The sequence below is a fragment of the Antechinus flavipes genome, chromosome 2, assembly GCF_016432865.1.
Source record: "Antechinus flavipes isolate AdamAnt ecotype Samford, QLD, Australia chromosome 2, AdamAnt_v2, whole genome shotgun sequence".
Lineage (NCBI taxonomy): Eukaryota > Metazoa > Chordata > Mammalia > Dasyuromorphia > Dasyuridae > Antechinus > Antechinus flavipes.
Window position 1 is genome coordinate 256,742,891 of NC_067399.1, and position 144,179 is coordinate 256,887,069.

A 144,179-nucleotide genomic window follows, 5' to 3' on the forward strand; every position below is an offset into this window, starting at 1 on the left:
TTTTATAGATAGAATACAAGCTTTGCCCTTAATGTATTTATAAACTAATAGAGAAAGAATTTGATGCACAGAAATTATTCTAGTATTAGAATTAGCTAAGGGTGAAGAAGACCAGAAGTTTGAGGAGGTGTCCATCACTTAACAGATTGCTGTCTGGAGCAGCTTCACATTAAAGGTGACTTTAGAATTGAACTTTAAAAGTAGGGAAGTATTTTAAGATAGGACAGACCATTTTGGGTACAGAAAATAGCATGAACAGAAAGAAAAGTGTAAAGAAAGAGAGGAATGATTTTACTGAAATAAAAGAGCAAGTAAAGGAATGATATGAAATTAAGTTGGAAGGTCTCAGGTAGTAAGATAGTTTACATTATTAGATCAAAAATTTTGAATAAAAAATTGATGACATCAAAGCCATGCATCAGGAAAGATGCTTGGATTGCAGAATAAGGGTAAAGGGTGTGGGGCAAGGGTATGAAAGACAAGAGAAAAATAGTGCCACTGCTTACTGTAAATGAAACAATGGTAATGGTCAATAAAGAACTATTAACTACTTGTAGCATTTTCCCCCCCTCTACCAAAAAAATTCTTCAGTCTGAAAAGGATAAGGGGAAATAATGAATGGAATTGAAACTATAGGAAAGCACCAATTGAGCACCTTGCTGCAACAAACAAGTTTAATCATGAGACCTAAATGGACTGTATTCCAGAATACTCAAAAGATTTGGCTAACATGTTTGCTAAAAAGATATAAGTGATCTTTGGAAAATTGTTGAGGGTCATAAAGGATAAATATGTTTTTTGTTGTTTTTTTTTTTCCAAAATGTGAAGGTGGTAATGGTGTATACTTGAATTTCAGGAAAAAGTATAGAACATTATTAAAGAAATGCTGTCAACATTTAGAAGGGCATGATAGGTCATTTCTCTTTTGAAAGAATCGAGTCATTAGGCACAGTATATATGGATTTTAGTGAAGACTGTCATATCTTTATGGCAAGAAGGCTCTTGTGGACTAGGTGATCATTAAGAACTGGTTCGACTACCAGACCAGAGAATAATGATTAAAGGAAGCTCTAGTGCCCTAGGAATCTTTGTTTACCCGCTGCTGTTCATTTTTAGTGATAGGATAACATGGTTATCATTTGTAACACAATATTGAGTTAACATTGGATAGCAAGAGCAATGGACATATTAGAAGAAATATAAGGTTAAATGTAAAGGTTCATACATGGATTCAAAAGCAACTGTATAACCCCAGAATGGGCCAGAAAACGGGGTGGGGGAGGGATTTATTTTCTGATTATTTCAAATGCATGTTCAGTTTCTGACTGATCCCATTTGAGATTTTCATGGCAAAGATACTGGAATGGTCTGCCATTTCCTTCCTCAGTTCTTTACAGATAAAAAACTGAGGGAAACAGGGTGAAGTGACATGCCCAGTCACATCAGATTTGAACTCATCAAAATGAATTCCTTTCTCCAGGCTGGCACTCTATGCACTGTATTATTTAGCTGCCCTTAGATATTTTAGATATTTAGTGAATTTTGTACCACAATATAAGTCAATAATAAAATATTACAATTTTTAGAGAAAGGGTAATTTGATGGTAGGTTGAATTAATAAGCCTAGTGTCCAAACCAAGAAAAGTCACAGTTTTCTGTACTCTGCACTCAGGAATAGGGTGGAGGAGTAGGATTCACATTTTAGGAAGGACATTAATAAAATGGAATACTTTTGAGAAGGGATACAGCCAAGGTGATATAATCAAACTTTAAAATGTTCTTTAAAGAAATAAAAGCTTGGAGCAGCTAGGTAGCACAGTGAATAGAGTACCAGCCCTGAAATCAGGAGGACCTGAGTTCAATGTGATCTCAGACACAACACTTCCTAGTTGTGTGACAAAAAAGAAAAGAAAAAAGCTTACTAGATGGAGGAAAATTATATATATATATATATATAATAAAAATGACAATACTCTACCAAAATTTACCTTTGAATACCATCAAATTCCAGTGTAATACTTTATAAAACTTGATAAAAGATCTAGATTATCAAGGAAAATGATGAAAAGAAACAAGGATTGGATAGAGCACTGGAGTCAGGAGGACCCTAGTTTAAATCCAGCCTGAGATATTCATTAGCCAGATCAACCTGAGCAAGTCATTTCATTCTGCCTCCAAGAAAGAAAGAAAAGTAGAAACAAAGGAATAGTAGCACTTCCACACTTTAAACAATCTTGTAAAACCAGCTGTCAGGGATATTGATTTTAAAATAGATAGATGAATGGAACACAGTAGACAAGAGAATCAGAAACTAACTCAATAGCCCAATGCTTGATAAAATGAAAAAAAACAAATTACTCAGAAGAAAAAATTCCTTATTTGATATAAAATGGGGGAAAAGGAAAGGAGTCTGGCAGAAATTGGGCTTTGATCTTTACCTTATACCATATTCCACAATATATTTTAAATGTATAAGTGCTTATGAAAAAACAATTCTCAAAAGAAGTGATTCACAACCACATGAAACAATACTCCAAATCTCTATTAAGAGCAATTGAATTCAAGGAGATTCTGAAGTCTCATCTCACACCCTATGAATTGAGGGGGAACGGTGTTGAAGGGATTATGAAGAATGGGGGACATTAATTCTTTGCGGTGAAGCTGTGAAATGATAAAACTCTTGAAAAACAATTTACAATTATGCAAATAAAGAATGCCCATAATCCTTTGTACCAGAAATTCTATCACTGGGCATTTAGAATGGAAGCCATACCAAAACATGTATAGCAGCACTTTGGGTGATAATTTAGAATTGGAAACAGCTTGGGAATGATTCTGTTGCATTTTAGTGGTCTTAAAAGAATGGAAGAAGAGTAAAAGGAATACACTCAAATGGGGAAGGAAAAAGGTTAAGAGAAATCTCATGAAGTATACAAAGACATCAACAGAAACACTTGAACCTCATTCTCATCTATACTAGTCAAAAGACTTAAGACAAACACATGTGTGGGCACACGTGGACACACACACACATTTGGTTATAGAAATATATTTCACTTGACCAGGAAATGAAAAGAACAAGAAAGAAGGAAACAGGGAAAATAAGAGGGGAAAGAGGTTAATCTCAATCAGAATAAACAAAACTATAACTTTTGGAAGTGGAAAAGAATAGGAATCTGAGGGAGTACCACAAAACTAAAAGATAACTGAACAAGTTATGCTATGTAAATATTGTGAAATTATTTTGTGCTATAAGAAATGATAAAAGAGAAGTTTGAGAAACCCAGAAAGATTTTTATGAATTGATGCAGAATGAAATTAACAGAATCAGGAGAATAATTTCTACAATGACAACAACTTTGAAACAATGAGCAATTCTAATCAGTGTAATACTAACCATGATTCCAGAGCACCAATAGTGAAGGATGATCTCCTCTTGATAGAGATAAAAGATTGAAGAAAGACATTTTTAGACAAAGCCAATGTCAATTTTTTGGTTTGGCTAATGTGTAATGGAAATGTTGTTTTTCTTTCATTCTTAATTGGAGGGGTGTCAAGAAAAGGCAGATTTTTGCTGATTGAAAAAAATATAATTTTTTTTAAAAAGTTGAATTGATTGTGCTGGTGTGAGCTAACTACTGGCAAAATCAAGTGAAAATTGTATTTTCTCTTCTAGACATGAATCTAGTACCAGCCCTACTGGTTCTCAAAGGTTGTAATTACATGTAGAACAAAGTCTCAAGATCTCTAAGCTCAGAGAGGAAAAGAAAAACAAAAGTAAAAAATAAAGTTTATTTTTATGACAAATAAAATTAATGCGGTAGTACAGTTTTGAGATCATAGAATTTAGATCTTTTTTAGACAATTACAGGGAAAGAATTTTCTACTGTGCTTCCTTCTCAAGGATCTCTGTATTTTGAACCTAGTGTTTTATTTTGGCTCCGATAACAATGCATCCATCATCCAGCTGAGGAAGCCAAAGACCCAGAAGAGTAGAGGTCATGAGGAAATGGAAGTAAAAACTTCCTCGTGGGGCAGTTTTGCTTAAATAATTGAATAATGCAACAGTTGGCATGTGTAATATAAAAAGTATTCTTCCTCTAAGTTCGGCTTTAGAATTAGTTGGAGCTGTCTGCCAGCCTGATCTCTATGGCTCAAAGGGCTTCTTGGTAACATGAGAGTGCCTGGGAGAAACTAACCTATGCAGCACCTACCCTGGGGACAGACACTCAGGGTCTGCATTTAGCACAAGTGACAGACCAGCCCATCAGCCACCTGCCCCCCAGCCCCCATCCTGCCACTGTTCCCCTGTGCCACACAAATGGCATAAACAGGACAAGCCTCAGCTCTTCAGTGCTGCTGTTGGCCGTGAGGAAGGAGGTTTTTCTTGGTGGCTTTATTTTTTTCTTACCCTTGAGATGTCTCTGAAAATGGATTACAGCTCATTTCCCCGAGACTGCCACACCATGGACACACTGGAGAGGCAGCTCATCTGTCCCATCTGCTTGGAAATGTTCTCCAAGCCCGTGGTCATCCTCCCCTGCCAGCACAACCTGTGTCGGAAATGCGCCAATGACATATTCCAGGTGAGCTGTGGCCCTGTAGCTACAGGTGTCCCTTCTTAGTGATTGCTATAGATTCTATCTTCTAGCCCTTATCTCTCCCTCTCCTCCTCTCCCTCCCCTATTGTTCTCTGGGATCTCGAGCAGCATCAATCTTAAACTATACTCATGACTTCCCTGGTCACCTTTCTCCAGGCGCTGTGTTCTGAGAAGGGAGGGAACATTCTAGGACAAACAGGGGAAAGGCTGATGGTATCTGCAAACACTTAGAAGCCCTCTCCAAGTGAGATGACCAGCCCAGTGAAAGACTGCTAGGACTTTATGATCTGGGCCTCGAGACTAAGGAAAACAGCTTTGCTGCGTGGACTTCCAAATAATCCAACGAGATAATATTTATGAAGAACTTAGCAGAGTGTTTGCACATAGTAGACATTTAAATTCTTGTTCCTTCTCTCTTCCTATAGTCTTGTGTTTAAGGTTTATGGGGGAGTTTGGGTGTGTTGAGAATTTGTGTCTGCCTGATATATACTTGTTCCCAGCTACCACTTAAAGTATAAAAATGGGGGGAAGGGCTTTTTATCAGACTATTGAAGGAGTCTTGGCTCTTAATGATCATAACCCTAAAATCATTGGTGTGGAAGAGGCACTGGATTTGGAGTCTGAAGACCCAAGTTCTAATCCAGAGGCAAGGTAACTATGTGACCTGAAGTATGTCATTTTAAAGTAATTTGACCCTAAATTTCCCAAACAAAAAAACAAGGAGGTTGAATTTGCTGATTTCTAAGAACTTTTCCAACTCTAAAGCCTATAATCCTAAGAAAGATTTGAAAAGTTATTTAATTTCTAAGAGATCCTGCCAAAGAGCGCTCTGGCCATGAAGAAAAAGGCTCCTGGCTGGCTTTTTGGTATCTGGGATATACTGCATAGCATTCTAACTGGGTGGGGCCATGGAACCAGACAAGGGCAGGTGGTTAAAGGCATAGATGATGGCCTTGTGCTTTCCATCTCCTCCCTTAAGAAGCAGTATCTGTCACTTGACCATCCAGATTAAATATCCTATGACTACAATTGCAAATTTGTCCCATGAAATCTCCTGGTAAAAATACCCATGTCCCCAGTGTCTGCCTGTCTCCAGATTCTTCTCCAGGTCCATCAGCATTACCTTCTCAAGCAGTATCCACACTTCACTTCTTGAGTTTCAGCCTTCTGTCACCATGCTGGCTCCTCTTGCTGCTTACCCCACTCCCTTCCAGGAGCAGAGAATCTTCCTTCAAACTTAAAGAAGAATGAGGACCTTTTTTTTTTTTTTTAATCTCCCAAAGATCCCAGAAAATATCAAGTAAAAAGCAACTTAGTACAAAGACTTTTAGGGAGAGAAAAATAAAAACATTCTCCTTGCCCAATTGGAAGTTAGAGTTAAGAAGAAACTCAGAGTCCATCTAGTATATTTCCTTTATTTTATAAAGAAACTGAGCTCCCAAATAATGTGTGATATTTAAATATAATTTTAAGATTTACAACTCTATGAGAGCAACAGTACAAATATTGGTATCTCAATTTTACATATGAAGAATTAGAGGTACAAAAAATTTAAGTTATTTGCCCAGGATCACATGGATAATAAAGTGAAATCGCCAGAACTGAAATTCAAATCTCCTGATGCCCAGGCCAGTGAAAGTCAATTGGCATTTTCTTAATTTTCAAAAGTGCCTATATGACAGGAACTGTGACAAAGAATGAGAATACCTTAAAAAAAAAAAAGGGAAACAGCATGCAAATAACTATGTACAAATAAGTTATGTATATATACATCCACACAGAGGATAAATTGTAAATTTATAACAGAGGGAATTTACTAAGATCAAAGACTGGAAAAGACTTTTTCTAGAAGGCAGGACTTTAACCGAAATTGGAAGGAAATCAAGGAATCTAGGAGGTGGAAATGTGAGGAGTTCCAAGCATTCCATGCTTTCCTCCAAAAGCCAGTAAAACTGCTCAGAGTAGAGATGGAGTGTCATGTTTGAAAAACAGCAAAGAGGCCAGTGTCACTGGATTGCAGAGTACATGAAGGGAATAAAGTATAAAAAGAATGAAAAGGTAAGAAGGGACCATATTATAAAGGACTTTAAAAGTCAAGGGGGTATTATAGTTGATCCTAAAGGTAATAGGGAACCAAAAAAGTTGATTAAATAATAGGGTAACATAGTCAGATTTGAGCTTTAGGAAGATCGCTTTGATAACTGAGTGAAGGATCTATTGACATACAGAGATATTTGAGATAGGGAGACAAACCATCAGGCTATTGCATTTGTCCATAAGAGATGATGAAGACCTGTTCCAGAGTGGTTGTAATGACAGAGGAGAGATGTTATTAAGGGAGAAAGGACAAGACTTAAAAACACACAGGGGTTGAGAGAGAGTGGAGAATTAATGATGAGACCTAGATTGTGAATCTGGGTGACTCACCCTTTGGGTGATTGGTGGTATCCTTGATAGTTATTAGGAACTTAGGAAGAGGAAAGGATTTTGGAAGAAAGGATGGGTTCAGTTTTGGACATGTTAAATTTAAGATATGTCTGGGATATTCAATTCGAGATGTCTAGTAGGTAGTTGGAGATGTGAGACTGAAGACTGGAAAGAGGTTAGAGTTAGAGAAGTACATTTGATTGTTATCTATGTAGAGAAAATTGACATCACAGAGTTGATAGATCTCTAAGTAAAATAATAAAGATGAAGAAAAGGGGTTCCATAACAGAGCCATGAAAAAAGATTATTCAGTAAATAACTTGAAAATTTTATTCATTAAATTCAATTGCAAATGGGTTTAAAAAAAACACCCCAAAACTTTCTTTGTTGTAATGGCTGGAAGTAAATGTTGGGGTAAACGACGGGGAAAACATCTAGGGAAAGACTGAACTACTACCCCATCTGGTGGTCGCGGTCTGGTAATGCTATACAAAAAGCAGCTCCCTTTCCCTGCCGATGGCATAAATGCTGGAACATTAGGTGACCTCTGGCCTGAAGCTCCTCATCCCAGATCTGGAAACAGTGTAAGGACCACAGAATTTCAGAGCTGAAAGAAACTTCAGAGGGGATCAAGAAACACAGAGGTGAACCTATATTCAAACGAAATCCCACCTACGAATTTCCAACAAGTGGCATCTGGCCACCTAAGCAACCAGGTGAACATTCATTCACTGGCTGTATGACTGCACAAATCACAAACTCCTTTGTGCCTCAGTTTCCTCATATATAAAATGGGGGTCATAACAAGATAATAAGATCACCTATTTCTCAGGCTTCTTGTGAAGCTAAAATGAGATAATATTTGTAAAGCATTTGGCAAACTATAGTGGTCTAAATAAGTGCTTTATAACTATTATGAGGTCATCCAATCGCTGCTTGAAGACCCCCTTCCCCTCAGCAAAGCGTCAAGAATCTACCACCCAGTGCCTTGCATTAGTGAACAACTCTAATTGTTAAGAAGCTTTTCCTTACTTACGTCAAACCTAAATCTAACTCTCTGCAATTTCAATCTATATATAGTTTTGCTCTTTGATGCCAAAGGAATCCCTCTTCCATAGCAGGATTCTTCAAATATTTGAAAATCAGCTAAATTTGTCTATTACACACCCTCTTCTCTAGGAAAACAATACAAGTTCCTCTAACTAACTGATCTAGGAAGAATATGTTCTTCAGTTCTCTCATTTCCCTAATCACTTTTCTCTCAGCGCTCCCCATCTGATCAAAATCCTTCAAAAATGCTGTACTAATGACCTTTGGGACCAGAGACACCCACTTTTCCCTCCTTTTTCTTCTCCCCCAGTCATAGAGATCTCTCCCTGGATGGAGAGAAAAGTGATTAATGTGGGCTTTGGAGAAGCATTCCAAGCTTAGGTGCCCCGTATAATTTCCCTTTCAGTCCCGAGGGACCACGCTGGGTTCCAGCGGAAGATTCCGCTGTCCGTCCTGCCGCCACGAAGTGGTCCTCGATAGGCACGGGGTGTATGGGCTCCAGCGGAACCTACTGGTGGAAAACATCATCGACATCTACAAGCAGGAGTCTGCCAGGTGTAACCTTAGGTCCTAGATTCTCTCCTCTCCCCTTTCCCCCCCCAATATGAGGCGCTTCCCTCCCGCCCCCAACCAGAATTCCCTGCTATCAGACCTCATTCCCCTGAGCATACAGAGCTGAGCCCAGGAGGGCTGCAGTCTCCGGGTCCCCTGAGGCTAGGGCTCGGCCTGACTCCCCCATCACTTCCCCACCAAAAGCCCAAAGCCGCTACTGAAACCCGAGTGTCCCACCTGCGAGGAGCACGAGGATGAAAAGATCAACATCTACTGCGTCACGTGCTGCGTGCCCACTTGCTCCCTCTGCAAGGTGTTTGGGGAGCACCAGGCCTGCCGAGTAGCCCCTCTCTCCGACGTGTACGAACAGCACAAGGTGCTCAGGAGTTCGGGACTGGGGCGGAAGGGGAAGCTGGGGGACCGGGCCAGGAAAGGAAAGAGCAGGTCCTGAGCGTCCATGTACTGCCCTTCCCTTCCCCCTCCCAGTCCGAGCTGACTGCCGGAATTCGAACCCTGGTGGCCTCCAATGAACGGATCCAAGCGCTGATAGCAGAGCTGCAGAACACCTGCCGGAATGTGGAGGTGCGTGGGACGCAACTAAGGGTTGTCGTTGTCCCCGAGGGAACGCCGTGACTTTCTTATTAGAATGTCTGAAATCTCATGGGAGATCTAGTCCAACCTTCCCCCTTCTCACTTAGTCCCCTCTATAACGTCTCTAAATGGTCTTCCGGCCTCTGTTTAATGGGGAACTCCCAGAGGCAAATCGTCCGCTGTGGGATAGTTCTAATTGTTAGGATTTTTTTTTTTTTTTGAGCTGAAATTTGTCTCTGGATATTTGTGAGAACTGTCCCAGGAGCAGGAAAAACTGCAGGTAGGGAACTGGAAGCTGAGTGACTTTGAGAAGCTTTCAAAAAGTTAGCTATGAAAACCACCTTACTTATGAAGTAACCTAAGTTAGGTGCTCTGAAGAAGCTACTTTTTTTGTAGTGCCCTGGAAACCCAAACCCCCAAAGAGATGGATATTGAGGGGGTTGGGATTTGATCTGTAAGGTGATTTCCTCTCTAACTTTTTGTGATTCTCCTGGAACCTGCACCGGGATTAATCTCAGCCTGGGAACCCGGTAGTCCTGGAGGCGTTGGCGATCCCTGGAGTGGAGGTTCGAGCCTTCTCCTAGAGCCAGGATAGATCCTTGTCCCCTCTCGGCCTCTGGCCAGCGTCCTCTCACCACTCCAACCCCCCAGGATAACTGCAAGGCTCGGAAACAGACGCTGTGCGAGAAGTTCGAGCGCATGGCCGGGATACTGGAGGAGCGTAAGGAGATCATGCTTCAGCGTGTGTCCTACGAGCAGGCGGAGAAGACCCGCCAGCTTCGAGCCCTGAGCGAGGCCTACGAGGCTCGTGTGGAGGCTGCTTCCAAACTGGTGGACACAGCTTTGCAAGCTGCCGAGGAACCTCAGGTCCCGCTCTTCCTACAGGTAGGTAGGTAAAGGAGGGAGAGAATTAGGCAAGCAGGGAGGTGGATGGACCAGCGGGCAAAATATAGAGGTCAAGCGGGAGGTTCATGCTCCTGGGTCCCGCCTTAGCTTCTTTTAGCTAAACAACTGGGCTGCTCTGGGCTCAGTGCACTTGAATTTTCGTTTCCTCCCTTGTTGGTTGGGAATGGACCCCACCCGATTCCTCAATTTCCTCCTGCTGTCTTCTCCAGAATGCCAAGGTTCTTATCCAGAAGTGAGTAACACCTCTTCTCCCACATCTGCTTTCTTTTCTCCATTAGGATTTGGGACCCGTGGTTAACGTTCTGTTCCTTTTCTTTCCAGAATTGCTGAGGCTGTAGGTAGCCCAGAGCTGGAAACCCTGGAACCGGGATTTGACAACATGGAACATTATGCAGTGGACTTCAACGAAGAGGAACGGGCACTTTACCAGCTGGACTTCATCAAGAGTGGGCCCCATCTTGTCGTGTTCCCCTTAAAAATCTTGTGTCTCTCTCGCATACGCTGTTCCCAAGGCTCTTGTACCCTTCCCCCTAGTCACTTTGGTCCATTTTCTGCGTCTCCACTCCTGTCCCCATGTACTCTCTGTCTCCCTTCTGTATTCTCCAGCCTCTATCTTTTGAACTCTGTTCCCTAATTGTTGTTCCCTCATGGCCACGGTCTCTTATTCCTGCATTGCTCCTTAGTCTCCTCTTCTTTCTGCCTCTTATGTACAGTTTGTTTTCTTTTTGTCATTCTCCCCTGTCCTTTACTCCCTGCTTTTCCTTTCCCTTGTCACTGTCTCCATGTCTCACACTACTGTCCCCTCTCCCTCCTCCCTTTCTCACCCTCTTGTAGAAAAAAAGTCCTGACCCCTCCCCCTCTTTAGCATTTAAATTTTCTTAGGATAGGAAAGGAAATTACTCTAGATTGTGAGTCTGCCTGAGGACTCAAGATGAAAGAGTTCTGTTTGTATCTGTACAAGGACACTTAGCAAGGCTTCAGGAATCAGTGTGATTCAAGGAGTTAGCTTCTTTAGAAAAGGGAAGTTGGAAAGGCTGCAAGGTGGTAAATAAAGAACCAGTCTGTAATCAGGCTTGTATTCAAATCCAATCTCAAACAGTAGCTGTGTGACCCTAGGTAAGTCATTTACCCCCATTTTCTCCAATAAAAAAAGAAAAAGAGAAGGGAAACAGGAAACATGATCTGTGGTAATAGAACTGAAAAGGGAATGAAGGAGCGAGATTGAGCTGAACGCTGACATCTGGAAAGGATACTGACAATCTGTTGAATTAAAAAGGAAAATACTGAAGAAACCCTAGGAAACATGTAGAAGCCAGCTCAGAGACATTGTTTGGGGACTAAAGAGTATCTGTTAAACAGTCCTGACCATATGCTGATCATTTGGTATAGAGTAAGGAATTTGCACTACTTTTTTTTTTCCCTGAGGCAATTAGGGTTAAGTGACTTGCCCAGGGTCATACAGCTAGGAAGTGTTAAGTGTCTGAGGTAAGATTTGAATTCAGGTCCTCCTGACTTCAGGGCTGGTACTCTGTGAAGAGTTTGCATTACTTTTATGCAAGCCTCAGTTTAACAACAACATTTTCTTTTTTACTTTAAAAGAAAAAAGATCACTGGGAGAGTTGCAATCCTAGATAGGAGAGGGTTAGTTGGCTGTTTGGGAGTCCCAACAGGGAGAAACTGGATCCTGATAGGGCAAGGGTTTTTTTTTTGTTTGTTTGTTTGTTTGTTTTTTAAGTTGAGGCAGTTGAGGTTAAGTGACTTGCCCAGGGTCACACAGCCAGGAAGTGTTAAGTGTCTGAGGCCAGATTTGAACTCAAGTTTTAACCCTAGTTGGGAGATATGGAAAACTGCTCTCAGAACTGAGAGGAGGAAGTCGAGGAATCAACTATAGTGGAAGGTTAGGGGAACCTCAATCTTGGGGGAGTGGTTGGAGAACCTTGGTCCTAGGGGAAAGGGTTGAAGGAAATCCAGATCCTGCTGTGAGGAAGAGACTGGGACATCTTCAGCACTAGCAGGGCCGCTGGAGCACTCAAGGACTTCGCGATTGAAGTCTGAATTGATTGTTTCGTCCTCCTTTCCTAACAAATCATCTAGTGGAGGAACCGCTGGAGGCAGCGGTGGTAACTTCTTCGGAAGAAGGGGACTACACTACCGCGACAGAGGAACCTGGTGTAAGCGAAGACCAGGAAGAGGAAGTAGCAGCGATGTCTGCTTCGGGAGCCGAGGCCACTGAAGAAGCTGGAGCCGGGACAGTGCAGCTCCGTGGGACAGCCCCGGAGGACGAGTTGGAACCGAGAACCCAGCCGCAGGTGGGGTGTTAGGGAGCGTGTCATCCCTCTGGATTTTGGACAGAATCCCTGGGACTTTTGATATCTAGGTCTAGTAAAAGTCCCTGAAATCTACTTCCAGGATGCAGAGGAGGCAGGTGGGGAGCCCGAGGCTGGCGGAACGATGAGCGCGAAGCTTCAGGACAGCGGGTGCTCCGCAACTCCAGGCCGTATCCCGGTACCACCTCCCCGGGCTCTCCGGGCGGAATCCCCCAACCCGGGACTGTGTGGGTTTGAGATCTCGGGAAGTGAAGGGACCGGCAGTACTGTCAGTGGCCAGAACGAGGATGGAGCAGGAACACCGGGATGCAGCCAGCCGGTGAGATTGGGAACAGAATTTTCCCTTATAAATCCCCACTTCCCATCCCCCTGAGTATCGTAGAGAAGAAAGTCGTTCCCCGCCCCTCCCCCACTTTGGGACAGAGAAGATGGGGCGGAGACCCGGGAGAGCGATGGAAAAGGGCAAGGGGAAACTTCTCTGACTCTTCCCTTCTTCCCTTGCAGAGTTCAGACGTGGCGGCCTCGGAGGGGTCGGAGCTGGAGGCGGGGGAGCCCCAGAGCTTTGCCTCGGGCCCCTTCTTAATCTCCAGCTCATAATTACTGCAGTGCTGACGGAAGGGCGGGACTTCCCTAGGTTACTACCTTCTCAAACCCAATCTTGGGGTGGCTTCGATCCTGGGGGAGCTTGAGCACATTTCTTTCAGGCTCTGTGCTTTACACTACAAAAGTTTTTTCCTGCCCTCTCCCTGGATACCCGGAGCCCAAAACTTTCTGTGACCATTTGAAAATTGGGTTTGAGAGGAGAGCTGTCCCTTCTCGGGTCAGGGAGTAGGAGATTGAGCTAAATGCCCTATGCACTCTCTTACTAGACAATACCTTCTTCCCGAAATACTGAGTCAATCCCACAAGAGTTGGGAGATCCCAGTGTTAGAGTCACCATTTCCCAGAGGAGGTGGGCTGTGGGGAAAATGGAAGGATTCGCCGCTGAAGCAGAGACTCGGTTTGAGAGACCTCGTCCGGGTAGGGGGAAAGGGCGCCGACACAGAGACAGAGGGGGTAGTTTCCCTCAATAAACCAGAGGCTTCCATTTTGCTCTAAACTTCACTGTTTTACAAGATCGTCGAACCCTCAGCACCCCCGCGGCCACGCTTTCCCGTTCTCTGTCCTTTGTCTTCTTCGCTACTCCCAACTCCCCGTCTCCCCTCTTTACCCCACAGGTGCTCCTCCTCAGCCCCTTGACCCCGCAGCCTCACTAGCCCACTCTCCCTAGCAAGCGCTCGTTGCTCCGCGCACGGCTGCGCATCCTCTCCTCTCTTGCGCGGTCCAGCAACTCCCGCAGCAGGTGGAAGGGCAGATCCAGGGCATTGGGGGTCCTCTCCATCTGCTTCCACCCTGAGGGCGCGCGAATTGACCGCCACTGCTCGCCGCTAGAGTCCGCAAGATGTCTCCGAGTCCCCAGACGGTCCGGGCTCAGGACGGGGACTTCCCAAGCACGGGGCAATGGGAAGCAGGTGTCCGGGGGCAGGAACAGCAGCGCGGCCACAGCCAGTGTCACCGTCACGACCCGGAGCCTCCGCAAGGCCATGGCCTGCAATATACGTGTTCTCAGTCCGCCACACTTGAGGCCCGACTTACCTCTAACTCTGCTAGGAAACCCGTCCTCGCCCAGCTCAGAACCTCAGAGCTCACCCTAGCATTAGATCTTCTGTCCCGGCCCAGCCTGGATTTCCCTTCTCCCTCCCCTTCCTTAACCTTCAACTCTACTACAATTCTTCGGACCCTAAATCTGACCCGCTTTGATTGTATTGAAGCGAGGGGAGGGGGTGTACGTCGAGTCTTGGATTGCTGGGCAGGAATGGATTTAAAGAAAGGTAGTTCAGGGCCAGCAGTGGGTCAGGGTCCCGGCATTCCCCACCTTCCCAATCCCTCCCTCTTGTCCAGAGACACTCACAGCAGCCGTGCAGCGCAAGGCAGGATCAGTCGGAGCTGGGATAGGGACTAAGCTTAGCTGCGCGATTATTGAGGGTCCAGGAACATTTATTTATATTCCTCACGTACGACTATACCACGTGACAGAAGTAGCGGAGGGGCTGGGAGGAGCCAGAAAAGTGGCAGGAGCTGTCCCTGGTGCTGACGAAGAAGGAGGGCTTGGGGCGGGGGTTGCGGTAACCTGGAGCTCAGACGGGAAATTTGTATTCACATTTAGTGTTTGTCTGGGGGCTTAATCTGGGCTTAGGCTAACTCTGCGCTATATATCTGGGCTTCTGCTTCTAAGTAGGTCCATGTTTGTATTGCTTCTTTCTGTATGAATGTCCCATGCACTTCCGTGTGTCTGAATGTTAAACGTACCCATTTGCACTTTATCACGCATAATGCTTCTACGCACCTTCATTCAGTTACATGTATTGTAAATGTGCGTGTGTGTAATATCCTTTATCAGAAAGGCATTCTGGTGGCTAGTCTCACCAGTCTAAGGTTCAGTGGCTGACACCATATTTGAGGAGCTCATAGGAAGACCAATTACTTTCTTCTAACACTATCACCTCAGCCAATATAAGTTCCTCACTTTGCTTTTATATAGCAACACATACATCAGCCAAGACAAGAATTGGATGAATTTGTTTCCTTTCCTCTTCTTCTATCTTGCTCTTCATCAGATGCACGCAAGGAAGTCTAAAATGCATACACTGTTCTCCTTGATCAAAGGGGCCCCCTGTTGGTGGCTGATCAATTTTATCTCAGAAGGAATTAAAGGCTCTGGAAATGAAGATGAATTGCAACAATCAGAAAAAAGGCCCTTAGTAGACGCTAGAAATGCAACTCAGAAATTCCAGGCCTGAGTCGAAACACCATTCTACTCCCTTTCCCATCAGGACTGCTAAAGGATGCTGTGGAGAGATGGACCTAAAGCATATTCCTGGGATGGGATAGGGTTCAAGTTCTTGAGTGGAGGAAAAGTAATGTGAGTATCAGCCACTGGGAGTGTAGTCGAGGTTTTCAGGAACTCATGTTTTACTCAAAATCACGGTAGCCAATGAACCATCAGTTTCTCCAGAAGATCAGGTCATTGCACCAATTCTCCCTGCCACAAACACCACCCCCACAGTCCTTCCTTCCACCCTACTTGCCATCCAGGTTAACAGTAGCTTCAAGTGAAGATTCTGGGATACGAAGTCTAGAGAAGGCACCTCATGGGCTGACAAACCTGAGATTGACCCTGAGATTCACCATTCTCAGGTTAGACAGTCCTAGATGCACCTTCCATTGCTTCCAAACTGCTTTCTGGTAAGAGAGACGGACCACTGAATAGACTTTATATGCAAAGTTCATCCACTGTATATCTGGGGATACACATCCACTGAGAGATACACTTTATGTGGGGATCCCAGAATTGGCCCTGAGGATTTGAATCCAATGAAATGCAGCATCTGAAGCATGAACCCTTTCCAGTGTCAGAAAAGAATGGTGAAATATTTAACCTAAAAGGAATTATTTCAATAATACATAAAATCTTTGAGGGAAGGGATTATGTGATTTTAAAAAAAAGTCTTCTCAGAATCTTGTAGAAGACATATTTGCTTAGTTGAATTGAAGTGAATTCCAGGTTCATTGGGAACTGGAGAATCATCTGTAATTGAATAATCGCCATCATCAAATTGATGTGATCTAGAGAGAGAGACAGAAAGAGAAAAGAGTCATAGAACTGAAGGAGAAAACGTTCTAGAACATGAATTCCTGGGACTTCTCTATCCTTTGCAGTCCTTTTCACCTTTGCAATTCCTGTCTCTGTTACTATCATTCCCTCATTTTTCTGCTTTACAGATAGCTAGTAGTGCAGTAGACAGAGCATTGGGTCTGGAGTCAGGAAGACCATTCAAATGGAGCCTCAAACATTTACTGGCTGTGTGACTCTGGATAAATCACTAAATCTCTGCCTCAGTTTCCTTAAGTATAAAGTGGGGCAAATGATAGCACTTGCTTTCCAGGGTTGTTATGAAGATCAAATGAAATACTATTAATACCAATGCCTGGCACATTGTAGGTGCTATATACTATATTTATTCCCCTTCCTTCCTTCTCTTGCTTCACTCTTGACCTACTCAGTTACTTTTCAATCACCTCCCCAACCTGGAAAATCAAATGCCCACGGCTCAGTTTAAAGGAAGGGATTTGGGGATATATTTAAGGTATCAAACATGAGGCCTAAGGGCTGGCTGTGGTCTACAATACTCCCAAGTTATAACTGAGTCAGATTAAAATGTAATTTGGAAATATTTAACAAAATAAGTGAAAGTACAATAAAACATTTATAATTATTACATTTTAAAACTAAGTCAATATGCACCCTGCAGGGAATCCTTATGTTAGATTAGAGGCCCCATTGTTTCCTGAGTTTGCTCCTACTGCTTCGAGAATTGCATTTACTTCTTCCCCAAAGAAAACTGCCCAAAGTCGGTGCCCAGGATCTTATTTCCAGAATATTTTTACATAAGAGCAACCACTCCCTAATCTAAATCTCTAATCTTTTTTTTAAATTTTTAATAGCTTTTTATTTACAAGTTATATGCATGGGTAATTTTACAGCATTGACAATTGCCAACTTTTTGTTCCAATTTTTCCCCTCCTTCACCCCATCCCCTCCCCTAGATGGCAGGATGACCAATACATATTAAATATATTAAAGTATAAATTAAATACAAAATAAGCATATATGTCCAAACCATTATTTTGCTGTACAAAAAGAATCGGACTCTGAAATATTGTTTAATTAGCCTGTGAAGGAAATAAAAAAATGCAGGTAGGCAAAAATATAGGAATTGGGAATTCAATGTAATGGTTCTTAGTCATCTCCCAGAGTTCTTTCGCTGGATATAGTTGGTTCAGTTCATTACTGCTCCATTAGAACTAATTTGGTTCATCTCATTGCTGAAGATGGCCAAGTCCTCAGAACTAATCATCATATAGTATTGTTGTTGAAGTATGTAATGATCTCCTGGTCCTGCTCATTTCACTCAGCATCAGTTCGTGTAAGTCTCTCCAGGACTTTCTGAAATCATCCTGTTGGTCATTTCTTACCGAACAATAATATTCCATAATATTTATAAACCACAATTTATTCAGCCATTCTCCAATTGATGGGCATCCACTCAATTTCCAGTTTCTGGCCACTACAAAGAGGGCTGCCACAAACTAAATCTCTAATCTTGACCTCTCTATCCTTCCCACTTTTTCCCACTCTCTCTCAAGCTCATTTTCCCCTTTCCCCTGCCTATACATAAGATATATCTTTCTAAATGTATTTCCACATCTCTGACTCAACTCAATAACTTTTCGCTCCACCTACCTCAAATCTGAATGCATTGTGTCCTGTTGGCAATCTTTTTCTTCCTGGAGTGCAGACACTTCTCTTCCTGACATCACAGATTATATGTGAGGATACAGAAGCATATGGATATCTTGTAGAACTAATGGGCAGATTATATTTCTGACCCTAGTGGAGGACCCAAAGTCCATTCCCCCTTTATCGAGCTGGCCCAGGAAAAAGGCAGGGCTGTGTTTGTAGTGTATCTCTGTCAGATTACTAGCAGAAACATTAATTCTTGGGGAAAAGATCGAAAGTATCCAATCAGAAGCCATGGAAGGAAACTAGAGTAGGATGAAGGAAGAAGTGCCTCTGAGATAGGAGTTAGCACATGGGTCCTAGTAGAGACTTGGAAGAAATTACTACTCCTGAGTTTCTTAACATGGTAAATAAATGGGCATCCTATAGCTTAGATGTGCAGGATGCTTTTGGATTTACTAGGCATAATAAATACATCTTATTAGAGTCACTATAATCCTGCTTGAATATTAGTAGTACAAATATTACTCCTACTTTACGGATGAGGAAATGGATGCTCATAGCCACGTGGCGAGCATGAGGTGAGGCTAAGATTTGAATTCTTCTATTTTACTTTAAAACTCAGTATTTTACCTGCTACTTTATTATTTTTCATTTTTAATTAGTGAAATGAAAGCATTTCTATAACATAGTACAATAAAAAATATCACAGCACATGAAATTGCAAATCTAAGATGTACAACTTGCTGTTCTTTTCAAATATGCAATAAAATGTAAATTTCTTTTTTTCTCCCCCCCCCAAGATGATTATCATTGAACCAAACAGAGATATGTAAAATTATTCTATACATTTTTCTTTTTGTCAATTCTTTCTCTGGATGGAGATAAAGTCTTTCTTAATATGTCCTTTACAGTTTATTTGGCTGTTTATAATATTGAAAATAACTTATTCACTCTAAGTTGTTCTTAAAACAATATTGCTACCCTGTATACAATTTTCTCTTGGTCACTTTCTCATTAAGTAAGATAACAAATGTAAAGTGCTTTGAAAATCTTAAAGTACTGTCTAAATATCTATTACTGTCTCATCATCTTTTACTATGGATTTCAAATAGAAATAGCTCTAGGACAACTTCATATCCTACTATCATTTCTTTAAATTCAATGATTTAAGTATAATTTCATAGATTTTTTTGTGTTGTTTTATTTTTGTTTTTTCTTTTGGTGAGGTAATTGGAATTAAATGACTTGCTCAGGCTCACCCAGTTAGTAAGTGTTAAATGTCTAAGGCCGGATTTGAACTCAGATTCTTTATATTTCATTGTCAGTGCTCTATCCTCTGCACCATCTAACTGCCCCCATTTCATAGATTTTGTAAAACAGCTTTTGTTGTTGTTATTACTATCATTATTATGCCACTAGGTATCTTGGTAGATAGTGTTGGGAATTTAGTGGAGAAGATTTGAGTTCAAATCTTTCCTCTGACAATAGTTGCATGACTCTGGGCAAATCAATGAATATTATATAGATGCTTTGGGCAGCTCCCCAGAACCCAAATATGAAGTCATAGGTCTGCATTAGTATAAGAGAATCACAGATCTTTTCTGTTTTTTCATGTCACTGGACTACCTATTCTTCCTCTCTCACCTCTCCTTGGACTAGAAAAGATATTTCTGAGATCTCCTCAGATAACAGAAAAATAGGGGGTTGTCTACTGAGGAAGGCTTCTGTCAATAAATGCTATTGGAATTATGGCTAGAATGTTTAGATATCAGTGCAACTTAGACCTGGGCACCTCAGCACTGCCTGCATGGCTTAAAACAATACCACTACCACTGTATATTATGTTCTCTCAGTTACTGCATTATTAAGTGAGTTAACAAATATCAAGTGCTTTGAAAATCTTAAAAGTACTATTACTGTTATTATCATTATTGTGATCTCATTGTCATCTTTTTCTATGGATTTCAAGTAGAAATGGCCCCAGGACAACTTCATATTTTGTCATTATTTTTTAAAAATTAAATTATTTAAGTATTATTTCAAATTACTGGGACATCATTTGACCTTAACATCATGGAATGTAGAGGTTTTTTTTTCTTTCCCTCAAATTTTCCAGCACTAGGGCTTTTCCAATCTTTTTCTTTAGCAGGAAGAAAAGGTAAATGGTCTTGCTATAGACCAGGTCCTACTAAACTCCAATAAAACCGGTAAAATAACTCATTCTCCTAGGTTTAGCATCTGGAGATCACCACTTGGTTCATCTATATCAAAAACAATTAAGTCTCTGGGTTGAAAATGTATGAAAGATAGATATTTAGAGCAGTTCTGTCAGGCCAGAAAGGCTTCTTCTATGGTACCAGGAGATGATGGGGGCGGGAAGAATGGAAGAAGGGAAATGGCGGGAAAGGTAGATTAGATTCCCAATCAGAACCTGGCCCCAATTCTCACAGCAAAATGGGGGCCTTCATTTTGGGGATGATATATTTCTTTGGCCCCTTTACCCCATGAGGCTGCTCTAGAAAGAGTCTCAAGAAATGAGGTCAGCCTGCAGAATTCATTTTCACAGTGTTCCTCCCCTTACTTTCTCCACGGGGACACCCAGGGACCTAGAAGTACAGGGCATGGTTGGAAATGGGAACCTATCTGGCCCATGCTCTTCAGAACCAGCCCCCTCACTACACCCCGAGGTGGGTTTCTTGACCTTAATGGGATGGAGGGAAATCAGGGTAGACGGATTGGGTGGAGTCTCCGCTTACCTCTCGTGCAGTGCTCTGAGGGGCTACCAGAGCCTCATCTTCCTGCCGAGACCCCTCTCTCGTGTGGGGTTAGGATTTGGCTCCCAGAATTCCCCACTTTTCTACCACTCATCTGAAAAGAGCCTGCACCCACCTGGCAGAGGGAAGGGGCAGGAGGAGGGGAATGGCGGTGCTCCTGCCTCTGGCTCAGCTGGTTCCTCTGCCGGGCTTGTCTCCCTGGGCCTGGCCGGCTCTCTGGGGCTCACGACCTGCCTTCTTCTGCCTCTCCCACTCTTTTATGGCCCCCACTACTGCTCTTGGTAGCAAGATGCCGCCCAACGGCAGGCTTCCTGTCCCCGCCCCGCCCCCCACCCCACCCTGGGCAGTTTCCATGACACGGCCCGGGGCCTGATGTAGCAGAGGCCGCTGCTGAAGGCAGAAGAGAGCTGCAGCAGAGACCTGACCGTCCTGAGAACCGAGCTCCAGGAGCAGGAGGAGCAGCTCTGCAGAGCCTGTTGTTGGGGGAGGAAAAGCTATCATTTCTGAGACTTTCCCCTCATCCCTCCCCAGTCCCATACTCACGTCGGAGAGACTGGAGTCGGCCCTATCTGTTGTACCCTGGCCCAAAGAGGAAGGCCCTAGAAGGCGCCTCTGTCCCTGCGAGATTTGGGGGCCTTTATGAGAACACTGAGGCACAGGAAAATAAAGCAGACTTCCAAATGTGACCATTACAACACGTAAACATGCAGGTCTAAGACTAATGTACTCACGACTGAAAAAACCCCTTGGGCGGAGGCTGGATGGTCTCTTGTCTGGAAGAGGGTGAAAGGATTTCTGTTTGGGTATGACTGGGACAGTTCCTCTGTACCTGATAATTCCTTCTTTCACACTTTTGCACAAGGAGCCTCTTAAAGTGCTTCTTAAAGCTTAGCTTATATGGGATCTCCTATGCAAGGCTTTTCTGCTTCCCTGCAGTTTGCACTCCTGTTCACTGATTACTTTGTATTGCTTTGTCTTACTTCAGTATTGCTTCAGAGGCTAAAGGGTTGGCCACGGACTTAGAAAGTCTTGAGTTCAAGTTTTAGATCTGCCTGCTATTCTGACACATAATGAATATGGCAATGGGAAAGCGATTTAATGTCTCAGTTTTCTGAGTGCTTTTTAAAGGCTAGAAATTGCTTAAAAGATGTTGATCTGCATGCGTAGAGAAAGTTCCTCAGACAGAACTTATACCAGTGAAATAATAGGTCCAGTTCCCATCCTTCGTCTGGAGGGAGGGACTTGGTTTATATTGGTTTTCTTATTTCTAGCACCTGGCACAATGCAAGCCCTTAAATGCTTATTGGATTGAATCAAATGCCCTTTTTGAGCCTCCTCATTATTTCTATGATAAATCTAGCTTTCCTGCAATGTCAAAGATGATATAAATACTATTCAAATGCTTAGTATATAATCAAAAGGTTTTTTTATTTGCTAAATTCAAGATTTCTTTTGAGCAGAGTTCAGATTGATTGATTGTGGGACTTAGCCCAGAGAGGGTGAATCCCTTAACTAGGGACACACAGCAATTTGCAAAATTGTTCCTCTACCTCTTTCATCTCTAGTCCTGCGGTGGAGGGAAATGGAGGTTTTGAGAAAGGTTCAGGAGAGACCTGAATACACTGCTTATGGCCTCAGGAAAGGAGAAACCTGGAGCACTAGGGTAGAGAGGGTAGAAAACCAGCAGAGACTTATCCAGAGTGTGTTAAAGGTATGTCTTGTTCTGGTCCCCCTGAGCGCCTTCTTTTCTACTTATTATAGTAAATTTTAGCAGGAAATAAGATTGCAAAAGGGAGGCTGGAAGTCATGTGTAAACTGCTCCAAAGATCAAGGGAGCAGTACTTAAAAATCATATTATATATTAAATAAAATGTCCATCCTAATAATATATGCCAAATCCAGATATATGCCATCTAGGCAGTACTTGTCCAGGTTTCTGGTATTATCGATATGTAAATTCCAAACAAAATCCAGACCAAAATCCGGACCAGCAGGACACCCCAAAGGTGGTGATGATTTTGGAGTTTTACTGATAACTTGGAGAAGATCTGGGTATGTTTAATGAACTCACCCCAAGGTGGTGCAGATTTGGTCTGTTTCCCCCCAAACCCTATAAAAATAAGACTCCTGCCTCCCAAGCATTCTTCCCCCACCAGGTCCATGCTTCCTAGTGCTCCCAACTCCAATCCCTGGTGTTGGGAGTGATGTTCTTGCCCTGCCACTTCCTGTCCTGTTCTCTGCCCTTGCCAGCCTCTGTACCCCTTCCCAACGTGTGTCATTGTGTCTTATTAAAATCAGCCGCCTCATTTTCTGCCGCCAATCGTGCCTTTCCTGGTGAGTATCCAGAGAGCTAGGGCCTTGTCTGCTAGAACCAGAACCATGTGCCTCTCTCTAGTCCATGATTTCCTTAAGTAATTATCGTCAAAGGACTCCATGGCCTTTAACTAGCCTTGCCTTTGGAGAAATGAGAGGCCAGTCCTAGATATGGGAGTGAAAAATATGCATTATTTTTGCAAATTTGCATGATTCACCTCAAGGTTCAAGGCACAATCAGATCTATAGGCCCTCCCTGGGTCTCATCATATCCTTCCTGAGACGGTGGAGGGGGCAGGGGAGGAGATGCGCTCTTCATCTTATAGATGGAAAAACAGACCCAAGTGGCCCAAGTGACTCATTCTGGTGTGAAGCTCCCTTGTGGTGGAGCGGGCTGGGGGAGGAAGCTGGCCATGTGGCCACAGAGTGAGAAAAGGGCTGGTGGTCCAGGCCCGGAGGTCAAGGCTGCAGCCTGTCACCCGTTGGGCTGCTGGGTCTGGACTGCGCCTCGCTCACACAAGCAGATCTCAATCTCCTTTCCCCTGGAACGCTGGTCATCGCTGCCGGAGAGGGGGTGGTCAGGAGGGAGGGTGCAGGCCTCAATCCCCCTGACACCCACACCATTTTCCGCTGTGGTTGCCTAAAGTTGCTGTAAACAAATGAGAGCACTGAGGGCTGAGGGGAAAAGCCAGCTTTGAGTTCTTATAAGCTGGAGCTGGGCTTGAGGTTAGTTAGGGCCCTCAGGCTTCTCCCATTCTCTCTGCTGCTTGGGGAGGAACGAGAGCAACGTGCGTCCTCTGGACGTCACACTGCCCTTGTTTCTCCCAGTCAATGAAATCCAACGGATATTAAACATTTACTGTGTACTATACTGCAGCACCATGTGCTATACACGCAAGGGACCGGAGAGGCAGACAAAAGCCACCATTCTGTCTTCAAGGAGCTCTCTTGGTGTTTCTGTGATCTCTTAGCCTTTGGGTATACAAACAAGTATAAAGTAAGATAGGGTCTGGTAGGACAAGGGGCATTTCCCAAAGTTTGATGAAAGATAACTTGGCTAGAAGACGAGGGATTCCTAGAGCCACGGGCATCCGAGCTGGGTGTCGGAGGAATGGGAGTGCAAGCCTCTGAGATAAGAAGCAAATGCTTGCTAGCACAGTACTCACTTATGTGGACAAGGAGGCGAGACACAGCAGGGGGAAATGTGGTAATGGCTAATAGCAAATTTCAACTGAAAGGTATCCAGAGAGGAGTAGCATGAATTAAGGTTGTCAAGTTAGGTTGGAATTAAGTTGTGAGGGACAAGAAGTACCTGACATTTAATGCAACAATTATTAAGTACTCCCAAGGTACTGGCTGAGTAGACTAGGAGGATACCTCAAAGAACATGAGTTTGTATTTTTTTCCCCAAAGGAAACAGATGATGGAGGATCCTCAGCTTTCCTTGGCCTTCCCACGGGTTCTTGTACATATGGCATCCCACCCTTTTGTCTGTCTTTGCACCCGTCCTGCTCTCCCCTTCCTCAATTCTGCTTCATAAAGCTTCGTTTCCTACAAAATGTCGATGCTCTTTGTTGCTGGCTCCCCTTCCAAATTACTTCAAGCCATTGATTTACATTTTATTTGTATAAACAAATTACATTTACAGGATATAAATGTGTATATATAATATATAAAGTATGTGTACTGTACGAATTGTATACCTGTATGTTAGAGACAAATTTGCAGAGAAAAATGTGTACTGTATGTAATGTGTAATTTGTATAATACAAAATCATCATTTGGCTGTTTTTCTCACAAAATGTAAGCCTACAAGCAGAGACCATTTCATTTTTTGCCAGCGAAGCCCCAGCAACTAAGAGGTCCTTAACAAAATGCTTTTATTGAGTGACAGAATTAATGCTTTCAAGCAGGAGAGAGACATGTCAAGGCTTGGGCGTTCCAACTACTTTGGCAGCTGTGTGGAAAACGAATTGGAAAGGCTGGACTGAAGGCATGGAGACTGGTGGGAAGACTTAATAGTCTGAGCAAGAAGTGCTCGGTGGTGACCACAAGAAAGGCTTTGATGGGAAGGCTTCCTAGTTGCACTGTGACAAACACAGCAGGCTACTATTAGTTTCCCACTCCCCAATTTCTCTTGGATTTCCACCAGGACCACTCCATGGGAAGGGGGCGAGGCAAACAAGTGTGGAGGGAGCGTGACTCCTCAGGCAAACTCGGAGGAAGAGGCCGGGCTGCTTAGGAAGCAAGGCTGCAGCCCCCAGACTGTGCTGCTTCGAGGAGCTCCAAGGACCCCCCCGAGCGGGCACGCCGTGAGGGTGCCGTGACACCCTCTGACCGGAGGGCGGGCTGAGGCCCAGGGAAAGGCCAGGACTGAATCCAGAGAGAGAAGCTTGGCTGTAGTTCCTGGCCTCTTTAACCCAGGCTGGTGTGTAGGTGGCTTTACTATGACCCTGGGGACTCACGCTACTCCTCTCATAGGTACTGACTTTGGCACCCAAGAGAACGAGACAGATCCTGACTCAATGGATAGGAGTGAATGGGTCCCTATGGAAAAGCCTCCATGAGGTTGGGGGCTCCATGCTGCTGCTCACCTCCAGGCCCGAAGGCTGCCCCGCCCTCCTTCCTCCTTTCTATTTTCACTGTTCCCCAGTTTCATTCCCCGCCCCCACACACACACACCCCTGCATACCCTCCTACATCTCCCCCCGCACCCACACCCCTGCACCCCCCTCACACACCCGTACATCCCCCTCCCCCCACTCACACACACACACACCTACGCACAAACCCCTATGCTGTTGGCAGGAAAGACAATCACAACCACATCACGGTGAGCTTCCAGTGGAGGAGGAAGGCTGAGGCTTTTGGTGTACCAGGCCTTAGGGGGATGTTGAGGCTTGAACTCTACACCGGATGGGTGGTGGATGCCCTAGGCAGGACGGGCAATGGTGTCGTGCTGGTGAGAGGGTCACCTGTGAAGAAGCTTCAGCATTTTAAAGCAGCAGAGCTGAGCCCTGACCCGTGTCAGCTTGAGGCACTGGGTAGCCCCTTATTTTCTCTCACAGGTTCTACTACGGGGCTCACGGGATGAGCTGTGGCTAAGCCAGGGGAGAACTAGCTGGGAGAACATTTGGTCCCCTCCATGTCCCGGCTCCTTCCTTTGCTTCAAGGACCAAAATTCGGGTTAGTGTGTCAGAAGAGAGGATGTTCATGGGAAAAGCCTTAATCCACCATTCTAATCCTACCAGTAACTTTAATATGGTTAATACTTTTAACTCAATTTTTTTAATAAAACTTTTGGAATAAATTATATTGGCAAAGCTAAATCAAAATAAATTAATCTCTCTTCTCTCTCCCTGATGCCCTAGGAATCTGTGAGTCCAGGTCCTTCCACAGTCCTTCCTGACCAGCCCTATTTCGGCGGTCCGAGGCTTGTCAAGGAAGACGAGAGGAAGGAGGGGAGAGGGCAAGGATTCCCTTGGCAGGTTGGGTGGGCTAAGTCCCAGCTAGTTCTTCCTCATCACTCCAGTCAGGCGGGGCATCTGTCCCAAAGTATCGGTCACCAAAGTTTCCTGAAGAGGGAAAAGAAAGAATGGTGAGATGGGGATATTCCTCAGGCGCATTCTGAGTACAATGAGAGGGGGAGGAAGGTTTGGGCTCTGCTTAGCTGGGATCAGAACATTGAGCTTCTTGCCCAAATGGACCCACTCTCTAGGACTTCTGGGCCCTCCTAAGACCACCCTCTGTCAGGAGGATGGGAAGTGTCACTGTTCTCTGAGCACTCAGGGTCAAAAATAGCTTTTAAAATGTCACATGAGGATCTTTCCTTTATCCACAGATATGGATGCAAATAATTCTGAGAGCCAGAGGAGATGGCTTACCTAAAGTTAGAGGTACACCTGGAACCAAGCCCCACTGCTACCCCCTGCCATCCCTAGCATCTGCTGTTGATATTTGTGACGACCACAAGCCCCCCAACTCACCAGCACGCTCTCATCCTCTTCCTCCCACCATTAAATCAAGGCGGGCAGGAGAAGATGTTCAAAAACTCTAGTTACTCCTCCACAACATGAAGAATGTTTCAAGAAGTGGAGAGAGTGCAGTGGATGGAGCACAGGGCTTGGAGTCAAGCCCTGAGCTCAGATGGGGTTTTAGAATCTTAGCTGTGTGACCTTGGGTAAGTCACTTCACCCTGTTTGCCTGTTTCTCTATCTATAAAGTGAGCTGCAGGAGAGAGTGACAAACCCCTCCAGGATCTTTGCCAAGAAAACTCCAGAGGGGTCATGGAGAGTTAGAGAGGACAATAGGCCCGCCCCGCCCCACAGGAGTGATTTGTGGATGACGGCCCCTTGGCCTTCTTTCACTGGAAGCACAATTGGGAGTCAGTCGTGGTTCCCAGTGCAAGCCCTTCACCCAAGGTGAACTCCTGCCAGGGGCCGGCAAGGTCACTCAGGGCTTCGGGCTATGGAGGAAAGGACACTCACCAATGCCGGGGATGATGCGGAAAAGGTCGTTCACCTTCTTGTCCACAGCTGTGGTGATGATCTTCACCCGCGGGAAGGCATAGGCCACAGAGTGGACCCCCATCTCGGCCATCAGCAGCGAGAGCAGGAAGATTTTGTCTTCCGGAACATCGTGATCCTGAGGGCAGAACAGAGAGGACCCGGGCTGGGAGTCAGGAAATCTGGGCGCACCCTCTGACCCTGCCTCTCAGGGTCTGCACAGCCTCAGGCACGGGACACAAATGTTTCTGCCTCAGTTTCCTTCTCTGTAAGATCTGAAGGGTTGGTGGGAAGATTTCTAAGGCCAGTTCTAACTTTAGAGCCCATGATCCTACTGCCTCATCCCATTTGGTTGTAGAAAAACAGCATGAGATACTTCTGCAAACTGGGGAGAGTTCAGTGTCCCATTGTTAGCTCCAAGTGACAAGCCCATGGTCCGGGTCACTAGAACTGTGGTGGCCGTGAGGCGGAGATGCTCCCTCCTCCTGCAGGCCTGTATGCAGCCGTTCCATTTTCCTTCTCACTCACCAATAACACTCTCACCGCCATCATAGCTGCCGCTCCAGTGGACACTGTGCAGTCCATCAGGATCACGTGGTCCTGGCTGATATCCTTGGGGAGCCGAAGGTAGTGTAGCTGGGGAGCAGGGAGAGAAGCAGGGTCAGAGCGGAAGGCTGTGGGAGTGCTGGCGTGGGGAAGGTCCCAGCCCCCTTCCTCTGCTCCCTGGAGCCCGTGCATCAGCTAGGAGGACCTCGTGGGCGCCCGGTGCCGCCCAGAAGAGCCGCCCCGTCCCTCACCTCTGGCTCTCCAGTGAGCTGGTTGGTCTGGATGAGGATGGTGCCAATCCGGACGTCTTTGCACACCGCCCTCAGAGCCGGTTCCATGGTCTCCCCAGCCCTTAAGATGGACACCCCCGTGATCTGTTCCCACACAGAAGAAAGCAGCAAGTCTAGAGAGGCCATTCCATCCGAGGGCACTGCTCCCACCCCAAGAACCTCTTCAGTTCCCATCATATTTTCCACGCGACAACAGTCATTATGGTCAGTCCTCCCCAACCCCAAGCCAGGCCTTTCTTGTCACTCACCTGTTTCCCAGCATAAGTTTTCCCCTCATAGTCCTGGCCCTGAGGTGTCTGGACTGTGCAGCCCTGGACAAAGGAGAAGGAGAGGGAGGCATCAGGAGCTCTAGCTGCTCCACAAAGGCCTGAACCTCCCCGCCTGGCCCAAGGTCCCCTCACGGAGGAGTGATGGAGGGAGATGGAGCCGTGGCAGCTGGCAGATGGGGAAACCTAGCTTTCTTCCGTGGGGAATTAGGGCACCTTAGCAGGGCCTCTGTTATTTGCCCAGTTAGAGCCTCTTGGATGTCTCTCTATCAAACTCAAACCCTGCAGCCAAGGGATTCTCACCTGAAAGGGCAGGAAGGAGAGAGCATGCTCAATGAGAAGTCTCATTAATCTCTTTGAATAGAAGATAAATTCATCTCGACTGGTCTCCTTATCCCTGGAGAAGAAGATGCAGGCAAAGTTTAGGAAGGAGTAGAAGAAAAAAAGGACAGATGGCATCACCTCACACTCAGGGATCAGAAGAGATCCTGCTCTTCTTACTAAGATAAGCACAGAACAAGGAACTTAAATTCTGTATTTAATCAAACATTGAAAAGTCATTGAATGAAATGTTGAATAACCCAGACCAGCTCAGGAACTACATCCACCTTATAGCCTTCTCTCTGGGAACATGTCCTGGTGGTAAGACTTTATGTATGTCAGAGTAATGTCCAGTTAACCAGTAAGGAGAGCAAAATTCTTCTGTACACAGGAAGGAAGCCACCTTTCCCAGCTTTGACATAAATAAAGTAGGACTGGCTTCTAGAGCATCTGTTTAGTTGGTGGTCGCAGTCTAAACAGCATCAGATAATTTCAGGGCTGGAAGGGCCTCAGACACTTATCCATATCCTATGTGGTGCATCCATCCTATCCATATCCCCTAAAGAAACAGTTTCCAGTTTTCTTTCACATTACTCCCATGATCCTGCACTCTCCACTGCAAACTTTCTCTCTCCTTCATGTGTTTATGGAACCTGTTTTCCAAGTTTAGAATGCCTTCTCTCTATCCCACCACCCCCTTCATTTGTAGAAACCATGTTTTCCTTCAAAATATATTTGAAATGCCCAATCTTACACACTCCAGTCAGTAGCACTCTTTCCCCTTTGAAATGACCTTGTATAACTTTGACATGCATCCTGCATCTTCCCTCTCTCCAAAGGAGTGTAACTTCTTTGTGGGCAGGGACTGTTTCCCTTCTTAACTTTGTAGCTTCAGCACTTAAAAGCAGTGCTTGGTACATAGTAAGTAATTAATAGATGTTTGTTGAATTGAAGCAAGTCTTTGACAGATGGTCACTGTCTGAAGATCACTGTCCATTTCAAGACAGATCTAATTATTCAGAAGTCTTTCCCATCACATCAAACTTAAATCTGTTTCTGAATATTTGAGAAGAAATACTCTGGAGACGGGCTGGAGGTGGGAGCCAAAACAACTGAAAATATCTGTAGCTCTAGTAAAAGAACTAGATACAACTTCACTCAAGCCAGGAGATTAGACTGGTTGAAAATTAAAAAAGCAACCCTATATGGGGGTCTCATAAGTGAGTATGGAGGTTGTGACATTATTATTTGTCATTAGTAAATATTTGACTTGGATACCTATTTTATCTACCCATATTCCCAGGGTCATGCAAAAATTTCTCAGGCAAAAAAGGGTCAAGAGTGGGAAAAATTTAAGAAGCCCTGCTTTAGAATAATGGCTGTGGCTTAGAAAGTCACCTCATTCTTACTGTATCATAGACTAGTACTGACATTATTTGGATAACATCTACAGATGAAGACCCCAAGTTGATCAAAGAAAACTGATCTCTTCCTCATGCTACTAGCAATCAAACAGCCCCATGCCAGGGCTCACACCAGCTATACCTGATGATGGTGTGCATTCCCCTCACTTGGGGGGTGCTCTTCAGCACACTAAGGGTCCTTGGGAGAGGATGACACTGGTGGGCTGAGGCCAAGGCTGCCCTGGAAATCAAGAGAAAAACTGTTCATGAAGGTCCATCAGAGCAGAGGCAGAGCCACATCACCGCCCCAGCCAGGATCGCTGCTTCTCGGGTCATAGAGCAGAGGTGTTGTGTCTCAGGGCATAAGACACAAGAAGGCTGACTCTTCTTCCAGGCCAAGCTCCCCCTTCACCCGTATTATTCTAGTACAATTGTCGAAGACCTCCGGCCCCTCCAAGCTTGAAACCTAGTTATCTGGAGGACTGACTCTGAGCCTGCTCCTTTGGAGGCGGAGTGAGGGGTAACCGGGGGAGGGACGTGTCTCAGCTGGAAATCAAGGCCCCTCAGGACCATCGCCTGCAGAGCAGGGTGGAGCAGCTCCGTTCTGACACGTGGCCCAAACACTACTCTGAGACTGTGCAACATTTCATAAGCCACTATCTAGAGGACAAAAAGTCCAGAAACCAAAGGCCATTTACAATGGCTACTCAGAGAAATTTAGCCAAGAATGTCCATTAAAGGCCAAATCCAAGGAAATCCTAAACCCTCCACTACAGGGCTTCTTTCAGATGGGACGGAGATAGATGCTGTCTCCTTCCTCTGGAGCCCAGTAAGGAAGGAAGACCAAGTACTCATCAGGTACAATAAGTGGGGTCCCCCTATCTGCTATACACTGGGAACAACACTGGGGCCTTGGGTTAATGAACACTCAAGCCAATCATTAAGCAGCAGATTATTAGGCAAGAAGCAAGGAGGGGAGATGATGGGAATATCCAATTTGGACATACCAACCTCTCCCTTTTTGGCCAAGCAGATGCAAATCACAAGAGCATTTAGTACTTATAATAAAGCCCATCTGACAGGCAGCACCTTTAAGGTGTTCTGGCAATCTCACCATGTTATGGGACATCTTTCTTTGTGTGACTAATCCATGGGACTTCAAGTTATCTTATCCTTGAGCCTTGCCTAAACATAGGTCTGTCTAACTGCTTTCTGGTAAGGAAGCACCTAGGAGGGAGCGAAAGTGACAGTGAATCAGCTCCTACATCTGGAAATAATCCTATGTAATCCAAAGGCAAGATTTTGGGGAGTTGCTCCAGGAACAGGCAGGAAAAATGGTCACATGGTAAATAGTGGCAATGTATGGTAGGGTAGGACTGAGGGAATAGGAGAAGAATAGGAAATAAATGTATTACAAAGACCAGGAAATAGCCTGTTCTTAATGGTACATTCCCAGCTGAGCTGGTTCAAATTGACAAAGCTGGTCAACTCTGATGGTGTCATATCCCCAAAAAGGGTTGCAAAAGCTTTAGTCCCCTGGAATTTCAATTATGAAATAGAACACCTCATTGGGCCAGGAAGTTAAACCGGATCTGGTTTGTGAGGAAGAATTGTAGCAGCTTTTGCTGCCCTTTCTTAACTATTCCCCTCTCCACCTAAAAAAGCAGATTTTTCCAATACTCTCCTGGCTTCAGGCTCACACAGAAATGATTAATTATAGGCTCAAAGTCTTAGCTTCTTGAAAAAAAAAAGTTTTGATTTGGCCCAGAAGTTTCCTACAGCCAAATGGACTCAAGTATCAAGGTCAAGGCTGGAAAGGGTGAGATAAATTGGGTTCCTAGTCACTAATCAAGAAGATAGGCAACTAAATTTCACATCCTCACTAAAAATCAAACAAGCAAATAACTAACAAATGACAAAAAAATAAAAACCCAAACCCTAAAAAACCTGAATTGCAGAGGTTGGTTGATAATCTGTCTAGACTGTTAAAGGCATAAATCACCACCACAACTTGGGACCAAACAAGCATGGGTTGGAGAGACTTAAATAGAATCAGTTTTATGCTTGTGATTCTGAACATCTGAGGGATGATTTTGTTGTTGTTATTCAATTTTTTTTTATCTAATTATTTTTTTGGGATCAAATCTATGGTGTCTGGATACATTTCTCTTGGGAATGAGTCACAATTCACACCCGCCCATTCCCGGAAAAGAAATGAAAGGGAGGACATAGCCAAATAAGGGAGAGTCCTGCTTCAACAGGCACTGGGGAGGTGGTGGTGGTGGTAGATCTGCCAGAGCTTCTCTAACTGCATCTAATCAGACAGAGAAACCTTTTCCCTGATCTTTCCATACAGGGTAAAGAATTCCTCCCTCTCCCAATAACCATACATCAACCTGCCTTCCTGGTCTCCAAAATGAACTATAAGCACTCACAGAGGCGCTGACAGTTTAAGACTGTGTGCTACTTGATAGACTAGTGTGGGTAACTGCATCCAGGCTCTCCTACTGCCCCATGCTTGGATGGAACTGTTAGACTGCACGGCTGGGCACATCACGTGTGAAGTCTGCGGAGGTATGGGAGCAGACAGCTAAGTGTCCTCTCTAGCTTCTGGCCCAGGTCCTAGGTTGTTGGCCTGCACAGCATCCTGTGCTAAAAAAAAGATCCTGGAGAGGGTGCTGCAGCCTGTGCCTGGGGGAAGGGGGGCAGGCAGCATGCCCTCAGTGTCCTACCTGTGGGTCCTCTGCCCATGCATAAGCACACACCAAACTCCACATGCAAATGAGCCCCGTCAAAGAGAGGAGAGGGGCGGTGGTCCCAACTACCAAGCTAACACAATTAGTATCAGAATCAAAAGAGTGCAACTTTTTCCTCACATATCCCAGCGTAGCTTCCTCTGCTCACCAGATTGAAGATTATGTTCAGGGAAGACACAAGGCAGGAAACACAGAGGGTTCGTTAAAAAACAACAACAATGACAAGAGAACAAAGAGAAGAAAGCTATTTAGTTAATGCCTTGCCAGTCATTCCCAGAAGGGCTCACAGCACTGGTCACACGTCCCAGTCTCATCACAGAGGCTCCTGGACATAAGGATAAGAGAGTTTTACCCCACCAGCCTTTGTTTGCTTCATGGATGCTTCATGTACTTTAGGCTGAGCTGCGGCAGAGTCCCAAGAAGCCACCGAATCCGGGGACTTTCAAATATCACACCTGCCCAGTCAGGTGCCCCAAGTCTAAGTGTCCGAAACCAGACAAAGGGAGGTCCCAGAGGTATTCAGGACCCTACTTGTAACTGGTTTCCATGTGGTATCAAGAGATTGATAACGGAAGCCAGGGAAGAATAAGGAGAACCTTCAGGGCACCAGGTATGGGTCCACCCAAGCCAAGTCAGCTCCTAGAGATCTTCCCACCCATCCAGGCCTCTCCTATGGATGGATTATGCTCTGACATATGACAAAGTGGCCCCAGATTTGTCACTATATTGAATTCTTTTATTACTTTTGGCCATATTTTAACAAGAAAGATGGAGGAATCACAGTAGAGAGGATAGTTGGATGAGACTAGAGGAGAGAGATGGTTCCACAGATGACAAGATTGTAGTTGTAGTGTATTAATAAACAAGATGGCTACACAAAGTAGAGGAGAGAATGGAGCACCTTTCTAATTCATTCAGTAAAACAGGGTAGGAAATTCTATAGACCAGACCACTAATTCTATGTCCCTGCAGACTGTCCATTGATGCCTCAGCCTGGTAATGTGTCTTCAAGGGGCCCTGGAAGGAACTTCTCCCAAGCATAGTAATCATATTTCCTGTGTCTGAAGAAGGTACTTGGGGCCTCCTGCCACCACTTCCTGGTGGCTGACCAATGAATGGAAAATTCAGCAGGCTGCTCTCAGGCACTCTGTAAAGGTTGAAATTTTGGAAACTATTTTCTTTCTTTTTTTTCTTTTGCAGAACAAAAACTTCAAAATAAAACAAAGAACAAATAAAATAAAATCTGAGGTGACCAATTCTCAGAAAGTGCCTCATAAAGACAACGTGCAGTTTTACAGGAAGCAGACCAGAGGCAAATAGCTAAGCAGATGAAACAAGGACTGAACATATGAGAGGCATTTCAAATACCAAACGGCTCTTATAGTTGACATATCCATTATTAAATCACACCGTCAAAGTATATTTGGGTAACAAAAACACGGCCCCTCTCTAAAGATTTTGGACTACAAACTTGAGGACCATGTGTTCTAATACTACAATTAACATTAACTCCCGACTCTATATCAATGCATTTTCTGGATTAAAATAATGCAACTATTTTAGAATATACCTTTCATAGTAATAGGCTTTGCTGTTATAAAATGTGGGGCTGGAGGGCTCCTAAGTTAATGCCAAGCTTTAAATTCTGAATGGATCCCAAAGTCTCAAAGCTTTTTTCAGTGTTCAGAGAAAGCAGAACTACCTAAGACAAACACTTACGAATATTTCTCAAATGAACATCCCCAAAGATTCTGAAATGGCAACTATTTCCCCACTTAATAACTGTATTTTTCAGAAAAACAAGTGACCCTGGGGACCGGTGTGCTTTGTTTGTTTCAACAATAACGGATCCAAGCCTCTTCTATTATTTGATCAGGAGCTTAAGTTTACATTCACTAATGAGATTTTCTCCAGGAGGCCTTTGAGAGAGATTCCACAGACAACTAAGGAACCAGCTTCAAATGGGTAGGTTGTACTGAGTAGGTTGTTTCGTTTTCTCTGAGGCCCAAAGGGATTCTATTGCTCAGTGAAAATCCCTTTCAGTTTGGAGATTCTCATTCTGCTCACTTGATGATTCAATGATTCTATCAAAGAATAATTTATTTAGAGATACATCTTGATTATGTAGGTCTTCCCTAACAGTTCAAGCCAAGGTACTGGAAATGCCTCATTTATTGCAGACAGGACGATATGAAAATTCTTACCTGACGCTGAGTTCACGCTGTGGCAGCAACACAGAAAGACAAAATGCAATTGGGGTTATACATCATTAATAGCAACATAGGCATTATTTTGCTTTTCAAAGGCAGAGAAAAACACAAATCAATCACACTACATTTCATGATATCACTTATGTATAACTTTTTCCAGTTATGAAGGCTTGGGATTTCTTGGTCCATACAGCAAGCATGGGGCTAAATTCAGCCAAATTTTAGATTGGGGGATCATCAGTCTGAGTGGAAGGGAAAAAGTTGGCCACTAGTTTGGTCAAGACCCTTTCTGCTTGTGTCACCAGGTGAATAGTCTGGGCATCCAGATCTCCCAAATCCAGCTATTACAAGTCTTCTAATGGGATAGACAGCAGGACTCAGAATTCTGATTTCTCCAAAAAGAGAAAAAGATCTAACACAACATCCTGTAATCCTCAGCTGAGATGTCAAGGAACCTTTCTCAAAATCCAGTCAACCTTGAACATAGGGAGGGGGCTATTCTATAAGGCAAAGCACCGCTCATGGTTTTAGCACAGAGTACAAAGGGACACTCATCTTTTGTTGCAAAGGGTAGGAACCACTGTGGCTAGGACAACATGTATCCACAACACCACTCTGCACAAGAGGACTGCTCAGTAAGTCTTTGTGGACAGAATAAGTAATAGCTCAAGGTAGAAAGAAATGCATCAAAAGGCATGAAGAAATCTAGTAAAATTACTCTTGGATGGCCTGTTCTCAGTATGTTTGAAAAACTTTTTGGAATTCCCTAAATTTAATGTTAAATCTTATTAATTTAACACTTAAGATCTAAGATTATTCAGATAGGTGAAGAAAAAGTTGGGATGGAAGAAGTAGAGATAGAGGTGGCCCATCAAAGCAGGTACCTCAAAGATATCACTAACCCTTTCCACAGATTTTAGAAGGGATATATACCACAAATACAATTTAAGTAAAGCCTGCTTTACTTAACAAAGGGATGGAGTGGATGAACATGGAAGACCTTGGAGGAAATGTTGGACAGTGGAAAGAGTAGCCTCTACTCAATCGTCGAGATCTTCGTTTAGGTCCTGCCTCTAACATTTACTAGCTACAAGGCCATGAACAAATCATTTTCTCTCTCTGGGCTTTCATCTCCATTTAAAAGTGAAGATGATAACAGTACTTACCTCATAGGGGTTTTGGGAAGATCAAAGAAGAAAATTTATGTAAAAGGGTTTTGCCAACCTTAAAATGCTGTATGTCTATTTCTGTGATTATGATAATGTCTCAAGATGACACACTTATCACATTATTAAACGTCCAGATAGCTTTGAGGCTCTGATAGAAATACCCCTTTATCCACTTTTCTCTGAGCAACCAAAATTACTACTCATAGGGATAAGGCAATTGTGTGCTAGTACATAGGTATAACCCAGAAAATTATATTACCATATTATTAGTCATCATGTAGTTTCAAAAGTTGTCAGTACAACAAAGAAGCTGTCATTCTCTACTATCTCTGAGGTACAAATCTCCATGATCAGAGCATGCCCATGAGCACCTAACAGGGAGCAGTGGATATGGGGAAAGCTTCTGATGGGATAGACAGCAGGACTCAGAATTCTGATTTCTCCAAAAAGAGAAAAAGATAATATCAAGTTTTCCAGAATGTTCATCTATTCTTTTAGAAGTTGGGCAGTAAAAATTAATAAAGAACAAATGCATCAGAACTAAAATCTTCTTAGTGGACCTTGATAGCATGAATGATGGTGATGGCTCTTATGTTAAAAGAGGGTAGAAAAGACTTGGCTCAGACCTTATTTATTATGTGGAATAGAAAAGTCAAAATACCCTCAGGAGGCTAACAGGGGAAAAGAATGGGCCCACACACAGATATGAATCAAAGAATGAGGCAGCTCACCATGCCCAAGGTTCAAAACTCAATTTTTAATTGAGGGCCTTCTGTTGGCCCTTTTGGCTTATTCAAAGCTCACCTCTTCCAGCTGGCTGTGGACATGCTGAACAATCAGATCAATGGCCACGGTATTTCCACTCCCTTAGGGGACAAGAGGAAGAAAAAGGTGTCTTTGGTTACAAAGTATAAGTACAAGGACCAAAAATCAGATCTTTGTAGAGGAAAACTTTCATTACCTCCCTACCCACCCTTCACCACTCATTTCCTATCAGCTACTAATATGACTGCAAAAACTAGTTTCTTTTGGGGTGGAGGAAAGTATCAGGCAAAAATTATTCTGGGTCAATGATTATGCAAATTCATATATATCATCAAATATATAATTCTATGGGGTGAAAGGCACTGCTTGGATTAAAATGACTGAAATAATTTCCACTTAAAAAAAAAGAGCAAGAGCACCATGCTTTCTCATCCACTCTCCTTTTCCTTATCTAAATAAAGTACTTGAAAATAACACAAGTAACTTCTGTCCCTGTGACTCCCAGAAGGAGCCAGCAGAGAGACAGGCAACTGAACAGTTTCACTGAGAAGAGGTGTACAAACTTTGGTTTCTAGTTTAAGAAAGCAAGAGTGGCTATCCATCTGTTTCACTTTAAGGGCAAACAATGGGGTAACTTGATATTCTCTATAGGGAATTAATGGAAACATCCTTTAGAAAGGCATTGGGATCTTTTCATACACAGAGGCCATTATAATATCTTATACAGGCGGACTAGGAGAAAGGCAGGGAAGCTTGGAATAGACAGACTCAATTGCTTATAAGTAAGTAGCAAGTGGTACAGAGTAGCAGCACGATCACTGGTTAGGAAGAAATGAAGAAGACAGTAAAGAAGCAGCCAAGTTTTGTGAAGTGCTGAGATTATAGTAAGTAGCCCAGTGACTGAATACTAGAATAGGTCATTAAAATAGCCCTAGTCCCTCTTCAATCCTTGGGAATGCTATGTATACCCTAACTTCTTTTAATACTCTTCCAACCAACACCCCACCTGACAAGTGAGTTGGCTCACCTCGAGGAACTACAATGTCTGCAAGCCGCATAGTGGGTTGGATATACTGGTCAAAGGCTGGTTTGACAAATTTGTTGTACTGCTTGATGACCCCCTCAATGTCCCGGCCTCTTTCACTGATATCTCTTCGAAGCCGTCGTACCAGGCGGATATCCGAGTCTGTGTCCACAAAAATCTTCATATCTAAGAGCTAAAGCAGGAGACCGGCTAAAGTGACATTTTTTCCCTGAGGGACAGCTCAGTAGGATAGTCCACTCAGAGCAGAGGGAGGAGTAGTCAGATGAAGACAGCAATGTGTGAACAATGACCCAGAAGGCATTCTTTTTGGTCCAACAAGGTTAATCACTAATAGAAACCCATGATATTCCAGACCAGAAGGCCCCAGGCACCCCTGAGGACAATCCTTGCAAAGTTCATCTTGGGTAACAGAATTTTATCTAAAAGGTATTGATTTTAGCAAGATTAGAAGAAGTCACAAAGAAAAGGACAGGGGTATTTAAGGCTTCATTTCCCTCATCTCTCCACCATGAATCACACTCTTTTATGTAATGGAATTTCTGGTTTCCTACACCATATTAATGTCTGAAAGCAGGTCTCTAGAAAAGCTCCTTTATAAACTATCCCATCAAAATCCTTCTGGTTTTCCTCTAACCATCAGAATAGTCACATAGACAGATACTAGATACTTTCCATGAAGCCTGCTGCCTTGTATGGGCTTTCCATTGAGGGCTCTCAATGAACTCTCCTCACTCTTCACAGTTACCAAAGCCTGGCAACTGGCAGTAAATTTCCAAAGGCCCTTGGCTACTTGATACCAAAGGTAGATGCACCCTTCATCTGTTTTCTAGCTTCATGACCACTGCACACTTACCTCCAAGAGCTGCTTGTCTGCAAATGCCATGATTCCCTCAAAGATGATCACATTGGCCCCATACAGGGTTTTCTGCAAGATTAATAATAAACTTGTCAGAGAGCTCCATTAGCTACAAAAAGGGACCTGAAAAGAAAAGAAAAAGAGAAAGAGCACTACTGCCAGCACTCTAACTTAAGGCTCTCAATCACCAAATATAACGAAAAAGCAGCCAGTTAAGTCCATGAAACTATTATCTAACCCATTTCCTTCTGGGGCCCTGAAACAATTAAGAGTCAAAACTACTGACAGAGAGGTTTGGAAAATTCAGCTGTGGTTGATGTTCTATCCTTCTTCACCCTCCCTCTAAAAAATTCACAAGGTACCAAGGTTCATTTGGCTGTAGTAAAGCAGTTTTCAAAAAGAAGGACATTAGGGAATATATTGCTTTCTGCCTAAAATGAGAAAAAAATGCCAAATGTGATCTAGAGTCAGTGGGTGGGAGCTAGATGGAAACACCAAGAATGAGAAAGTGCATCTTTTGCTTCCCAGGCACTTGACAGCATAAACCTTCCTGCCAGTGGAAAAAATTAACCTGACCTAGCCATGATCTTCAGCAACAAATTCAGTTCTCCCTTCAGAATTTCCAAAGTATGACTGGCTATTTCATTCTAGCTCTTAGACAAGGTGACCTGTTAATCCTTGGCTACTCTATCTATTCTTAGGAAGGACTCTATCCTGAGCTCTAGGTCCAGGCTCTAACACAGTTCTACCATACAGGCCCCCATCCCCCTAATTCCTGATCATAACACATACAGAATGTCAAGTCAATCCTTAATGTGCTTGGCACAAACACTATTCCAGGAATTAGTCTGATCCTCAATCTTGCCTCAGTTCTACCTCTTGTCTTCCAAAGTCTTTAATAATGTCTGAATCAGAAGGGATTACAGATCATGCTGTTCAATTTGTCATTAACAAGAAACCCCTAAAATTCCCCCAGAAGGAATCAACTAGTCTCCACTTGAAAACTTTCAGTGAAGAGGAACTAGCCTTCTCTAAGGAGATCCATTCCACCCCCACCCTAGACAGCTATATCTGACAGGAAATTCTTCCCTAAATCAAGATTAAATCTGCCTTAAAACCTTCGCCTGAGCAAGAACCTCCCCTATGGCATATCTTTGCCTTTTGGAGATTATTACGATGAGACCTGAGGGTCATGGGGGATATATCTTCCTCTTTCACAAAGTCAAATTTTTCTCTCCGGAAAATGAGACTAACTGGTTCACAAACAAACAAAAATGCACTTCCTTAATCCAAAGTCTTGCTAAAGTCCCAGGCAGAACTGGAAATAGATCTTATAGCCCAAGATGCTCAAGTGAAATCTAATGGTGGGTTGGGGTTTTTAAATGGTTTCATTGTATAAGATACAGAGAGGTGCCCAGGGGTCAATGAGTAACAAAAAGAAGTGCTGAGAAGGAGAAAAAGCAGGGCCTGAGGGAGATTCAATGACTCCCCATAACAAACTTTCTTTTTTTCCCCTTTACTTCCTGGAGAGCATGGGATCTCAAACAGGCCAGGAAAGGCTGCACTAAGTTCAAGAGTATAAATGTATTTGGGAAACTCTGGCACCTTCTTCAGCAGCTTCTGAATTGCATTGGCTCCCAATGTCAATCATACCCAGTCCTTTTTTCGGCTGTGTGTGGTAAAATCATAGATGGGGATCTTCACACTCTTTCCCTGTTTCAGTTTCTTGAGGGTACAAACGATGAGATCAAAATCGAAGGCATCAGGATGGTCAAAATTGAAGTCATTGTTGGCTGCCTGTTCCTGTTGTTGCTTGGTAAGTACCTGTCACAGAGAAAGCCTGGGATAAAGAACTGAGGAGAGAATGTACCTTCAGCACATTAGGATGACTTCTCTCAGAAGAAAGACTTTGGAAGGAAAGCTTTGCTTAAGGTTTCTGCTGAGGAAGAGAAAAAAGGCATCTTTTCATAGGACATCATCATCCACAACACCTACTATTGGCCAGAGATCATGGTAAATGTTTTATATTTATTATCTCACTTGATCCTCACAACAATCCTGAGAGATAGGTTTTATTATCCTCATTTTACACATGAGGAAATTGACTTTCCCACATGAGTCACATTGATAATAGCTAAGGCAGGATTCAAACTCAGATCTTCCAGACATCAAGTCTAACAACCTATTTCATGCATCACCTAGATGCCCTTCTTTCTGATGAAAAACTAAAGCAATGAGCCCAGGTACTCCAGGAAAGACACCACCTTCTCTTAGTTGTTTATTTGGTTAGTTCAAGGCAGGGGAGAGCCAGGCATAATCCACTCTTGGGCAAAGAATACTGCCAGAAACTAAACGAGAAGACTGGGCCAGAGCCCGTCATTCCTGAGAGGACAGGCAGAGGAAAGCTGATATATGAAGCCTGCTGTTTGTACTCTCCAGGACTGAGAGGCTCCCCTGCCCTCCTAGGTAGGGACAGATGTCTCTCAACACAGCAGGCTAAGGGCACGGACCTGTCTGGAACATTGGTTAACATGGCCACCTCACTACCCACAGCAACCAGCTACTGCTTTGTATGGGGTCATAGGAAGATACCTGCATGCGTGTACTACAAAGCATATGGCAAAGTGACACTCTGAAACTGGTTTCTAGAGTGAAGCAGAGGGAAGTCATGTAAAGAAGGACTGAGTCTCCAAGAAATCAAAAGGATTAGTGGAGAAAACTACAAAGCTGGCCATTTATAAAGCTGTAAATGACTTGGAATAAAGAGAATTCAGTAGAAATACAAATTTTATTATTATTTTTGCTGAGGCAACTGGGGTTCAGTGACTTGCCCAGGGTCACACAGTCAGGACATGTTAAGTGTCTGAGACCAGATTTGAATTTAGGTCCTCCTGATTTCAGGGCTGGTGCTCTATCCACTGAGCCATCCCAAATACAAGTTAAATAATATAAATGGAAGTGCTCAGAAAAAAAACAACAAATCAAAACAAAACTGCAGAACACAATTTAATGGGATTTCCTTTTTCCTTCTATCCACTGCCTCCACATGTTTTTCATGTGATATTACTTTATTGCCCCAGTTCTTAATATAGCAACAGCCATTTTTCTCTTCCTAGTTATCCAGGGGCCTAGACTTTTTCTCAACATCATGTTAAGTAGCAGTAAATCACAAGTTCCCTATGTCTCTGATTCTTTACCAAGGAAGCAGACCTATTTGAAGGGGTTAAACATGGCTTACCTTGTAGAAAGAATCCATGGACAGCAGGACTACCCAGGGGACATCCAGAGCTTCAATAATCATTCTGGCCACAGTGGTTTTCCCAGAGGCACTACCTCCACCCAGACCTGTCATGGAGAAGAGTAGGTTATATGGGAGGAATGAACTTTATTTCTTTAATTGAATCTTCACCTCTGTTCTAATGTCCAAAAAATGGCACAGCTCTTGGAAGACCTGACATAATTCCATTTTATGATTCTTAAAAAAAAAGGCCTCTGAACATAAAGTGAATCAGTATCTAAGACAACAGTTCTTACTTTGGGGAGGACCTTAAGCAGGAATGAAATAAGTTTCCTTTATCAGACAGACTCTAAAATCAGAGAGCAAAACGTCAAATATTGTCTGGATGAGTAGATAAACAGAAATCAGAACTGGATATGACTTTCAACAAACGTAGGGTCTCAATTCTTTCCTGGAGTCTACCAAAGGGCTTCCCTATTACCAATATGGCTACAGAACAGAACACTGATGGAAGGCTCTTGGCATTTGGTGGTCTTCATGAAAGAATAGAACTTCCAAAGACATAAGAACCCAGGGCCAACAAACATTTAAATTCCAAGCTGTGACAATCTGGCCACAGCAATGTCCATTTTAAGTTTGCCATAAGTATTTGAGACTTACCAATAACAAAAGCTTCCTTTGACTGTGTTCCATGTTCATTGTACCAGGGGGGCCGCCCAGCTGTGTAGATTGTCCTTTTGCTGGTCCGTAGCAGGGGTGGTTCAGATTTACACTGGCTAGTGGTCCGTTTCCGTGGTGATCTGCCTGTGCCCACAGGAGGAAGAAGTCTATCTAGAGACTCAGCACTGCTGTTGTCAAGAAAAAAAAGCAGGAGAATTCAGAAGAATCACTGCAAAGGAGCAGGAGGAAGTCTCTTTTCAACAGTGTGATACTTTATGAAAGTTTCTAAGAAACAAACATAGGTTAATTGCCTATTTTTATTCAATCTAATTTCATTTGGCATTTCTCTAAACTCAAAGATACTTAATGGCCTTAATTAACCATTTTTCTTATCTACAACTTCATTTAATAATCTAGTTTTGGTAAATTCATTTTAAAGTTAAGAATCTGAGTCATAGGTTATTAGAGATATGCTCATAAAATCATATGAAATAAGATATTAAGGTCCCTGTTTAGAGACATGAGAATAGCTATCACTATATTTGGGAACTAAAAAGATTTAAGTTATATGTTAGAATCACAGATTTAAAGAAAAGAGGCACCATTTTTAGTCACATGAAAAAATGCTCTAAATCATTATTGATTAGAGATACACAAATTAAAACATCTCTGAAGTACCACTTCATACCTCTCAGATTGGCTAAGGTGACAGGAAAAGATATTGATAAATATTGGAGAGGTTGTGGGAAAACTGGGACACTAATACATTACTGATGGAATTGTGAACTGATCCAACCATTCTGGAGAACAATTTGGAATTATGCCCAAAGGGCTGTCAAATTGTGCATACCCTTTGATCCATCTGATGGATTTATATCCCAAAGAAATCATTAAAAAGGAAAAGAACTTCCATGTGTGCAAAAATGTTTGTAGCAACTCTTTTTGAAGTGACAAAGAATTGGAAACTGAGTGGATGCCAATCAGTTAGGGAATGGCTGAATTGGTATGTGAACATAATGGAATATTATTGTTCTATAAGGAATGATGAGCAGGCTGATTTCAGAAAACCTGGAAACACTAACATGAACTGATGCTAAGTGAGATTAGCAGAACCAAGAGAACATTGTACACAGCAACAACAAGATTATGTAAGATTCACCTATGATGTACTTGGTTCTTTTCAACAATTCAGGTGATTCAAGGCAATTCCAATAGATTTGTGATAGAAGGAGCCATTCATATCCAGAGAAAATTACAGAGACTGAACGTGGACCAAAGCATAGTATTTTTACCTATTATTTTTTGTTGTTGTTTGTTTGCTTGTTCTCTCTCTTTTTTTCCCCCCCTTTTGATCTGATTTTTCTTGTACAGCATGATGAATTTGGAAATATGTTAGAAGTGTACATGTTCAACCTATACTGGAGGGGAGGAGAAAAGTCGGGGAGAAAAGTTTGGAACACAAGGTTTTGCAAAGGTGAATATTGAAAACTATACGTATTTGGAAGAATAAAAAGTTATTATAAAAAATAAAATAAAGAGGCATCTTAGAGATAATTCAATCTAATGCCCTCATTTTACAGATAAGGAAACTGAGGCCTGGAGTGATTTTCCAGGTTCACTCTAAGTCTAATACTCTTTCCAATACACAATCCTGATTCCTAGAAAGATATACAATGACTAGCGATAGAGATAGCTCATGGATGGGAAAGAGAATCATACTGCATAAGACTTTTGAAGTTTTTCAAAAGGGCTTTCACACATTTGTTTACTCTGGCACAGTGGAAAGAACAGGACATTAAGACAGAGGAGCAGAATTCTAGTCCTTCCTTTCGCTTCCTGATTAGCACAGTGACCTTGGGCTGGACCTCAGTTTCCTCATCTACAAAGTGAAGTAAAGAGTTGGCCAGCTAAAGAGGTCCCTTGCAGCTGCTTGAAAACAGTCACCTCACATGGACTTCCTCAGATTTGATCTTAGCAGCTGGCTTGCCTTCTGTTCATCACTGGACAACAGGCATTATGATGACCACAACAGAAAAAACAAGTAAGAACATTATGATAACAGTCACAGAATAAAAACCTTGGTCCCAGCTAAGTTACTACCACTATTTTCACAACCCAGTGATATTTCTTTCTCGGGCTGTGTTAGGTTCTGTTTGGAACAGACTATAATGGCACTGCTTATGACCAAAGCAGCCTATGTACTGAGCCACCACAAGAAAAGAAGTAGCAGAAGTACCTCAGCTGCCTGCGTATGGACAAGTCAGTCTAGCTCTAACCTTCTGAACTTGTCAGAGAAGCACAGCTGCAAGCCAAACAATTAAAAAGATCAGCAATTCATCCTGATCTAGAATAACACCAGCTTTGCAGTTCCCTCCCTCCTTCCCTCCCTTTGTAGCACAGGCCTGGACAGAATGGAGCATTTAAACTGGGCCTACCACTCTGGATCAAGGAACTTCCTATCTTCCTCCATTCTATTAGCATCCTTTCCCCTCAGGGCCTCACCCCTTCAGCGCACAAAGGACTCTTATTAAGAGGGTTAAACTGGCTCTACTCTTCAGTTTTTTTCAGAAGTCTGAGGGGCTCTCTTTCCCCTTTTCCCTCATCATCTCCGCTGCCTGTAGCTGGAAGTAGGACTTTGCTTTTTAGGCCTTTACCCTCACTGGGAAGTTGTCGGTTCGATATTTTCTCCTATACTTCGTTCAGTGACAGACACAAAATAGCTTTATATTTAACTGCTAGAGACTTATGTTTGTGTAGTAAATGACACATAACTTAGGAAAGCAATTCCTCTTTGGGCTGAGCAGATAAGACTCTGACCTCAGTGCCAGAAGACGATGGACTCATGCTGTGAGTTTTAAGGACTACTGTTCAATAAGTCTCTGAGGACAGCCCAAGATGTTTTTGTTTTGAAATGCCAATGTTCCCAGAGGCTCCCATTGGGAACAGAGGAAGAGAAACAGTGAGCTAGGTGGGGGTCTGGGCTCCTCAGAAACTGGTGAGTTAAAAAGAGGTGCCATCACATTTTATTATACATCTTCCATATATTTGGGGGTTTAAGAGCTAAGAGACAAGACAGGTAATTTAAATCAAAGTTTAGGCACCATAAAAAATATCCATCAATAATATCTGATGAGAAAAGCTCTCTGCCCCCATCTCCTTAAGAGAAAAAAACAAAAATATAACTATCAATCCTATCATGGAGAAAATGGATGAGCAAAATCAGAGCAATTAGTCAATATATTTTGCTCTGTTGAACCTCTGGTGTCTGTGAGGCAGTAATTAACTAGCAGGCACCATTCCCAAAGGGGGGCTGACATCAGTGATGAGGCTGGGACATAAACAAAGATGTTCTAAGCAAAGATGATTAAAGAGTAGATGTTTTGTAACCAAATACAAGGAGAAAAAAAATAAAATTTATTCCCGTGAATGGGATAAGGAGAAGGAAAGGACAGACACAGGACAAAGGTGAGCTAAGTAATTGGCAATACTGATCAATGACTTAGTTGCTGTGGGCAAGCAGGCTGGCTCTATCAATTTATAGTAAATACTCCCAGATCAAAACTTTACTGCACTTATGTAGACAGTTCAGGTGTTGCTTGGTTTGGTGCACTTGCTTTTCTCTGTTACAAAGGAGGGTTGATTGAGGGAAGGTGAATGGGGTAATAGAAATGATGGGGATAAAAAAACATTCATATCTTGGTGGCTATCATATTTATTTTCATGGAATGGGGCTACATGAAGCACCAACATCCAAAGATACTTCACTAAATCAAGTGGAACCCTCTATTTTATCAATAACAGATCTCCTTTCACAAAATCACAGAACAAAAGAGTTGGAAGAAAGCACAAAGATCTCAAGCTGTATCTAAATAGGAATCCCCAATGACCAATGGTTATCCAAGTTGTCTGAAGATCTCCAGAGATGGAGAATTTGTTACCTGTTAGAGCAGTCCATTTCATTTTTAGATTTTATTAGAAGGAAGCTTTAAAACATAAATAAAAATCTATCCTTCTGAAACTTCCACCAATGACTCCAAGTTACAACAGATAAAGTGCCTGTCTGGGTCTGGAATTGGGAGGATCAGAGTTCAAATCTAATCTCAGACATCTACTACTTGTGTGATTCTAAGTAAGTCACTTAACTTTGTTTGCCTTGATTTCTCAATTGTTTAAACAAGCCAACCAAAAAAAAAAAACCAAACTAGAGAAGGAAATGGCAAACCACTCCAACATCTCTGCCAAGAATACCTTAACAGGGATCAGGAAGAATGGGACATGACTGAAAACGAATTAAAAACAAAAACTTAAATTCCCCTTCAATTTTTTTTTTTCCTGTAAGTAAAATATCTTTGATTCCTTTAAGCAATTCTGCCATGGTGTTCTCCAAGCCCTAGTTCAGCCCCTGCCAGCCAAGCCTCTTGTATGCCAATGTTTATCAACAAAGTGGGGAATCCACTCTGAAATCTCTAAATCAGGAAACAGAATCATACAAGTCTAGAGTCTGGGAGGGCCTCATAAATAAATAAGCTCAATGTCTTCATTTAATAAATGAGGATCCAGGGAGGTGAAAGACTTGTTCAGCATCTCCCAGTTACTGCCTTACAATATGAGAAAAAAGTCTCTGACTTCAGAAACACTATTTAGCATCAAACCAAGGTCTTCCTTTTATCCTCTTCTTCACTAAGCCATTATTATTATTACCACTGAAATAAATACAAGGAAATGATTACATCCCTTTGTGAATGGCATCTGCTTGAATTTCACTGGTTAATGTGGTCAGTTTAAAGACTTAATTTATAGTTAACTGAGAACTAAGAATCCAGTAGGAAAAAAAAAAAATCATCTCCCATCTGATAACCAATCATTCTTTAAGTCAACCACCAAATCTAAGCGTTTCTGTTTGTTGAGGGTTTTTTTTTCCCCACACAAGTTTTGTGACTGTGTCCCTCTTATTTCCTTGTCTTCATGAGCTTATCTTCATTATCATCCTGTATTTCCTTTAAAAGACTGCCCCAACAGCAGTTCAGCTTGATACTTTGTAAAGATGAATGGTGGTGGTCTGACTTGAAATCTGGTCAGGCTTCCACAATTTAATAGGAAAAATGAGGCTGAAGAAAATGAGAGAGAGCCATTCCTATCCAGAGATTTACAAACCTTCAAAATCTTATTATTTATTCTGGCCATCAAATTTTTCCTGGGCTTCTGTCTCCTCCCCTCCCCACATCAGTTACAAAGTTTTCTCGTGTCCTCAGATAACAAAACTCGGCCTTATCAACTCATGGGGGAAAGTTTCCCTTTCTGTGGAAAAAATGACAGAGGATCTTTTCTTACCCTCATTTACAGTTCTGCAAAGATGTTTCTGCCCCTGAAAAAGAAACTATATACAAAAACAAAACAAGCAGTAACACCTACAAGAATAATTTACAATTAACAAAGAGTGGCACTGAAAACAAAGCTATTCCTGACTTGGAGAGTCAGAGATCTTTACCTGGCTGCTGCCTGTTTGTTTATGGATTTCCATAGATACATTCATACCAGCAGATCCTAGTGGCCAGCACTCAAATTGGTTTGCTTTGAAGCCAACAGCAATAAAGACAATAAAATGATTCTGAAACTCACCTGCCTTCAGCTCCAAGGGCCCAGCACCCTGATATCCTGATCCCGGGGTAACCAGGAGGGCTGCTCATTCCCCAACTTGTAACAATCCCAGGACAATGATGTGGATCAATCAGGATGCTCTGAATATCACTGTATCTATCTGATGTCTGACTCCTAAGTCAGGTGCAAGAGAATCTACTTCTAAATTTCCCGGTTCTTTCATCAAGATCTATAGTTCTCTGAGCTTGGAATGAGTTTTCCAGAAAAAATCTGGAGAAGTTCTTAGCTGATTGGGCTGCACCTCCATGACTGGCTATTCTAAAGGTGAGACTTGAGGGAATGATTCAGGAACCTGGTATGGCAGAGGAAGGTAGAAATTTAAATTTTCTTTAAAGTGCAATTCAATGTTTCTGATGTGCCGGATGTAAGGGCAACAGGACCCACGTTAGGAAAAAGCCAGTACGTGCTGCTCTGACTTCAATGTCCTGCACAGGCCAAAAGGATAAGAGGATAACTTAGCTAAGAGATTATGTTCATTACTTGATATTAATAGCACTGACTTTGGTTTAAAAAAAAAAAACAAACAACCAGCTCAACAACAAACCAGCAGCACCACACAAAGCTGCCCCTCTGGCTGTGACCTGGCTACAATATGTTTTGCTCTGGGCCCCCCACCACCACCCTCCAAAGACTCTGCTCTGAAACGTTCTGGTGTCTGCCTTTAAGCAGTCCCAGCAGACAGGCTCATTTTCTAGGAAAGGGCGAAGACCGAGGGGCCTGATTTAGTGGCCAGCCCTGGTGTTCCCAGGAAGAGTGGAGGGGCCTAAATCCCACCTGGTGAGGCTGCCCATTTCCTGAAGCTCTGCTCCACCCTTCAGAAGCAGGAGCAGGCAGAGCAGCATTAGTACCAGGCAAGCAAAATGGATTAACATCAACCCCCAGGGCTCAGTCCCCTCCTTCCTTCTCTCCTCCTTCCCTCCCTCCCTCCCTCCCTCTGACTCCAGCCTCAGCAGGAAGCTTTCCACTTCCCTAAAACAAACAACAACAACCAAAAAAAAAAAAAAAAAAAAAAAACCCGGTGAGAGCCAAAGTCCGGCCAGCAGTGCCCCATCAAGGAGCACTCTGTCAGCTCCTCCCTCTCTCCAAGGTGCCTCTAACCAGGCATAAACAAACACGAAATTCTATCCTCGAGGCTCGGGCAATGTGGCAACTAAGAATAACTGCTGCCCTCTCTCTCCTTTTCTCCTTCCCTGGTTTTGCTCTCCTCAGCCATCTTGGTGCCAAGGGAACTGAGTCTGCAGGGCTAAATTAGAGGCAGCAGCTAAGCTCTCCTGGAGTGGAGCGCACTTGGCCCAGAGGGCTGCACCCCTGAGTTGGCAAGTCTTCGGCACTCCAGAATAGGTTCTGGCTAGAATGGGCTTCCAGCAAGTGCCAGGAGGAACATTCTCTACACCCCTTTCAATGAGTCATTTTTATTGGAGCTTTTATAATTTCTGGATCCCCCTACGCAATTAGCCTTACCAGTACCAAAATGAACTCCCCCCAGTCCCCTCCCCACTATAGCAAAACAACAGGGTGGATTATCAAGCCTGTAAGCACTATTCCACCCTGGTTGGTCCCCTGCCTCTTTGTCCAGAGAAGGAAAATAGGTTTCACTGTCTACTGGCCAGGACTATTAGCGATTTTTCAATGACTCTAGTCAGACTTCCTTATGGTGATTTTTTCATTTACATCCGTGAAGTCATTTTGGATACTTAATCTGCTTATTTTACTCTGCATTAATTTATACATTCTTTATTATGTTTTTGGTGAATTTAATGAAAATAATTCCTCATAATCACTTCTAACTGCACAGTAATATTTAATTAAATTCACTGTTCGGTCACTCCCTAATCAATGGGCATCTACTTTCCTTATTCTGTTTCCAGAAAAGTGCTTCCATTAATATTTTAGTGCATATTAGATCTTTGTTTCTGTATTTGAATTTACTATGTTCTATAGATATGTTTGTTGTATCATCTAGATTTAGATCTGAAACTCCATAAGTAGTAAAGAATTTCTATTAGCTAAATTTTCTGTAAATTACTTAACCCCAACCACAAGGTATTTTGTTCCTATCGACTAGAGAACAAATTGAAACTAGGGAACTGGGGTTTTTATTATTCCTGTCTTCTGGTGTCCTTTCACGAGGAGACAGTGATATGTCAAGACAAGATGAAGCTGGGAGTTTGATTTAAGTGTGGCAACAGGATTAATTTACTAGACTCAATGAATAGCTACTGAAGGGCTATAAAACTATGCATATCCTTTGACCCAGCAGTACCACTACTAGGTCTATATCCCAAGGAAAATATAAAGGGGGGGGAAAGGACCCACATGTGTGAAAATGTTTGTAGCAGCTCTTTTTGTGAAAGAATTGGAAAATGAGTAGATGGCCAACAACTAGGGAATGGCTAAACAAGTGGTATATGAAGGTAATGAAATATTATTGTTCTATAAAAAATGATGAACAAGCTGATTTTAGAAAGGCCTGAAAAGGTTTACATGATGTTGCTGAGTAAAACAAGCAGAACCAGGAATACATTGTACACAATAACAGCAAGAATGCAATAATCAATTATGAAAGACTTGGTTCCTCTCCGTGGTTCAGTGACCAAAGCAATCCCAATAGACTTTGGACAGAAAATGCCATCCGCTAAGGAGACTAAATGTAAATCCACAAATGCTATGTTCACTATTTTTTTTTCTTTCTCTCCCATAGTTTTTTTTTTCCTTTTTGCTATGATTTTTCTCTAAACTTACTACCAAAAAAAATTTCATAACCTAAACATTCAGTCATTTACTTAACATATATTTATTTGTAAGTTCACATTTATGTCTAAGACACTAATTAGCTGATGGGAATAAAAAGAGAAAAGCTGAATCCTGTCTTTAGGAAGGTTCATTTCTACCAGAGGAAACAACTTATGTAGAAACAACCTATATAGAAATTTTTTTTTTAAAACCCTATAAAGTAAAGGATAGGTGGCAAGAAAGAATTCATCAAACAAAGGCCCTGAATGAAGGCAGTCTGTAAATAAACACTTTTTAAGTGTTAGGTACAAAGTTAAGTGCTAGGGATACAAACAAAAGCCAAAACCTTATTTGCCCTCAAAGAGCTCCCATTTAATGGGAAAGACAAATATGGAAATAGTTTGGCCCACATAAGGTACAAAGTACCCATAAAGAGAAGATGAAACATCATTTCAGAGAAGACACTAGCAGAGACTAAGGATTCTAAGTCAAAGAGGTGAGCAGGTGCACTCTGAGTACCATGGCCAGCCCACACTACTGAGGCTCAAGGGAAGAATAGACCATTGTGGGTAGGGAACAGCAAGCAGGAAAGCTTGGCAGGAACATAATGTATTCTACAAAAATTACGTGAAATCAGTCTGAAAAAACAGGTGGGAACCTGACTATGGAGGGCTTTAAATGCCAAAGGCAAGAGTCTGTATCTTATCCTTACCACCAGAGTTTCTTGAGTAGAGGAATGACTTATCAAGCTTGTGCTTTAAGAACATTAATTTAGCAGCTGTGAAAAAGGAATTGGAAAGGGAAGACCAATTAGGCGGCTACTGCATTCAAAAGTCCAGACAAGAGGTGATGACTAATGGGAGGAACTACATGAATGGTGAGAAGGGGATGGCTGCAAAAAATGCCCAAGAGTCAGGGGAACTGACTGAAAATAAGGTATGAGTGAGAACAAAGAGTCTATAAGGATAATTCAAGAATAACCTGCCTGACTGAAAAGACTCCCTCAACAGAAATAGAGAATTTAGGAAGGGGAGTGGGTTTAGAAGGAAATGAGTTCCATTTTGAGAAGATAAATTTGAGATACCTATAGGACATCTAGTTGGAGTTGTTCAATAAGTATCTGGTGATGTGAGATTGAAGCTCAGGAAAAATTAAAATTGTAAGGCTGGAAATACATAGAGATAGATATATAGAGTTATACGTAGGTATACTGACATATAAAAATATAGATAGCATTGCACATGGATCTATATGTATATGTGTTAAATTTCCAGAACAGAAATGATAATTGAATTCATGAGAGCTGATAAAATCATGAAGAGAATGTGGAGAGAGAAAAGGAAACAGCCCAGGATGAAATCTTGGGGGACATTCAGTGTACGGGGCAGGACATGATCCAACAAGAAAGCTAGAGAATGGCTAGATAGGGAGGACAATCAAGATCAAAATGTCACAATAACCCAGAAAGGACTTCAAACAGGAGTCGAAGTTGGACAACAGTGTCAAGAGCTGCAAAGAGGTCAAAAGATGATTTGAGAAAATCCAATGAAGGGCAGCTAGGTGGTGCAGTAGATAGAGCACCAGCCCTGAAGTCAGGAGGACTTGAGTTCAAATCTGGTCTTAGACACTTAACACTTCCTAGCTATATGACAGAGGAGGAGGAGGAGGAGGAGAGGAAAAGGAGGAAGAAAGACAGAGGTAGACTGGAATAAGTTGAAAAGTTAATAAGAGAGGAAATAAAGACAAATAATACCAATACCTATGAAAGGAAAAGATAAACTGTGGCAATAGACGGAATAAAGAGCAGAAGTGGATATCCTGGTCTTATAACAAGGGCCATCTGTTTGAAAGAGATTGGACCAAAGAAAAACAGAACTGGGACTCTCTAGGAAGTGTAATTTATAAAACAAGGGAAGAGAAAGCTCAAGAAGAAATGTCTATTTATTCAGTAAAAGCATGAAGTAAAATCCTTTGCTAAGTGGAAGGGGTGATATAGAAGGCTTTAAGCAAAGAGATTTGAATATACTATCAGGGCTGTGGAGAGCGAAAGACAATTAGGGAAGTATAAAAGTATAATAGAAATCAAAATAAAAGACTGCCCTACAGTAGTGAGAGCCTAGTTGAAATTAATTAACCTAAATTTGTGGTGGATCTAGTTAGCACATTTGTGCTATCACCTCTAATGCTGGTTAGCAGCACAATAGAAATGAAGAAATCAGGGTTAAGGCTCGGCAAGGACAAAGAAATGAAAAATTCTAGAATGAGGACCACAATAAAATTGGAAAGGAAAGCTATTGTAGGAGTGATGGTTTGGAAGAGCTCAGAGGAATGGAAGGGCAGAAAGTCATAGGGGAGATGAAGAGTTCTAAGAGAAGTGGGGAGGGATAGGTGGAAAGAAAATAACCAATTTTAAAAGAATTTTCTCCATTTCTCTTGAAACCGATTTTTGTTTTAGTGACCCATTCACAAACACTGAATTAAGATAACTGTAGCATCAGGGGTCACGGCATCCCTAACTCCCAGCCTAATTCCTTAGATATCCATTTCACTGTCCTTTTGGATCCCCAACTCTCAGGATTTCCCCTGAACTGATGAAAGATGGATATACTTCACTCCTGAAATTTCTGCAAAGAGACTTTTTCAAGGTAGAAAATGGTTGGGATGGATGGGGATAGGGAAAAGATAGAATAGAAAGGTGACAGAGTGTATGCTTTACATGTGTATTTACTGTATTTACATGTATATATACTATGTTTATATACAATATGTATAATATAGTAACTATATAATAATAATATACAGTTATGGTATATTTTATATTTTATTTTTAAGTAAATTTTCTTCTTTATCACTTGTAATTCCTAGTAGGCTCTATGAGGAATCCCAGGGAATGCTTTTCTCAGAAAAGTCTCCCAAAAAAAGTGAAACAGAATGGTTTGTAAAACTTAAAGTGGTACATACATTTATTGTTGTCATTATTATTAACAACAATAATAATAGCCATGTAATGGACCAGATTTTGAACTTATTTAATTTAAAAAAAAAACCCTTCCATAACTTTTCTCTCCCTCTCTCCTCTCCTTCTACTCTTCCTTCCTTCCTTCTCTTTTCTTTTCTTTTAAATTGACTTGAATTTTCATGGCAGTAAAGAAATCCCAATGAGGAAATTCCCTCTATTCTTGGAGTTTAGGCTTAGTCACCTGGAGATACTAAGAGGGTTAAGGGATTTTTTCAGGGTCACACAGTCCTAAGTATTAGAAGCAGGACTTAAACATATATCTTTTGGACTCAACAGTGAGTTCTCTAAGTCACCCTCTCTACCACCACTTTTCTTTCTTTTGAGGTAATTGGGATGAAGTAATATGTACCTGAGGTTACATTTGAACTCAGGTTCTCCTGATTTCAAAACTGGTGCTCCATCCACTTCATCACCTAGTTGCCCCATCCAGCAGCCCCCACTATCTCTTTCTGAATCGAAATCCACATATAAAGAAGGCCATTAACTTTTACTCATTCACGAAATACAGTTTTTTCTTTTAAATACTGACTAATATACTTCTGTTCAATTATGTAAAATGACAAGCAGTGTAGCTGCCAGGAAGACTTGGATTCAAGTCCTGCCCCTAACACATCTGAGGCAAATCATTTAAGCTTTCAATGCTCCAATCAGTTCTCTAAGACCTGAAATGACAAAAAAAAAAAAAAAAAAAAAAAGGGCCTCCTTCCCAAATAAATAGGAGTTTTTTTCTCTAAAGTTCCCTTTATCAATGAAATCACAGGACCAGTGCCTATTTTTATTTCAGCAATATAGTTAGTATTCAGGACCCCATAAAGGGATAGCCAAATATCTCAACGTATGCAACAAATGGCTCATGTTTCCCATCTCTATACTCAACAAAGCTATGGCATTATGAAGAAATTAAAAGTGAAATAAATGCACAAGCAGTATTGAAAGAACTGTTGCCCCTGTTCCCTCTTCCTTCTCCCCCCAGTTTTCCTTCTCCCTTCCCCTTTTCCAACCTGCCAATTAAGAAGATCCACAGACTGAGTCTAGACTCAGGACCCCAAGGGAGAGACAAATCACACTCAGTCTCTGGAAGACTTAACAGAACAAGCACTGGGTTTCTTTTCCCTGAAATGACAAGCAAGGGAAGGGGCAATGATCTAGGTTTTTCTTTTTCTCTTGTCTCTTTTTTTCAAATTTCTTTTGTTGATTTGGCCAATAAAAGCATTAAGTACTTTATGGTGTTTTGGCAGATGATGTTTTCTTAATACCTCATGGTATAATGAAGTATTTTTGGTATTAGTAAGTCTCTTTTATGGGTCTTGGAATTAAACATACTTTTCTTCTCCAAACCAAAATTTTCTGCTCTGAAATTTACCAAGTCTTGAATAAGCAGTTCTTAGATACTTTTAAGGAATCTGCAAAGGGATGGCAAATTGCTCCCTCTGGTGGCAGAAATCCACGAAGTTAAATTAAAAACTGCAAAGTGGCACCCAAACTTCCATAGACTGTAGTGAATGTTTTCTCAGAAAGCCCTACCCTAGATGACAAACTTGCTGGAGCCCTAAGAGGATCCATACATACACAGACACAACAGATTCATTTCTCATTGCACAACAAAACAATTGACTTTAACCCTCAAGTTCCAAAGCCAGAGCCCCAGGCTCTAAGTATCAGCATGCTTACATGTCATCTCTGAAAGAAAGGACCAAAATCCAAATAGAAAATGCTTTCTTCCAGTTTTCTGTCACATCTCCATTCAACCTCAGCCTCTGCGAGACCTTGCCTTTGAAGAGCTAAACCACTTCCTGCCTGGGGCTACATACTTTCTTGATCAGTGAAGGTTCCCTCACATTGTCCCAAATGCCAGTCTGTAATTTTTCCCAGCCATTTTCCGCCTCCACCAAAGGGTATGTACTCTTTCCCCTTTTCTAGTTCTTATTCTGAAAACAACAAATCAATACTAAAACTGCTTCTAGAAAAGAGATGTCATCAACTGCCCTCTGGCTTCAATCACCATCCCAGTCATTTCCCAAAACAAAAAATCTCTACTTAGACAATGTATTCTTATCCCCAATTAGAAGGTATGCTTTTGGAGGATGAGGCAGCTAAGTAGATAAAGTTTAGCTTTGAAGTCAAGAAGATGAGTCTTTCTGAATTCAAATCTGGTTTCAAAAAGCTAGGAGACATGTGACCATGGGGAAGTCACTTAATCCTGTTTGCTTCAGTTTCATTATCTATACAATGATCTGGAGAAGGAAATGCCACTCCAGGATCTTCTCCAAGAAAACCCCAAATGGAGTCATAAAGAGTTGGATAGGGCTGAAAATTACATAAAAGTTTTTTGAGGATGAGGTGAGTCTCTTTTCTACACCTGTATAAGCAGTGCTTCACAGTGCCTGCCACATAATATGACAGTAAATGTCACTTCATTCATTCATTCATTTCTAAATATACTTAAAAACACTAAAAGTATTATAACTCTTTCCTGATTCTGGATTTTTACTACTCAATGAAAATGAAGCACATTTTTTCATCTTTAAATATGACAATGTTATGAATGTTCACAAAACACCCAACCAACCAAAGATGGCCTTAAAATTCACACACTCAATCTAGTTTGAATAGTGGGTTTTGTGGCTTTCTATTGTTCCACTCTCTGAAAATAAACTGCTTAAATTACAATTTCTACTACCTCTCTCAAAAAAAATGACATTCTTAAGTGTTGTGAAATTATTCCTCAGAAATTTGAACTGGAGAGGCACAAGAAAAGGAAGGTGTCTCCATTAGGTGCGTCATTTAAAATCCCTAATATAGAAGGATTCAATAAGATTATCATCCAGTGATTGGTCTTCAGTCTCTACTAAGCAGGATTCAACACACACACAAAAACTACCACAACCAGGAACATATAGTTTGATTTCTTATAGCAACATAGAAAACAAAGAGCACTTTTCATTCTGTATTTTAATTCAAAGAATCCCAGAGATAGAGGAGTCATAAGAAATCATCTAGTCTAACCCAAAACTGAACAGAATTTCCCTCCCAAGACTGCCCCAATAACATTCTTCACAGTAGTCAGTTTTTTTAAAAATTAAAAAGCTTTACTTAAACATATGCTTCTGATGAGGTCTAGATATGGGGTATCTAAATGAAATTAGGGTTTGAGGTCTAGTGGCAGATTCGGGGTACAGGGAGCCAAATAGCACCCCCCCCAACCCCTTTGGATTAGGCACAAGGATATGGAGTTAAATGAGGTCTAGAAGCCGATCAAAGAGTCCCCTGTAAGGAATTACTGGTCCGAAAAGCTAGGTTGACAAAAGAGGTTTATTATGGGGTTTGGAAGTAAGGTTAAAGTATAGTTAAGGAAATAGGTGACAGTAGAGCTAAGAGGACACCGGAAACAGGATTCCTGCGGACAGAGGGTCCTTGGGGTGCAGCATGTTTCGACCCTCTGCAAAGAGGGTTCCAGCTTGACTCTTTTATGCGAGATTCAGTTAAAGGGGCCCGTGGGTGGAGTCCCAAGTTGGTTTTCAGTGGGGGGTTGAGTTTGCTTGGTGGGGGTTGGGAAACCTGAGCAGATCATTAGAATGGGGGGCTGGGAGAGCCCAAGTTGGCTCAGTTCCGGGTGGGGGCTGGGATAGGTCCGGATCTTCTATTGGAATTCAAAGAGACCAGGATTTGTGAATCAAAGGTCCTAGCTTCCTGGATTGACAATCCACTGTTAGGAGGGGTTGGGAATCAGAAAGAAATAAATCATTCTACTTTCTTAAAGGGACCACAACCCGCATCACTTCCACATTTGTTCAACTTTGTTTTTGAAGCTTTTAGGAACCTTAAAACTGACTCTATAAAATCTATCATTTTTTCCTCCTTTTTTGCTTCTGGCCAGTAATTTTTCCCATATGACAGCACTTCGGACAGCTGAAGACGGGCATCTCGATCCCTTACCTGTTCTTGAAGTGCTGCCTAAGGATTAAGGAAATCTGGCCTGTATTTCAAATGAATATTTTTGAATTCTTACATTGAAATGATCAGTTGTAAAAAAGTTATAGGTTAATAATACTGGCATCTATGATACTCATTCAAATGGAACTTTCTCAGAATTTAGAAACTCAAATAATGAATTGCAAGCAAAGAAACACAGCCTGATGTTTAGAAAGATTGGCATAGGAACTGGGCAGGTGTTATGGAAATTATGAACCGAGAACCCCAGACCATATACTTGACAAAAATGTTTCCTCAGTCCACTTAGAGATGGAGCTGGATGAGCATACACAATTCTGAGGAAAGCAACCTTTAGCATGCATGAAGTTTAAAGGGAGCTAGAGAGAATCTAGATACAAATAATAGATAATAGCTGCACGGTGGAAGAAAGCCCCAGTGAGCAGCTGACGGAGGGAGTTAAAAAGGGACAAGTATAAGGTGAGACTTCTAGGAGGTCCAGACCCTAAAAGATCCTGCTCTAGTCAGACCACGTGAGTAACCCCGGAAGTGGAGGGAAACCAGAAGATGGGTATAACAGCTGGGGGTTAACAATCTTTTTTATGTGTAATTGTCCCCTTTGGCAATTTGATGAAGTCTGTAGACCCCCCTCTCAGAATTTCTACATTATTTGTGTCTACATTAATAATTGAAATTAGAAATTTCAGTTGCAGTTAGTGAACAGAAAGATGTAATCCTCCCTCCCCCCTTCCTAAGTTCAAGGATCCTCAGAAAGCTATCTATGGACTCTTACAAGGGAGCTCAGGTTAAGGATCCCTAGAATTCGAGTGTGGAGCAGTATCTAGGTGTGGAGGGACTTCAGGGAGCTATGGGGGGAGGGAAGCAGGTGAAGTGAGGAAAGGTGAATTAGACATGTCTCTGGGGCGGGAAGCAGAAAAGAGAAGGGTAGGGCAGGAAGGTATTTGTACGAGAGAAAAGAGAGGGCAAAAAGGAGGGGGGGGGGCAGAAGGAGAACAGGAAGGAGAAAGTATACTCAAGGGGCGGGGTGTGGGGAGGGGCAGATGGAGAAGGAGGGAAGCAGCTCCCTTAAGCCGCTGCCAGCTTCATTCTTCCCTCCCCCGAATTTTCTCCTGGAACACTGTGGTGCTCATGGAAAGGAAGGGCCACGAAGAACACGTGCAGCAGGAGGCTGAGGAGGGACTCCTCCGCAGCTCCTGGGCCGGAGCTCTGACCGAGGTAGGGCGCCCCCTCCCGGGCGCCAAGCTCTGGGTATGCCAGCCCAGCAGGCTCGCGCTCCTGCGCTCGAGGGCCTTAGCTCCGCGCGCTCCTTGCCTCTGCCCCCGCCCTCGTTACCTGGCTTCGCACCGCGCCTCGCTCTCCGCCCCATCTTCCTGCTCATCTAGTCCCGGGGGAGCTCCCTCCGTGGTTGGTGACGGAGAGGCGGCGGCGGCCGAGAGGGCCAGCGTCAGCGCCGTCGCCATTGCACCTCCAGATTCGGAAGGGGCCGAAGTCCCGGGTCGGAACTGGGAGGAGGTGGACACAGACAGACTAGGAGGAGGTGGCGGCAACAGTATGGAGAGAAGCGCTCCCACAAGGACTTCTGGGAGTTGTGGTTCTGCAATCTCGCCTTGATTTTGGCGAGCGGGTACAGTGAGAACTACAAGTCCACTGGGGCTATGTGGTAGGGCCTCCAGTGCATCCTGGGAGCGGTAGTCTTTGCTGGAGGCGATTAGATCCTTGATTGGGGATTTCTCTAGACGCCAACCTTACGGACACGTGCGATAGGCTGGGAACTTATTCTGCACAATTCCCCTTGCACTAGATTACTACGCCCTCGTTGAGCTGCAGTTCCAGGAAGTTTTGCTGATCACCCCGCTTTTATTCTCTCCTTCCTCAGATTGTCGCTGAGTATGTTGTCTGGATCTCTCTTTAACCTTATTACACCTTGTCTTGTATTGTAAGTTATCCTTATGTCATTTCATTCAAGCACTTACCTATCACCTCAACCCCTACTGCTATCAGAAAGTAGGTACCTCAGTCCACCTTGAGAACAGAAACTGTGATTTTTTTTTTCCATTTTTAAAACCCCCCTCCGTCACCAGTACCTAGTACAAATGTGCACGTGGTTTAAAAAAAAAAAAAAAAAAAAAACTTTAATCGAAGTCGTTGTTCAATGAGATACTTTCAGAGGAAGTTTAAGTATTTTCTACCCAGGACTCATCTTGGGTGACATGATCGACTGCTCACTCTCTTCTTCCCCCCATTTTCCCCCATTTCCCATGTCGATCTTCTGCATGCAGAGCACTAGGCTGAGTAGCTAAGTGGAATGTGGGAAGTTTTCCAGTGGTGACCAAGGAATCCGGTAAGAAGCAGATGCCCGGATTGCCCCGATGAAGCTCCAGAATTAGTTTCAATACCTCACTTCTCCAGACTTGTCTTGTGCCCACTACCCCCTTCCTGAAAGGAATGTTAGTACAGAGACTGAATTCTGGAACTTTGCATACTTCTTCCACTAACCCTTTACTATGGTTAAACGAACTTTCAAGCAAGCCCAGTGGCTTTAGGTGGGACTTAGGAATTTCGAGTTGAGTGTGACTGGGGCAGAAAGGGGGACTGAGACTGATGTGGTTCGAGGCGAATTTGGGGTGATTGAGGAATACTGGCTGAGGGCCAGGTTTTGGTCAGTTTCCAGAATTTTGCTGGAAATTTTGCTCGAAAGCATATAGTAGGCAGGAACCGGTTTCTGTATATTACCGTCTTCCTAAACCTGTCTGTTCCCAGAGCTCTAAGTAATGAAGGATTGAACCTGATGCAAAGGAACCCTCAAAAATGAAAAGTTCTTGTGACAACTGGCTCAAAACCTGTGGTTCTTCATTGACACGGGACAAAATTATTCTAGCATTCAAAGCCTTGTATAACCCTGCAACATCTTATTTTTGCAACTTGCTCTCCCTTACATATTGTATACAGCATTCTAGCCAAACTGGTATTGAGATCATTCCCTCTCTTGCATTTTCAATATTCCTTTTCCTGGGCTTCCTTCTCAGCCAGCAAAACTTACTTAGGTCTTCGCTCCCTCCCCAAGTAATCCTTTCAACTTCTATCTTCTTTCCTTCACACAATTTTAGTCTATATCCTTATTTCAGCTTTTTGTAAACTAGTTTCTATCCCCACCATTCTACAAAAATGATTCTAGGGGAATCACTGTCATTTTGCTTTGGTTTGGGTGATATTACACTCTTATGGATCTGTTACTTCTCTGACTGCTTGTCTCTTTTACAGATTCCTCATTCTCCCATCCCTTAAACATCAATATCCTCGAATTTTCTCTGCTTTCTTTAAACTCTACCATTTCATTATTATCCAGAGCTTTCCAACATCTTTTTTATGCAGATGATTTCTAAATTCTAAATTTCCATGTTTCCAAGTTCCTGCCATATATGGCCACCAAAAATATCATTCTTTTAACACAAAAGATCTTAAACTTAACTGAAAGGTTGTGTGATGTATTTGAAAGCCTTGGACTTGAGTAAGGAGAGACTTGGATTTAAATCCCATCTCTGACAATATCCATGGAAAAAATTAATCTTTGTGGCTTTTTACCTGTCAAGTGGCTACAATAGTACCTGTAGTACCTACTTCATAGTTATTGTGAGGATCAAATATAAGGTGCTTTATAAATTGTAAATGTTATTTCTTATTACTAGAATGTAAACTTTTTGAGAGCTGGGTGGGTATCCAGTGTGTATTTTGGTACCCCTAGCACCTAGTGCAGTATTTTACACAAGAGAGACACTTCATATATGCCTATTATGTCATTTTTTGCATTACATCTATATCAAAAAGTCTTTTATCTACATTTCTGAGGGACTTATTCTTTTTCCTTAAGATACCATTGAGATGACTACCAAAGCCTTCCCTCAGCTACCCAGTTATGATCCTTTTCTCCTTCAATCTCTTTAAAACAATTTTAACCTTAAGTATGCACTTAATCATTCTCTAACCTATATGCATCATAGTTAGTGTGTCCCCATTTATTCATTCACTTAAGAAATATTAAGCTTCTTCTACCTCCAAAAAACAATGCAAAGGCAATGGTAGGGAATAGGGAAGGGAGGGGAAAACAAAATTCTTATCTGTTAGAAAGGGGATAAGACCAGAATACACATATAGTAAATGTATCAGGGTTGCAAAACAAAGCAGTATGTGATATAGAATAGTGTACCATCCAAGTAGGGGAGTTGGGAGGAGGGATGACCAAGAAAAAAGCTTCATCTGAGACAGCCCCTCACAGTAAGGTCCTTAAAGGCAGGATTTATTTGTCTATAGTATTTTTGTTTTCCCAGAGAATTCTGGGTCCTTGGGAATGGGAAGCCAAGTTAAGTGCTGGGGAACCATTCTGGAAGCTGCATTGGACTTCCTTCCCCTTCTCAAACTCACATCTCCAGAGGAGGTGCTTCAGTCTCTGGAGCCAGTCTTCCTCAGTCCTAGTTGGTCAAGAAGGTGTGCGTGTCTCGATGCCCACTTGGGACCCTCCCTCTATCTACACAACAAACTCACTCGTACCCAAGTCATGAAAAAGAATCAATAAACATTTATCTGATACGGTCGTTTTCATACATACAGGAATCGGCTTCTAGCCCGGTCCTCGCTGGCCCCGGGCTTTACAGCACTGTACCCTCCGGCTCGGGGCCCTTACCAACTTTCACCCCGTGCTCACAGGTGATTAAGGAGGGCACAGATCATCACACTTGGGGGGGGGGGGGAGGGAGCGCTCAGCCTCGGGTAGGTCGCCGTTAAAACGCCTCTCGCAAATAAACACTTTGTAGATATAATATATATGTATATATGTGGTTACAAGGGATAAATTGAAACTTTTTTTTTCCAAAATGCACTTATGTCTAAGAACGGGCATAAAAACCAAACGAAGCCCAAAGGGAGAGGATGCTCTAATGGGCTGGGACAGGCCGGCAAATCCAGGGGTTCTCTCTGGACCTGCTCCAACAGGAGAGTCTGAATCAGCGGTGGTAGGGTGGAGAGGGGGAAAGCAAGACCTCTTCCAAGTCTAGCCTTCCCCAGTCCCAAAATGAACCCGACAGCAAGGGTCAGAGGCTTTTTGGGGAAAGTGAGGAATCTGTGAAAGGGCAGATTTCGGAGCCCTCGTGGAAGGTCGAGACGTAAGTATTGCCCCGCCCCCATGGCCTCTGCACATGCAAATAAAGTGCATCCTTTTCTTTTTTACCTTGAAATTCTGTCCACTTCTCTATCATACCCAAGCTCTGCCCGCCCCTTACCCGATCTCCCTGTGCAAGCGCTGGCCCTCCTCTCTGCATACACACACACCCATCCCCTACCACTGAGGGCTGGATTTGGGTGCCCCAGCAAGGTCAGAGGTAGATCTGGAGAAGGTGGCCTTGAATATGTCAGCGGCAGCGAGAGACTGTGTGTGTTCTGGGGATAGGGATATCCTAAGTCCGGAACTCGATGCCGGCGCTTCCCCTTCTGGGGGCAGAGGGGAAGCAGGGGAAAATCACGTTTGGGTGGGGGTGAAAGGTGGAGGGCAGTGGCTACAACACTCTAGCCCTCACCTGCCTACAGTGATTCTAGATGTGATCCAGACCTGCCCTTCCTTACCAAAACCAGTGGAACTACACACCCAATTTACCCAGGAGGGAGTAAAGTGCTAAAATCCAAGTTAATAGGGACCCGTCTTGCTCTGCAGTTCAACCCTCCACCCCCAGGGATTCCTTAGTGAGGAACCATGACTACTTGGTCTCCCAAAAATTAGCTCAAGGACTGAGGGCAGAGACCTCCTCTTTTGTATCCATGACAACTACCTCCACCACCCTCTCCACATACACCTCTGAACCCAATAAGCTTCTATTCCCTGGAGCCTCAGGATTGGGAGGAAATAATTAAAGGATAAGAAGATGGCTTGAGAGTAGAAGAAATGGTGTGTTTAAGCAACATGGCACATACCATCTCTTCTTAGCCTTTTTTGATCTTCTAAGCAATATACTTCTGATACTTCAAAGAGCTCAGGGCTAGGCTTGTTTTTTTTTTTTTTTTTTTAATTTCTCCATTCTAAATTTTCTCTGCTTCCCCTCAGGACTTTGGCTTTTCTCTTCTATTAATTTCCTCTTGTTTGTATCTTTAAATCAATTCCTGTATCTCCCTTCAAACTGGAGACCTCCTGATGGAAGGGATCAGTATGTCCCCTCTCATTCCAAGGTAAAGCAGAGGAAAGGGCCCAATTCCTCTAAGACCACCACCATATAGGATCAGCCCCTCTGATATAGGGTCTAATATGACCCTAAAGCCCTAGCCTAGGACAGGAAAAACAATGACATGTCCCAGCGCTAAGCAAAGGTTCCCATTTCTCTTTTTGTCCTTGCCCCCTGAGGATAGCATCAATCTCAGTCTTGGTCACACACTACTCTGAGGCAACTGAGTCAAATAAGGGGTAAGAAGGCTCAGAGGGGAAATTATCTTTGTGAGGTGTATCCCTGAGCCCAGCCTCACCATGAGGGTCTATGAGCAGGAAACTACCCTGACTATGTCCACCTCCCCCATGGACCTGTGCTGGGTGGGCCCTGCCCTGAAGGCTCTTTTTGGGGGTTGGAGAGATGAAGCCATGGCCTGAGTCACTAAATCCTCAGGCCCCTGACTGAGTTTCAGTAGCTGGAGGGAGTAGGGGAAAGTGGTCCTGGACCTGTCACTGTGATCCAAAATGTCAACTTCTGAGGCTCAGGGAAGCACTGGCTCCCCCAAAGTACAGTCGGTACCAGGAAACCCTTAGCACCAAAGTGTCAAAGATTAGACAATTTATAGTATAAAAAGGATATAAAATTATTTGTTACTTGTGAAGACAACTGGCTTTCTCACAATATCTAGGAGACACACACTGGGCAAATATAAAAATTCACATCATGGATTGTAGCTCCTACAAATGGATCCTTGGGGACACCTGGGGGAACAGAGATCCCTTCCCCAACCAGCCCACTTACAGCAGCCTCCTTTATGTCTTTAGCTACATCCAAACCTCCCTCAATTTAAAGGGGCTTTCTTCTCTTCCAGGGAGGGAAGGGGATAGGGTATTAGAGGGAAGACCCAGTGATAAACTGGGTCATAATTATGTCTATTATCTGCATTAATTGAGGGGACTGGTGGCACAGATAATCCATAACAGCAAATAATCCAAAAACAATTTGTTTTGGGAAGGCAGTGTAAGCTTCTGTGTGTATACTAGACTGACTCCCCTTTTTCATTCTGACTGGCTCCTCATCTCAGGTGACTTTTCCTACATGAGGTCACACTATATTTGTGGGAAGAAGAGGGAGAAAAGTCAAGCTTGACTTCTTTAAATTTGCTAGTCCGTAGCTACCACTTCCTTGTGGATTCCACCTTGCCTTGACCAATCTCCATCATAAGCCTGTAATGTGATGAAAAAAAATTCTGGATTTGTCAGAGCAATTGGATTCAAAGGTCAACTCTTCCTCCTTGAGGACCTTAGCTTCTTGGGGCTTCTATTTTTTAAATGTAAAATGAGGGAGTGAACAAAATGACCTCTAATGTCACTTCCAGTTCTAAAGCTACAATACGAGATTAGAATTCCTCCCAATTTTCCAAAAATCCACATTCAACTCTTCCTTGCTGCCTCCAGTCCTCTATCTAGTTCTTTCTGCCATTAAAGCTGAAAATAAAAGATCCCAAAGGAGATTCAGGAATCAGTCAGTTGGCTGGGAGCTGAGGAAATGCTCAAAGGCAAGGTTACAATGGATGCTAAGAACTTACTGGGGAGGATATGTTGGGGGCGATTCCTGGAGGAAAGTCTATCTCCCATTGCTTTCAAGAAATAAGAATTTACTGAACACCTCACTGGTGCTAAGCACTCCCATCTTGAGGACACTCAGTCTCCACCATCCACAAAGCAGGTGCCACATATTATCTCATTCCAACCTAGAGAGTCTGGAACCAGTAGGTCATTCTACAAGGAAGAGCAAACCAGGAGCTGTGGGCCCTTCCTATCATCTGCATCCCTAGAGCTGTCATTAACATTAACTCTACTTTCTAGTCTCTGAAGGCAGTAGCCAGGTTGGGTACTATGGTGCTGTGAAGCGGGGTGGAGGGGGGGAAGCTTCATATATGGAGTCAGGTTTGGAATCTGACAAACTCACTTCATTTCTCTGGACCTCAGTTTCTCATCTGTCAAAATGAGAGAGCTGGACAAGATGATCTCGAAGACTCCCTTACAGTTCTAAATCCTATGATACTATGACTAGAGAAAACTAGTAAAGGTCAAGTACAGAGAGAGCAAGGGGGCTTTGCACAACTATGTTCTATCTCTCACTATGACCAGTTCTGTGTGTAACTGTCACATACAGAACATCAATCTTTCAACAGAGGGGATATGGAACCCTGGAATACAAAGTACCAGAGCTATAGAAATTGAATGAAATTTACCTTCCCTATTTTCTGGCAATGTTCCTTTAACTCCACCAAGGAACCAGAGAAGTCAACACTCAGATAAAGAATGATAGATGGGCAAGTCACCTAAGAGCACAGCTCCCAAGGGAAGGGAATATCAGAAAGTGTTTCTAAGGATGTCCATATCTGCCCTTCCACCTCATCACAATATCAGTCAGCCCTTCAGTTCTTACTCTCCCTATACTCTCTGGTGGAGGGGAGTAGACAGATATAGAAGAGAGGAAAAAGACAAGAGAAGGGTTGAAGAAATACAAAGGGACTGCCAAGAATATAGGGATTCTATCCAAGAAAGTGGCTACAGAGGGTTCAGACTTATAGTACTGAGAGGAAGAGAAGCTATAGACATATATTGGGTCTTAGGTCACTCTTGCCTAATTCTTCCCAAGAAACTAGAAGCAATCCTTTTCAGAAACACAATGCCATGAGAAAACAAAAAGTGAGATTTCCTGAGAACAGGACCAGCACTTCTCCTATCCAAAGGCTAAGAAATCAGAAATGTAAATGTAGAGCTAGTAGGTACAAAAAAGTCCAGACCCACTCATTCCTTCAACTAAAGCAAAATCTGTCCCCTACCCCAAGTAGGAGACCTGAGAACCTAGGTAATCTTCCCTTTCCCTCCCCAGTATAGTCCTGTCCTTCCAGAAAGAAGTTCTGGACCTTTAGCTTTTTTTTCCAAAGTACCCCAAAGTCAGTTTATCCCTGGCAATGTGGGAAGAAGAGGGAGGTTTTCCTGGGGCCTCCACTCAAGATCACTCTTAAACAATTTCCAAGCATCCAAAGTCTTGGCTCTGAGAGATTATCTAGACATGGATCTCTCTCACTCCATCTCCTGTACCCCCAGTGCCCAGTAGCCTAAGAGGCCTCCAGACCAAGTATCCTATCAGTCCCCATTCTTCTCCTAGGAAGCCTTGCTACTACTCCTAAGGAACCTCCCCACCCCCACCCTTATTGCACTTTCTTCTCCCTTTGAACATCAACTGGTCCCCTCCTCAACCTGAGCACACTGCAACCCGTGTGTGTGTGTGTGTGTGTGTGTGTGTGTGTGTGTGTGTGTTTACCTGTGCACACCAACTGGCCCCTTCCCCAACCTGAGCACACTGCAACCCAGGCAAGCATGTGTATGACATGACAATGCATGTGGATGGACTAACTGACAAATCCTTAGATGGGCTGCCACAGCCTCTCTCAGTTAAACAAGGCTAAGAAGCAGGTCCCTGGGAGTGGTTTTCTTCTTCCTTCCAAAGGAATGGCCAGGGAGATAGGGAGAAGGATAGGAAAGCCAAAGGACGAGGGATGGGAGATCGGAGCCAGCTCCCTCCTCCCCTCCCTTCTCCTCTCCCTGGCCTGTAAACTCAGTCCCCAAACAGTCTGAGAAGCAGCCTGGCCTCCCCAATCCCCACCCTCTCCCCAGCCCCAGCCTCTGCTCACTTCTCAGGCACCTTACTGGCTCCCGATTTCCGGATGGGCACCATTCGGTTCCCTTTGTCTCGACCACCCAAGGGCCAATCGTCCTGGGGCTTGGGGGAAGTCTTTGTGGGGGGGCCCTCACAGGGCCGTTCCTTGGGTTTTCGGCCTCGCTTCTTTCCACTTGATGTGCTTTTCTTCTTCTCCTTGGCAGAGAGTTGCTCTTTGCTCTTGGGTTTGGGTGGGGAGTCTGCTGAGGTTCGGAACCAGTTCTATACAGAGAGGAAGGCAGAATGAAGGCTTGCAGATTCAGGAGCGATTGTTATCTATGTCTAGTATGGCTAAAAGGTCAGCTTTTCCTTAAATATTGGCTTCCCAATCTCACTATAACTACATGACCAACTCCCTCCTCCCATCCTTCCCAGACTCAAACCCAGCCTCCCCTTCCACCCATTCCTGATTCCAGGGGGACCAGGCTGAGAACCCTTGTCACTGGGATTGTTATTCAAAAGGTTCAGCTGACAGTCCATGGTCCTCACCTCTGAATGTGTCTTGATGATGTGGTATTTAACACCGCTCTCAGAGCTGAACTCCTTCTGACACAGGAGGCATCGATACTTCCCCACCAAGTGGTCTCCCTGCAGTACACAGAGCTGGGTTCATGATCCCCCAAGCCCTCCATCTTGGCCCTGTGTCACAAGGCCTCAGAATATGCTGACAAGTAATTCTGCAATCTTCAAACCCAAACAAAGCCAGGCAACACAAACATCCATTCTTTACCCCACCCCCAACACACATATACAAATCTCCCTCTCTTCCCACAGGGACTCAAGCAACTGAGAAGCTGCAGCCCCAGGGACAATGAAGTCTGTATGCCTCAGGAGACCTGTCCACTGGGCCATTTCTCAGAGAAAAGACCAGTAATCCTCTTTGGAAAGGAGGTCCCAACTCCCTGGGTTAAGTGGGATGCTGAGAAGAGAGGTCTGTCAGTCTAAATCCAGAATGATATTATATACACGAGTCTCACTTCCCTGGGAGCCTTCTTGAGCAGAGTAAGGAGAGCATTCCAGTCTGGAAAATTTTTAGGTTTTTCTCTTTCTCAGTCACATCCCATCTTACTTTCTGCAAACCACTATTGAGTTTGCTAACCCTGAGTTCCATCAGGGAAGCACCAATCATTCTTGCCTATGTGAGAAAGCCCTCCTCATAAAATATCTAAACTATCCTGATAAGAGGAGTGAAGACAGCTGGATATAATACTGCACCATGGCCTTAGAGCAGCCTCTCTCCTCTTGCCAAGATCAGATGGGATGATTCCTCAAGTTCTCTAGTTGGATACTTCTCTGCACTCTTATGAATTGTGGGTTCTGGGTGAGAAGGCTATGAGATCATGCCCCAAAGCTTTCCCTTGCTGCCCTGCTTCCCTCTTAGAGATTCCTGGAGTGTCTCCAGTTAAGTTGCAAGGCCTTCCATTAAAATAGGCCAAATAAAAAGGACTATTACTTTCAGCACTGATTGGCCCATCTAGCTCTTCCATGATGCCTCTTTGAGTCTTAACAATAAACCCTAACAAAGGGGAAGATTTTCCACTACCTTGGATTAACCAAGAAGGCATCGTTTCCTTCTGTTGTACAAATAACTGTGGAAGGATTATTTCCTTTATGTGAACCCCTCTTCTCATTGTGGCCCAGAAACTTGTACACAACTTTTCTATACCACTGCTAAGGCCCCTTCTGACAAAAAGAATCCTGAGTGAGGGAATAGAAGACTGACCTTGGTGCAATTGGCCAGGTGGGCTTTCAGTCCAGACACACTGGAATAGATGGCTTCACAGCACTGAAAGGGAGACAGAAGACAGAGGCAGAGGAGAATCATGGGATGTTGCTGCTTTATTGTATATAACATTCCCTTTTCTGGGAACTAATATCCCCTGCTGAGGTAACTGATAGGGTAAGAGTACATGGAACCTCTAAGGTTTCTTCCAGAATGTTAAAACTGGAAGACACTATCAGGTCCTTAGACCTGACACCCCTCCTCCCCCCATAGTACCCAGAAACAGAGTTACAGCAGGAGAGTTTCTTGGGCCTACTTCCAAGGAAGGGAGCAAGGAGTTAAGGATTGAGAACTTGTCTTTTGTTTGTGTCCACAGGAATCTCAGGCAAATCCCCAAATTTGAACTCCTTCTCATACTATAGCTTCTGTGCCCTCTTACATAAGGGCAATCTGAATGCTTGCTCAACGCCCCCAGTATTCAAGGAAGCTAGATAAGGACTCATCTACTCTTAAAGCTTCAGAACTTCTTCATAACTCTCATGTGTTTGTTTAAAGTCAGGGCTAGAGACACAGGCAGGCCCTTCCCAGGGAAGGTCAAGTTTGGACACTTTCTTCCCCTCCCCCACTTCCCCACACCTCTCATCCTTACATTATTAGGACAGTTGACATGACCTCTCTCCTTCACTTCGTTCTTCCACGTCTCCAGCAGCTGGGGATTCAGTGTTGGGAGTCCTGGCCGAGTGTAATTAAGCTGCCAAACAATGTGTGTGATGGACGACAGGGCAGCCTTCCCCACACATTGGCTCTCTTTGTGATGGGGGCAGGAGAGTAGGAGGTAATCTGTGGCCAATTCCCTTACCTCCCCGTAAACCCCATTCTGCTCAATCATATGTCTATATCATCCACTAATCTGGAACCACCATCATACAAAAAGAAGTCATGCAAGAAGGGATGGAAGGCATTCTCTACAGCTAGACACTGCACTCCAAAGGCCATCCCTGCCCCCCAAAGAGAGTCAAACAGCAATATAAACACTAAAAATAAACTGCATAACCTGTACTGGGGCCAGAGAGAGTGAAGTTAGGAGGCACTGGACGCCCAAATGAGGCAATGGGACACTTGTTTGGAAACCCAGTCCTTTCAGAGATAGAAGTGGACATGACTTTGGAATCCAACTATCATTTGGCAGTCATATGGTCAGTGATCTTCAAGCAGGTAACTAAAGAGGGCAAACGACCAGCCCCAAATTATTTAGCACTTCCCTCATCTAGCTGTCTCACCCTCTTGGTTTCAGGCACAAGATCATCCTTCATTCGCCGCTTGGTCCAGTCCCGAGCTAGCTCATCCTCTGCAATCTCCTGGAGGTGAAACACTGCCACCTGAGCAGACGTCCGGCGGATCCGTCCACTTGGTGTCCGTTCCATATCCATCTCAATATCTGGTTCAGGAGGTTTTCCTGCAGGCTCCTCCGGAGGCTAAGCAAGAAAAAGGTAGTAGCATAGCATTTTGGGGAAGTTACTAACATTTCTGAGAACAAATGATCATATAAACATAAAATTAAGAGAAGAGTGAAAAGGGTATCTTACCGGGGTAGGATGCTCTGAGCGGAGGTGATAGTCATGGCCAGCCTTGGATTTGTAGGTCTTACCACAGTGAGGACAGGTGAACACAGGACTGTCCAGGTCACATGGCTGCTTCCCACAGCGTCTCTGGTGATACTGGTACCCCATGAGACTAGAGAAGGCAGCTGCACATCCCTGTGAATACAAGGTTCATTAAAAGTGAGGAGATCTCACCCAGGGTTAGTCCCAGTCATTTCTGGAGAGGGACTAAGCCACAGAGTCCATTTCTTTATGGGAAACAGAGATACATATAAACTAAAGAATTCTTTTTAATGATCATTATCATTGTCTTTCAACCTGACTAGAGACTCTCCCCAAACTGAGTGATCTCAAACACAAGGGACATTGGGGATGAGAAGCATGACTTTTGGAGACTTAGGGGTGGGGAATGGAAAATGACCTCATTGGGACACTTGAGTTTCCCCATCTGCTTCAGAACCTTCCTCAAACGTTCCCGTTCCTCTTGTTCATCCAACTCTGTAGGCTCCATATCTGTCAGGGGCTGAGGCTGGAGACAGATAAGGTCAACGCTAGAATTAGCATTTTTCAAGGGACTTTCCTCCTTCGATATACATATATACTTTGGCTGCCCTCTTTCCCCATCATGTGCTTCTTCCTATTCCAACTCATACATGCAAACAACATGCCTCTGTCCTTGTGCCATTTACATACCTTAATCTCCTCCAGATAAAACACACATCCACACACCCCCTAAACCTCACAGACATGCACAAGCCTGTCCTATTCCCCTTCTTGTGAGTAATCAACAAATTTATCTAATGTAAATGCCAAAGAGGAGAAAAATTTACCAGCCTGGTTTAGGCAGAGGGAGTGGAGAGACTAGGGAGTGGGTTAAGGGTCAATGAGCTGAGAAGACAATCGGCATGAGAGGTATCAGGGGCAGGGGGAAAGGGAGACATACCTTGCTGCTGTGCTCCGCCATGGTATGGTAGTTGAGCCCTGCCTTTGACTTGAACTGTTTCTTGCAGTGCTGACACTTGAGAGCATCCTGCAGCTGGACAGCCCCCCACCCCCACTCCCAGTCAGGTATGGAAGCAGGAGGCAAAAGGAGACAAGATCCACTCCCTCCTCATTGTCACCCTTCCTTCTTTTAGGTCTTGGGCAGAATAGGGTCCAGGCAAACAGGAGGCAGCTTTCTTGATTCAAGGACACGTGGGTCCTGTTGCATCCTTATCCCTGGGCCCCAGGGTCTAACCTCATCCTTACCTTCTGGCAAACATCCATGTGCTTTTTGAGGCCTACAATGGTTTTCCTGGTGATGACTCCACAGGTGGGACAGACAACCTCACCCTTCTCATGGAGGATTCTTTGCCATTGCTCCTCAGGGCTCCCTGGAGTACAAGAAGGGATGTGGGGAGAAAGGGATAAGAGAGACCCGGGCAGGAGAAGAAGGTACCACACAAGGCACCCATCTGCACACTTCCAAAGGCCTGTACTGGTCTTCTGCTCAAAAGTAAGTTATGTCTTGCCCACCTATATCTGATTTCTCCTTTGAACTCACCTGCCCAAAATCATTTTGTTTCCTCATTTATAAGATCATGGGAACACACTGCATTTTGAGGCTATCTGGGCCTCTTGTTCTCTATACTTCCAAGAATCCCACAGTTCTTGATACTGTTCTGAAACCCTTAACCCCGTCCCTGCCTTTTCTCTAGGCCATTAGAGAAACTTGTCAGAAAAATTCTGAATTTGAAAGATACTCTATTACCCAGGTAAACTTAGCCTTACTGAAATTTAGTTTCCATAGCTGTAAAATGGGGATAATCATAGACTCATGTGGATCAAATGTTTGTGCTTTGAAAAGCTTAAGAAAAACACGAGCTATCATTATTATTATTATTGGGCCAGGAATCAGCCCATTCTTTGACATTAATCTTTCTTAAGCTTGAGAAACTCTTCCACCCACTCACCTGTGCTCAGGTGAGCTGTGGGTATAGGTACCACCTCTTTCTTCACATTAGCTGCCAAGACCTTTTTCCTCCCCTCCTCAGCACTGCTGCTGGCTTCCAACTTCTTTGCACGGTGGGCCTTGGCCTTGTCCTCTGCCTTGGCAAGGCCTGGGAGGGATAAGGATTTCACCAACAGACCCACTATCACATCTAGCACCCCAGTTCCAAGTCTCTTTTGGATATACTAAGATTTAAAGTAATACCTCCAGGTCCCATAGGCTTCATGGAGATACTAAGAGTTTCTCACAGAAGCCCATAGGTATCTTTTCCACATTGGTTCCCCAAGAATAATCAGCAGATAGAGTAGACAGCCTATTTGATTTCTCTACTATGTTAACCTGAAGGACTTCCCCTTTGAATATCTCTAGGGTTCTGAGTCTACCATTTTAGCACTGAGCCTCAGGGACTTTCTCAGAACTCTAACCCAGAGAGGGGCCTTTTACCCAAAGGATATTTTACAGTATATATGTGGATAAATGTAAGCTAATCTATAAGAACACCTGACACAAAATTTGCTCTTACTATGCAGCTATATTAAAAGATGAATCATATTACAAAAAAAGTTTCTTTGGATTGAAGGATTAAAAGCTGAAAGAGACCTTAAAAATTACCCAGTTCAATCTCCTCATTTAATAGATGTGAAGAAGCTTCTCACCAAATTCTCTTTTCTACCCCCCAACTTATCATATTGTTGAATATTATAGTTGCAAAACCAAATGATCCATATGCTAAATAGACAGCTAGCTCTTTGAGGACACAGACCATCTTAGTTCAATTTTGCATCTCCCTTAGAATGTCATAAGGTTCCCTACATAGTATGGGGTTTGAGTTATTACACACACACACATATCCATAGGGTACATTTCATATACATGAAAGTAAAAATTAGTCCATAGGTTAATTAGGATTAATTTGTCCCTAAAAGATAAGTGGTCAAAAGAACAGAAGTTTTGAAAAGAATAATTATAAACTCTTCACAAACATATGAATATACATATGAATGGTACAATTAACTTATAACAAAAAATGCACATTAAACCACTGAGATTTTATTTTATATCCATCAAATTGCTAAAGATGATAAAATAGTCATTGATAGAGGAGCTAAAAGACAGGTATACCAACATATTGTTGTTGGAATTATATGGTCTGAATGTGAAATTATGAAAGAAGAGTCACTAAAATGTTTTGAACCTAGTAATCACATTGCCAAGCATGATTCCAAAGAGGTTAAAGACAAATCTCACATACACCAAAATATGCATGTATAATATTATACCCTCTTCTCCTTTTCATAGCCAAATGCTTGGAAAAATATCTCTATTCATTGTCTCTATTTCCTCTTTTCTTAATCACTTTACTTTTTAACTCTTTACAATCTAGAAGTCATTCTCTAGCCTTCACTTTCACTCATTTAACATATTTCATCAGTTGCCAAATCAAACTTACTTCCACATTAGTTCTTATATCAGTCCCATTCTCTTTCTTATTACAACCATGTGAATCCAGGCCCCAGACCCTCTCATCTGGACCTGCAGTAGTCTCCTAAATGACTTCCCTGCATTCTATCTTCCCACTTTAAAATTCACCCATCTGCCAAAGTGATATTTCTAGAACACAAGTCTTATCAAATCACCCTTCCTCATGTGGATTCCCTAATCCTGTCAACAAGCTTTTGTACTTTCCTTTTACTTATACCACTCAAACCCCTCTGATATTTAAGATCTTTTATAATAATATGTTTCCTACCTTTCTTTTCAGGCTTATTGCATGTTACTCTGCTTCATACATTCCATGTCTCAGAAGAACTAGCTTTGATGGTCCCATTCATAATATTCCATGCCTAAGCTCTGTGGCTATTTGTATCATTCAGGCCCGGAATGAACTTTACTCTCTATTTCAGAGAATCCCTAGTTCCTTTTAAGATGCAAGTACCCCCTTCTAAATGAGGTCTAACCTGATCTTCACAGTTGCTAGTAATTTCCTTTATTCCCCAGATATTATATTACTTTGTATATATTTTGTCCTTACTTGTATTCATATTTTTTCCCTAATAAAATATAAGCTTCTTGAATGCAGGAATTGTGCTATTTTTGTCCCTTTTAGCCCTAATGCCTAGCATATAGTAAGCACATAATAAATGTTTGTTGAATACATGAATAGTAATATATTTATAATAACAAAAAATAAAAAACAAAGTGCAAAATAGCTAAACAAATTGTGACTATAAGAGTAAAATAGAATATTATTGTGCTACAAAGATCAACAAATATGGCACAAAAATATTTAAAGTAGCACTTTTTGTAGTAGCAAAGAATTGGAATATAGTAGATTCACATCAACTGAGTAATGAATAATGAAACCTTGATATATTGGAATGGAATATTAGCGTTCTGTAAGAAATCATAAATACAGAGAAACTTTAGAAATCTTACATGAATTGATATAAAGTGAACAGAATCAGGAAAACTATACACATAAATACTGGAATAATTACTAGAATAAATGGAAAGATTTTTAAAAAATTAATACTGTACTTATAATGATCCAGTTTGGCTTTAAAGAACAGGTGAGAAAATCAACTTTCTACTCTTCTTGATAGAGGTGAGAGTCTATGGATATTGTTTATTTGTCATATTCAGTTGATGTTCCAATAGTTTTGCTGAACTACTTTTTTTCTTCTTGTTTTTATTTTTTATTATAGAGGATGTCACCTTAGACAGAAGAGATAGGAAGGACATATTTGAAAATTAAAAGTGATGTACAAATAAGTTTTGTTGTTCTTTTTTAAATCCCAGATATGGGCAATTCAGAAAAGTATGACATAAACTAATACAAAAAGTGTGAAGATCCAGAGTCACAATATATACAATGTAATATCACCTTAATGAAAATGAAAAAAAAAAAAACACAAAGAAGGCAGTTGCACTCTAAATAACTGTAATGATTAATCTTGGTTCTGAAGAATAGACAATATAATATCCCTGAGGCTACCAGTGCAAAATATTTAAAAAACTGACAGACAAGGTCATACCATATATTAATTATGTCTAATTTGTTTTCTTTGTTACAAGGCAGAGCTCAATAATGGAAGAAAGGGATGAAGAGCAAAGTGGGATAAGAATATGTCTGAAAGCAAATGTGATTGTGATGTAAAAACTTCTGAATTAGTGAACCCAAGACACAATAGTCAATGACAATATAATCTAGTGTTTGATAAATCCATGGATTCTAATTTCTGGGATAAGAACTCACTATTTGACAACAATTTCTGGGAAAATTGGAAAATATATGGCAGAAACTAGAAACTGATTAACATCTACCATCCTATACTAAGATAAGGTTGAAATGGGTTCATGATTTAAACATAAAGGATGATAGTATGAGCAAATTAGGAGAACAAGAAGATAGTCTAATCCCCAGGTTTATGGAGAAGAGAGAAATTTATGGCCAAAGAACTACAGAATATTATAAAATATAAAGTGGATAAATTTGATTACATTAAATTACAAAAATTTATACAAACAAAACCAATGTAGCCAAGATTAGAAGAGAAGCAGAAAGTTGGGGAAAAAAATTTTACATCCAGTGTTTCTGGGCCTCATTCTAAAACAAAGAAAATTGACTCAAATTTATAAGAATTCAAGCCATTCTCCAATTGATAAATGGTCAAAAGATATACAAAGACAATTTTCTGAAGAAGAAATTAAAAGCATTTCTAGTCATATGGAAAAATGTTCTAAATCACTCTTGATTAGAGAAATGCAAATTAAGACAACTCTGAGGAAGCACTTCACACTTCTCAGATTGACTGAAATGACAGGAAAAGATAATGATAAATATTGGAGGGGATGTGGGAAAACTGGGGCACGAATACATAGTTGGTGGAGTTCTGACCTGATCCAACTATTCTGGAGAACAATTTGGAATTGTGCCCAAAGGGCTATCAAAGTATGCATATCATTTGATTCAACAGTGACTCTACTGGATCCCAGACAGATCATAAAAAAGGGAAAAAACCCACATGTGCAAAAATGTTTGTAGCAATCTTTTTTTTAGCGGCACTAGTTGAGTAGTGTACTAAGTGTATGGCCATCAGTTGGGAAATGGCCGAATAAGTCATGGTATATGTAGAATATTATTGTTCTATAAAAAATGATGAGCAGGCTGATTTCAGAAAAGCTTGGAAAAACTTATACAAACTAATGCTAAATGAAATGAGCAGAGCAAGAGAACACTGTACACAGCAACAAGATTATGTGATGATTAACTGTAGTAGACTTGGTTCTTTTCAACATTGAGGTAGATTCAAGATAATTCCAATTGAATTATGATGGAAAAAAATCATCTGCACCCAAAGAGAGAAAGATGGAGACTAAATGTAGACCAAAGCATAGTATTTTCACTTTTTTTTTTTTTTACGCAGCATGATGAATTATATTAATGTTTAGAAGAATTGCACACATTTAACCCATATTGGATTGACTGCCTGCTGTATAGGGGAAGTGAGGGAGTAGGTAGTGGGAAGGAAGGGTGAAAAATTTGGAACACAAAGTTTTACAAAAATGAATGTTGAAAACTATCTTTGCATGATAACTGGGGGGAAAAACTTTTTTTTTTTTTAAAGGTGAGTCTAAGGCAGACAGAAGAGCTCAGTTCAAAATAAACAACTAAACAAAAAACCTCCTAGAACATCACTGGAATCTATCTTATCTTTAGTCTCACTTCTACTATCACAGCATAAACTTGGATTATGATTGCCTTGTTTATCACTTCCTAGAAAAAGGTCACTTCTAGTTTCTTCCTCTCTATTTCACCTTTCATTCTGCTACCAAACCGAATATCCTTAAAAGTAAATCTTGTCATGTCATCCTTTTGCCCCCCAAACTCTAACTCTTCCTCATTTTTTTTAATAGGAAAATTTGGGAATGGAGAAAGACTAGAAAGAGCATTAAATTAGGTATTGAACAACCTGACCATCACTTACTATCTGTATGACCTTGAGCAAATTAATTTTCTGGGCTCTGGTTTCCTGAATTGTAAAATGAAAGGGCTGAACTAAATGGATTCTAAAGTTCGATGTGGCTCTGAATCACTTTGTGCTCTTGCTGCATAATGAATAAATCAAAGTCCTTGGTCTGGTATTTAAGGCCATCTGCTCCATCCCACCTTTCCAGTCTTCTCTAAAATGATTTTGCCCTGGAAACATTATACTTTAACCAAAATAATCTATTGTCTCTTGCCCAACCACGCCTTGCAGTCTTCTATCTCAATGCCTTGGCTGGAGCTCTTCCCAATGTTTGCAATATCCTTCCTTTACCTCTTAGCCTGACGAATTATTACCCAAACTTTAATGCCCAACTCAAATGCCACCTCCCTGCTATGAAGCCACCTTTGAATTCCCTGATCAGTAATAACTTTCCCCCTTAGACCTACCTCAGGGAACAATTTGTTTTGTGTCTTTCAAATATACCTATCGATGTTTATTGTAAGAGGGCCCCACATTAGGTGCCAGATTGTTAAAGGGCTCGGCCCTAACTCCCGAGTGGAACAGGCCTTATGTGACCAGCACTGCCTATCCACCTGAAATGGCAAAGACTGTGAGCAATGAGGGATGAGAGCCAGGGTGGTGTGAGACTCCGTTTATTACAAAGACTGAAGGGTCTTTTATCATCTTAGTGCTTATTTCTAGTTACTACTTCACACATAATCACATCCTAGCCTATAGTAGATACATGATATTCTACAGGAAGCTACACGTAGATATGTGGTATGCATTACTTTCTTAATAAGGATATTCAAGGTCCTCCCCTCTAAGGTCTGGCACACCTCTCCTGGGAACTCCTTAAGGTGGGACCCCCTTCCTCCCAGTGCCATCTTGTTCACTCTTATAAGGCTACCCTCAGATTATCTGAGCTGTGTCCTGTGCGATGTCCAAGGCTGGCAGGGGGTTGGCAGGCCCTCTTACACTTAATGATATCCTTTAACTTAATGATATCCTTTAACTAGACCGTAAGCTCTGTGAAGGTGGGCACCCTATTTAAATAGGAAGAGCTTATTTAAACTTTGTATATTCCCAATATAGTGCTTTGCCCTCAGTATGATTTAATGTTTGTTGAATCATTCATAAAAATCTAAATAGACCTTAGAAGGTGCTAATTATTCATCTAGAGTATGGGTCCTCAAACTTTTTAAATAGGGGGCCAGTTCACTGAACCTCAGACTGTTGGAGGGCCGGACTATAGTAAAAACAAAAAATTTGTTTTGTGGGCCTTTAAATAAAGAAACTTCATAGCCCTGGGTGAGGAGGATAATCATCCTCAGCTGTTGCACCTGGCCTGCGGGCATAGTTTGAGGACTACTGATCTAGGGTAGTAGGTTATACACACTTGGATGAGTGGGTATTTACAGGTTTATGAGAGTAACTGGGGACACTATTATAATAATGGATATATCTGACAAGTATTATAATGAGTCTAGGAAGGCACAAATGTATTGTCCTCCTGGCAAAAGCTAGCCAGGAAGTAAAAATCAGTTAAGCAGGGAAGTGGGATAATCTAAGGAACAGCATAAGATATGGCCACTCAGACAAGAGACTCAGTGCATGTGAATTGAGGATTAGTGAAGAACTAGAAGACCATAATGTTCAAAGGAGGAAGTTAAAAGTGCAGAAAGACTGTAAGTTAGATTCTGAATTCAGAAGAAGGAATGACCCAGAGGTTCACAAATGATAGGAACAAGAATCTAGACAGGATTGTAAAATGACAAATTTAAGAGTTAGAAGAGACCTCAGGGGCCATCTTATTCAACTATTTCATTTGACAGATAGGGAAACTGAGGCCCCAAAAGGATGATTTGTTACATGATAAATGATTTGTTCAATAATAAATGATATACTGGGGAAAGCACCTGATTTAGAGTCAGAGGATCCAGGTGCAAATTCTCTGACACTTGGGTGACCTTAAGCTTCAGTCTCCTAATCTGAAAAATAAAGAGTTGGATTAGATGGTCTTCACTGTACCTTTTAGTTCTAAATTTATAATTCTATGATCCCAAGAGACAGAGGTCAAAGTGAAATCCAGTCTTGAGATTCCAATTCCAATGTGATTTTCCCTTATACATGCCTCTCCACTGACTAAATTTACTGTTACTTCTCAACCTTTCCCCCTAAGCCCTATGTTTCCCTTCTCTCCTAAGTTTTATATTTTCTTTTGCTGATATAGACATGGATTTAGCCTCTTCCTCATTTTCCACTACTCTTAAAATAGTATAATACATTGCCTCAGATAGTCAATTATTCAGCATTGGAAATGGATTGCTAAGAAATACTGTGGATGATCTTTCCCTAGAGATCTTTAAAATTAAGAGAGATACTATTCTGAATAGGGCTGTTTAAATTAGACCCTACTTGGAGGCAGAGGGAGTTAAGGAATTCTAAAGACCCTGTACTCTCAGGGACTCCACAATCTGTAATTGCTTCTGATCACTGCTGAGCCCATCAAAAAATATTTCCAATTTGGCAGGCTTGCACTCTTGCTGTGGCAAAGCTTCCATAAATACAAGATCAATCCACATGAAAATAAGACAACAAAACTAAGTCTGAAGAACTCACCAGGTGAGCCACAAAGTAATAAACTTTTTGGACCACAACTCTCAAAAGACTACTTTGGAAGTTGTGGAGATGATTTAAGAGATTAGCTCTAGGAATACTCTTATCGACATGCTAAACTAAACTGAATTTCTTAGAAATCCAATCATAATTTCATTATCATTCATATTATTCACTGGCATAGATATAACTTCCTGTTCCTTATTTCCCACTAGTCTCCTCAACAAATTCTTCTATCCACTGACACCAACCTCTTTCTTGCTCCTCACATATATGATATTCCATTTCCTGATTCCAGGAAGTTTCATGGGCTCTTCCTCTTCTCCTCTGCTGCCTGGCTTCCCAGGCTTCCTTCAAGATCCAGTTAAAGTCCCACCTTTTCCAAGAAACTTTTTCCAGCCCTCCTACATCTCAATACCTTCTCTCTAAGCCTACTGACAATTCACCCTGTTTATACTATCTTTTTACACAATTGTTTGCATGTTGTCTCTTCTCCATTAGTTTGTGAGTTCCTCATTTATTCTTTGCCTATCTTTGTATCCCCAGAATATGCCAGATACACTACAGATGCTTTATAAATGCTACCTGAATAACTGATCATTTTCTAGAGCCGGATTGGGGGAAGGAATCTTTTTTTCTGCCACGGACCATTTAGATACTTATAACATCATTAGTAAGCCTCAACTTAAAAACTCAAGCAATGGGAAGTTGTTATTCCTAGCTTTCAACTCATCATTGCCTGTGGTTGCCTTGAAAAGGTCAGACTAAATGATTTCATGGACCTTACATAGCTGGACATTACCCAACCCTGTCCAATAGAAAAAATTGAATATACTGAAAAAGAAGGAAACAGAGTTAGAACAAAGAAGACCAACTCTTAATGAGAATGTTTTCTAATACTTTGCATAAGAACACAGTATAGAATCATTTCTATTCTTGGCTCTATCACACTGAGCAGTTAGAACTAGCCACTTCTCTGTCAAGTTCCATTTCTTTCCTGGGAATAATGAGATAAAATCTTTATTTCAGACTCTTTAAAACAAAACAAACAAACAAAAAATAGTTATACTGTGTAATCTATCCGTACACTTTCCACTTTCATTCACTGAAAAAAAAACATTCATCAAATGGCCACAGTGTGTGAGGCCCTGCTCCTTTATAACTCAGCAGGGAAATGACAGGCATGAAAACAACCCAAGGACAAGGAGCTTGTGATAAATGGCACACAAGATCTGGGATGAATTACACTAGAGCTCAGGGGTCTTGAATCTAAGACCAAAGTCTTAACTTGCTGTGGAGTATCAGGCAAATTAAGATACCCCTAACAGGTTTCAGTGCCCTCATCTCTCAGATGACTAGATCATACCAGATCATGTCAAAAGTCTATAGGAATGGTTCTCAAAAGGTGTACCATAAATTAACCTTGAAATTAATTGCATATAGATGCCCAGAGTCTCTCAGTTCTTCCTATAGTGTAGCTACCTTGCACACTTGGTATGAGGGTCACCTGAGGGTAAGGCTTACATTAAGCTCAAATTTATGTGGGTTTAATTAGCATTGGGAGTTTGATATCATGAAGTCCAGTTTTCCTATCAATCCCCTCTCCCTTATCTTGGCAATTCTCCTTCTTGCCCTAAAACCTTGTTGTCCTTTACCCTCCTGCTATGACATAAGAAGACCTCCAGTCCTAGATGGCCCAAAGAGACACTGAAAAAGCAATGTTGGAAAAGGGGAATAAAGCTCCTAGGTCCCTATAGAGTGGTGGACCATGGCTATAAGGGAATAGGCAGTAGGTAAAATATTCAGTTCTCTGGAGAGAGAAAGAATTATTTCCCCATGCTGCTGCCTCTGTACTAATTCCAATTCTACCTCCCAGTAACTCCAGTGGGGAGAGATCCTAGAATTGTATTCCAAATTTGGAGAAGATTGCCATGGAGAAAAGGGAGATAAGCATTTCCTGAAATCACATACATTTCTATTCAGATTCTGGGAAGATCTCCTGAGGTCTCCCATTTATTTGCCTGGGGATGAAGAGTCTATTCAACCACACATCTACTATTTATTAAACCTATATTATGTGTAAAGAGTGGTGCTAGGTGTAGAGTCCTTACCTTTAAGACCAAAGGTCCCTGAGATCGATGGCTGCTCCCCAGTGAACTTCTTAGGCGTTTTTTGTTTCCTTCCTGACTCAAAGGAGAGAAAACAAGAAGACCAAATCTGGTCAAATAACCATAGAGAAAAGGGTAAACCTTTAGTACTACCCTTCATCCAATCAGTCTAGGACCCCCCTACCCCCACCCCAAGGACTATTCCTACCCAGCTGTAACAATGCCAGGAATGGGACAGAAGGGATTCCAGCTCCATCACCCCCATTGCAAAAGTGGATGTACAGACAAATACAGGTATAAGGGCTTGATTGAGTTCCCCTTAGCTCATCCTGGGCTCTAATCTTACTGTGCTTGGAACGTTCAGGATCCTCTTCTGGGGGTGATACTGGGCCTGTGGCCTCTTTGCTGCCTGTAGCCTTGGTAGCAGGTGAAACAACAGCCTCCACTGCAGTCATATGCAAATCCTTACTCTCACATGTGTCTAGGGCACACTCTCCATTCTCCGGGTGAAGATCCCCTTCTTTCTCCAACTTTGCCTGTTTTGGATGGACAGGGCAGGTGTCCAAGCCCTCAGCAGCCCTAGAAGTAAAAGACACAGTGACTTAGGGGAGGGGCTAGAGTCTTAGGGTAGCTATATCTCTCACTCATCCCAACCTCTAGGCCTCTTTCCCTATCCAAGGCAGGATCCCAACCCAGCTGAAAAGTTGTGAGAAATACCAGACATCTCTTTCTGGGACCCATATGTACCTTTTCTTACCACTGCTCCTTCCCACAGATCTTTGCACTTTGCTCTCCGGCTTGGTCATTGGCAACACTTTGCTGGGTGACGCCGTTTTGCTGACTGGGATAGGTTTGCTGACAAGGACAGGTTTGGGTGGGAAAGGCTTGTTGATCTGGATGGGTTTAGTAGGTGGGAAGGGCTTACTGGGTAAGATAGGTTTGCTTACTGTAACTGGCTTGTTAGGCAGGATGGATTTGCTGACTGGGACCAACTTAGTGACTGGGACAGGCTTGGTAACTGGGATAGGTTTGCTGAGTGGGGCCACCTTGGTGACTGGGATTGGTTTGCTGACCGGAATGGGTTTGCTGACTGGGACAGGTTTACTGAGTGAGACCGTTTTGCTGACTTGGACCAGCTTGTTGATTGGGACCGATTTGGTAACTGGGATCGGTTTAGCCACTGGGACTGGCTTAGCAACTGGGACTGGCTTAGTGACCGGGACCGGCTTAGGGACCGGGACTGGCTTAGGGACCGGGACCGGCTTAGTGACTGGGACCGGCTTAGTGACCGGGACCGGCTTAGTGACCGGAACCGGCTTAGTGACCGGAACTGGCTTAGTGACTGGAACTGGTTTGCTGACTGGGACTGGTTTGCTGACTGGGATTGGTTTACTGATTGAGACTGTCTTAGTGACTGGGACCGGCTTGTTGGTCGGTACTGTCTTTCCAGGGGGTGCAGTTTTAGGCAGGGGGAAAGGCCTGCTAGGTGGAACAGGCTGGTCCATGTGATTCCATAGTCTGTGCTTCTCTAGCTGAGTCTTGGAGGTGAAGGCGGCTTCACAGTAGGGGCATGGGTATGTCAGCTTCTCAGAAATGGCACCCTGAAGAAGAAGAGCAGATAGAGACATATGTGCCCAGGGATGACAGGACCACAGAAACAATGCAGGTCCTGTAGGTGATGTTCTCACTGGAGGCAATGCAGTCCCCAAGTTCCTTATCTCCAAATCCTGATTACTAACATGAAAGGTAGAGAAATGCAAGAAAAGTTTTGCTTTTTGAACTTTTCCTTTCAATTCCTAACCCTCAGGCTGAAGCCAGAGGCAAAAGAAAAAAGTGTTATGGCTTCTTTTTGTTCCCCCAGAAAACAAGCAAAGCAATCAAATATATGGGCTAAGAGGAACAAAGGAGCAGCTTGGGCTAAACTTAGAAAGGGCAAAGAAGGAAAACATGGGAGATAACTCATCCCTTTCTATAATCATTCAACTCTCATAAAGTACAACAGAGAGCCCATTCCAGAAAACACATGGGTCACATGTTACAGATATGTTCAATATAATATATACACACAGCCAAACATACAAATGTTATATTTCATTCTGTCCATTTCCATGCACCAGAGGCAAAAATGCCTGTACCCTGACAACATTCATGTGGTCATTTAGTACTATTATTCAACACCTAATGTGTGTAGGGTCTTATGCAAAGCACTGAGAGAGACACAGAAATGAACAAGACATAATCCTTGTCTTCAGTTCAATTGGAGCTACAACATAGATATATAACTAGAAGACAAAATAAAATGTCAATATGCTACAAGATAGTGAAGAGGGGATTAAAAGGAGAAAGAGATCAGATCTGGATAGGGGGATGTGGAAAGACTTCCTAGAGAGGTAGCCTTGAAGGTCAGATAGAAATTACACAAATGCTTACAGTCAGGGAGGAATACTGTGACAAAAAGCATAAGGGTAAGGAAAAAAGAGCCTTGAATCATATAAAGGTTAAAAGAGGCCAGATATTTAATTGCAGGGATAGAGAGATATCTAAGAAACATCTACAAACTTCTCCAAAGGATTTCAAGATTCCTGAGGGGTTGGAGGGAGGGAAATAGAAAAAGGAAGAGATTGCTTTTGTATCTAAGTGGGAGAGACTAATAGCTGGCAAAGACAACTTGGCCTTAGTTGAACCCAAACTAAAACTATAAAGTGGTGATCATGAAAACCATCTGGTACAGGCCAAGAGACAGAGTAGTAGATCAGTGAAATATGTTAGATTCACAAGACACAACAGTCAATGATTATAGTAACTTAGTGTTTGATAAACCCTAGACTCAAGCTTCTGGAATAAGAACTCACTATTTGACCAAAAAAAAAATGTTGGGTACTCTGAAAAACAGTATGGCAGAAATTAGGCATTGACCTTATACCACTATAAAGTCAAAATGGGTTCATGATTTAGATATAAGCAAATTAGGAGAACAAGGGATAGTCTATCTCTCAGAGAAAGAAGAAAGGAATTTATGGCTGAAGAAGAACTAGAGAACATTATGAAATGCAAAATGGATAATTTTGATTACATTAAATCAAAGAGATTTTGCACAAACAAAACTAATGCAGCCAAAATTAGAAGGAAAGCAAATAGCTAGAAAACAATTTTCACAGCCCGTGTTTCCAATAAAGGGCTCATTTCTAATATATCTAGAGAATTGATTCAAATTTATAAGAATACAAGCCATTTGGTCAAAAAATATGAACAGACAATTTTCATATGAAGAAATTAAATTCATCTATAGTCATATGGAAAAATGTTTTAATCATTTTGATTAGAGAAATGCAAAGGAAAACAATTCCAAGGTATCACTTCATAATTCTCAGATTGGCTACGTTAAAAGAAAAGACAATGATAAATGTTGGGAATGGGGAAAAACTGGGGTATTAATGCATTGTTCATGGAGTTTTGAAGTGATTAGACTATTCTGAAGAACAATTTGGAACTATATCCAAAGAGCTATTAATGTCCCAAAGAGCATACCTTTTGATCCAGCAGTGCTTTCACTGAGTCTATATCCCAAATAGATCATAAAAGAGGGAAAAGGATTCCCATGTGCAAAAATATTTGTAGCAGCCCTTTTTGTAGTGGCAGGGAAATGGAAACTGGATAGATGTCCATCAACTGAGACATAACTCAATAAGTCTTGGTATATGAATGTAATGGAATACTATTATTCTATAAGAAATTATGAACAGGCTAATTATAGAAAAGCCTGGGAAAACTTGCATGAACTGATGCTAAGTGAAGTGAGCAAAAACAAGAAAATATTATAGAACAAGATTATGTGATGACTGATTGATGGATTTGCTCTTTTCAACAATGAGATGATTCAAGGAAATTTCAATAGGCTTGTAATAGAAAATGCCACACACATCTGGAGGGAGAACTATAGAGACTGAATGTGGATCAAAGTATAGTATTTTCACCTGTTGCTGCTGTTGTTTGCTTGGTTTTTTTCCTTTCACATCCTTTTGATGTGATTTTTTTTTTTTTTTGCACAACATGACAAATATGGAAGTATGTTTAAAAAAATTGTACATATAACAGATTGCTTGCTATCTTGGGGAGGGAGGAGGTAAGGGAGAGAGGAGAAAAATTTGGAGCACAAATTTTACAAAAAAGGAATGCTGAAAGCTATTTTTACATATATTTGGAAAAATAAAATATTATTGAAAAATACAACATGACCAAAAAGCTCCTTAGCTTAGGAACCATAACTTGGATCAAGCGCAGAGATGATTCAAAAATACTAATACTTTAACTTGGAAATATTCATTCTGGTAGTTAAACAAGGAAGGAGTAAGAGAGGGCACAGGACACCCCTTTTCATATTCTTGAGGAGAGTCAATAAAAGCAATCCCAGAATTGAGGCATGGGGATAGGGGAGGAAAGAGAAGAAGGAACAATACTGGGACAATCCATAAACAGAATCTACTAAATACAGGGGTTGTCCCTTGAAGTGCAACCACACACCAAGAATCACATCCTCTAGATCTGGTCTTTACACACAGATTTCTGACCTTTAAAAATTATATGAATGCTATGGAATACTATTGTTCCGTAACAAATGACCAGCAGATGATTTCAGAGAGACCTGGAGAGACCTATATGAACTGATGCAAAGTGAGATGAGAAGAATCAGGAGATCATTATACACTCTAACAATACTACATGATGATCAATTCTGAAGGATGTGGTTCTCTTCAACATTGAGATGATTCAAACCAGTTCCACTTATGCAGTGATAAAGAGAAATTGTACACCCAGAGAGAGGACTGTGGGAACAGAGGATGGAACACAACATAGCATTCTCACTCTCTGTTGTTATTTGCTTGCATTTTGTTTTTTTTCTCAGTTTTTCTTTTTCTTCCTATTTGATCTGACTTTTCTTGTGCAACCAGATAACTGTATAAATATGTATACACGTATTGGATCTAACATGTATTTCAACATATTTAACACGTATTGGACTACCTGACAGATGGGGAGGGGGTGGGCGGAAGGAGGAGAAAATTTGCAACAAAAGGTTATGCAACAGTCCATGTTGGAAAAATTACCCCTGCATATGCTTTGTGAATAAAAAGCTTTAATTAAAAAAAAAAAAAGATACTTATACAAAAACATTCACAATGTGTGAAAAAGCACCTAAGTATTCTGAAACATGGCAACATCCAAAACAGATATACTTGATCTGTACGCTTTCTCCCAGGAAAAATACTCGAGTCTTCCAGACAGACAATAGGCGTGCGCGCGTGTGTGTGTATGTATGTGTGTGTAAGTACATAAATATATATGCTGCCATAGGTGTAATGCTTTATAAATTCAGATCTGAGGTTTCAGCCCAAAGTTCTTATCATTAAAGTTTCCCTGTTCTATCCCTCCTCCTCCACCTCCACTAGTTTCTCTTCTTTATTTTTCCCAAATCCTAAATTCCATTCACATTGAGAAGACTTAGAATATACCTTTCAGCAAGCCCTACAATCCAGTCAATTGTCTTACCCCCTGGCAACGCTGATAATGGTACTTGAGCCCATAAATACTTGGGAATTCCAGCCAGCATCCTGAGTTTGGACACTTTACCCGGGAGTGGGCTTTGAATTCATCCTTCCATTGGTTCATCAAGGAGAGCTGGGATAAAAAAAGAGATGGAAATATCCAAGAGTTTATATTGCATCTTATCTAAACTTTGCCCCAAGTACAATGCATGGATTTGTACACAACAAGCAATAATATTGAATGAAGTTGAATCTAGGTGAGCTCCCACTGCGCATTTGATAACAGAGACATTAGTTATCTCACACTTCTTTTCTTCCTTCTTCAGATTTACCCCCAATCAACCCTTTACCTTCCTTTTTACCCACATATCTGATATTTCTACTCACTCCCAGTGGGAACTAAATTATACTTCTTCACCTTCCTCTCTTTCAGAAAAACAATGACAAGATGGATCCTCAATGAACTCATTAGTCCCCACAGTCTTCTCTATACCAAATAAGCCTGGCCAAGGGAAAAGCCACCTTAGCAACATGGGTCTGCTAGGACCCATTACCTTAGGATCTCACAGACCTTAGCTGGCTATAACTTCAAAGACTATTTGCTTTAAAAAGATTTTGTTCAATTATTTTTCAGTCGTGTGTGACCCTCCTTGACCTTATTTGAGTTTTCTTGGCAAAGATACTGAAGTGGTTTGCCATTTCCTTCTCCAGCTCATTTAATAGATGAGGAAATTGATACAAACAGGGTTAAATGACCAGTTAGCTAGTAAGTGTCTAAGGTAGTATTTGAACTTAGAAAAATGAGTCTTCTTGACTCTAGATATAGTACTCCATCCACTGTATCACCTAGCTGGTGCTTTGAAGAGATAACTTAAGGAATTAAAGGGAGGCAGCAAAGTACAATGGAAAGAGCGTTGCGTCTAGTCAAATAGTGTTAGGTTCAAAATCTGAGTCTGATGCTTATGACCGGTGTGATCTTTGATAAGTCACTTCATTTTCCAAGGTTTTAGTTAGTTCATTTGTAAAATGAAAGACTTATATTAGATGGCTTCTGAGGCTCCTTCCAATTCCATCTAGATTTATGTATGATCCTAATAATAGCTAGCAGTTATAAAGCACTTTAAAATCTGCACAGTACTTTACAAATATTACCTCATTTTAGCCTCTCAACAATCCTGTAAGGTAGGTGCTAGTATTTTTTTTTTTCCATTTTACAGATATGGAAACTGGGGCAGCTAGGTGGCACAGTGGATAGAGCAGCAACTCTGAAGTCAGAAGGATCTGAGTTCAAATCTGGTCTCAGACACTTAACACTTCCTGGTTATATGACCCTGGGCAAGTCACTTAACCCCAATTTCTTCAGGGAAAAAACACCTATCAGATAAGGAAACTGAGGCAGACAAAGGATAAGAATAAGTGACTTGTCAATATATATGTGTGTGTGTGTGTGTGTGTGTGTGTACATATATTTAGCTTGTCCATATATGTAGCTAATAAGTGACTGAGGCAAGATTGGAATTCCAGTCTTCCTGATTCCAAGCTCAAGGCTCCATTCCTGTACCACCTAGCAGCTATTTTTTTCTTAAAGGACACAGAAAGCCTCCATTGTTGGGAGTTGGAGGGAAGCTGAGTGTTTTAATCTCTCTAAAAAGAACCTTAGATGGGAAGCATCCTGGACAGTGGAAGATCAGACAGGATTATACAAAGCTTGCCAAGTGCTCAGGGAGCCAGAGCAATGGTTAACAGTTTTATGTCAGAAGAGTAAAGGAAGGAAAGAACAAATACAGGGTTCCAGATTGGGGAGAAACTCACAGGAATGTCTCTCAGTGCCTGGTTCTCGACCTTTGGCCTTCCTTTCTTCCTACCCTCCATCTTGTCACTGGTAGAATTTCCTGTGAACAAAGCAGAAGCAAGGATTATTGAACTTGGGAGTGTAGGAGATGTTCTCTGCCCTCCCTCCTCCCAAGAATGAGAAGTTTCTGCTCAAAACCGAAACAGGGCAATCATGTCCCTAGAAGGGCAGAGTTTATTCCCTTAACAAGTCCTGCACATTTTTCTAGTAATGAAACTAATGCTTACTTGGATCTAATAATGCCTACTTAGATCCAAGATAATCTCTTTATCTATAATATATGTATCTTATGTGTATTTATTTATGCTTTCTCCTCATCAGAACATAAGCTTCTAGAAGATAGGCACTGTTTTTTACCTTTTTTGTATCCCTTGCACTTAGCATAGTGCTTGGTACATAATAAGTGTTTAATAAACAACAAGTAAAATACTTAAGAGGATATGGGAAAACAGGTATATTAATATAGTATGGGTGAAATTATAAACTTGTTCATAGACTCTAGAAAGCAATTTAGAACTGTGTCCCTAAAGTCACTAAATTGTGCATAACCTCCTTGATTCAGTAATATTACTACTGGATCTATATACGGGAGAGATCAAAAAAAGACAAAAAAGAACCATATAAACAAAAACATTTCTAGCAGTTTTCTTTGTAGCAGAAAAGAAATGGAAACTAAGGAGGTGTCCACCAACTGGAGATGTCTGTACAAATTGTGCTCTATGAATAAAATGTAATACTATTATGCCATAATAAACGATGAATCATTAGCTATTCCCCAATAGATAAGTGGTCAAATGATATGAGCAAATTTCTCAAAAGAAGAATTTCAAACTATTATAAGAATGTTCTGATCACTAATAATAAAAGAAATAGTAAATTTTAAAAAGCCCTAAAGTTTTACCTGACACTCAACAAATCATTAAAGACGAAAAAAAGATAGCAATAGTTAATGTTGGAAGGGCTGTGGAAAAATAGATACTATTGCACTGTTGTTGGAATTATGAATCAGTGTGACTATTTTACAAATCAATTTGGAATATATAAATAAAATAAGTAAAATGTCCATATACTTTGGCCCAGATATTGTACTAATGGACTTATAACTAAACTAAGTTTTTGACAAGAATAAAATCCCCATAAACACCAAAATACTTATAGCAGCATCAGTTGGGGAATAGCTAAACAAACTGTGATATATTTGGGTAACAGAATAACACCAAGCTTAGCAATAAATATGAAAAATACAGAGAAACATATAAAGACTTACATGAATTGATGCAGAGTGAAGTAAGCAGAGGCAAGAAAATAATATACACAATGACTACAGCAACATAAATGGAAAGAACAGTAATTGCTAAACAATCAAAAGTGAATGTTGCAAAATTCCAAAGAATAAGCATGATCCCAAAGAAGAGATGAGAAGTCATCCCTCTCAGATACTTCTTTACAGAGTTAGTTCGGATATGGAACATTTCAGACTTTCTCAATGTATTAATCAGTTTTGCTGATTTTTTTTTCTTCCTCTTTTTCTTAAAAAAATATGCTATCAGGGATGGCTCTAAAGATACTAGATGAAATTATGATGAAATAAAAACAAAAGAGTGATAACATATGTTTTAATAAAAGAAATAATGAAATGAACAAAAGTAGTGAAATTTGGAAAGACTCAAACTGATACAGAATGAAGCAAACAAAACCAAGGGAACAATTTATATAATAATAATATTGTAAAAGCAAATAATTTTGAAACACTTATGACCTCTGATTAATAAAATAACCAACAAAGATTTCAAAAGATGATGAATGATGAAGTATGCTATCTTCCTCTTGGCAGAGAAGTGACAGACTCAGTATGCAAAATGAGACATATTTTTTTGGACATGACCAATATGAGAACATGTTTTACTTTACTACACATATTTGTTACAAGAGTTCTTTTCTTTCTAATAGGGAAGAGAAATAAGAAGGTAAGAAAAAAGTTTTTTTTGTTAACTGTATAAAATATAATTTCAAAAAAAATGCTTTTTGATTGACTGTATATTAAAAGTAGGGAAAACAGCTAGGACAGATTCACATCATCTGATGATCATTCTAGTTACTGATATTTCTATTTCTTCTTCTATTTCTAATTACCCCTGCTCCTGATAGATAATTGGCCAAAAATTATTTATATACATACACATATATGAAAAAATATATATGTGTTTACATGTTTAGGATAACTATGTTTGGGATATGTTTAGGATATCTTTATATGTAAAGCTAACTTATACTCGGATCCAGAATAGCTGTTATATCCTTTTTTGGAGGTGGGGGGGATATCTGATTAGGTTTTACCTATTCTCTGATTTTATTCACAAAGGACAATCTGAAGGTTTCAGTCCAAAAAGTCCTAACTTGAAAGTGGACAGTACACACAGAAATAAATCTACACCCTAATGTCTAAACACTAAACAAAACTTTGAATCAGACTCCCAGTAGAGTGGAGGTTCCAGGATACCCCAGGACACTGGAGAAGCCTGATTTGGTTCCAGCAAACTGCACTTCTAGCTCTTCTGGAGGAATGGGTACAGCAGTCTATCAATGACCAAAGTATTCTTACCAAGTTTAGGAGGCTCGTGGGGAGCAGGGAGCTGGCTTTCTATCCTCTCTCCATCCTTCCCCAAACCACCCTTACTTGGTCCTGCAAGCCTTCGGTTTCCTCCGTATGGGTCACCCATCTCTGCAAGCCAAGTACAAATGGGTGAGTAAGCAGGGGAAGAAAATGCACTAAGCCTATAGGGAAAGATGCAGGGGATGAGACAGAGGAAGACAGGAGAACATTGGTGGGAGGAGAAGGCAGGACTAGGGAGACCTTAAGTACCAGAAACAGGACAGGGGAGAGAACAGTTTCAGCAGAATTTATTATAGTAGCTACTCTACCTTACATAAAACTTTATATATATATATATATTATATATATATATATATATATATATAAAACACTATATAGTACAACATATAGTATATGTGTGTATATATATGTATGTATATATATAGTACAAATGTGGCTTTAAATACTTTCTCTAGTCATCATTTGTTTTATAAGTAATATTTACCATAGGACTTTTTGATTTATGAACTCTTTCATACATAGACTTACATATACTTTTGTAAAACAAGCTCACATGGTATCCCCCAATCCCTCTAGCTCCCCCAAGTCAGTTTCACTTTTAAGCATGGCCAAGAATTCTTTATTTTCTATTTATAACAAATGGTTCTAAAGGACCTCCCAGTCACATTTAGGGTAGGGGGAGATAATATGATGTACTTTTGACTCTATAAGTCCACCACACCCAACTAATTCTATCTTAATGAATAGAAGTATCTAATGACTAGTGTCAACATGGGCACAAAGATATCAAATACCAGGAGGCAAAGGAAATTATCTGCTGAGTTTCCCATTCGGGAGTGAGACAAGAGAAGGAGAATCCAGTTGAGGGCTTCTGACATGAACAGTGACAACTAAAAGTGAAGTGATTTTTAAAAATCTATTCATCTAAAATAAAGCCTGGTATTCTCCATAGTATCAAGCCCTGATACTCTCTTGGTTTCATCACCACTTTAGAGCTCAGACCAATGGTTAGTGCAGAAACAAACTTCTTAAGCAGGCAGATAAGACCAGGACAAGGAGGCTATAAGAATAGCCTTCTCTTCCCAATTCAATTAAGAAACTTTGATAAGGGGCTCCATGGGCCCTACTAGCAGGAATAGGAGATAAGAAAGAATCATACTACATATGCCAATCCAAAGAACAGGCTCCCCATGGAAACCTATCCATAAACTAATTATTGGTCTAGATATTCCTCCTGTAAACCTTCTTGCCGTAGATGCTAAGTTAAGATGATTTTCTCACAGAATCCCAAATGTGCAATTGCAAGAATCTCAAAAAGCATCTCATGCGCTCACCCCTGAATAAGAATTCCTTCTACATCATGCCCAAATGGTCAACCTTTCTTTGTCCAAAGACCTCCAGTAATCAGGAAATATCAATTCCTAAGGCAAAATAATCTAATTTTGGACAGCTATAATTTTTAGGAAATTATCAAACCTAAACTTACCTTTGAAACTTCCAGACATTTTCTTAGTGCCTAGGGGCACTATGTGGCTAAGCATTTTGTGTCTCCCCTTCAAAAATTAAAATTATACAGAAAATCTGGAGAAAGATGACCAAGGAATTTCACTATCTGGCCATGGGGCAGTGGCACACTAAGTTGAGGTTTAAGGATTGAACATGTGATTATCAAATCTAGGAGGGCAGGAGAAAGCAAAATCAAAGGCAAGAATTGAAGTCTCTCCAAATCTGATTTGCAGGAGAGAAGGAAACTGAGAAGCAACAGACATCATACAGATGTGGCATTCAAGCTCAACAGAAAAGGGAATTAAGGATTCTACGAAGCAGGAATGAGAAGGCAGCATATTCCATGCCTAAGGATGGGAGATCAAATGTTAAAAATGTATATAAGTATATTCAAAATAAAGACAAGGTAAATGATAGGCAAAGTTTGGAAAAAGAAGGCACTAGTAGCAAGGGGATAAGCCAGTAGTATCTGAACTAAACTCTGAAGGAAACTACAGATTCTAAGATTTGGAAGTGAAGAGGAACTCCTAGGTAAGGAAGCTCATAACATGCAGGTCAATACCTTCTCTAAAACTTAAAACTTAGAAGAGATACTCAGAGTACCAAGAAGTTAAGTGTCCTGCCCCAGATCCATATCTGGTATATGTCAGAAATAGGACTTTAACCCAGTATTCCTGTCTTTTAGGCCAACTCTAGCTATTATGGCATGCTGTCAAGTGCTGAGAATTCAAAAAAAGTTCCTGTCCTAAAAGAGCTTATATTCTATTAGGAAAAACAACATTAATTTAGGTAAATATAATATAAATCCATATCCATATATATCTATGTTTATACACACATATATCACTTGATATAAGTTGACTATTCTACAGAAAACAGATTTGCCCAAAAATATGGAAAAAGAAAGGTGGGAAGGAGGCTAAAAGGAAGTATGGGTACATAATTCACATATACAGGGGGGCCAGGGGCAAAGAATGGAGAACAGGAGGATGAACAGAGGTGAGAGCCTGACTTGAATGAGAAGTAGAACAGAACAACAAGGGAGTCTGAGGCGGGGAGGGGGGTACCCCCCCCAGTAAAGTGGGACAAAGGTCTCTTCCCTCCTACACACATCCACACATCCTTTCTTCTATTTTCACTTGGAAGGTTTTTGATCTTTTTTTTTTTTTTTTTTAGGGCTGAGGGGTTGGTAGAGAGTAGGAGGCTACTGAGCACCAAGTGGAGGGGTATGAGGAAAAAGGGAGAGGAAAAAGAAGAGAAAGAAAGGGAGAGGGAGAGAGATAAAGAGAGAGAAAGGGAGAGGGAGGGAGAAGGAGGGAAAGAGAGTGCATGCATATATTATTGTACAATGAAGTTAACATAGGTGTCTTTTTGGAATGCAAATTTCTATTAGAATTCTATACATAAAGTCGAATTGTGTAATGTAAATTTATACAAAACAACTGTCTGTATATATACATAAGATAGATGGATACTACCAAGTAAATACAAAATAATTTCAGGGAAGAAGGAAAGCACTAACAATTGAGAAGCTTTAGATAGTCCTCATGTAGAAAGTGGTACATAAGTTCAGCAGAAAAGGAATCAAGCATTTTGAAGCAGGATTGAAAAGGTAGTGCATTTCATGCCTGTATATGGGATATTAGACATTAAGTGTAAAGAACAGCAAGATAGACAGTTTGGCTGGACCATAGAGTACCTAAAGGGAAGTGATGTAAAACTACCCTAGAAAGGTTGATGGGAGTGACAGTGAAGGATTTAAATGCCCAAAAAAGGGTTTGTATTGCCCAGAAAAACCCTGTGGTGAATTCATACACTTGAGTTTGAAATACCCTGAGAGTGCATCTTCCTTCTCTTGGGGAAGTATTTCATGCACTTCAAACAGAAGAAAAATATTCCTAGATTACAGACAGACTGCTTCTTTGACAAGTTCTTTCCTCTCTTTTATCTACATCTGGCTTCTTTCTGGTTACCTACAAACATTTCCAGTTAAGATAGACAGACAGAGGGGCAGCTAGTTGGTGCAGTACATAGAGCACCAGTCCAGAAGTCAGGAGGAACTGAGTTCAAATTTGATCTCAGACACTTAATACTTCCTGGCTGTGTGACCCTGGGCAAGACACTTAACCCCAACTGCCTCAGCCAAAAAAAAAAAAAAAAGAAAGAAAGGAAAAAAAAAAAAAAAAAGCCAGATGCCCACATGCATACATATCCCTAAATCTAGATATCTCCTCTTTACCATCTCTTCAAGCTATCTTTCTATATCCTTCTTTTTCTTTTACAACCAAACTCCTAGAGGGAAAAAAGCTGTCTAAACCAAATTACCTACATTTTTTCACTTTTTTACTCACAATTTTCAACCCCTTACAATAAAATATAACTACTGATACCAATTGGCTGAAACTTTTCTCCCTAATGTCACCCTTGGTGTCTTTATTGTTAAATCTAATGACATCTTCTCTGTTTTCATTCTCCTTGACCTCTCTTCAACATTCAACACTTCAGGCCAATCTTTCCTCCTGTATAAACTCTTTCCCCTCATTTTTCAGAATACTGCTTTCTCCTGTTTATTTTTCTCCTTTTCTGACCCCTGCTATATAGTTTCTTCTGAAAAATCCCCATTAATGTTCCATCCCTTTTGTAAGGGTGCACCCCAGGGCTCTAAACAGGGTCCTCCTCTATTATGTGTATATTCTTTCTCTTAGTGATCTCAGCAGCTCCCAAGAGTTTAATTATCATCTCTATGTAGATGACTTCCAAATCTACACATCTAGCCTTCATCAATTCTTTACGCTTTCAGTCTCACATCTCTAACAGTTTGTTGGACATAAACATCTCAAAATCAAAATGTTGAAAACAGAACTTATCTTTCCCTTTAAATTCACTTTTCTTCCCCATAGATAATTCTATCAAAGACATTCTATTCACCCAGGTTTTTAATTTCAAAGTCATTCTTAATTTTTAATTCTCTCTCACTTCTTATCTCTAATAAGTTGATGGTATATATATATATATATGTATGTGTACATATATACACACGTATATATACATATACACATGTATATATGTGTGTGTATATATATAAAAACATTTCTAACATCTTGTTCTTTTTTCCCATTAACTTAGTTACTACCTTATTTTAAGCCCTTATTGCCTCTGGCCTAGACTGCTACTGTGCAACCTCCCTTTTTGGTCCTCTTGAACAAAACCTCTTCCCGCTCCAGTCTACCCTTTAAACAGCTGCCAAATTGATATTCTAAAGCCAATTTTTTGGTCTTAGTCCCCTTATACTCTTAAAAATTATTGAGAATCATCCCCCAACAAAAGGCTTTATGTGTAATATCTATTAACATTTATCCTATTAGAAATTAAAACATCTTAAGATTATGAAAACAGTTTTGGGACCTCAAAGATCCTCCCACTCCACTACAGAGTCTTGGAGATGCCCAAGACCCCAAATCACACTTTGAAAACTGCTATTCCAAAGCACTGATGTGAGCATATCTCCTCTTTGCTGAAAAATCTTCAGTAGCCCCAAGCTAACTTTAAAATATATACTTACTTGGTTGGTATTTAAAATCCTTCACAGTTAGTCCTAACTAATCTTCACAGGCTTATGAATCTTCATTATGCCTTCTTTGTTCCAGCCAATCTGAACTATTTGATGTTCTCCATAAGTGACATCCTATTGTCTTCCTCTTAGAAGACTCCCCAAGCTAAGAATCTTCTTTCTTTTCTTTGTATACCAAGATTCTTTCAAATGTCAGCTCAAGGGCCACCTTCTATAAGAGGCATTTCTTATTTTCTTCAGTTATTACAGCTCCCCTAAATAATCTGTATTGATTTGTGTCCATGTTTAATGTCCTAGTAGAGCACAGATTTTTAAAGGCAAGAGATTTTTATTTTTGTCATCTTATCTCCCATGCCTAGCAGAGTATCTGGCACATAGTGGGAATTTAATAAATACTGAATTGAAACTAATCTAAATTCCGAATGCTAAATCAGTTACTATTTGATATACACCTAAACTTCTGGGTACCCATGTCTCCCTCTTCAACTTTGGGAAGCAGCTTTCCTTTCTTCTAGGCCAGATTTACTTGATTTTTCCAAAACATCAGGGGAATAAGGTAGATGAGTTCTTAACCTTTTTTGTCCCCCTTTGGGAGTTTTTAGTAAAACCTAAGAAATTCTTTTTAGAACAATATTTTAAGCACATAAAATCAAATTCACTGAATTACAAAGAAAACCAATTCTAACAAAATAGTTATCAATATATGTACATATATAATATTTTAATTGTTTAAAAAAATTTTAAGTAACAGACCCCAGGATAAGAACTCCTGGACTAGATGATCTCCAAAGTCTCTTCCAGCTCAGACATTCATAACTTTACTGAGATCCAATTTATATCTCTTTTTTTCTCAAATTGATCTATTTTGTACTCTGGCAGTCTAATTTTCAACAGAAAAACACTTCTCACCATATATTCCTCAAAGCTATCAGACTTGTTCCTTTCTTCCTTCTGTAAAGCCCAGAAAGTTCCTGGTGTCTGTATCTTCCCAGCTCAGCTTCTTTTCTCCCTCCCCCAAGGACCCAGCCCAAGTAAAAATATAACAAAGGAATAAAGAAACAAAGTAATTACTAGGACAAACCCAGGAAAAGCTTTTGTCTTTGGAGAAGCAATCTCTTTCATTCTGTATCTACAGGTAAGGTACAGACAGTACTACATGAAGATGGAGCACCAGGCTAATTATTACACTTATTCATTTATGTATCTCCTTGTTCAAGACCCAAATTTTTAAAGTCTCCATTTTCTTTAAATGACCTCTCAGAAGATAGGGACAAATTTACTGAATTTCCCTCTCTCTTATTGACCTCTCTAAATAGGACTAGATTATTATTTAGTTATCACTAGAAAGACCAAAACTGTCTGGATGACTATAATTTTTACTGCAAACTTCAAAGACAGAAGCATAAAAGGGAATGTGTGTGTGTGTGTGTGTGTGTGTGTGTTTATGCGGAGAGGGAGATGATCTCATGTATCTCCCAGGTCAAAAGGCAAAGTTTCAGATCTCTATATATGCACTCCATGCCCTTGTCAAAAGGGCAGCAAAGGAACAGACGCCTGCTAAGGAAAGTTGTCAATAGTGGATTAATTCAATAATCCCTACTTTTTTTTTTTCTATCTCATGCCCCTCCCCCCAACATAATTCCAATATGAATAACTCAGAAAGCAGTGGTGGAATCATAGAAAAAGCACTATACTTGAAAAGAGCTGTACTTAAATTCTGCCTCTGACTCATACTAGCCAAATGATCACAGACAAATTCTCAAGACCTCAGTTTCTTTATCTGTAAAGTGGGAATAACTGGAGAACCTACTTCACAGAGTGATGATCATGTGAGATTAAAATATAAAAAGTAGTATGTAAACCACTGTGAACATAAGCCATCATTATTATAAAATGAGCAGAACCTCTGCTTTGGATTGGTTTAGGAAGGCCAACTATCTGAATTCAAGACTAGAGAAGACCAAGAAATTCAGGGTTAGAGACAGGAAGACATTAGGACTCACACAGTAACATAAAAAGAGCAGGAGAGATTTTTTACATTCACCCACTTCATCGGGGTAAAGAAAAACCTCTTCCCCCCTGCTTCTCCTTTCCAAAAGCCTATTTCCCAGGGAACTGGGAAAAGAGGCATTTTCACCTAAATAAAAAACTCCCTTCAAAAGTCACAACAAATATATCCTCTTAATCAAAAAATTCACCGCCCAGGGAACTCACAAAACCAAACAAAGGCAGGGCAATCCAGAACACCATTTCATGGAAACAAACCAAGATTAGGAAGTTTTACTTCAGTCCTAGGGTCACAGCAAAGAGAAATGGCCCAAAAAAGCTTGAAGGGGGGGGGGGGAGCCAGCAATGGATGGATTGTGGGGAATCGGGAGACACCTACATCTCTGCGAAGGCAGGGCTGAGTGAGAGTGGGGGTGAGGGGTGGAGGGATGGGGACCATCGGGAATAGGCAAAGTTGGGGCTAGGGTAGGAGGGAAGAGGTAAGACTGGCGTGTAGAGAAGCAATCGGCCAACTCCAGCAAGAGTCAATGTCTTCAGACATTCATGGCCATCACAATCCTCAAGAAGGTACCAGCAGGACCTCCAGACCCTCCCCTTCTTCTCCTATCTCGCCCTGGTCGGATTTCAATGTTCTAACCGAGAACACAGCCGCCTCCCCACCCCAACCCTGCTGGGGGCCACAGCGAACAGGTCCCACACCCACCTGTCACCTGCCTGACCCTCCCCCTCCGCCCTGTGAGTGGCCCTGCTAGGACTGGGGGAGAAACGGCCAGGAAGATAGAAAAAGTGGGGTTGCACGGGGGTCCGGATCGTCTTCCCCAATACGCCCCCCACCCATGCCCCGCGCCCCTCACCCCGCCCCGGCCCGGCCTGTCCCGTCCAGTCCAGTCTTGTCCCGCGCGGGCGGGCGGCGAGCCGGAAGGGGCCGGATTACTGGGAGGCCGGGCCGGGCAGGCCGGGCCGAGCTGGAGGGGGGGGGACAGCTCCAAACTCGGGGTGGGGGGGGGCGCAAAGCAAGCCGAAGGCAGCGAAGCAAAATGGCGACTTTTTCTGTAGGAGGAGAAGGAAGGAAAACAGCGCGAAGGCGCGGGAGGCCGAGCGAGCGGCCGCACCCCCGGCCCGGGGGGTCTGCAGTTCCCCCGGCTTCCCCCCCCGGCCCCAGGCGGCCCCGCCCCCCGGCCTGTGCTGGCTCCTGGGCCTGGGGGCAGGGGGCGCGGGGCCCGGGCGGGGCGCGGAGGGCTTCCCGGAGGGGGAGGCCCCAGGGGGCTGGGGCCAGGTCCAGGGCCGGGGGCGGGCGGGTAGGCAGGCGGGCGCGCTTACCTCCGGCCCGGCTCGGCTGGGCTCGGCGCGGCGCGGCGCGGCGCGGCTCGGCACGGCTCCCCCGGGCCGGCGCAGGCTGCGCGCCGCGCTGGGCTCATGCGCGCTCCCTCCCCCTCCTACCTTTGACAGTTTTACAGTCCGGGGGGGGTGGGGCGGGGGGACGGGGGAAGCAACTTGCAACTCTCGCGTTATTCTTGCAGCCCCGCACAGTCTCCTAGGGAAATGGGGAACGACTACGGGGCTGGGGGAGGCCTCAGCCCGAGGCTACCGTTTCCCCTATCCGCTGAGCGCACGCGGAGTCCCCAGTCTGGGTTCCAGGAACTCCAGGGTCCGTCGCTCCTGGCCTGGCCGAGGAGGCCAGCTTGTGTCCCCATCCCCCCATCAGTCAAACGAGATCGATACAACCCTGGATGACGGAGTGAATGCAATGGCTCCCCTTAAACCTTTCCCTAGGGTGGGGATGGGGTGGCCCAGTGTTAGAGGGTGACCAAGTAGCACCAGCGAGAGCCCTCTCCTTTCGGTCCGAGCTGAGTGTCTGACAAAATTTCCGAAACTCCGAACTTCGATCGAAGGGGAGATCTCCAGGTAGTGGCAGTTTGAGGTCACTGGGGAAAGTGAGCTATATGAGGGATCCGGGGGGTCAATTGTCTCAGGCCTTACTGGACCCAGGATTGTAAAAGCCATAGCAGGCGTTAACTGAAAAGGACTCCAGCATTTGGGCTTCCAGACCCTCGGTGTTGATCCTCCAAAAAAACAAACAAAACAAAACAAACTGCAGAGGAAAGGAATTTGGGGGAAATGTCTTCTGAAAGAAAGCGTCTCGATGGACACTCAGTTCCATCCTTCGATGGCCACCTCAGCCTTATCATAGGATCAGATCTAGAGCAAGAAGGCATCTATCTATAAAGCCATCTAGTCGAACTCGTTCACTTAAGACATGAGAAAGCAGGTTCAGGGATTTTAAGGGAGTTCTTCCAGGTCACATAGATAAAGTCATAGGCAGCATTTGAAAACAGGAACATAGTTGAGAGACCGTATGAAGAAAGAAACGGTGTGGCAACAATAGATTTGCCTAGTGAGAGAGAATGAGGAATTAAGGATGACAATGAGGTTGTAAAACCTGAGGTTATAAATCTGGGTATCTGGGAAAATGGTGTTTCCTTCAATAGTTAGGGAAGTTTGAAAGAGGAACAAAGGGGGAAGAGTGAGGGGGAGAAGAGTTCTATAGTATTTTGAACATTGTGTTTGAGATGTTTATCTAGCATCCAGTTGGAAATGTCTGATAGGCATTTGGTGATTTATGGATAGAGCTCCCTAGAAAGAGGGGGCCTGGATATATACATCTGAGAGTGGTCAGCATAGAGATAGATAATATTAAACACAAGTAAGCTGATGAGATCACCAAGAATGTAGAGAGAGAAAAGATGACCCAGAAGAGTTTGGGGATAGTGAATAGGTGGGATATGGATAATGATCCAGCAAAGGAGACTGAGAAGGATGAAAGAATTTGGAGGAAGAGGATCGCTTATGTCAAATGCTGAAAAGAGATTACAAAAGATGAAAACTGAAAAAAAGATCATTAGAGTAAATAATTAGGAATCATTGGTAACTTGGACAGCTCAGTTTCAGTTGAAATAAGGAGCATGCCAGATGACAGAGGGTTGAAAGAAGAAATGGAGGCATTGAGTATGGATGGCTTTTGGGGGGAGAGGGGGTTGGCTTAGAAAAGGAAGGAATATATATATATATATATATATGTTGATCCCTTCAAATTCTCACAAACTTCCCTGTGAAGTCAACAGGGCAAGAATTATCCCCATTTTACAAATAAGAATAATGAAATCCAGGGTTGATGAGGGACTTGCTCATAGTCAGAAAGTCAATTTCAGAAGCAGGATTATACTTGTGATCTTCTCATTCTCAACTTGGTGCTTTTGCACCATTATACACAAAGCTCCCATCTCTGGGAACCAACAGTTTCTCCCCACACTACTAACACATAATTGAATTTAGCCTCCTGGAGTTTTGCCCCAGACTTGAACAAGGGAAGGATTGGAGTGCAGTAGAGTAGGCTTCCTCTAGGTGTTGCTGGGCTACCCCAACTGAAATACCCAAAGTGCTGTTGACTGTCTTGGGGAGCTGTTTCCCTTTGGGCCTTTGTATTCATCTACTGTCTGCTACCTTCTATCATCCTGCCTTCCATCATCCTCCCTTCCCATACTCTCTTGGGGGGTAGGAGGAGAAGGATGGTGTCAGGTCTGTGGTCTGACCATTAAAGAGGCAGCCATCTCTTTTTCTCAGCTCAACTGTACTCTATACTCAACCACCTTATCCATCTCACACCCTTCATGAACTAGAACATTGACATGCTCCCAATTTCCTATTAAAAAGGTGGGGTGGGTGTCTTATGTCTCTCATATCCTGTTCTCTTCAGTCCTTTGTCTCTAGATCTCTTCCTCTTTACTAAATTTGCCTTAGGATATTATTTGGGGGAAAGAAAAGTGGGTCCCAGAATATCTCCCAAGAAATACTTCATACAGTCGACATTTATTGAATGCCTAGTATTATGTCCAGGCATCATGCTAAGCAATGGTGGAGATACTAAGAAAAGTAATACCAGTCCCTACCATTAGAAAGCTTACATTATGATAGGGGAGACAATGTAAATAAATAGCTTCATACAAGATATATAGAATACCTGAAAGGTTATCTTAGAGAGAGAAATATCAGCATCTGGGGAGGGGAGAACAGAAAGAGACTGAGAAAGACAAATTACAGAAGGTATGATTTGATCTGAGTCTTGAAGGAAACCAGGGAAACTAAAAAGTGGAAGTGAAAGGGCAGAGCATTTAAACAGTGAAGAACAGCCAGTACAAATACAATAAGATGGAAGATAAAATGTTATGTGCATAGAGAAAGTAGGCCAGTATTGCTAGATCATAGAATTTGTGGAGGAGGGTGAAGTATAATGTAGCATGAATCTGAAAGGCCATTGGTATGGGATTCTTTCCTCACTGATGGATATCAATGCCCTGTACCTGTTTGAGAGGTAAGGAAGAGTTGTTGAATGAGAGAGAAAAGAGAAATATGATCTTTTGAATCTCTTTTGGGATTCTGGTTTCCAATTTTGAGAGATGTGACCCTCAATACCAACCATTCTTCATGTTGCTGAAGGGAGTGATAGATTCTGGAAAGAATCTGACTTGAAAGTTAGATGTGGTTCTCTATCATGTCTCTATCCATGGCTTGTTTCACTAGATAATTCAGAGAAATTTTCTCTTGGATGAGATCTGCAACTCTCAGCTCTTAGTTGAGTTGCTTTACCTCATTTCTATCCTTCAATATTGTCTCATATGTATGCTTTTTCTTATGTTTATGTTACTATTAACTTAGAGTTTCTCTGCTATTTGCTGTGTTTGCAACAGAGCTATTAAAGACCTTAGTTTGAAAAGGCCAAGATGTTCCATTGCATCCAGGGCCATTTCCAGTCATCCTGATCTATATCTGTCTACTGGACCCAGATGGCTGTAGACAGGAAAGTGAGGCAGGTGACCTTACATGTCCTTCCTTCACTTAAGTCCAATTCATTTTCATGTCATAGTACCACCTCCCAGATATCATTGTCTTCTTTGAAAATGGCAGATAAACAAAGGCATATACGTGTACTCATTGTAGAACTGGTATTTGGAAGAGGGTCAAGCCTTATATATAAAGTTTGGAGGATTCTTACCCCATTAATGAGCAATCAGTAGTTTAGTTTAAAGTTGTTTCCCTTAGACTAACAATAAAGGAGTATGTTATACATATATACATACATACACACACACCTCTACGTCTATCTATCTATCTATATATATATATATATATATATAGAGAGAGAGAGAGAGAGAGAGAGAGAGAGGTGTGTGTGTGTGTGTGTGTGTGCATGTGTATTTGTGTGTGTGTGTGTGTGTGTGTGTGTGTGTGCATTTCTAGACCAGAATCTTCTCTCAGAGCAATTCACTAGTACCAACCTCCTGTTTCCCCTCCTTCCAGGAATAAAAAGTCCTTCTTGGAGAAAGGTGAGGAAGAAAATAATGAAAATGTCTATTCTTGCCTCCCTGTAAGCCAGATTGAGAAAGCCACACATCTAAATAATAAAACTGAAAAGATAGAAAGGCTGATCAGTCTATGAAAAACTTTAAGAGCAAATAGTAATTTCTATTTAATAGGAATTAGACCTGTGATCTCATTAGCATAGGGAATTCCCAGGTAAGGAACTTCCTTCTACCAGTACAGGTCAACCCTCTCTTTTATAGTTTTAGTGAGCTGACCAGAGCACTAAAAGTAAGTGATTTACTTGCCCAGAATCCCACAAGCCAGTGTCAGAGCAAAGATTTGAAACCAGGTCTTACTGATTTCGAGGCCAGCTTGTTAGCATTACAGTACTCTGCCTCTTTATATTCTAGTTAATGTTGACATATATTCAGTGAATTCCCTCCAGCTGGCTCACAATGCCTAGCTAGGCTTGATAGGAATAAAAGTTGCTTTCAATGAGCCCACATGGATTCTGCAGGGAAAAGAAATCATGCTGAGATTTAAAATGGGCACTTACAAACCACCTCCAGATAATTGAGAATTTGACCATAGTGTGACCTTTAGGAGATTTCTAAAGATTTCTTTCAACTCTGACTTTTGTGATTTGGTGTCCAAAGGCCATAGCTAGATTACAACATTAAAGTCAATTCTGGATTGTCTGGGTGTGATTTTTCAGTGACCATTTTAAAGTCCCAGCACAACATTGAAGGAAAAAACATTAATACTGTACTCTGCATTTTAGGTATGTCCCCCAGAAACATTTTTTAAAAATTCAAAATAGTATTTAACAATTCAATATCATTTGTGTTATCTTTTAACATTATTCTACAACATCTTCTGCATATATCTCTTTCTATTCTCTGACACAGCCATTGTCTTAGTGCAGGATCACTCCACTCAGGCCTGGACTATTACAGTAGCATTCTGCTGGGTCTCCCTGCTTTAGATCTCCCCCCACATATCTTCCTTTCAGGTGCCAAAATGATCTTCCTAATCTGTAGGTCACTTTCCTATCCATTAAACAACAATAGCTCCCTATTCCAAGATTAAATAGAAAAATTTCTATTTGGCTTTTAAAGCCCTTCATTAACTGATGTCTTCCTGCCTTTCTAATCTTCTTCCACTTTACTCCACATCACAAATTCTACCATTCAATAGCTGGTTTTGTTGCTGTTCCTCAAACACAACATTCTGTTTCCCAACACAGACAGCTTTTCACTGGCTGTCCTTGCCTAGAAAGTTTTCCCCTCCTGGATAATTTGGCTTCCTTCAAGACAAAACTCCTTTTATAAGAAGCCTTTCTTGGTAGCCCCTACTGCTAGGACCATCTCATTGAGATTACCTCTAATTTACAAATTATCTTGTATATACATAGTTGTGTGTATCTTGCCTCATAGAATATGAGCTTCTTGAAGGGAGGGATTTGTTTTTTGTCTTTGTAACTATACTTAGTATTTTGCACAGTGTCTGGAACATAATAAGCATTTAATAAATGATTGCTTTGTTGACTTCAATAATTTTTAGCTTAGAGAAATGTCCAAAATTAGCACAGTCTACTTATGCCCTTGTATTTCTCTCGACCATTAGACAATTTACCTTTATCATAATCTTGAATGAGGAAAAGGGTATATATTAAAATATAATTTGGAGTTATCATTCTAGGAAAACAGTTACTTAATTTACAACCAAAACTATTTAATTTTTTCTTTTACCACTCTATTGTTACCAAAAGAGTTTCCTTTCTAACAGATGCATTTCTTAAGAGAAAGAAGTATGTCTGAGAATCTTTGATAAGAAATATATTGGTGTCTTCTCAGGGAATAGGATGTGAAAGGCCAACAGGCACAGGTAGACCTTAAAATTAGGGGCTTTCTCTTTCAGTGGAATGAAAAGTCCTCAGTATCTCTTTTATCCATCCCCTATCTTCAGCAGTTTGGGGTGGGGAGAATAAAAGGGAAGGAGACAGGGGAATTAATTAAGCACCTGTAGTATACCAGGAAGTGTCAGAACTGTCCAAGGGCCTGGCAGATGTAAAAACAAAGAGTACACAATCCCAATCTTCAAGGAGTTTAACTCTACTGGACCCAGTAGAAGAAAGCAGGTATGTATAAATAGATACAGAATATACACAATGCTAATATAAGGAATTTGTATAATGGGGAAGGAAGACAATAGGAACCAACATTTATTAAATATTTACTATGTTCCAGGGATTGGACTAATAATTTTACAAATACATTCTCATTTGGGAAAGGTATGAATTGAAATATAAGAAATCTCTGGTAGATGGTAGCTTGTAAGCTGAACTTTGAAGAAAACTTGGGATTCCAAGAGGCAGATGCAAGAAGGGTATGAATCTGGGGAATGGAGAATAGCCTATGCAAATTCTTGAGGAGATGGAGTTTCATATATGAAAAATGATAAGGGGAGAGTCTGGCTGAACATTAATATGTTTGAAGGGAAGTAAAGTGTAATTTTTAAAAGTAGGTTGAAACAAAAAAAAAGAATGAGTCTATTTGATTCTAGAGACAATAGGAAGAAGTTCAGAGGGAAAGAAGTCAGAGGTTGATTAGGAGGCAGTTCTCTGATCTGTTGGGAAGAGGGGCAGAGCAGGAGATATGAAAATTTGGGACCCTCTCTGAGGCAAAACATTGTAATTTCCATAGCTTGGACATTCAGAAGCCCCAGGGAAATGACCCTCCATTTGGGAGAAAGTTGAGTGAGATCTAATTATCGTTGGTGAGGAAACAGATCTTCAATAATTCCCTTCTTTTCTGCTTGACTTAATGAGATATAAGCAACATATTCTTCCACCCAACACCCTGAAAATGATGCATGTTCCTTTTTGTAGTGGTAAGGATAAAAATTGAGTGCATGCCCGGTAGTTAGGGAATAGCTGAATAAGTTATAGTATATGAATGTAATGGAAATTACTGTTCTGTAAGAAATGATGAGCAGGCCGATTTCAGAAAAGCCTGGAAAGACTTATGCTAAGTAAAGTGTGTAGAACCAAGAGAACATTGTACACAGAAACAACAAAAATAGATAATGATCAACTGTGATGGATTTGGCTCTTTTCAACAATGAGGTGCTTCAAAGTAATTCCAGTAGATGTATGATAGAAAGTGCCATCTGCATCCAGAAAGAGAACTATGGAGACTGAAAGTGGATTAAAGCATAACATTTTCACTTTTTGTTATTGTTTGTTTTCTCATTTTTTCTTTGACCTTTTGTTCTGACTTTTCTTGTGCAGCATTATGAATATGGAAATATGATTAAAAGAATTGCACGTGTTTAACCTATATTGGATTGCTTGCTATCTAGGGAAGAGGAGAGAAAGAAAGGAGGGAGAAAAAAATTGAACACAAGGTTTTGCAAAAGTGAATGTTGAAAACTCTTTGCATGTATTTGGAAAAATAAAAACTATTAAAAGGATGCAAGTTAAAACAACTCTGAGGTACTACCTCATACTTATGAGATTGGAGAATATGAATATGACAGAAAAGGAAAATAATAAATATTGGCAGGATGTAGAAAAATTGGAACATTAATGCTCAATTGGTGGAAATATGAATTTATCCACCCATTTTGGAGAGTAATTTGGAACTTTATTTAAAGGGCTATAAAACTGTTCATACCCTTTGACCTAATACCACTACTAGGTCTGTAGTCCAAAGAAATTTTTTAAGAGGGGGAAAAGTGGAGTGGGAAGGACCTATATATACAAAAATATTTAGTGTGTGATAGCAAAAAATTGGAAATTGAACAGTTGGAGAATGACTGAACAAGTTGTGGTAATATGATTTTGATGGAATACTATTGTACGATAAGAAATGTTGAACAGGAACATTTCAGAAAAAACTTTGAAAGACTTATGTGAACTAATGCATAGTGAAGTGAGCAGAACCAGAAGAACGTTGTACATACTAACAGCAAAAGTGTATGATGATCAATTATGGATGACTTGGCTACTTTCAGCAATACAATGATCCAATAGAAGGATTTAGGATGAAAAATGCTATCTACTTCCAGAGAAAGAATGGTAAGAGTCTGAATGCAAATTGAAGCATTTTTAAATTTTTAAAAATTTTTTCTTGTGTTTGATTGTTTGGGATCTGTTGTTTTGCATGATTGTATTTGTATAATCTATATCAAATTGCTTGCCTTCTCAAGAAGTGGGGAGGGGTAGGAAAAAAGAAGAGAATTTGAAACTCAACATTTTTTAAAATGCTAAAAATTGTTTTTACATGTAATTGGAAAAACAAATTTTTAAAAATTTTTAAAAGAAAATAAAGTTCAGAAATGAAGGTCTTATATTAGTAATTTCTATCTCTTCTTTACTCCAGGGCAGAGTTCTTAATATTTTCTAACATGTCATAGACTCCTTTGGCAGTCTGCTGAACTCTTATGGACTCTAAATAATGTTGTTAAATGCATAAAATAAAATACATAGAATTATAAAAGAAATATTGAAATACAATTATTTAAAATTTTGTTATGAGTTCATGGACTTTAGGTTTAAAAGTTTCTCTCTGGTACTTTTGTATTTACCACGATTCATTTATATCACTTTCTCTCTAGAACTTTAAAAGTTGAATCTGAGTGTTCCCTAAATCTGTCTCACACTTTACCCCAAAGGACTATCTACTTCAATCCCCCAATCCTCTAATCCCTCCGCAGGGGTGTCCCCAGGGCCTACTCCCTGAATTCTACCCATCTATCCCCTCCCAGGAGAGTAGTGGAAACCACTCAAGCCCCAATAGCCATTGCAAAATCAAAAATTAAATTTAGCCAATACTTACCTACTATGTGCATTTATTCAGTATTTAGTTTGTTCACTGGGCTGAAGATACAAACTTAAAAAAAAAATCCTTTCAGCAGCACAGAAATAATAGCAAAAATTATTTAAAATAGTAATCTAAGGATCACAGGATCTTAGATTTAAAAGTAGAGAGATTAATTAGATTATGAGCTAGGATATGAACTGCTTTCCCTCTCTTCTCCCTGCTACATGGCAGCCTTCCTACTAGCCCAGGTCCCATCTTCCACCTTCTTCTCCCCCCTTCACTTGAGGGTAGTTTGTGCTACTTCCTGTGCCCTTTGTGGTATTCACAAAAACTTCTGCGTAGGGCATAGTAAAGGAACAAAGAAACAGACACAGATCAAGAGCTCGGAATAGTAATAGTCCAGGTTATGATTTAGACCACGTACGAGGAGCAGGAGACAGGGAGGGATAGAATTGGAAGTGCAGAGGGGGCTTTGAAGGCCAGGCCAGCCTAGAGATGAGAGTGAGTTGCAGCCATCCAGGATAGATGATCAAAGATTTTTTAACTGGAAGGAACCTTAGAGGCGCCGGCCATCCCCTCGTTTTACAGAGGAGGAAACTACAGATTAGATGACTTGTCCAAGCTCTCAGAAAAAGCTGAAAGGGGCAATTCCACACAGATCCAGCGCCGCCTCGGGCCCTCCTCCCAAAGCAGTTTGAGAAGATGTTCCCTCAGGGCAGTGCGGGGAGAACGGCATGGAACCGCAGGGGCTGGGGAGGAGAGAGAGGCCAGTTAGTGATGCAGGGCTTGGGGCTGACTGATCCACTCTGAGGGGGAAGGCCTGGGAGTGTATCCAGGCTGCTAGAGAGCGGGAAGGGGCCCAAGAGGAGCCCAAGGCGCGTGGCACTATCGCCACCTAGTGGCCGGACTAGCCCGCTCCTCTGACCAGCCGGCTGGTCACTTGGAGCCATAGGCTGCTACATCAGGGGCGCCAGCAATGCCTGATTATTTCTGGGACAATCGGAATCTAGGAACTCCTAAGCACCCTCTCCACATCTTTCTTAGCATTGGTCACTGCAAATTACTTGAAACAAATTTCCCCACCCTTTATTGGGAAAATCCCAGCCCTTAGTGGATGCACCAGGACAAAACCTTTGCAAATCTTGCCACCTTAGGCCAGCCATTTTTCTTGTCCTCAGTTTCCTCAACTATAAAATGAGAGGATTAGACTGAATGACCTTTAAGATCTCTTCCGGTTCTGAATCTCTAATTTTATGTTATTGTTTTTTCTTTTGCACTCCTTCCATTTTCTGGCACTAAATGAAACATGGCAAAAAGCATGTAACTGCCATTGCTATTTCCAAGACCTTGCACTATTAGTATTAGTCAGCAATCTTTCTTTTATCTGATATTCCCCTCTCTTTTTCCTTGCTGCTGTCATCTACTAAACTTCAGGTTACTCATATACCTTCCCCAATAACTTAAGCAATTGGTCTTCTGCTCCACTGCAATCTCTGATAGCATCTTCTCGCTGTTCACACTAATGACTTTTCTAATTTCTTGGTTTCTCAGTTTCTGAACTCAATTAATTTCAATGATCTCAATCTCCATGTGGTTATCCAATATCACTTGAAATTGCTCTACCTATAAGATATTGAACTCTGAAATTCTTTTATTTGATCTTAAGCTTGAGTTCTTCCACCCCTTCCTTCCAAATCAGCTCTTTATTTTAATCAGGATGCTCTGGTTCTTTCATCTCCATCTTTCTTCCTAGTCCACCACTCCTGTTATAGTTTAATTTCCTTCTCTTCACAGTTTTACCAATAGTTGTCAATTTTGGCAAAGACACTGACCTGCCCCCTTTAATTCCTTGCTCCTCTTTTTCTTCCTCAACCCAGCACACAGAGGCACAACCTGGGTTATTTCCCAGCATTTATGACATCTTTTCTTTATTCTGAGCAGATTACCACTTCAGGAGAAAATCACTGTGCTGATCTAGATCCCCCCAAAATCATGCTCTCTGCCCTTCCTTGAGGCCTCTCTTCTGACTGCTTCTTTCCATTTATTTGTGATTGCCTTCATATTACATTCACAGCATCTGTTCCAAAACTTCCACTCTCTACTCCAGTATCCAATTATACTTGTACCCTACTCTTCCTCCGTCTCCCCCCTCCCCCGCAGCATATAATCTTTTTTTTTTATTTTTAAGCTAAGGCATTTGGGGTTAAGTGACTTGCTCAGGGTTACACAGCCAGGAAGTGTTAAGTATCTGAGGCTAGATTTGAACTCAGGTCCTCCTGACTTCAGGACTGGTGCTTTATATCCACTGCCCTACCTAGCTGCCCCAATATAATCTTACTTTTTACTTTATTGAGAATATTTAGGCCTATACTGGGCTCCCTCATCTTTCTTCTCTAAGTCAAAACTATTTGTCCAGTCTCTCTTCATTCTTTTAGTTCAGAGCCTGAGGTGACTCTTCAAGAAAGCTTACTGACATTTGTACAGTATGGCACAGAATAAGGAGTACTGAATTTGCAATCAAAGGACTTGAATTCCAAAACTCTGAGCATCAGTTCCTCTGTAAGATGAGGGCATTGGACTAGATTGTTTCTGGAGACCCTTCTAGCTCTAAATCTATGATCCTATAATTCCATTCTCAGAGAGGCAGTGGACTTGGAATGATACTAGTCAAGTCACTAATAGTATCTGTACTGACTTCAACAAGATTTTTATGAGAACTATAAAGTTGTGTAACTTGAGACATTATTATTATCTTTTTTTATCTCCTTTAAATCTTGTCCTATTAACCATTCTGTTAATGTACAAAACAAAATGACTTGTAATCTATAACCACTATATATTTCTTCTCACCACTCACTCATTCCTTAATCTCTTGACATCTGGTTTCTACTCCCCCCATTCTATTGAAATGTATTTCTTCTTCAATAACCTCTTTTTATTGCAAGATCCAATGGTTTTGGTCATCCTTCATCCTCCTTGACCTCAGATCTTTTCAGCTTTGGAGACGCCGTTCTGAGTTTCTTCTTGTCTGCTTGATTTTTTTCTCAGCCCCTTTCAGCAGTTCATATTCCTCTCTGCTGTCCCCTCCTTCTCAGGTTCTGTCTTCAGCCTGATTCTCTTCTTGATCTACGCCTCCTCTCTCATGATACTCATCCACTACAAGGCTTCAGTTGTCACCTCTATGCAGATGCCTGCCAAATTCAACCCTAAAATCTCTCCTGATCTCTATTCACTTAACTGCTTGCTAGATTTCTCTATCAGTGGTGTCTTGTTGGCACTTTAAACTCAGTATATCCAAAAGTGAACTCATAATTTTCTTTCCTAAACCCTCCTGTTTTCCAAACAACTACTTTTCTTTACTACATAATCATCCACCCAATCTTTATCCAGATTTATAATCTTGGGGTCATCTTTGATAATCCCTATTCCTTTTTTCTCCAAATCCAATCACTTAATAGGGCCTAACAATTTTACTTCCGCAATATCACTTGAATTTTCCCCTTCATCTTCATTCATATTTCTACCAACAAAACCCAAGTTTTCATCACATTTTACCTAGACTACTGGTATAGCTACATTATTGGAATAGCCTACTTACTGATGTCTATATCCTCAGCCTCTTCCTTCTTCAATCCATCCTTCACACAGCTATGAAATGCACAAACTTGCCAACACAATTTCCTTGCTAAGAAACACTGCTATGTAATAAAATATAAATTCCCTAATTGGGCATTTAAGACCCTCCAGAATTTGAATGTAGCCAAATTTCACTCTGCCATTTAAGCAAAACTGGACTTCTCAATAATTTTTATTCTCATTCTGCACTCTCCAGCAACCTTGCATTCCTGAAAGCTGTCTTTTATGTCTGGAACGGCTCCCATCTTCACTACCCCCACATCTCTGCCTGTTGCAATCTTTTTCATTCAAGATCCAATACCATCTTCTCTATGAAGTCTTTTCTGAGCTCTCCAGTGGAAAAAAAGCCCTTCCCACTGCCCTCCTTCATATTTCTTATGTCTTATTTGTCTGGATGTGCCTTTGACTCATAATTATCTACCTTGTACTTATTTTTCTGTATACTTGTCATTTTCTTCTAAAAGAGTGTAAGGTCCTTCAGGAAAAGAATTAGGTTTTACTTCATATCAGTATCTTTATCTCACATAGTTCCTTGCACATTGTAAATGCTTAGGATATATGTGTTCAATTAAACTAGATTGCAGTCTTCCTTTTGCAGCTATATCACCAATTGAACAATCACTTAGGAACCAGGTTTTATTTTATATCTTTACATCAAGTGTATAAAAAAATGAAACAGAGACAGAAACAGACAGAACTAACAAGTATACATGGAACAGTGGTTGGGAAGGGGGAGAGGGAGATACTCAGGTTCATATATTGCTCCAGGGACAACAGGAACCAGCATTGTGCAGTGAATGGAAAAAGTGCTGGTCATAGGGCCTCGGTTCAAATCCTGGCTCTGCCACTTACTAATGATGTGGCCATGGGCAAATCTCTGGGCTTCCATTTTTCTCAACTGTAAAGTGAAGGGATTAAATTAAATGATCTTAAGGTCCTCTCAAAATCCTATGACAATGTTATTGCATTTTCAAGGGCTCATTTACTAGGAATAAGTCTGGATGGGTTTAGGATTTGAGCAAACACTTCGGGGCTAGTTGGAGGGGAGGGAGGGGAAATTCCCCTTCTACTTCTAGAGATTTTAAATTCCCTCTTAATTTATTCCCTGGGGTTTTGAAGGGGGCAACAGCAGTTTTCGTCACCTAGCATAGAAGTGGGCATACTGTTGGGAATTGCCTAGATATGGTGGATTTCTTCCCATACTTACTATACCATCATCCATGTTAGGGCTGCAATAGAAATGGTGGGGGAAGTGAGCCCCTGGCTCTTCTGTTCCTGAGATTTTTCTAAAGGGGTATAGAATAGGAAGACTAGAGTGGAATGAGGACTTAGACAGGGGAGAGTAGTTAATAGTTCTACCTCTTCTCCTCACTGCATTTCCCAGCTGAATAGACCTAGCTGCAGCTCTGTGATCTGCTGTAACCCAACTTTATATTTTGTAGCCCAGTCCCTAGATGGCATCATCATGCTCTAGGGTCACTGCCAAAGACTGAAAGGGTGACATGTCCCACCAGCTCCCAAAGGCATCAGTAACTCTGCCCAAGGCAATGACCAAATTCTGAACAAAGAGCCTTCCCTTAACATATGTACTATAGAACAGACACATCTGCAACCACCCCCAAATGGAATTTTTACAGCCAGTCAAATGTTAAAAACCTAAGACTTCAGAGCAGAGGTTTCTGCAAAACTCTGTGTAAACTAAATTCATTTGATTCCCCAGGGGAGCTCAGGGAGTCTCACTGGAAAAGGAAATATCTCCAATGGTGGGTCACACCTGTTCAGAGACTTTCCTAGTCTCTGGAAGGAGAAAATTGGGAGTCAGAAGGAGGAAGGAGGAAGCTGAGAGGAACAAAAAAAAAATCTAAATCCCTAGTATTAGTGAGACAAATAGGGAGGACACATCTTGAGGAGGGGGAAATAAATAAATGGATGGGAATGGGATAGAAACTGGCTTCTGAGCAACCAGTCTTTCCAGTAAGTCTCCCCTGTGGCACGAGTTCTGGTATTTGGGATATGAGAAAGACAAAATCATGGGAAAATGGGATAGTAAAATCGGTCTCCATGCCTGGGCATTTCCCAGTTGGGAAAGGGTCATCAATATTGGGGAGAAAGGCTATAAATAGACATCTTGTCTAGGAGAATCACAGACAGGAGCTAGTGCATCAAATACTCCTGGAACTGTGCCCCCCCGCCAAAAAGATATCAATATGTGCTATAAGTGGCACAAGGGTTTAGAAGGGATAAAACTCCAGAATCTTTGTTGTGGGAGGAACTAGATATCTGTCTTCTTTCCCCTCTATGCCCCCCTCCACTTTGGGTGTTGGATTTGAAGCCTACTAGGGCTGGATTCCCCGGATCCTGTCAAAATATAAGAAGACAACTGAGTCTTTTGTTGCCAGTTGAAATACTGGAGGTCTTGCAACCTGTAGCCAGCTGGATAAAGGCGGGCCTCTGAACTCAGGGTAAAGTTGTGAGTCTTCTGGCCGGGGGGCCACACAAGCTTCAGCCTATGGTCCATCACTGCCCGCTGGTCTGGAACTGCTGTTTGACGCCTCATCTGACCCAGCTGTCTGTCATTCTTTCTAGTCCAGGTCAGGCATCACAGTGCTGGGGTCTCACCCACAACCCTTGAAGGGGTGGAACTAGGAGATGTTTCCAAAGGAAGCTATAGAGGGCAATAAGAATAAAAGAAGAGATAGAGAAGTGGAGCTTCCTGCTCACAGCCCAGTTGTGAACAGATAGATTTGTGCTTCTCAGTTGCCTCTGAAAACTTTGCCTGAAAATCTAAAATTTTCAGGGTGTCACCTTCTGCTTGATATCTATTTTCATGAGAACCTAGCTCATGGTAGATGCTCCCTAGCTTTGGTAACTCTCCTGGCTATGGTAACTCTCACTCTTTTCTTTCCAGTCAGAGATTTCAGCCTCTCAACATCTCTCAGAACCACCGAATATCAGATTTTAGATATCTTCTAATTTAAATATCTCATTTTACAGATGAGGAAACTGTGGTTCTGAGAGGGGAGAATCAATCTCTAAATTTCCTAGGCACCCTTCCTTCTTAGGTTTCTTATCTTGCTCCTGATCCCAAACCAGTCCGAATTATAACCCCTACTCCAGCAAGTTTTTCCTGCCAGGCCAGATTTGGGGGTAATATCTAAAGGCTTGGGTATTGTATCTTTATAGCTCTCCCCCCACCCCTATTTAAAAGCCCCATCTCTTCTCCCCTACCCACTGGCCGCTGATGGTTTAATGCAGCCCTCACCTTGGCTCAGCAGGTGCAGGTTCCGGACTTCCTCGCGCACCTGCAGCTGCAGGACCTGCTGCAGCACCTCCTGCCTCTGGGCCTCCTGTAGCAGCCCCATGCGCTGAAGCTTTTCTGCGTTCAGCCGAAGCAATGCCCGACCTAGGTATAGGCAGACAAGCCGTGGCTGGGGTGAAGATGGCCCCAGAAACAGAGAAACAGACTGGGAGCGCGGGGAGACGCCAAAGCTAGAGCACAGGCACACACAGGGAGAACAGTATCGGGCCTGGGGAACATGGGGACACGTCCCCTCGGATTTAGGCGAATAGGGACGCCCTGGCACAAAGACACAGTGTTCCATTACTCGCACACACACACTCCCGGACAGAGCTAACAGACCCTGGCGCCCGACCTCACAGAGCCAGCCCCGGGCGCAGACTCAGCCCCACCACCCACACCAATCCCCCGCTCCCCGCGCACCAGTGATGGCGTGGTGGGAGAAGGCTTCCACGTAGATGAGGTAGTTGTGGGGACAGTGCTTCTTCAACCACTTGCAGACGTCCTGCTGGCTCCACAGGACCACCGGCCGCATCAGGCCGCCCAGTGTGGGGCTGGTGTGGTAGAACCCATAGTGGTCATAGTGCCGGCCCTGTAGCAGGAAGGGTGCTGGATAGACCCAAGGAAGGACTTCCTAGCCATAAAAGTAGTGAAAGGGGGACAGGTAACTGGGGAGGCGGGTGCACAGAGAAAATGGGCCAATCGTGGGTGGGGGAGGGATCTGAGCCAGGGTCGGGGCAGGGGACTACCTGCTGTGTTTCAGTGCCCGGCTGCTGCAGGAGCTTGACCGTCCTGCCCCCTGCCGCTCGTTGGCTCCGACTGTCATGCCACGTGAGGCTGGAGCCCGGGGCGCGCTGGAGCCGGCAGGGGAGGTTCTCAGTAGATACCGTGTGCTCCAAAAGACTCCGGCAGAAGCTGAAATGTGCGGCAGCTATGGAGGCACAAGGAGGGATGGGAGGCGGGGCGGGGTTGGAGAATCGTCAGGAGGATTTGAAGCCAGATCCTAACCGATTCCCCAGAAAGAGGTGGAATTCCTGCTCCCAGCAGGGGCTGAGCTAGGAACTGTTTAACAACTGCCGAGGCAGTGAGGGGAAGCGGGGAGAGAATTACACCCACAACACACTTCCAAGTTTACATTTTCTCCATCGCTTTCCTAAGTCTGGAAAATTAACAAAATAATTACCCAAGCCCTGATTTTTTTTTTCTTTTTTAGCATCTGTCAATTTCTGAGACATAAATACGCATACTGTAAACATAATTGCCAAGCTGGTAAGAGCTGGCTCCAGTATACCTCTGGCCCCATAGCTACCCCTTCTTCATAATGTCTCAGTTTTCCCAACAACTTAAGCAACTGGATGTTTTTATTTCCATTCTATTTCTTTTTTTTTTTTCTTCCTCCATCTTTTCCTTCATTCCTACCTTCTTTCCTTTCTTTCTTCATTCATTCAAAAGATGTTTACTGGGTGTTAGGTGACCGAAAATGAGCCCAACATTTCTCATTCCTGAGAGAGTGGGCAGTTTCATAACACTTATTACATAGATAACAACTCTGAGTCATACAAGCATGGACTGAAAATATTGGGATACTTAACCTGAAGAAGAAAACAATCTGGAGGTGGGAAAGGGAGAACAGAAAGTATGATATCTGTCTTCAAATATGTGAAGGGCAATAGCGTTGAAGAAGAATTAGATTTATTTTTATGGAGTCATAAAAGTAATTGAGTTCAACACATACCTGAATAGGAATCCTCTCCCCTTTCTAAAGCATGCTAAAAATATAGAATGATCATCCAGCATTTATTTAAAGCTCTCTGGTGATAGAGAACTCACTATTTACTGATGGAGTCCATTCCATTTTTGGATAGATTTGATCATTAAGAAGTTTTCCTTTATAGCAATACAAGATCTGTTTCCTTATAACTTTTACACATTGCTTTTAGTTTTATCTGCTGGGCCAGGAAAAATAATAATTGTGTTTCCTTATATGAGTCCTTCAAAAACAGCTTTTAGAAATCCCTACACTTTTTCTTTTCTAGGGTAATCAGTTACAGGTCTTTCAACTAATTCTCCAGAAAAATACTTTGAAATACTCTCAACATCCTCCCTCTGGACACACTTCAGATTTGCCTAGGTCCTTCCTAAACTGTGGTTTTTGGCACAGAACACAATACTGCAGATAGTCTGACTAAGGTAGAAGACAATGGGACTCTGACCTTATCCATTTTTTAATTTTTTTAATTTTTATAGCCTTTAATTTACAATTGCCAAACCTCTTGTTCTAATTTTTCCCCTCTTTTCCCTCGCCCCCTCCCCCAGATGGCAGGATGAGCAGTAGATGTTAAATATATTAAAATATAAATTAGATACACAATAAGTATACATGACCAAACCATTATTTTGCTGTACAAAAAGAATCGGAGTCTGAAATATTGTACAATTAGCCTGTGAAGGAAATCCAAAATACAGGTGGGAAAAAATATAGGGATTGGGAAGTCAATGTAATGGTTCTTAGTCATCTCCCAGAGTTCTTTTGCTGGGCGTAGCTGGTTCAGTTCATTACTGCTCCATTGGAACTGATTTGGTTCATCTCATTGCTGAGGATGGCCAGGTCCATCAGAATTGATCATCATATAGTATTGTTGTTGAAGTATATAATGATTCCTGACCCTGCTCGTTTCACTCAGCATCAGTTCGTGTAAGTCTCTCCAGGCCTTTCTGAAATCATCCTGTTTGAACTTATCCATTTTTGACACTGAAAATTCTTATTAGTGAAGCCTACAATTTCATCTGGATTTTGTGTGTGTGTTTGAGAGAGAGAGAGAGAGAGTAAAAGAGAGAGAAAGAGATTTATTTGCCTTATCACAAATAACCCTTGTTGAATTTGTAATCTATAAGCCCAGATATTTTTTCATATCACTGTTGCCTAATCATATCTCTTACATTTATGTAGTTAATATTTTTGGAACTTAAGTGCAGGACATATTTATTCCTATTAAATTTCACTTTATTATATTTAGTACATTGTTTCATCTTGCAGATGTTTTGAGAATCTCATTCTATTGTTTAACATTTTGCCAATTACCAATCACAAATCTGATAAGGAGCCACTCATGTCTTCACTTAAGTTATTGATCAAATGTTGAACAGAATAGATCCAAAGACTAATTTCTGGGGCATTCTACTAAAAGCCTCCCTCCAGGTTCACATCACTGCATTGACCAATTATTGGTTCCAATCATTCAGTTAGCTTGAGATCCACTTAATTGTTCTATCATCTAGTCTCTATCTCCATTTTGACCACAAGGAGAGAAACTTTATCAAATGCCTTGCTAAAATCCAGGGTTACTGTATAGTATTAAATAATATATAATTCCCCTAATTAGTCTACAAGATTTGATAGCTCTATCTAAAGAAGAAATGAGGTTATGCTAGCATGATTTTTTTCTTTTGATCACAGATTCCTCATATGGGCTGCATCATCAAATCAAGGAAGTAGAGGGCATTATTGCCATGTTCAGAAAAGGTAGTCCAAATGTCCAAAGCTACCTAAATGTTACCTTTTTATATTATCAGCTAAGAGTAATGGAAAAAACACTATAGTTGGAGCAAAAAGGTATAGGTCCAATTTCTAGCTTCAATATTTACTAGCTTGTAACATTGGGCAAATGATTTTGAGCATCAGCTTCCTCATCTATAAAAATGTGTATAATTCTTTTTATTTTTTACTTCCTACACTAGGATTAATATGAGTAAAGTACTTTTTAAAATGCTAATATGCTATGTAAATTTAAGTAATTTTAAATCACCAATAGATGATTTTTCAGGAGGTGCTAAACTGAATTTAATCCTTTCCATGAATTCCCCACTGAACAAACTATTGGTCAAATAGGCCCATTTGAAAAAAAATCTTAAAACTTTTAGGATGTGATATAGGAGGGAAAGAATAGGATCCCAGGATTTGAGATTAAATCCTCCCTCTGCTCCTTCTGTGACCTTTAGCAAATTCACTCTTGTAATTTATCTGTAATTAAAAAGGGAAACAGGAAAGAGATCATTTCTAAATTCTCTGCCGGTTCTAAATCCTCTGATCTTCTTTAATCATTGGTCATGTCAGTTTTGATCAATAACTTTTTTTTTTTTTTGGTGCTGAGGCAATTGGGGTTAAGTGACTTGTCCAGGATCACAAAGACAAGAAGTATTAAGTGTTTGAGACCAGCTTTGAACTCAGGTCCTTCTGACTTCAGGGCTGGTGCTCTATCCACTGTGTCACCTAGCTGCCCTGATCAATGACTCTTAATGACAAGACTGTGCCTTGTTATTAGTTGTGAAGCCACTGACCCTTTGGCCACACACTGTGGTTTACCTTCCCCTTGGACAGGTCTTAAGGAGAACAGGATCTTCTATTTCTCAGTGCTCATGAAGCATTCCTTTAATAATACATTCTATCATTTTTCCAGGAATAAAATTCAAGTTCACTGGTCAACTATTGGAAGAATCCACTTTCTTCTTAATTTCAAAAATGATTAATACATTTTTCTATCTCTAGTTTAATAGCAATTCCCCCATTCTTCATGAATTTTCCAAAGATTACTTATTGTAGCTCAGTAATAATGTCTAGCAGTTCCTTCCAGACCCTGTGGTAGAGTTTAAACAGTCTAGGTGCCTTGAATTTAGTAAAGGCAATTGCACATCACTTTCTAAACACTACCTCACTTATCTTTCATTTCATTTCCCAGTAAATGTTTTTATTCTGTCCTTGCCAACATTCTTCTTGAAGCAAAACAGGAGTTGGCATTTCTATCTGCTATGCATCTATTAGAATTCTTTTGCTGTTTCGGTTCTTGAGACAGATGATAGTTCAGTGGATAGAGAACTGGGCCTGGAATCAGGAAGAGCAGAGTTCAAATCTAGCTTCAGACACTAGCTGTGTGATCCTGGGCAAGTAACTTAACCTCCGAATGATTCTGTTTCCTCAATTATAAAATGGGGATAATAATAGTATCTATTTCATTAGGGTAGCTATAAAATGAGATAATATTTGTAAAAAGCACTTAATACAGTGCATGGCACTTAGGAGGTGCTATACAGATACATATAACTTTCATCAAGTTTTAAAAAATATCCCCCTCCTTTAATCTCATTTAGCATTTCTTTAAGCCTTAATTTTAATGTTCCTGGTATTATTTTTAAAGGAATATGCCACTCTCTCCTCATTTACCCTCAGTTATCTGCTCTTTCTTCTGTCTTATTCACAGAGTACCCCCAAAATTATAGTGCAGTAAACTGCACTATAGCTTTAATAAGCTCATTAAATATCAATTAATATAAACAATAATTCATATTAATACAATGGTAAATTAAAATGAATAAAAATAAAAAATTATGCCACAAGCATATTAAAATTTAAATTGCACTAAGACTTTTAGGACACCCTGCATATAGATCTTAAAAAAAAAAAAAAAAAGACTAAGATGGTCACTACATTTCTTGTAGATTTGTATCTGTTTATTTAGAAAGTTTCCCCCTTTCTTCTTTATTGAAATAGTTCATTTGTGTTTTCAGATTTTTTTTTCCAAAGAGATTCCTATGCTTCTTGTACTAACTTTTCCTATATAAATTTAGATTATAGGATTCTACTTATTCTTTCTCTGAACTCTGAAACTTGTTCTCCCAAAATCTGGTGGTGGTGGTGGTAGTGGGGGGATATTACACTGTACCTGGTGATCTTGTCCTTATCTTTCTCATATTCTTAAAATGAAATGGCAACTGCCTTCCAATGTTCCTTTCTATTTCAACAAGTTTTTTTCCTTTGTGATCAAAATCAACAAAGGGAAGAGGAGGGAGAGAAGGGGAGAGGAGGGAGAGAAAGGGCGGGGTTGCCAGAAAACAGGCACATTGATATACCATTGGCAGAGCTGTGAATTGGTTCCAGCCATTCTAGAAAGCAATTTGAAATGATGTCCCCCAAAATGACTAAACTGTGAATGTTCTTTGACTCAATGATATTACTTCTATGCCTGCAATCCAAAGAGATCAAAGAAAGAAGAAAAGGTCTTATATAACACACACACACACACACACACACACACACACAAACACACACATAAAATATTTTCAACAGCTCTTTTTGTGGTGACAAAGAACTAGAAACTAAGGATTTATCTATCAACTGAGGAATGGTTGAACAAATTATGGTATATGAAATACCATGGAGTACTACTGTGCTGTATGAAATAATAAAGTGGAAGCAGCTGAGTGGTGCATCAGATGGAGTACTGGCCCTGGAATCAGGAGGATCTGAGTTCAAATTTAGTTATGACACCTACTAGCTGGGTGACCCTTGGAAAGTTACTTAACTCAGAGTACCTTATATATGAACGTTATGGAATATTATTGTTCTGTAAGGAATGACCAGCAGGATGAATACAGAGAGAACTGGCGAGACTTACATGAACTGATGCTAAGTGAAATGAGCAGAACCAGATCATTATATACCTCAACAACGATACTGTTTGAGGATGTATTCTGATGGAAGTGGATTTCTTCAATAAAGAGAGCTAATTCAGTTTCAATTGATCAAGGATGGACAGAAGCAGCTACACCCAAAGAAAGAACACTGGGAAATGCTGCTTGCATTTTTGTTTTTCTTCCCGGGTTATTTATACCTTCTGAATCCAATTCTCCCTGTGCAACAAGAAAACTGTTCGGTTCTGCACACATATATTATATCTAGGATATACTGTAACCTACTCAACATGTAAAGGATTGCCTGCCATCTGGGGGAGGGGGTGGAGGGAGGGAGGGGAAAAATCGAACAGAAGTGAGTACACAGGATAATGCTGTAAAAAATTACCCTGGCATGGGTTCTATCAATAAAAAGTTATTAAAAAAAAAAAAAAAAACAACTCAGAGTACCTTAAAGAAAAAAAAAGGAGGGAAGAAAGAATGAAGTGGACTATTCAGAGATACCAGAGATAAATTGTTTGAAATGTTGCAGAATAAAGTAAGCTGAATTAGGAAAATAATTTATATCTATAATATCAATATCATGAATACAAACAACTCCGATCATGTGGTAATCAACTGTAATTGAATGCTGTTCACCTCATGACAGACAGGAAATGGATTAATATGCAGAACAAGAAACACATTTTTTTATATGGCAAATGTGGGAATTTGTTTTTCTTGACAAAGATTTTTGTGGGGGAAAGTTATTAGTAGGGAAAAAAGTAAATGTTTCATAAATAAAAAAAAAGTCAGTGTACAATAATGCAAAATGAAAAAGTAGTACTATTCATATCTGGACACCTTTTTGAGAATACACATATAACATCGATACACACATACACACACTGACATGTACAATAAAGGACAGAATAAGAGCAATGGCAGTGTCAGATTGGCTAAGATGGTAGGGAAAGATAATGGCAAATGTTGGAGGGGATGTGGGAAAACTGGGACACTGATACATTGTTGGTGGAACTGTGAATGGATCCAACCATATGCTGAAAAAGTTATCAAACTGTGCATACCCTTTGATCCAGCAGTATTTCTACTGGGCTTATATCCTAAAGAGATATTAAAGAAGGGAAAGGGACCCACGTGTGCAAAAATGTTTGTGGCAGCCCTTTTTGCAGTGGCAAGAAACAGGAAACTGAATGAATGTCCATCAATTGGAGAATGGCTGAATAAATTATGGTATATGAATGTTATGGAATATTATTGTTCTTTAAGAAACAACCAGCAGGCTGATTTCAGAGAGGCCTGGAGAGACTTACATGAACTGATGCTAAGTGAAATGAGCAGAATTAGGAGATCATTATACATGGCAACAACAAGACTATATGATGATCAATTCTGATGGACATGGCTCTCTTCAATAATGAGATGATTCAAACCATTTCCAATTGTCCAGTAATGAAAAGAGCCATCTACACCCAGAGAGAAAAACGTGGGAACAGAGTGTGAAACACAACATAGCTTTTTCACTCTTTCTGTTATTGTTTGCTTGCATTTTTGTTTTCCTTCTCAGTTTTTTTCTTTCTAGATCCAATTTTTCTTGTGCAGCAAGATAACTGTATAGATATGTATACATATATTGGATTTAACATATAATTTAACATGTATTGGACTTCCTCCATCTAGGGGAGGAGTTGGGGGAAAAGAGGGAAAATTTGGAACAGAAGGTTTTGCAAGGATCAATATTGAAAAAAATTACCCATGCATATGTTTTGTAAATAAAAATATATGATAATAAAATTTTTTTTAAAATAACAACATTAAAAAAGATTTATTTAGCCAAAGCAATAAAAAGATATTCAACAACAACAATAACAAGAAGCAATGGCAGTTAAGTGGTAAAGAAGATAAAGAGTTCTAGGCCTAGAGTCAGGAAGAACTCCCTCTTCCTGACTGAACTCTTACTAAGTTCAAATTTGGTTTTACAGACTTCCTAGCTCTGTGACCCTGGGCTAGTCAATTAACCCCATCTGCCTCAGTTTCCTGGTGTACAAAATGCAAGAAATGTGACTTCTCAATATATAGTTGGAGAAACTGAGACTCAGCTGTCCCCTCCTTACCGTAAGAAATATAACTCAAATCTCAGAGGATCTTTAGATATAGAAATCTCATTGATAAAGCTTCTAAGATTCAAGCCAGCACTTTGCTTGCTTATACTCAGCCCTTGGGAAAACTAACCAAATCACCCATGATACCTGAGCCCAGAACACTTACTCTTGCTGTAGCTGCCATTGGTTAATGGTGGGGGAGGGGAAAGAAGAGGAAATGGCTCATGAGGGAACACAGGATGACAGAGTCCATCTGGTGTGCAGCTATCTGAGCTCCCTTCAGATCTCTTCTGTCTGACACAGGGGACATTCATTTCTTTCCCATGATTCCCTGTTGGACATTGTGCAGGAGGCAGAGTACAGAGAAGCCAGATAGAGGACCAAATCCTATTATAAACTAACAGGGGACTGGTGAGAAGGGGATCAGGTCCAGAGCCTTCTGTGAACATGCCCATCCCTTTAGCTCTGAGGAACAGAGCTTTGCTGATGCTTCATCCAGTGTGGATGGTGTGTGTGTGTTAGGAAAATGAGAGGAAGACAGGTGGCTTTTGAGCATTTTAACCCTCTAGTAACTGTATTGAAATTCTTTTAAGTACTCCCATGCTTAGGGAGTCCTGGCAACTCACAGAGGGGAACTGGGTTGGGGCCATTGGGACTCCTCAAGCCGCCCCCCCAAAAAAATTTTGGAATATAATCACCATACCCGAGTATCCTTCCTCCCAGACTGGTCAGAAACCAGTCTGACACCTTAGCGTCTCTTACACCTGGCATCTGTACATACCTGCCTTCTGAGCCTCCTTAGCACCTCCCCTCATTTCCTGCTTTTCCCTTTGGGGAGGGAAAACAGAGGTACCCCTTCCCATACTTCCCATACCAAACTGGGCTAAAGGCTTTCACAATAACAGTCTGAATGGGACGCAGGGGTCCAAAACTGCCCACTTACTAGGTCTTGTTCCACATCTGGGTCCCCTTTGGAAGGAGAGGGAAAGTGAAGGTGAGTCATCGGAGGACGTCGGAATGGAAGTGGCCTTAACCCCAGGTCTTTTCTCTCTTTCCCCCAGTTCTGACATTTACAAAATGCTGCTAAACCTACCGCTCCTCATCTTGGGTATGTGTGTGGGAATGAAGGTGTATAATCTTCTCAATAAGAGGAACTGCAATTGTGAAAGAGGGAGCTGAATCTCTGTAAGGGTCAATATCACTGGGAAAGACAAGTGTCCCTTAGGGAGGTAGCGCCCTTGGGAGAGGATTCTTTGGAGAGCCAATATTCCTAAAAAGGATCCCCCGAGACAGAGGGCGTGGGGTCTGTCCCCCTCTCTATTTCCTTCCTTCCTTCCCGGGGGATCGGACGAGGACGGGGAACAACAGGAAGATGGGAAATCAAAGACAGCTCCGCCTTCCCTTCTCTCCCCCCACCCCACTACAAAGGCGACCAATTTGTCGTTGCTCCCTTTCTCCCCTCAACCCCCCTCCCCCCTCACCTTTGCTGGTGGAATGGGGAAAGCTGTCACAGAGGAGTCACCCCAACCCTTTAGGTGAGAGAGGGCTTCTCTCCTCGGCACTGACTCTAGAATTAAGAAAGGGCTGGAAATCCCCATCTCAGCCGTCCTCCAACCATTTCCCTTCTTGGTCCCAGGAGAACTCGGCCCAGAACGCAGTCGGTAAAGGCTTAGAATGGACCTCAGGCTAGGGCTCTCTTCTCCAAATCCCCTCCCCCCCTCAATCCGGCTGCGCATTGCCTGCGCGAGAAACCATAAATTGGGGCTGAGGCGGAGTGAGGGCGAAGCGGGTACCCGGCTTGTTTCCTCTCTACTCTGCCGCAGCTTTATATTAGCTGAATGGGACCCTCCCGCCCATCAACCCTGACCCTGGTCTCCTTTACCGCCTTTGCCCTTTCTTCCTGAACCTTCTCCTCACCTTGGCCCCAGCGACCCCACCCCCGACTCCCTGAAGCCCAGCCCCTGGCCACTTCTCACCGTCCACATCTCTGCGCTCTCCGAAGCTTGTCCTCACCGCCCCAGCGCGGCCTCTCGGAGGGCTCAGCTTGGACCTCAGCTCCGTGAACATGGGGCATCCGCGCCACGGGGGAGATCAGAGAGGCTCGGGGTGGAGGCGTGGACACGGGCTCGGGGTCCCGCCCCGGCTCCGGCTGTGGCCCCGGCTCAGTCAGCGCCTCGTCTGAGCTTCACACACACACACACCCGGACAAACAGACATCCACACACCCCTTTTCGGGAAGTGCAGAGGGGCGGGGAATGTGTCACTGAGAGGGAACGTGTGTGCCTGTCTAGCTGGGTGTCTTTCGATGGATGCGTGTGCCTGTGAGTGCTCGCGTACGCCTGTGTTACCGGGTCGAGGTTTCCGTACCCCCGCCCAGCTCTCGGACTGCCCAGGTCTCCTCAGCCCCGCCCCCAGAGCTGCCAGCCCCGCCCCGCTTCCCCGGCAACCCCCCTCCCCCGGTGGGTGGGGAAAGCTAGCTCCGGGTAAATGACCCGAGCTCCTTCCCTGGGTGTGACCCCCTTTACCTCTCCCAACCTTTCGGGTTTCGGGGTGGGGGGTGGGAGGAAGACACCCTCCTCCGATACCCCTCGGGCTCCGCTCAGGACAAATAGTCCCCGGAAACAGCTGCCTCGGATGGTCCGCGCAGCTTCTCATTCCCTGTCCTTACTGGCACATGTGTGTGTGTACCATCTATGGCTTACGCCTCTCGGCTCTGCTCGAGTCTCATTTGGAATTCCGGCTGTGTGTGCGTGTAGCTCTGAGTCTGGATTCATGCATATCCGTACTCTTTTTTTTTTTTAATATTTGTATATTCAGTGCCAGTGCTGTGCCTTGTAGATATTTGCCAAATGAATGGATCCATATTTGTTGTGTTTATCTGTGTGTGTAACTTACCTGTTTTTAAATCTGTTTGAGCCTGCCTCCATGTCTCAGTCTCTGTGATTTTGTGTCTGAACTCCCCCACGCCCATCACAGCCTGAGTGGTTTAATCTGTATTGGATCCGCCTGGTGTCCGTGCCACCAATGTGGCTGAAGTCTTAAAAACCTGAGGAGTCAAAAAGTGAAAAAACATTTTTTCTGCCTTTTCTCCCACCCTTTTTGTAAGGCCCTTGACCCCCATTAAAAATGATATATTCCATCCCTTTGGATGGAGGGGGGGATGGAGGGGAGGGACAAAGAAACAGAATAGAATTTTTTTTTTTTTTTTTTGCTCCAGCTTCACTGCAGTATTTGTGCAGTATTGTAGAATTCTAGCTCCAGCCTTAAGCAAGAAGGGAATCATATCCCCTGGGGGTCATGGACCTAAGAAACCTTAAAGCAAGTATCTTTCTTTAACCAAAGTTCCTCACAAATGCTGTCAGCTTTCAATTGTACCAGAGCTAGGTTTTGACAACATAGATAAAATAAAATAGGGGATAATCCACAAATCATTCCTCCTTTTATTTGAAAGTCATAGAATATTTCCCCCAGCATATTTATCTTCGCTTTGCTGCAGGCTTGCATTTTAAATATGTAGGTCAAACTATTGAGGAAGGGAAAGAAGGTTATTTGGACTAATTGCTTTTTAGAGATCTAGGAGGGACTTGTGGAGGGCACCTAGGCAGGCCATTGAGTCTCTCTGAGCTTTTGGTGATGAATTGAATTTTCCTAAAAAGCAGAAGCCACAGCTTGGAGGGGTGTGATGGGTGGGGAGTCAGGGTGGGTAAGGCCATATGGAGTCCCAGATGGTAGTTTGGCTGCTAGCTTTGGGGGTATGGGCCTGGTATCCAGAGAAGAGGTGCATTGGGGGGGGGGAGCATATTAAGGAGAATCAAAAAATCTTTGGTTGAGGAAGGAATTTATGACTCTTTCTTGTTCTTTGCCCCAAAGTATTCAAGATGGGTGGGGGTTTCCTGTGGTTTATAGTTTTGTTCTAGGTCTCTAACATTATTATTTTTTTTTTCCTAAGAAAAATGCCCTAAGAAGACCTAGTATCTACCAGGGGGAATCTCCTTAACACCATAGGTTAGGGATTCTCACTTATTCCACCTGTCATTTTCTTGGGCAGAAAAGAGGTAGCTGAGAACTATTCCTGTTCTGGTCTGAAAATTAAGTTAGGTGACTTGAAATTCTTTAAGCCAGAACTTAGCTAGCTTTTCCCTTAGAGCCCTCTCACACAATGATACTCCATAATACAAAGCCTTGGTTGAAGCAACATGGGCCATGATTAGTGTAGACACTGTGCTTTGTTTAGAAAAAAAAAAAAAAGATTATTTTTCCTATCTATAAAATGAGGAATGGAGTTAAATGATCTTTAAAGTTCCCTTTAGCTCCAAATCCAAAGGTCTTAGAATGAGCATTGAACTTACCCAGCAACAACCACTTGAATATGCAATTAATGTCTTACCATGGAGCTGGCTACAAATATGGATCCTCTGCTTCTAAATTCTATATTTTTTCCCCTGTCTACACAACAGAGCCTTTAATTCAATTAATGACATCAGCTGTGACCCGAGTCTTGCTCTGGCTCTAAGACGGGGCTTGTCTTGTGGAGTAATGCTCAGGAACTCATCACATTCAAGGGGAAAACTGTGAAGGAGACTGGAAATTCAGTTTGGCTTCCCCAAATGGGCAAAATGTATATAGCATACATGGGCACATTTAGACATAGATCCATATGGATCTCTCTCACACATACATACTCACTCACATGCATGCATTCACATTATCCAAAATATATATACACAGTATGTGGGAAATGCATGCATAGATGTTCACACACATAGACGCAAATTCATAAATTCACATGCATACAAGTACACATTTACCCAGATAAACAGACATACACAGATGCCCCTCTCAATGCTTTCACTCTCCAGAATATGTTACTGGTGACAGGCTGAGAGGTTATTTTTCACTATGCTTTATATCCTCATGGGCCATGGGCCAAAGCAGGATTTAAAGATTATGTCAGGTCATGGGGTTCCAGCCCAATCTGTGCTGTTAGACACAAGGAAATCTGGGTGACTTCCGCTTTCAGTCACTTCTCCCTGCTCCCAAAGGACCCAAAACAAATACATAAAGAGCGTTTGCCTTCTCCAAGGAGGAGGGAAATGGTGGTACATTCTGTAGCACTCAAAGACAAAGACTCATTGACTGAGCATCAAATGCCCAGAGTAATTGTGGTCATTTTGGAGCTGCTTCTGGTCAGAGCTGGTCCAGACATAGACCTGAGCTTTGTGTGGGCTAAGTTATGCTTTATAATAAGTTGATCTACCTCTCAACCCCCAACTCTTCTCCCTTCTTGGGCATGGACCAGTATGTAGAATCAGGGGAAATTAGCGGGATTTATCAACATTAAGTCAGGGAATAGGGGGAGGAGGAGGGAGTCTTTTGGACAAAGTCCCTCAAGAGAACAAGGCAGCTGTGTGATTGGGGTGGAGGAAGGGAAGGGATGTGGGGCAGGGAGGAGGGGTGAGAGGTGAAGGGGTCAAAAGAGGAAAGGGATGCGGGAGTAGAAACGTGTTATTATGAAGGAGGTTTTTGTTACAGTCCAGTTCCCCAACGGCCAGAGGAATAGGGTTGAAATTCTAAAGCCTGCGACCTCTGCTTGGAGGAGATGTTGTTCCCCCCCATACCCATCATATATTTTTAGGGCTTCCCTATATGGCTAGGTATGAAATTTAGAGTTTGAATCTCAGGCCACCCTGGGAGGTGGGGTCCTGAATAAGAGACCATGCTGGACAATGACTCCCATCCTTAAGATATCCATTTAAGTGTCAAGCTAGCTGTCAAGTAGTATCTCTTGAAGACTATTATCGTAAAAATATTATTTTACAAAAGTATAAGAATTGAAACCTTGGGTATTCTCTACTTTATTGACCTATAAAGTGTAATTCAGTACTTGGCCTCTTTATTTATTCTTTTTAATTTTAGGTGACAGGATCGCACACTGACCTTTTGTATTCTGAAAGATCAGGAGACTGAATCTATGCCATATTTTGTTTCTTCTGGCCAGGATCATTGGATCTAAAATCTTTCAGCACATTTTTTGAGAAGTGGGTTGTGAAATCTTTCTATATAATCTGTCTGTTTTATTGATTTTGTTTGCATCAATATAACTTTTCAATGATTCATCTCCCCCTCCAGCTTTCTGTATAACAAAAATTGAATTAAAGTAAAATCAAAACATTTTCTATGTCTGACAGCACATACCTCATTCTGTATCTCCTTATTAAATTGATTAGAATTCTTAAGTTTTTCAGTGTTGTTTTCTTTTCCTTATTGCAATCAAAACCTTATTTTCAGAGATGAAACTCCCAAAGACATTTGCAAAATGTCCTTCTCTGGAAGGAGATGCTTCCATACATCCTATGCTGAAAAACAAAGAAAGAAGAGAGACTAAGAGGTCTCTATTCCATGAGGACTAAGACACAGGAGAACTTGTTGTGAGAACTGACATACTAACATCAACCCTACAATCCATAAGAGAACAGAAGACTTGGTTACAATATTAAAAAAGAAAAGTGTTTGAATTTATTTACACTATATCCTTTATGGGGGAGGTGAGACAGCTTCGGTGTGAATGTTACCTTTCCCCAGATCATACTCTTTCTTATCCTATGGTATTCTTGTCATTGCTATCCCATAAATATCCCTTAGAGGAACTACCTAATGGCCTCTATGTGTTCTTTTTTTCTTATTCTTTAAATATTTTCAGGGTACCAAGGTAACCTTCTCCATTGGTGCCAGGATCTCTCATTATCACTGGGCTCTTTTTCTGCTTGTACATATCTTGGATAATGTTGAGCATGCAAGTTATCATGTTATAATGTACTTAAATCCACCATAATCTTTCCATTGCTCTGTGGGTCATCTGCAATTTTCATATTTCTCAGATCATGGCATTTTAAAACTAGCTGTCAAGTAGGAAATATTTGAAGAATATTAATGCTTAAAATTTTTACAGTGATAAAAATGTTGAGATCTTGGGCATTCCCTAGATCTAAAGCTAAAAGATCTGAAGCTAAAATATGACTCTGAAAGGAGATTCAGTAGTTGGCTTCTGCATTTATTCTTCTTAGTTTTAGTTGACATGATTAGGAACTCTGACTTAAAGATCAAGAGACTGAGCTTTGCTGGATTTTGCAGCCAAATAAGCAACAATGTCCCAAGGAGTAAGAAGTGATCTTCAGGACCCAGACACGGGTAGTTGAAACATGAACTTGGTGGTATTAATGTTACAGAGAAACTGGCTAAATCATAAATCCATTCTTTCCAAAGATCTATAAATTATAGGAGATTATAGTAGTTATATAAAGTTATAGGGGATTATGTAATTATATAAAGTAGGCCCATGTAGTATTGGGGAAGGAGGAGAGACTATTTGTACTTTAATTATTGCTATATCTTTGAAAAAAAGTATCCCTCTTAAAATGCTAATTAATGTTAAGTGGCTAAGTGGAATCTAAAGGGTGGAAGGATTGGGACCGCTGGGGACTTGAGCTAATAGCATTAGATAAGATACTCTTAAACACTTTAGGAAGCCTTAATGGGATATCTATCTGGCCTGGCTTTAGAAGAATGAGCCTGGATTATTTACTACAATTGAAAAATAAATAAACCAAAACACCTACAGATGAATACTATGCTTTTCCTTTTTATTATGCTATGTGGTACAAACAGATAAAGCACTGGGCCTGGAGTCAGGAAGACTCAATTTCCTCAGTTCAAATCTAGTCTCAGATAAACTTATTACTTGTGTGACATGTCATTTAACCCTGTTTTCTCATCTGTAAAATGAACTGGAGAAGGAAATGGCAAACTATCTAATATTTTTGTCAAGAAAATCCCAAATAGGGTCACAAAAAGTCAGGCACAACTTTAAAATAACTCAAAAACAAATAGAAAAACCTCCCAGTGTTGCTGTGAGGATCAAACAAGATAATAATTATAAAGCACTTAGTACAGTGTCCTAGCACATAGTTAGGGCTACATAAATGTTAACTATTATTATTTTAAAAACGTATTTTGTTTTCCTGTGTGGATAATTAGACTGATCTCTTATATACTATGGATTTTATGGAGGTTGTTTATTTGTTTGTTGTCCTTCATTTCTCAAAGAGGACCTAAATGCATCACTGTGTTAGAATCAAGTTAGTGTGTCCAGCTGTGGCTGATCAGACTAATACAAGCCTGGAATGCTCTGCCTCAGGTTGGACACAAATAGTCCCAGTGAACATTTGGGGTGGTTTCTCTAACTTTGTGCATCTTGTATTTTTTCTGAGCTAATTCTACTTTGCTCCTAGAGCATAACACTTTCTCTGATGAGGGCATGCCATAATGGGCAATCCTGTGCCAGTGTCTCCCATGTCACAAATCAATTCTAAAATTCTTTTTTTTTAAATTTTATTATTTTTTTAATTCTAAAGTTCTTAAGAAAGACCTTGAGAGTGTCATTTTTTTCTGACCACCTTGTGAGAGCTTGTCCTATATGAGTTCTCTAAAAAATGATCTTTTTGGCAAGTGTACATTTGGCAGTCAAACAATGTTTTTTTGGGGAAGGGGGAATGGGACAAGAAGTTTGTTCTTAGGGAAAGGAATGACAGCATATATCAATAGAGCAATTAGAACAGAATCAGTAACAATTTACAAATGCACTACAAGTAAAATCTAATAGTTAAGCTCTGCAGCAGCAAGAAGTAATTTTTGCATGGCTTCTAATTAGTTGTTTTACACCTTTCCTTCTGATTAACATGGTTTAGTCAAATATACAAGAGTGGTCCTTCTGTCAACTGCAGTTTCTCTTGCTTTCAGGTCACTCCTGCCGCTTCGGAAATTACAAGCACTTATGTTATTGTTCAGTAGTTTTTCAGTATGTTTGACTCTTCATGACCCCTTTTGAAGTTTTCTTGGCAAAGATACTGGAGTGGTTTGCCATTTCCTTTTCCAGTTTATTTTAGAGGTGAGGAAACTGAGGTAAACAGGCTTACGTGACATTCTTTAGGGTTACATAGCTAGGAAGTATCTGAAGCCAGATTTTAATTCAGGAAGATGAGCCTTCCTGACTGCAGGCTGGAATGCTATTTACCGTATTATCTGGCTATCTATAGACACTCATACCAAATATTTTCCAAATGCTCCTCTTTGCAAATGACATTATACTCATTGAATTGAGGCCAGAAACATTATATTTGATCCATGTTTGGAAAAAATGAATTATATAAATAGTGATTGGAGTAGCTAATAAGTTTTATGCTGATCTTGGAACATGGATTTTGAGCAAAAAGGGATTTTAGGGGCTATCCTGAACAACCTCTCATTTTATAGACAGGGAAACAGGTTAAGAGATAAGTAGATGACTTATCCATGGGTACATAGCTAGTAAGAGTCTGAGTCAGGATTCCAACTCAGGGTTCTAGGGCCAGCACTCTATCCACTATGCTACTTGGCTGTCTCAAATGTGGCAAGAATGAGGGAAATCTAAAATTCCTTCCTAGAAAAGGTGAGATGATAATGCTGTGGTTCTGAAGGGCATGGAGGGAAGGACAATAGCAGGGCAGCTATTTTTTCACTTTCTATGGGCTGCATTCTTGGTTTTGGTTTTTTTTTTATAATAGCTTTTTATTTTTCTAAATACATACAAAAGTAGTTTTCAACATTCATCTTTGCAAAACCTTGTATTCCAAATTTTTCTCCCTCCTTCCTCTCCTCCCCCTTTCCCAGACAGCAAGCAATTCAACAGAAGTTAAAATATGTGTATTTCTTCTAAACATATTTCCATATTCATCATGCTGCACAAGAAAAATCAGATCAAAAGGAAAAAAAATATGAGGGAAAAAACCAAGCAAACAAACCGCAAGAACAAAAAAGGTGCAAATACTATACTTTCATCCACATTCAGTCTCCATAATCTTCTTTCTGTATATGAATGGCTCTTTGCATGATAAATCTGTTAGAATTGTCTTGAATGACCTCACTGTTGAAAAGAGCCAAGTCCATCACAGTTGATCATCAAATAATCTTGTTGCTGTGTACAATATTTTCTTGGTTCTACTCTTTTTATTTAGCATCTGTTCATGTAAATCTCTCCAAATCTCTCTGAAATCATCCTGTTGGTTGTTTCTTATGGAACAATAATATTCCATTACATTCATATAACATAATTTATTCAGCCATTCTCCAACTGATGAGTATCCACTCAGTTTCTAATTCCTTGCCACTACAAAAAGGGCTGCCACAAACATTTTTGCACATGTGGGTCCTTTTCTCTTTTTTATCATCTCTTTGGGATATAAGCCCAGTAGAGACACTGCTGAATCAAAGGGTCTGCACAGTTTGATAGCCCTTTGGGCATAGTTCCAAATTGTTTTCCAGGAATGGTTTGATCAGTTCACAACTCCACCAACAAGGTAGTAGTGTCCTAGTTTTCCCACATCCCCTCCATTATTTATCATTATCTTTTCCTGTCATCTTAGCCAATCTGAGAGGTATGAAGTGGTACCTCAGAGTTGTTTTAATTTGCATTTCTTTAATCAATAGTGATTTAGAGCATTTTTTTCCTATGACGATAACTGACTTTAATTTCTTCACCTGAAAATTGTCTATTTATATTCTTTGAATGGCTTGTATTCTTATGAATTTGAGTCAATGCCCTATATAGCTGCATTTGGTTTTGTTTGTATAAAAATTTTGTAATTTATTATAATAAAAATTATCCATTTTATATTTCATAATGTTCTCTAGTTCTTCTTTGGCCATAAATTCTTCCCTTCTCTACAGATCTGAGGCAGAGAAACTATCTCTTGTTCTCCTAATTTGCTTATATTGTCACCCTTTATGTTTAAGTCATGAACCCATTTCGACTTTATCTTGGTATAGAGTGGTAGATATTGGTCAATGCCTGGTTTCTGTCATACTATTTTCCAGTTTTCCCAGCAACTTTTGTTAAATAATGAGTTCTTATCCCAGAAGCTGGAGTCTTAGGGTTTATCAAATACTAATTTTTTTCTATTTTAGGATAAATATTTTATTTAGAATAAATGCATATAGATATTCTTTACCTTTCTTAAAAATGAAGATATCACTAAGAAATATCACAAAATCAAAGAAATTAAATATCAAAAATATGTTTGAATTATTGAGGCTATTCTCACATCCTAGAATAGAATTGTATCTTTGTAAAATAGCTTTTGATTCTGTTTAGTATGGTTTAAGTATCTTAAAATTTTCTTAAATTGCCCAATGATGTCAAACACTAAATTATTATAGTCATAACTATTGGCTCTTATAAATCTAACCTATTCTACTAATCCAGTATTTCTTAGTACCAAATGATTTTGATGATTGCCACTTTATAATATAGTTTTAGGTCTAGTACAACTAGGTCACCTTCCTTTGAATTTTTAAAAATGAATTCCCTTGAAATTCTTGACCTTTTGTTTTTCCAGATGAATTTTATTATCATTATTTTCGTTCTATAAAGTAATTTTTTGGCAGTTTGGTATGGCACTGAATAAATAGATTAATTTAGGTAAAATTGTCATTTTATTATATTAGCTCAACATGCCCATGAGAGCTTGATATTCTTCCAACTGTTTAGATCTAACTTTATTTGTGTGAAAAGTGTTTTATAATTGTGTTAATATAGTTCCTGGCTTTGTTTTGACATATAGATTCCCAAATATATTATTTACAATAATTTTAAATGGGATTTTTCTATCTCTTGCTGCTGGACTTTGTTAGCAACATATCAAATATTGACAATTTATGTGTATTTATTTTATATCCTACAACTTTGTTAAAGTTGTTAATTGTTTTTAGTAGTGTTTAGGTAATTCTCTAGGATTCATCATATCATCTGCAAAGAGTGATCATTTTGTTTCATTATCTATTCCAATTCCTTCAATTTCTTTTTCTTCTTTTTGTGAAAACTAACATTTCTAGTACTGTATTGAATAATAGTGGTGATAATGCACAACCTTATTTCACCCCTAATCTTTTTGGGAATGCTTCTAGTTTATCCCTATTACGTATGATGCTTGCTGATGTTTTTAGATAGATGCAACTTACTGTTTTAAGGACAACTCCATTTATTCCTATCTTCTCTATTGTTTTTAATAGGAATGGATATTGTATTTTGTCAAACGCTTTTTCTGCATCTATTGCTATAATCATATGGTTTCTGTTAGTTTGGTTATTGATATGCTCAATAATGCTGACAGAATTCCTTAAATTCCTGGTATAAATCCCACTTGGTCACAGTGTATTATCCTAGAGATAAATTGTTGTAATCTCTTTGCTAGAATTTTATTTAAGATTTTTGCATCAATATTCATTAGGAAAATTGAGCTATATTTTTTTTCCTCTTTTTTGGCCTTTCCTGGTTTAGGATCAATACCATATCTGGGTCATAAAGCGAATTTGGTAGAACTTCTTCTTCCCCTATTTTTCCAAATAGTTTATATAGTGTTAGAATTACTTTTTCTTGATTTTTATTTGATTGTGGTTTTTATGTCCTTATACCTGATCAGTTTTTGAGTTGGTGCTATGTACTGCTGAGAAAAAAGTATATTTCTTTCTGTCCTTATTCAATTTTCAATCTAAGTTTTCTAAGATTCTATTAACCTCCTAGTGTCTTTCTTATTTATTTTGTGGTTATATTTATCTAATTCTGAGAGGGGGGAGTCCCCTACTAGTTTGTTTTGCTCTCTATTTCTTTCTATAACTGGCTTAACTTCTTTTCTAAGAATTTGGATGCTGTACCACTTGATGCATATACATTTAGTATTGATACTACTTCATTGTCTATGGTATCCTTTAACAAGGTATAGTTTCCTTCTTTATTTCTTTAACGTAATCTATTTTTACTTTTGCTTTATCAGAAATAGAATTGCTATCCCTGTTTTTTTTTTTTTTTCAGCTGAATCATAATTTTACATTTACTCTGTATGCATCTCTCTGTTTCAAATGTGTATCATGGAAGCAACATATTGTAGGATTCTGGTTTTTAATCCACTCTGCTATTTGCTTCCATTTTATGGGAGAGTTCATCCCATTCACATTCACAATTATGATTACCAACTCTGTATTTCCTTCCATCCTATTTTCTCCCTGGTATATACTTTTATTTTTTCTTTCTCACTTCTTAATAGTGTTTTGTTTCTAACCCATCCTGCCCTCAGCCTACTCTCTCTTTTATTACCCCTCCTTTCTTTTTTTACCCGTTTCTGCCTATGTTTCTGCTCTCCCTTCTTTCCAGCCCCTCCCTTTTCTTTTCCCCTTTCTTTTCCTTCTTCCTTATAGAGTAAGATAAGTTTCTTTAGCCAACTGAGGGAATATTATTCCCTAGGCCAGAGGGGAAACTGTCCCAAGCTCTTTTGCAGGGGGACAGGGACTTCTCATTGACTGCACTGGGCTAGGACTGGGTCTGGGACTGGTGGGGCTGCAGGCTTTCCCACCGCTGGGTGGGCCTGGCCAAGTCCTGTTTTGTAATTTGCCTCTGTAATTGCACTGAAGTTCTCACACTGGTCTGCAGCATGCCTTCTGGACCAGGGCAGAGAAACCAGTGCTGCTGTACTTTGGCTAAAAGCCTCCCCCTAATTCCCTGTGCCAGGCCACCTTGCATTGGTCCTCCCTGTGCTGTGCTGTGTTCCCCCTGCCCAGAGAGACAGACCTTTCCTGAAGTCCTTCCAAGATATCTTAAGCTGGAAAATATTTGTGGATCCCATTACTCCAAAATCCACTCAGAGGCTTGATCTACTGTTGATTCTGGGGGGGGAAAGCCCAGGCAAGGTCCTGACTACTCTCCACCTTCTTGGCTCTGCCCCTGACTCTTGCACGTCTTGGGAATCTCATGATTCTGCAAAGATGGAATCAACATTGAAACCTTGGCAGGACCCTCAGTCTCTGGGGACCCTTTTCCCCTCTGACTGGGGAGGGTGGAGGAGAGACAGTATAATTCTCCTCCAATTTCCTCTTTAAAAAAAGGGTCCCAGGGCAGCCAACTCATTACTTCCCTCTCCTGGACTCCTTTACCCTTCATCATGACCCTTCCCTTTTTGTGTGTCATCTTCCTCCATTAGATTGTCAGCTTTTGGAGGTCACAGACTGTCTTGTCTTTCTTTGTATCCCCAGCCCTTACACCGCAGTGCTTCACATACACAGCAGATGCTTAAGAAATGTTTGAGCAGCTATATAGGGCAGTGGATGGAGTGTCAGAACTGGAATCAGCAAGATGGGTCTTTCTGAGTTCAGATCTGACCTTAGATACTAGCTCTGTGTGTGTGATCCTGGACAAATCACTTAACTCTGTTTGCCTTAGTTTCCTCATTTCCAAAATGAACTGAAGAAGGCTATGGCAAGCTACTCCATTTATCATTTATTTTTGCCCAAGTAAACCCTGAAAGGGGTCAGACGTGACTAAACAACACCAAAGAAATATTTGAATTTTGATTCCTTCAAATTGTATGAACAGTCTAAGACAAATTATGTAACTTGTCCAGAGTTGCACAGTTCACCCAGGCTTATGATAATTTTAATTCTACTGAGGATCAGTACATATAAAGAATGTCATCGATATAAGCCATCTCTCCTCTTATCCCCCCTCCCAAAGAAGAGCTACTTTTGGGAGAGTTAGAATGATGTGTTTGGAGAGACTTTGGAGCATATATAGACATTCTATAACAATTTTGGTCTGCTAACAATATGATTAGACGGAGCCTTTTCATTTAACTATATAGCTGGAACTGGGGGCTGGAGTAGAGTAAGGGGACTAGCCAAATAGAGCCAAAACTTTTTTCTTTGGGCATTCTTTCCTAGTGGATCACAGCCGCTGGTTTGATTTTCAGTGATGGAATCCATTAGACTGTTAAGATCAGAAACTATTCTTTGTCTTTGTATTCTCCAGTGCTTAAGATAATATCTAACACATAGCAGGTATTTAATAAATACTTATTGCCTGATTTAATGAGTATCTAGTACAATCCTACTAAGCAGAATGGCTTTGGGTGCTTTCTTTTTGAAGCTAGCATGTAGCCCTGTCAGGATGGACTTGATTATTTTGACTCAGTGTTTGTTGTTTCATTTTAGATGGAGGAATTGGAAAGTCTACCTTCTGAGTTTTGAAGGATTAGAAGGAGCCATCCAGGTGTCCGCAAACATCTAGGTATCTGGGAGACTGGGAAGTCTGGAGAATCCAGAAAGCCCTAGTCCATTCCATGCTAAGTTTGGAAAGCAGGCCAATATCAAGAGCATCCTTCAGGACCTAGCCCATCCAGAGAAAAAAACTTTGGAGACTGATTGTGGATCACAGCATAGAATTTTCACCTTTTTTGTTGTTATTTGTTTGCTCTTTTTTTTTCTTTGTCTTTTTGATCTTATTTTTCTTGTGCAGCATGATAAATGTGGAAATATGCTTAGAAGAATTGCACATGCTTAACCTATATTAGATTATTTGTGGTCTAGGGGAAGAAAGGGAGAAAAATTTGGAACACAAATTTTTTCGCAAGGGTGAATGTTGAAAACTATCTTTGCATGTATTTTGAAAAATAAAAAGCTATTACTATTAAAAACAAAAAAGATAACAAAACAAAATAAAAAATACCCAAGCAAATTCTTGAGGGTAAGCCCCAAAATCCATTTTATCCCATATTATGTACTTAGATGGGCTGGATTCAGTTTCCTCATCTGTAAGATGGGGACAACCATATTTGTAGTATGTATCTCACAATCTCATTGTAAGGCCCAAATACAAAAAGCACTTTTTAAACTTTATATTGGTATAAAATTTCACTTATCAACATCATTATCATCATCAATGACAATAACTAAAGTCATACCTCATCTAGAGAATACTTCTAGCTCCTTAAGGTTATCCCTAGAACGGAGGGGGAGATGGGGTTCTTGATGATGAGACAGAGCATGCTTGCTACATAGGTTCATGCTATCTCCTAAAACCCTTTTTACACCTCCAATAGCTTACATTTCATTCTAAAACCCACCATCTTTTATGTTAAGGGAACAGTGGATTTATCCAGAGTTGCTGGGTCGTTCACATCCGTTAGCAAAGTTCCATAGTACACATCTGCACAGAAGGGAGCCAGAGTACATGCCCAGCTCTGTGAAAAGCTCTATTGTTTCCTCACTACAATTCTTTGATATGTCTCCTTTGATAAAGAACTTGTAGTGACTCCTAGTGCTTTAGAGTTCTTGGACTGAAGTTTAGGCAAGGTGTTTCTGTCCCCTGTGAACTCTGGTCTGGAAATAAAAATAACTCACATTTTTATTTTATTTTTATTTATTATTGCTTTTTATTTACAAGATATATGTACGGGTAATTTTTCAGCAATGACCCTTGCAAAACTTTCTGTTCCAGCTTTTCCCCTTCTTTCCCCCACCTCCTCCCCTTGATGGCAGGTAGACCAATAAATAACTCACATTTAAGGGATTATTCAGGAGCTCCCACTTTTGTTTTCATAGGAAAAAGATAGAGAACTCCATTCTGAAATACAGCAGGAATAAGGAACAATGAAGTGTTTGGGAAGGGGATATTGGGTAGAAATAGAATTTGGCAATAAAAGATTGTATTTTTTTTTTCTTGGCCAGAAAAGTCCCAAATGGAAAGGGGAATATCACTCACAATTAAGTCCCAGTTTATTCTCAATGAGGTCTTTCTGAGTTTCCCAGATCCCCTAGTTTGGTATCACCACTCCACAATTCCACAGCCCTCCTGGCTTATGTAAGGATAAAACTCTTTTTTCCCCCTTAATTCCACAAGATCTCACGTAACTCTCTCCTATCTCTCTACCTCTACTACCATGTCTCACTGAGACAGAGCATGCTTGCTACACAGGTTCATGCTTTCTCCTAAAACAAAAGAGGTAGTTTCTTTTATACATTCAATAGCTTACATTTTGGGATGCTCCTCTTAATTCTCACTACCATTATCCCAGACTATGAAGTCAACTGCTTTCACTTTCTTCCTTCCAATACTTCTTCATACCAGTACCAGATTAATCTTGTTTACATGTAGATCTGTTAACAGCAGCAAAATCACTTCTGTAGTACCTCATTACTTATGGAATAAAATTTAAAATATTGTTGCCAAGCATTTAATGCCTTCCACAGCCTTGTGGCATCCTCCCTTTCCAGTTTTGTCTCATATCACTCTCTTCTCCATTCTCTAGCCTCTGATGAAATGGAACTGTTGCTGGTATACAACCTATTCCTTTATGATTTGCTTATATTGTTCCAAATATTTTTAATGCCCTACCAATCCCAATTTTTACCTATCCTTTATTGTTACTATTCAATTGTGTCCAACTTTTCATTTGGGTTTTTCTTGGTAACAATACTAGATTAGTTCACCATTTCCTTCTCTAGTTCATTTTACAGATAAGGAAACTGAGGCAAACAGGGTTAAATGACTTGACCAGAGTCACACAGTAAGTGCTTAAGGCCAGATTTGAACTTATGAAGATTAGACCTGGCACTCTGTTCACTATGATACCTGTCCCTTTCTTTAAAATCCAAATAAAATGCTGCCTCCCCGACTATAATCTTTTTTGCCTTGGACCTCAGCATGACAATTTGTGATAGATCATGAGAAAATAGATCACTAGATCAAAGAGTCATAGAATCATAATTATAGAGCTGAAGAAGACCTTAAGGGACAGGGATTGTTGAGGTCCAATCTTTATTTTACAGATGAGAAAAATGAGGCAAATAAAAATTAAGGGACTTGATCCATATTACACAGATGTTATGTGAGACAGGGTTTCCACCCAAGTTTTTCTGAATCCAGGACTAGTTAGTATCCTATCTACTTTATCACACTGGCTCTTAATGCACTTGATTTATATTATTGTTATCTTTACCTGTTATAACTACCAGCTCTTATGCTCCATTAAGGTTTTATGCCTAGCTAAAGTTTGTATTTCACTGAGTACTTCCTAAAGTGGCAGATAAAACCAATGAGGGCCTTGTGTGTATGGATCACCTATTCCTGGTGGGTTATTTTCAGTAATTTCAATATTTTTGCTTGCTGCTAATCTATCACGTGAAGGCTTAGTGATATTTCTTGAGCCATGAGTGATTGAATGGCTGGTGCTATTTTCTGAAGGAAATTTTCTGATTGGCTGAGGAGCTGGAAAGAAAGAATAAAGAGAGGCTGAGCACTCAGTATGTTTTGACTG

General features: G+C 41.3%; 3 protein-coding genes across 11 annotated transcripts; 1 reads left to right on the forward strand and 2 right to left on the reverse strand.

Moving 5' to 3' along the window:
• Positions 1-4,347: 4,347 nt before the first annotated feature.
• Positions 4,348-10,973, forward strand: LOC127552474 (tripartite motif-containing protein 54-like). The gene is given in 7 exon segments (XM_051982981.1): positions 4,348-4,586; positions 8,455-8,633; positions 8,835-9,006; positions 9,117-9,212; positions 9,873-10,106; positions 10,337-10,359; positions 10,449-10,973. Coding segments are annotated over 7 exon segments (1,185 nt in total). The 5' UTR covers positions 4,348-4,418; the 3' UTR covers positions 10,762-10,973.
• A 15,148-nt stretch (positions 10,974-26,121) lies between these two features.
• Positions 26,122-93,509, reverse strand: LOC127549047 (uridine-cytidine kinase-like 1). 8 transcript variants are annotated; one of them, XM_051976812.1, is made up of 30 exons: positions 93,226-93,358; positions 90,584-90,663; positions 88,776-88,904; positions 83,976-84,829; positions 83,575-83,807; positions 83,232-83,303; positions 73,473-73,619; positions 72,769-72,893; positions 72,464-72,556; positions 71,942-72,049; positions 71,506-71,676; positions 71,200-71,394; positions 70,569-70,670; positions 69,920-69,982; positions 68,686-68,784; positions 68,171-68,418; positions 42,916-43,103; positions 42,256-42,362; positions 40,671-40,841; positions 39,015-39,086; positions 38,144-38,333; positions 37,156-37,217; positions 33,093-33,112; positions 30,359-30,457; positions 28,796-28,889; positions 28,475-28,537; positions 28,188-28,310; positions 27,919-28,026; positions 27,373-27,529; positions 26,122-26,460 (listed from the first exon to the last, which is right to left on the reverse strand). In XM_051976812.1, the coding sequence occupies exons 1-30, from the start codon at positions 93,341-93,343 to the stop codon at positions 26,384-26,386; spliced, it is 4,368 nt and encodes a 1,455-aa protein (XP_051832772.1). In that variant the 5' UTR covers positions 93,344-93,358; the 3' UTR covers positions 26,122-26,383. The 8 variants fall into 8 exon arrangements, with proteins under 8 accessions (XP_051832772.1, XP_051832773.1, XP_051832776.1 ...); XM_051976813.1 differs by lacking the exon at positions 33,093-33,112 and adding an exon at positions 35,177-35,193; XM_051976814.1 differs by lacking the exons at positions 26,122-26,460; positions 27,373-27,529; positions 27,919-28,026; ... (1 more) ...; positions 28,475-28,537; positions 33,093-33,112 and having other exon boundaries at positions 93,226-93,509.
• Positions 93,510-114,763: 21,254 nt separating this feature from the next.
• SAMD10 (sterile alpha motif domain containing 10) lies at positions 114,764-128,425 on the reverse strand. 2 transcript variants are annotated; one of them, XM_051976820.1, is made up of 5 exons: positions 127,983-128,425; positions 118,189-118,370; positions 117,863-118,073; positions 117,404-117,544; positions 114,764-116,806 (listed from the first exon to the last, which is right to left on the reverse strand). In XM_051976820.1, the coding sequence occupies exons 1-5, from the start codon at positions 128,071-128,073 to the stop codon at positions 116,784-116,786; spliced, it is 648 nt and encodes a 215-aa protein (XP_051832780.1). In that variant the 5' UTR covers positions 128,074-128,425; the 3' UTR covers positions 114,764-116,783. The 2 variants fall into 2 exon arrangements, with proteins under 2 accessions (XP_051832780.1, XP_051832781.1); XM_051976821.1 differs by having other exon boundaries at positions 117,863-118,031; positions 127,983-128,419.
• Between the last annotated feature and the right edge of the window lie 15,754 nt (positions 128,426-144,179).

Excerpts from the sequence above, each read along its gene's own strand:
- LOC127549047 (XM_051976812.1), bottom strand. The coding sequence starts at position 93,343 with ATGGGTGACCCATACGGAGGAAACCGAAGGCTTGCAGGACCAAGTAAG. Across the intron at positions 71,677-71,941 it reads AACTCAAGTGTCCCAATGAG|GGATGTGCAGCTGCCTTCTC; the intron begins GTCATTTTCCAT and ends TTGTATTCACAG. Across the intron at positions 68,419-68,685 it reads TCATCAAGACACATTCAGAG|AACTGGTTCCGAACCTCAGC; the intron begins GTGAGGACCATG and ends CTCTCTGTATAG.
- SAMD10 (XM_051976820.1), bottom strand. The coding sequence starts at position 128,073 with ATGTTCACGGAGCTGAGGTCCAAGCTGAGCCCTCCGAGAGGCCGCGCT. Across the intron at positions 118,371-127,982 it reads AGAGCGCAGAGATGTGGACG|CTGCCGCACATTTCAGCTTC; the intron begins GTGAGAAGTGGC and ends GTGCCTCCATAG. Across the intron at positions 117,545-117,862 it reads CTCCCACCACGCCATCACTG|GTCGGGCATTGCTTCGGCTG; the intron begins GTGCGCGGGGAG and ends GCCTATACCTAG.